Source organism: Podarcis melisellensis (genome assembly GCF_964234715.1).
Source record: "Podarcis melisellensis genome assembly, chromosome: 12".
Lineage (NCBI taxonomy): Eukaryota > Metazoa > Chordata > Lepidosauria > Squamata > Lacertidae > Podarcis > Podarcis melisellensis.
The window spans coordinates 6,738,832-6,883,010 of record NC_138544.1 but is presented as its reverse complement, the minus strand read 5'-3'; the positions used below and the strand labels follow the sequence as shown (position 1 = coordinate 6,883,010).

General features: G+C 43.7%; 2 protein-coding genes and 1 long non-coding RNA gene across 3 annotated transcripts in view; 1 reads left to right on the top strand and 2 right to left on the bottom strand.

The window, feature by feature from the left end:
- Positions 1 to 525, bottom strand: part of LOC309353514 (FANCD2 opposite strand protein-like) — a 3,675-nt gene extending 3,150 nt beyond the window's left edge. The window contains exon 1 of the mRNA XM_081882842.1: positions 1 to 525. This exon is cut by the window's left edge and continues 3,150 nt beyond it. Coding sequence (XP_081738968.1) covers positions 1 to 461 — 461 coding nt within the window. The 5' untranslated portion in view covers positions 462 to 525.
- LOC309380944 overlaps positions 1 to 14,306 on the bottom strand; it is a 220,541-nt gene extending 206,235 nt beyond the window's left edge. The window contains exon 1 of the long non-coding RNA XR_014173195.1: positions 14,290 to 14,306. This is a non-coding gene — a long non-coding RNA (uncharacterized lncRNA). The remainder of the gene's footprint in view (positions 1 to 14,289) is intronic.
- A 39,195-nt stretch (positions 14,307 to 53,501) lies between these two features.
- On the top strand, positions 53,502 to 123,523 carry NPSR1 (neuropeptide S receptor 1). Its single transcript, XM_081931150.1, has 9 exons — positions 53,502 to 54,047; positions 68,256 to 68,388; positions 104,379 to 104,482; positions 105,389 to 105,482; positions 108,468 to 108,669; positions 112,744 to 112,820; positions 114,887 to 114,976; positions 120,445 to 120,625; positions 122,654 to 123,523. The coding sequence occupies exons 1-9, from the start codon at positions 53,904 to 53,906 to the stop codon at positions 122,739 to 122,741; spliced, it is 1,113 nt and encodes a 370-aa protein (XP_081787276.1). The 5' UTR covers positions 53,502 to 53,903; the 3' UTR covers positions 122,742 to 123,523.
- The last annotated feature ends 20,656 nt before the right edge of the window (positions 123,524 to 144,179 follow it).

The following is a 144,179-nucleotide window of genomic DNA, read 5'->3' as shown; positions in this document are numbered from 1 at the left end:
ATTTGACGGCACATAGCCATCGCCATGCGCACCTGTGGTTCGCGGAGCCCGTGAGGCCTTCGCTGCTGGGGGCTGATGACTTGGCAGAAGGCTGAACGCTCTGAAACCCGCAGCGAGCCGGTCCAGTGCGGAGGCTGTACCGTCACGAGGTGCCCAAAGACTGAGTCGAGCCCCGTGAGCCGCACGGCCTGGGGCTTGTGCACAGCTGCTCTGCATCCTCGCGTCTCTCCAGCCACTCCAGGGGGTTGCGGGTGCCCAGCTCCGGTCTTGGCACTGGGCTCTAGCACCAGGCTGAGTCCCTGGAAGCAAAGCTGCACTTCCAGGTCGGTGGCAGTGGCTGGGCTCTGCCCTCCCCGAAAGGGGTGCTTAGTGCTGCTGGGCTTGGGCACGGCACCCCGCAGCCATTGCAGGGACTCATCCAGGGGGGACCAGGGTGCCCAGAGCTGGTACCCGCTGGCCATGGTCAGCGCTGCCCAGCCGCTGCCACCCTGCTCTGCCCAGGCTCTTGTTGCATCTTTCCTCAGTCCGGCGCCCGCGGCAACCCATTATGAGCATCTTTCACTCCAGAACACCAAGACTGAGCCGGTGTTCCACAAGCTCCTCCCTTTGGCTCACACAGAATGGCTCTTCCTGTAAGGACAGAATCCCTCCCTTGCCATCTGATATTAAAATAAATTTAAATGAACCGAGGCAGGGAGGATCTTCTTGGTGTTGGTACTAAAGTTATGATGGAACAAGTCTCCCCAGAGAGGCTCACCAGATGCTTTCCTTAGCTTTTCAGTACCTGGTGAAGAGCTTTTAATCAGCTTCTAGTTATTGTTGTTTTAATAATCTGGGGTTCTCAGTTCTATTATATTATTCATGTATCTTTGTACATCTATTTTGTTTTGCTTTTTCAATAATTGCATTTCATTCTTTTTATTTTTGTGAAGCTCCCAGAGAACATATATTGGGTGGCCTTCCAGATATAGTTAATTTAATAGTAGTAGTAGTAGTAGTAGTAGTAATAATAATAATAATTTATTTATACCCTGCCCTTCTGTCTGAGTTCCCCCAGCCACTCTGGGTGGCTTCCAATCGAGTGTTAAAACAATACAGCATTAAATATTAAAAACTTCCCTAAACAGGGCTGCCTTCGGATACTTATTTCCTTCACATCTGAAGGGAGGGCGTTCCACAGTGCGGGCGCCACTATCGAGAAGGCCCTCTGTTAATGAGTTAAATAACAAAACTCCTCTGAAAGATACTAAGTCCAAAATTATAGCTGTTTTCCCAGTTCTGTACTCCTATTTATGCAAAGCAACATCCACCAAATAGGGGACCGTTTCACAAAAGTAAGTTTTGGCTAATCAAAGGGCAGCTTCACACATCCACCCACATCACTTGATTTCTTACCATTGGATTAACAAAGTTTTATTACTTGCGCAAACCCATTCCTCTGGAAAGCATTGTGTTTCAGAGCTCATCCACAGGTTTCAGACAAGTATATCACTCATTGCTGCACTCTTGTATGTGTGAATCAGCCAAAGAGATCAGAAGTGGTCTACAAACAGGGAAATGAATCTCACAAGTTTTCCCTTCCAAGTGAAATCCATTAAAGAGTTTCCATAAAGGTAAAGGGACCCCTGACCGTTAGGTCCAGTCATGGCTGACTCTGGGGTTGCGGCGCTCATCTCGCTTTATTGGCCGAGGGAGCCGGCGTACAGCTTCTGGGTCATGTGGCCAGCATGACTAAGCCGCTTCTGGCGAACCAGAGCAGCACACGGAAACGCCGTTTACCTTCCCGCCAGAGCGGTACCTATTTAACTACTTGCACTTTGATGTGCTTTTGAACTGCTAGGTTGGCAGGAGCAGGGACCGAACAATGGGAGCTCACCCCGTTGTGGGGACTTGAACCACCGACCTTCTGATTGGCAAGTCCTAGGCTCTGTGGTTGAACCCACAGTGCACCCGCGTCCCTCAAAGAGTTTCCTTAATTAAGCCCATTTTGATTTTAAATTCATATTTATCTGTACACTGAAGTTTTCCGTCCACACAAAAATCCACTGAAGAATCACTAAGACAAGGTGTCCTCCAATATGTTGGACTACAGTTTCCATAACCCCCTGCCCCCCCCCCCCACCTTGGCTACGACCATGGTATGACAGCTTCCTATACTCCTACTTCTTACATCCAGGATGGATAAAACCTATGGCGGGGTTTGTTTCCATGCTACACCAAGATTTAATTCTCATCTCTGTTCAAGAGATGTACTTTGGCCCCAGTCTGTATAGTCTGACAGTTGGAGTTTGTCTGACAAAGTTTGCTTCTTTGGTGAACTTTACCGACACTTAAGAGGAAAATGTGTTAGGCATAAATACACTTCTAAGACGTTGGCACAGTTTCAGATGAGACAAATGACACAGACGCCCTAAAGTGTTTAATTTTTCATTTGCAGTTTGTAATAAATGGTCCTTATCCCTTTGGAAGGAAATTAGCCCATAACAGTTCTTTGGAAATATATCCATAGAAGTCACTTGGCATTTGAAGTTCGGCCTCTATAAGAAGTGGTTTGGCTACTGTTCATAAAGATGTTTCTCTGTAAGTTGCACTTCACCTCAACTCCAAAATCCCCCTCATTAATTTTGTAGCTTTTTTTTAATATGAAAAGGAAGTGTTGCCTTAACAGTGCAATCAGCCCCTCGTATATTTTTAATATTAATTTAATATTGGGAAATAGTAATAGCAAAGTAGATTAGAACAACCTCAGATATGCAGATGACACAACTTTGATGGCAGAAAGTGAGGAGGAATTAAAGAACCTTTTAATGAGGGTGAAAGAGGAGAGCGCAAAATATGGTCTGAAGCTCAACATAAAAAAAACTAAGATCATGTCAAAGCGTGTTCTCCTTCATGGAGAGCACGTGTTGCGGTGGGGGCCACCAGGACACTCCAAAGTTGGGGGCGGGCTAACTGATCGTTGGCCACTGATGCGATTGGGGCTTCCCTTGTTGTTGGGAAGAAATTAATGTTGCCATTTATTGATTGACAGCCAGAAATGCTAAAACTCCTTGCACGAGACTAGGTCTTCCTCTTTTCGCCCGTGCAGCGGATTGCCCGTCCCTCCCTCCCTAGAATAGGGTTGTTCGCTTTGACCTTGCTATGCCTGTCATGGGGTCGTCTGCTTTGGAGCGGGGGCCTGGTAGGAATTTTGTCCATCTGGCTGATTGGCCGGGGCCATTTGGTTTTTGCCTACTGCGTAGCAAATCGTCACAACTTGTAAGGTTGCGGTTAGGCATTGGTTTATGGTTTGGTTGGTTGAGGGGCATGGATTGGCTGTGCCTGCCCCTCTAATGCTGCTGCTGCAAGGGATTCCGTTAAAGGAATTGGGGGCTAACTATTGCTTGTCCACTGTGTCAAGGGGGCTCGGGCCATAGCAATGAGCTCCTGGTTGGATTTGGGGTGAGGGCAGGTTCCCTGCTCCGCGTAACCCCCAAGTGTATTCCCCCATTCTGACTTTCACATCGTGCGGAATGTCAGTCTGTCCCCCATGATGGGGGCAGATAGTCGCAACCAATGCCTGGTTGCATTTGGGGTGAGGGCAGGTTCCCTGCTCCGCGTAACCCCCATTCTGACTTTCGCATCGTGCAGAATGTCAGTCTGTCCCCCATGGTGGGGGCAGATAGTCGCAACCAATGCCTAAGCAACCACTCACAAATTTGTATTTTAATAAAGTTGTGGCCAAAATTATGCCAAAAACCTTAAACAAAAATTCTGTGTGATGTGTGAGTTATTGGGGTGGACCTGGGGACCTCGACACGCAACTGGTCCCATCACCTCCTGGCAAATAGAAGGGGATGAAATGGAGGCAGTGAGAGATTTTACCTTCTTGGGCTCCATGATCACTGCAGATGGTGACAGCAGCCACAAAATTAAAAGACACCTGCTTCTTGGGAGAAAAGCGATGACAAACCTAGACAGCATCTTAAAAAGCAGAGACATCACCTTGCCGACAAAGGTCCATATAGCTATGGTTTTCCCAGTAGTGATGTATGGAAGTGAGAGCTGAACCATAAAGAAGGCTGATCACCAAAGAATTGATGCTTTTGAATTCTGGTGCTGGAGGAGACTCTTGAGAGTCCCATGGACTGCAAGAAGATAAAACCTATCCATTCTGAAGAAAATCAGCCCTGAGTGCTCACTGGAAGGACAGATCCTGAAGCCGAGGCTCCAGTACTTTGGCCACCTCATGAGAAGAGAAGACTCCCTGGAAAAGATCCTGATGTTGGGAAATATTGAGAGCACAAGGAGAAGGGGACGACAGAGGACGAGATGGTTGGACCGTGTTCTCGAAGTTACAAACATGAGTTTGACCAAACTGTGGGAGGCAGTGGAAGACAGGAGTGCCTGGCGTGCTCTGGTCCAGGGGGTCACGAAGAATCGGACATGACTAAACGACTAAAAAACAACAACAAACTAGACCAACTAGGTTTAGTGTCTAGGTTTGGCTTGATTTTGTCACATTATGGACTGATGTCTATGATGGTGGCTCCTGCTTGATGACCTAGCGGTTGCCCATTCTGGCTTCCTGTCCATTCCAGGCCCATGTTCCCAAATGAGTGTACCCAAGAGTTGTCAAGGCACACTTCAGCTTCATTTGGCCCAAGCACTTAGTGAGAAAAGAAGACTCTTACAGAGAAGGCTCTCTGTACATTTTGATAATAAACCTGAAATGCAATGGGGGTTGAATAATTTCGATGGCTACTGTATATACATTTCCCAAAGTCCAGTAGGAGATTATGCATAATAGCCGGAGAATGTACAAAATGCAGTCAAGATGCACTCATTCTCCAAGACCTATTGAAATTCATGCATATTGTGCCCTTGGAAATGTGCACAATCCCATGGGTCCAACCATGACTATTGACTTCCACAGCCTATAGATCTTCAGGGGCAGGAGAAATGGAGTCTTAGACATTTGAGAAAAGGATCACAGAGGGCTTAAAACAAGGTTCAGAAATCTGCCTCTTTAAATGAATGCAGCACTGATCTCTTGATGCTGAATTCTGCCCCATAGTAAAATGGTTCAGTTACTGGCTTAACAAAAATGCATTCACTTTAGCTAGAGCTGAAATGTTTTTATCCATAGATTATTAACTCCACAGTTTTGAGAGAAGTGCAACCTCTGCCTTTCAGTATTTTATCAAAGCTTTTAGGGAAGAAAAACTAATCTATGTCCTTATCATTTAAACGTTGCCAAGCACAACTGCGAAAAGCTTCTAATTTGATTCCTGGTGAGATCTGTTTGCTTTCTATCTGTTCAAATTGAACACAGCTGGGGGAAATATACTTTTCTGATTTATCTTCGGATATAATATTCTTTTGGAGTACTAACCTGGGCTGGATTGTCTACTTCTTATTTAAATTACATTGCAGTGGCTGTCTTCACACAAGAATGCAGTATTGCTACTATTCCTAAAATATTTGTGGAAATATTTGCTGGGGAAGTTATGCAGCAAAGAGAGCATTAATAAGCAGATATAGCTGGTCTGTCAATAAAGGGTGTGTGGGGGGGGACTTATATTAGGCCAGATGGGACCTGATTGGATCCAAATGTCACCTGATTCTGTTAGTCTGAAAACCACAGCATCCCTCTGCAGCATTGCAGTGGTGATGGGGCAGCAGAGATCAAGCCAGCAAACTATTTAAGTACCGGTACATCCTTCTCTCACAGGGCAATTGAGAGAGAAGAGGTGGAAGGTATCATGCACACTACCAGGAGTTTCTTGGAGGATGGTGAAAGGCCCATGGAATAAATGGACAAATTGCCCATGTTATGTCAAAGAGCAAGCCAGCAGTAAATCAAACCATTCAAATATGGAGTTAACTCTTAATTAGCAAAAATACGATCTTCACAGACCTGGCTGAGTGTCAGCAAAAAACCTCATCCCCGGTAGGTCTAGCCCCATGAATTAGTTGCTGTCTCTGTCTCATCCTCTCTATGGCTTTCCCCAAGCAATCAGAGACTATGCCTGCATGAAGTCTGCCTCTGCTTTGCCCTTTTCACCCCTCTTCTGGCTCTGGGAGTCAAGAGGAGTTGAGCTTCTCACAACAGGAGGGGGAGACACCTGTGATTCTTCACCAGCCAGACTCATCTCTGCCATAGCTGTCAACTTACAGATTTGAAAATAAGGGACCAGCAGCCTCAAAAATAAGGGATCAGCAGCCAAAATAAGGGATTTCCTTTTTTTCCACCATGTGCCTCCGCTCCAGACAGACCTTTTCCCCAGCAAGGGTGAGTGGACTGTCAATGACACATCCATCCGATTCCGAGCACGGGTATGTTCAACTTCTGAGCACCTCCAAGCCAAAGGCAGAAAGCCCAGCCAGCAGCCAAACGAAGCCTCAAGCGGTGGTTCCCACAGCGCAGCAACCCAGCAAAGCGGATGCAGCAAGAAAAACCACCGTCACCTCTCCGCTGGGAAGCGCTGAGCAAAGGCGAGTCCCCAGGCAACGCAGCCAATTTGATCGGCACAAGGCATGCAAGCTCCACCCCCCAGTCGTTCTTAGACTCCTTATTGGGTGAGCAACGCAGCCAAGCAACACAGTTGGAGCCTCCCTCGCTGGCAGGGAGGGAGGGAGAGGAGCTGTTTCCTTTGAAACCTGGGAAATTTAAGGGATATCATCAATCCGGGATAGCAGTGGGAAACGGCTCTGGGATAAGGGAGTTTCCCGCCAAATAAGGGACAGTTGACAGCTATGATCTCTGCCTCTTGGCCTCCCTCTTCTCCTGCTTCAGCTTCTGGGTCTGATTCTGATTCTGAACTTCTCTTTGCCATAGCACCTTCCTGCTCACTAAGCTTTGTTACCTTTTCAGCTTCCAACACCTCCCCCCCCCCCACTCTTATCACAAGGAAATTGATCAAGGAAGGCAAATCAGAAGAGATGAGTGGGTGAACTAACCCATGGGCAAATGACATAAAGAGCTGTGCAGAATAAAGGTAAGGCCTTTGAAAGTGATGTGAAATGCATTAGGAAGCTGGAGAGGTGAAAGCAAGAAATGAAAGGCATTGTTCTGACTCTGATATTCTAAACAGATTGAAGCCCAGGTTGGGGAGAAATAATGTAGATGTTCTATTGAGGAAATGAATAGAGAAATCAAGGGGAGATATGAATGGATACTGAGACATTGGGACACGGTTCCTTCCACTGTCAATTGTAGAAACAAAGTTCAAGGAGTGGAGCATCTCTGAGTTTGGGAAATGCAATTTTAATTCTGTAATGGACTGTGAAAATTGTGGCTTGTGGGAGTGGAGAAGAAAATGTCTCTTAAGCTCTGAATCTTGAAATGCGGTTCTCCAGCCAACTAATGTGTACAGAAATGCAGGTACTAGGTTAAGGTGCACATAAAACTGCTTATATTTGTGAAAATGACACACACAAATGCACTGTATTGGGGAAAATAGGGGGGGGAGTATATTGGGGGAAACAGCATACAAAAATATGCATATTGGAAGAAATCTGTAGTAAAATGTTGGTGCATTTTCATGAGGGTCTTTAAAAAAAATCACAAACTGTTGTGGAAATGTGGAGAAGTAAACTTGAAATTGGAAAAATGAAAAAAAGAGGTAAAAGAAACTGGAATTGATCATTGATCTCATCTTAACTGTGAGGTGTTTCCTGACTCTTGACTTGTACTAGACTACAACCTTAATGGGCTATTAATAAAATAATAATAATCTTCCAGACGTCGAGCAAAAGAAATTAACAAACTTTTTGGCAGAAAACAGACCAACTTTTTAAAAGCAAGTCACTTGACAGCGCAACTCCAGTAATATTTCTTTTGGGGGCAAAGTACCACTGAGTTTTAAGAACTATCCAGGATAGGGATAGAGACATAGAATGGAACAATACAGCATTTTCTGCTAGTCTCAGCTGATGAAGTCTCAGTGCTGAGAGCCTACTTTTAAGATGTCACTAGCTGATTTTGACAAGTTTCTTGTTTGTGTCTTTCAGTAATGTAGGCGGTGATACCTCACTTCCACCCTGCATGGCGTCCAGGGCTCTTGACAGTTCTGACAGAGAAAAAGATACAGTCACATACCTGCCATAATTTGGCAATTATATACAGCCTGAGGGCTTCTGCATTTTTACTGACATGGAAGCCTAATTATGCCTTTCCCTCACTTAAAAAACAAAGAAAGTAGCCAACACATTTTGCATCTTCTGAAGTATTAATAGTACATGGAAAGCTCTATTCACAGAAGTATTGAATGGCATTTCAAATCACATACCAGTCTGCTGTCAAGTTATATATCACACTGAAGTTTCTCATAGGAAAGTTACCCTCTACACACAAAAAATCCTTGTCTCTTTCTGGGTACATTGTACTGTCCATGGCTTAATTTGCCTTGTGTTGCTATAGACAAGTCCTAAGCCTTTTTTGCAGTTAGGGAACCTTTTCTAAACTGACTTACCCGCCAGACAAGGGGATTCCTGTGCTTTGCAAAGGATTCTGGGAATGCTCGGTTCACATGGAAATGGGTTTGTTCTTGGAAAGTTGATAAACCAGTGTGTGAGCTGTACCACCTCAGATTGCATGTTTGAATTTGGAGAAACAAACATTTAGAGAAACAAACATCTTTCCAGCTGTAAGCTTTACTAAATGGGGTGCAAATTTGAACCTAGATAAAAAAAAACCCCAGTCGTTCCTAGCAGTTGCCATGCAGATGAACCCCGCCTCTGATAGCCTCCTCTTACTGAAATTTGTCTAATCGGTTTTAAAAGCAGCAAAAGAGGCTGTCACCACATCTTGTGAATGCATCTGTCTTCTCTGAGAGAAAAGGAAAGGAAAGCACTCTCTCCCTTCATTTCAGATTCAGCATATTTTCAGTTATTAATTCAATGAACCATGTTAGGTGATGAAAATAAATTGTTGTGTGCCTGGAAACCCTAGCAATTGTTTTTATGTTTCTGAAATCTTTCCACAGCATTGTGCTTAAAATTTTGAAGTTCTCCAGTTCAACTCCCTTGCATGCTTCATTAAACTAAGACTTGTTGGTGGGGTGGGTGCGTGCTGACCTAGTTTGGATACAAGGCCGGCACATGTATGAGCCTCAGGCGGCAGACTCCACAGGAGCAGCAGATCACAATATAGATCTTTATACCCCCCCCTTGTCCCTGACGTGGATCTTCACTCACCCCTTCTTCCCTGGCAGGGAGACAGGTGCCATTTTGTGGTTTGCCTCAGGTGCTAAAATTTCTTGGGCCAGCCCTGTTTGGATAAATCTTATAATGTTGAATCTGCTGCACTCTGTTAAGGTGAAGAAACATGAAGCAATGTGGAAGCACTTATGCATACCTGTCAACGTTTCCCTTTTTTAAAGGGAAATTCCCTTATTCCAAAGAGGATTCCTCGCAAGAAAAGGGAAAGGTTGACAGCTATGCACTTATTTATCATGTTGGGGATCGCTTGCCACATAAATAACTTTGTTGTTGTTGTTTAGTCGTTTAGTCGTGTCCGACTCTTCGTGACCCCCTGGACCAGAGCACGCCAGGCACTCCTGTCTTCCACTGCCTCCCACAGTTTGGTCAAACTCATGTTGGTATCTTCGAGAACACTGTCCAACCATCTCGTCCTCTGTCGCCCCCTTCTTCTTGTGCCCTCCATCTTTCCCAACATCAGGGTCTTTTCCAGGGAGTCTACTCTTCTCAAGAGGTGGCCAAAGTATTGGAGCCTCAGCTTCAGGATGTGTCCTTCCAGTGAGCACTCAGGGCTGATGTCCTTAAGAATGGATAGGTTTGATCTTCTTGCAGTCCATGGGAATCTTAAGTCAGCATAAATCTATTTGTCCACTCAAGAAGCCTATTGGCTGTGTTGCAAGACTGCTGCAATGCTCTGCAGCCTATGGGTGACCCCCAGACTGTCAGCATTTTGTGGGAGGAATTCAGGAAATTAAAGTGGTTCAAGCACTCTGCCACCCAAGCACAAAAAAATCCATTCTTTTAAAACACTTTTTGCAGGAAGGAAAGTGATGGAGAATGGGACGCAGATGGCGCTGTGGGTAAAACCTCAGCACCTAGGGCTTGCCGATTGCATGGTTGGTGGTTCGAATCCCCGCGGCGGGGTGAGCTCCCATCTTTTGGTCCCAGCTCCTGCCCACCTAGCAGTTCAAAAGCACCCCCGGGTGCAAGCAAATAAATAGGTACTGCTTTCTAGTGGGAAGGTAAACGGTGTTTCCGTGTGCTGCGCTGGTGCTGGCTCGCCAGAGCAGCTTCGTCACGCTGGCCATGTGACCCGGAAGTGTCTCTGGACAGCGCTGGCCCCCGGCCTCTTAAGTGAGATGGGCGCACAACCCTAGAGTCGGTCACGACTGGCCCGTACGGGCAGGGGTACCTTTAAGTGATGGAGAAAGGCACTGAAAAGCATGCTCCTTGTGGCGTAACTGTCCTGTCAACAAATGGGAGCACATGCTCAGTAAAGACTGAACCTAGTCTAATCCCCACTTACGCCTTGTGCAGGCAGATCAGGATGAATGCTCAATCAAAACAGGACATCTGGAGGAGCCCTCAATCTATGTAGAACAACCTGGGGAACTAACTACATACTAAGCAGGAAGTACATGTGCGCCAAATCGCCAGCCACAAATTTATTGGACTGAAGCTTCTTTATCAGGCTGTTGTACTTAGAGCAGGAGCATTGTCCCATCTGCTTAGGAGAGGACTGTGAGGTCAAATACACAAATGAATGATTCTGAGTAGAGTTGCTGTTCCACTCCTGGCTCCACTTCTGAAGAACACTTTACAGTCTGCTTTAACTGTTCTTGACTATTTCTTTCCCATTAGAGAAAGAGCCTAAATTTCTCCCTCCCTCCCTCCCTCCCTCCCTCCCTCCCTCCCTCCCTCCCTCCCTCCCTCCCTCCCCCCCTCCCTCCCTCCCCCTCCCTCCCTCCCTCTCTTTCTTTCTTTCTTTCTTTCTTTCTTTCTTTCTTTCTTTCTTTCCATGCTAAAATAAGTTGTGGCGTCACAAGCAATCCCATGTTGCCGTGTCCGTTTTCAATGGAGCCTTGGCAGTAAGGATGCTCAGATGCTCAGATTGATACCACTTCATAATAATAATAATAATAATAATTTATTATTTGTACCCCGCCCATCTGGCTGGGTTTCCCCAGCCACTCTGGGCGGCTTCCAACAGAAATGAAAAATACACTAAAATGTCACATATTAAAAACTTCCCTGAACAGGGCTGCCTTCAGATGTCTTCTGAATGTCAGGTAGTTGTCCATCGCCTTGACATCCGGTGGGAGGGCATTCCACAGGGCGGGCGCCACCACAGAGAAGGCCCTCTGCCTGGTTCCCTGCAACTTGGCCTCTCGCAGGGAGGGAACCGCCAGAAGGCCCTCGGAGCTGGACCTCAGTGTCCGGGCAGAGCGATGGGGGAGGAGACGCTCCTTCAGATATACTGGACCGAGGCCATTTAGGGCTTTAAAGGTCAGCACCAACACTTTGAATTGTGCTCGGAAACGTACTGGGAGCCAATGTAGGTCTTTCAAGACCGGTGTTATATGGTCTCGGCGGCCGCTCCCAGTCACCAGTCTAGCTGCTGCATTCTGGATTAGTTGTAGTTTCCGGGTCACCTTCAAAGGTAGCCCCACGTAGAGCGCATTGCAGTAGTCCAAGCGGGAGATAACCAGAGCATGTACCACTCTGGCAAGACAGTCCCCAGGCAGATAGGGTCTCAGCCTACGTACCAGATGGAGCTGGTAAACAGCTGCCCTGGATACAGATTTGACCTGTGCCTCCATGGACAGCTGTGAGTCCAAAATGACTCCCAGGCTGCGCACCTGGTCCTGCAGGGGCACAGTTACCCCATTCAGGACCAGGGAATCCTCCACACCTGCCCGCCTCCTGTCCCCCAAAAACAGTACTTCTGTCTTGTCAGGATTCAACCTCAATCTGTTAGCCGCCATCCATCCTCCAACCGCTTCCAGACACTCACACAGGACCTTTACCGCCTTCACTGGTTCTGATTTAAAAGAGAGGTAGAGCTGGGTATCATCCGCATACTGATGAACACCCAGCCCAAACCTCCTGATGATCCCTCCCAGCGGCTGCATGTAGATGTTGAAAAGCATGGGGGAGAGGACAGAACCCTGAGGCACCCCACAAGTGAGCGGCCAGGGGTCTGAACACTCATCCCCCACCACCACTTTCTGAACACGGCCCAGGAGGAAGGAGCGGAACCACTGTATGACAGTGCCCCCAGCTCCCAGCCCCTCAAGACGGTCCAGAAGGATGTCATGGTCGATGGTATCAAACGCCGCTGAGAGATCCAGCAGAACTAGGAAACAGCTCTCACCTTTGTCCCTGGCCCGCCGGAGATCATCAACCAGTGCGACCAAGGCAGTTTCAGTCCCATGACTGAACATCTGGTGTGTATTATTTATGGGCTAGATCCAAACTAAGTTAGTTGCAGTGAGTTCCCATTGAAATCAGGCGTCTCTAGCTAAATCATGACTAGCTTGTCCCATTGTTCACTTAATTTAGTCTGGATCCAGCCCATTATATTAACCATATTCTAGAATGCAGCTGGTCTACTGGGGGTGTTCTGCACAGCAGGTGTGGGCACTTAAGATCTCCTAGCACAATTCCATTACCTCTTAACTGTTAACCATTGGCAAGATTGGCAGCACCAGCCATATGTTCTATAATTATAATATGTCATTCTCCTGCTAATTGTGCTATTTAAAATGTGCATTTTATATTTGACTCCCTTTAGTAATATTTTCTTTTGAAATGTCTTAAGATAATTTTTTAAGGTTAACTTTGCTGCATTAAAAGCACATTCTGTAGTTGTCCTCCTTTTGGAATGTTTTATTTTGAAATCTCAAAGATAACATTTTAGTTTCCTGTTAATTATGTTGCTTTGAATGCATACAGCATTTTGGACTTTCATCAGTAATCTTTTATTCTGGATTTTTTTGTTTTATTTGATGCTTTAATGTGTTGTAAACTGCTTTGAAAATGTTTTTTCCTGAAAAACATAAAGTGGTTTAAAAATGAAATGAAGGATAATAATTTTTCAAAGAAACATTAATATGCGAAAAAGGCACTACAATGGAAAATCTTATTCATTCCTTACAGGGAGGAAAAAAGAAAATGTTTTTGCATCCAGCATTACAAAAATAAGTTTTGGCAAATTATATTCCATGGAGAAAATAACAGCTTGATTAAAAACACGACCGAAGGCATAGAAAACAAATTAATGAGCATGCTAGTGGCTTGTAGAAAAGAGCCAAAAAAAAAAAATGGCCATTGTTTTTGTAATTATATAAAACCAGGTTGACTATTTTTTAATGAATAATTGTTCGTGTCTACATAAAGAAATCCATGAAGATGTGGAAAGATTGCGTGTCAAGGTTTGTTTTTAGGATGGGGGAATCTCTGTTGACGGTTACCCTCTGGAAGAAATAAAGTTAAACTGGAACATTTTTCTGGAATCTGGAACAGCCAGATGGACATGTGACACTCATTTTGTGCTGTCAGGAATTAGCTTCTTACATTTTTCCTGAACTTACCGAAGGCGCTGCACCAACAAGTCATTCTGCTGACATCTGTATGTTCAATTGACTGCACATGGGAGCTTCTGTGTGATTGTAATTTTGGTTCTTGCTGGAGTTGGAGTAAAAGTTTGATGCAGCTTGTATTTAAAGGGGAACCTGCCTAATTAACACTGTCCAAAACAATACGTAAACAGAAACACAACCATCCTATGAAATTCACTTAGCCGTGTGAACTTTGCAGCGCAGATCTCACGGATTTGCTAGGGAAAGGCATGCATAATAATGCTTATATTATTGAAAATAACATGAAACGGGGAATTTTGTTACAGAAAATGGCTTTGCAAAAACATACATATTGGGCAAAATTGCATACAAGGGTGTGTATATTAGGAGAGGCTTGGAGAAATAAAATGCTGATGAACTTTTTTCCTGAGGATTAAAACTAATAATTTTAAAAACCTGATATGGAAATGTGGAATACTGAATTTAAGATTGGAAAAATGAGAAGCAAAAAAAGAAAAAAAGAAAATGGATGGATTTGCTCATTACATGCCGCCCATAGACCAAGAGTGGGGCATCTTGTATTCCCCAGATGTTGGTGAATTATAACTCCTACCATCCCTCATGACAGGCCATGCTTCCTGTGAACAGAAACCCCTTTAAGACATTTGGCCGAATCTCATTGGTATGGCCAGAGGTGGTGGTCTCCTTTCATTTAATATTGATTTCAATATATGTACAGTGGTACCTTGGGTTGCATACGCTTCAGGTTAAATACACTTCAGGTTACAGACTCCACTAACCCAGAAATAGTACCTCGGGTTAAGAACTTTGCTTCAGGATGAGAACAGAAATCGCGCAGTGGCGGCACAGCGGCAGCAGGAGGCCCCATTAGCTAAAGTGGTACCTCAGGTTAAGAACAGTTTCAGGTTAAGAACGGACCTCCAGAACGAATTACGTACTTAATCCGAGGTACCACTATATATCTCGCTGTTCTCCCGAGATGAGATTCACCACAGCTTTAAAAACACCGTGTTGAAAATACAGAATGATAAAAACAAACTTGCTTAAAGCCACAATCAAAATGCATCGCAACCTATCTGAAACCAGCAATTAAAATATAATTTGTCTTGACAGCAGCCCAGTGGCCAGCACTGTCTGCAGCTGAGTCTTCAAAGGTCTGTCTGAACGGTAAAGTCACAGTGTGCCATGGAAAGATAACAAAGAGGGAGCCAGTCGAATCTCTCTTGGGAGGGAATTCCACAATCACAGAAGAGGCTCTGTGTCATGCTTCTGATGTTGAGAGGAGGTGTTCACCCAAGAGTACCGTCTGATTGGTTGATTATGTTTCCCTCCTGAAGCCTGATTGGGCTGCTGCTGCAGGCCAACCCGGTTGTTGCATTCTAGGATCTTATCTGCCTATTGTTCAAGGATCCAAGCTTAGTACAAAAGGGCTAGTATAGGGAGACCTGATCTTTCAGGTAGCCGTCATGGGTTTTGTAGGTCATAACCAGCACAATTTTGCCCAGAATTGAACGGGAAACCATGAAGCTGTTTTAACAAGAGAGTAACCAGTCAGCAGTCCAGCTGTAGCATTCTGGATCAGTGGCCTCAAGGAACATGTGGAAAGTCTGTAAGAGGCTGCTAAGAATAGAGATGGAGCTAAGGTTGTGGCCTGAAGCAAGCATGCCTGGATTTGGTCGGTGGTGGCATGGGGTCATATGTATGCAGCCTTGAATTCAATGGTGGAAGGAATACAGGACATAGATAAAGAAAAGAAAAATAGCTAAATAAATAAAGGCAGGTAAAAAAAGGACCCCTGGATGGTTAAGTCCAGTCGAAGGCGACTCTCGGGTTGCGGCGCTCATCTTGCTTTCAGGCCAAGGGAGCCAGTGTTTGTCCACAGACAGCTTTCCGGGTCACATGGCCAGCATGACTAAACCACTTCTGGCACAAGGGAACACCGTGACAGAAGCCATTGTGCATGGAAATGCCGTTTACCTTCCCATCACAGTGGTACCTATTTATCTACTTGCACTGGCGTGCTTTCGAACTGCCAGGTTGGCAGGAGCTGGGACAGAGCAACAGGAGCTCACCCCGTCGCGGGGATTTGAACCGCCGACATTCTGATCGGCAAGCCCAAGAGGCTCAGTGGTTTAGACCACAGCGCCACCATGTCCCCTCCTAGCTAAATAAATACTTCAAATGGACGATGGGACTCTGACTACATGAAAGGGAAAAGAAAGCTCCATTTTAGTTTTGGTGACTGTGATGGGAAGCCCGTTTAGTCTTCGGAGGACTGAGCGTAAAATATATGTTTGGTTTGTATTAACAGCACTCGTGTTGTTAAGGTGTGCAATCTCCTTGGAAGGCTGAGGCCTGCACACAGCAGACGAGGCCCTTCTTACAGAGCTTAGGTCACCCCATGGAGTCCTCCAAAGGGTGAAGGCAAAGGAAGCTCTTGAGCGTCACCAAGGAGGCTGCAGGTGGAATCAATTTTCTCCCAGTTGGGACCAAATAATTGGAGGAAAGAGTCTGCGTTACCAGAGAATCCTCATTTATTAGAAGAGAGTTGGGGGGCAGGCAGAGGGAGCACACAGAGCCGACTGCATCTGTTCTATCATATATAGCTGCTGCTTTTGTAACTCCTAATGCCTGACAACTGTGCTTGAAATGGATATAATTGGGGGAGGAAAAAAAGCCTTTCCTTCTATTTGAGGCTTAGAAATGCTCAGAGGGAAAGGAGGTTTATGAGAGACAAATTAACTACAGTATTAGGTCCAAAGTAGCACATTTTATAGGTTTATTTGAAAAATCCATATAAGCTATTCATTTCAAGCCTGTTTTATAGCGAGTAAATTGTTCTGAAAGCTCCAGGAGCAGATGGGTTGAGTTCCAGCATTGGAAATGAGCTGTCAAAGGAAATGAGGGAGCCAAGAGTTCCACAGAAGTAGTAGCAAAAATACCTTGTCTCTTGAGAACATCTCCCTAAAGCCAAATATAATATAGGAAGGAGGAGTTGGAAACTGCAAGATCCCAAGTTTCTCTAATAATGCTAGTACAAACCCAGGGCTTTTGAAGGAGATAGTGTTCTTAAAGAGTGATATACTTTGGTGATCTAATTAATATGATGTAATGCAGGGAACGGCCTTTGATTAAAGGCAGACCATGTGCTTTGCAAACTGAAGGTGTCGGGTTCAGTTCCCAGCATTTCCAGGTAGGACCTCCATCTGGAATCTTCGAGAGTTGTTGGCAGTCAGAAAATACGGAGCTAGCCGGACCAATAGTCTGACCTCCGTAAAAGCCAGCTTCCCATGTTGCAAGTTAAATGGACTTCCTGGCTCATAGTCCAGTCTGTCAGACAATACACTACAGCTCTTGGTATAGAGCAGGTTTAAATGTTTTGCCAAAAGTGCTTTGTGAAATGCTCCCTTAAGTAATAAACCGTTTGGTGAATTTCATGCACTAATAATAATAATAATAATAATAATAATAATAATAATAATAATAATATATTTATTGTCATTGCCCCCTCTCGGGGACCACGAAATTACTTGGCTGCTCCATCCACCCAGGTAGGGCACTCCACACAAAATCAAAACAACTATAGAAACACTAGTTAAAACAATACAGTATAATACAGCAAGGAAGATTACCGTAGATGACTTTCAAAGTCCAGGCTTCCCATTCAGGGCCAAGATCGCTCTGGAGAAGAAGCTGTTCTTAAGACGGCTCGTTCTTGTCTTCATCGTCCTGTATCTCCGTCCCGACGGCAGGAGCTCGAAGAGACAGTGACCAGGATGCGATGGATCTTTTACTATGTCCAGTGCCTTCCTATGGCACCTTGTGGCATAAATCTGCTCTAAGGTGGAGTGTGGGCAGCCAACAATGCTCTCTGCTGCCTTAACAACTCTGCACAACCCCATCCTGTCCTGGGTAGTACAGCTTCCGTACCACACTTATGAACAAAAACCCGTCCCCAGCACCAGCCATCTCTTTGCTGCACATTTAATATTTTGCACTGTCATAGCTTTTATTTAGGGCTGCTATACATCTGGAATTTCCAGGACATATCCAGGATTCGTCCCCCAGAAATAGCATCCAGGCTGCCAAATACCTAAAGGACCTACTACGCCCTTTCCATCGAAGAACGTTTATGCTCGCGAGACTAAATGCCTTCCCCTCTGCAGTGACCACAGGTAGATTCTCACATACCCCATATCACGCCCATCTGTGTGCCTGCAAACAAGGAGTATCGGATTCAATGGACCACATGCTCTTGGATTGAATGAATCTGGGACCTTCTGCACACCAAGTATGTGCTCTTCCCATAGCTACAGACCTTCCCAGACTTATTTAGGATAACAGAAAACACAGTATATGCAATAAAATTGAATCGTGCCTATGGCACTGGCACTCATATTACAGATGAACAAATATAAAACTTAGTCTCATCTTCTCAAATGTTGATGTGTCTTCTTTATGATCTCATTAGCCCAGAGTAAATTATCACATTTTTCACTCTATAAGAGGCACCCGACCATAAGACACACCTAGTTTTAGAGGAGGAGAACAAGAAAAAAATATTCTCTCCCTCTCTGCGCAGCACCTCTCCAGCGAAGCGAAGTCAGAACAGCAAGAGGGATCGCTGTGCAGTGAAAGCAGCGATCCCTCTTGCTGTTCTGGCTTCTGGGATAGCTGCGCAGCCTGCATTCGCTCCCTAAGACGCACACACATTTCCCCTTACTTTTTAGGAGGGAAAAAGTGAGTCTTATAGAGCAAAAAATACGGTACTAGAGATTTCCTCTGTGAAAATCATGTGACTGTGTACATCTTATCTGTCGATTTCTGCATCCCAGCAGTATCTGAACTCTTATTGATTCACCTCTCTCACCGGTGAAAAGAGTGTTTTCCCCGATTTTGTGCCACGTATAATCTCACAGCAAGTAGCCAATTAATGACAATCTCTTTGTAACTGTGGCAGTGTTTAATTTTTTATGGTTAACCTAATCCAATGCAAAGACAGAATTAAGCTCCATAACAATATAAATGGAAGTTAGATGCGCCTTCCCCACTAGTTTCCTTCTGCCATTGGAGTGGTAGTGCACCAATTCTAACGTTCAACTCTTTTCCAGTTTGACTCATCAAACAGCTTTTGCCAAGAAGCCAGAATCTCACTGTGTACATATTGAAGAATTGTTTGCAATAAAAGTAGTATATGCAGTAACAGTCATTTGCACTGTCAGCCTGCCTGAGCTGTCTGCCAAGAACATACCCTCCTGTCCATATAATAACTTCATAAATAGGAGTATAGTTCAGTTTATTTAATGTCCTAGTGTTGGGGTGACAGTAGATTCCACTTGGTGATTTATCTAGCTTTTTAAGTAGATGCATAGTTGTGAGGCTCTTTTTTAAACATCCTCAGGTGCTACCATCTAGTATTTTATCAGCACTGACTCTGTGCCACATATGGCTACTCCATTCATTACAGAAGGGAGCAACATCGAAAGCTTTTTTCACGCAGAAAACTGCTTGATCCAGAAAAAGGACCAATGTTCATCATAGCTTTAAAGAGCAGCTTCTTCTGACCTACATTACTGGCAAAGAAAACTAAAGCAAGGGCTATTTCAGATCATGACGCTGACTACCAGCTGTGACCCAGATATGGAAACAGAGGGCAAAGGTCCACTCAGTGAAGGTGAATGTTGGAAGATACAGAACATGCAGAAGGAAGGACTTTCTCTGCCAGTGGTTTTAAAAAAGGATCAGGCAAATCCATTGAGGATAACGCTATCACAGGTACTAAGCTGTGATACCCGTGTTGTCCCTCTATTGCCTCTGAACAACAATTGCTAGGGAGAGTGATAGTGCACCCAGATAGTTGCACCCAGGTCCTACCTGTGATCTTCCCATAGGCACTTGGTTCTCTGCCAGACTAGATAGATGTTTGGTGTGATCCAGTAGGGCTCTTACATTCTGAATGTGATATATAGAGGAATCACAGAAGCGAGTCAATCATGACTTTGGGCCTATCTATAGGGCCTGTCAGGGACTCAGGTGGCACTGTGGGTTAAACCACAGAGCCTAGGACTTGCCGATCAGAAGGTCGGCGGTTCGAATCCCCGTGACGGGGTGAGCTCCCGTTGCTCGGTCCCTGGTCCTGCCAAACTAGCAGTTCGAAAGCACGTCAAAGTGCAAGTAGATAAATAGGTACCACTCCGGCAGGAAGGTAAACGGTGTTTCCGTGCGCTGCTCTGGTTCGCCAGAAGCGGCTTAGTCGTGCTGGTCACATGGCCCTGAAGCTGTACACCGGCTACCTCGGCCAATAAAGCGAGATGAGGGCTGCAACCCCAGAGTTGGTCACAACTGGACCTAATGGTCAGGGGTCCCTTTACCTTTACGTTTATAGGGCCTGTCACTCATTCCCCTATGAATGTAAAGACATGGAGAAGGGAGTGAGAGAGATCGGAAGGTGCACAGACAGCTGTATGCACTTAGATGTTCTGCGTGAACCTCAACCATTCAGGCTTCCCCGTTGCATAGAGGCCCTACACTTCTGCAGCTGCTGCCTCTCTGCAGATATCCTACTGTATCTGTGAACATGGAGACAGTGTTGGTGAGTGTAATATCACTCCACATATGTAAGGGGATGAGTGTGAACGTTTCCCAGCATTGACTAAGGGTGAAACTCCATTCACTTAAGCTGCTCTCTTGTCCTCTCCAAAGTCCCATTCAGAAGGCTTCCTACATGCCCAGATTGGTCATGAACAACACTTTGGAAACACTTGCCTTTTTTTGCCAACAGATGCTTTAGGTTATGCATGGACTTGAAGAGTACAATAAATCAGGCTTTAAAGCTGCAAAAGGCATTTATCTAGATTCCCTTTGGGAGTGCTGTAAGATGAATAATGTTTTCTGGAGGACTGTTCATAAGCAATCAAAGAAATGAAGAAATTTCGTTTGGGGGAAAAGAGGCAACTATTTAGCTGAGCACTCCGCTCAAGACCAAATGACCCATCACATCCTACGAATGGCTTCCCTCTATTGTTCACGCCAGCTAATGCAGGTGTTGGGTTCAGATTAGGGATGGTAGAGAAACCTACCTAATTCATCCATTCTACAGCCTGCTTCTTGGGAGAAAAGCAATGACAAACCTAGACAGCATCTTAAAAAGCAGAGACATCACCTTGCCAACAAAGGTCCATATAGTTAAAGCTATGGTTTTCCCAGTAGTGATGTATGGAAGTGAGAGCTGGACCATAAAGAAGGCTGATCGCCGAAGAATTGATGCTTTTGAATTATGGTGCTGGAGGAGACTCTTGAGAGTCCCATGGACTGCAAGAAGATCAGACCTATCCATTCTTAAGGAAATCAGCCCTGAGTGCTCACTGGAAGGACAGATCCTGAAGCTGAGGCTCCAATACTTTGGCCACCTCATGAGAAGAGAAGACTCCCTGGAAAAGACCCTGATGTTGGGAAAGATGGAGGGCACAAGTAGAAGGGGACGACAGAGGACGAGATGGTTGGACAGTGTTCTCAAAGCTACCAGCATGAGTTTGACTAAACTGCGGGAGGCAGTGGGAGATAGGAGTACCTGGTGTGCTCTGGTCCATGGGGTCATGAAGAGTTGGACACGACTAAATGACTAAACAACAGCAGCAGCAGCAGCAGCAGTATGCACACTGCAGCCCAGCTATCCTTTCAAAGTCTAATTCCTCTGAATTTTGCAATGCAATTTTCCAGCCTGGTATCATGTACAAAAATGCATATAACCAGGGTAAAGTGTGAATCAAAGTGTGCGAATATATGTGTGAAAATAATATACAAAAATATGTTACACAAAAGAAAATTGTTTTGCAAACACATCTATGTTAAGCGCATGAAAACGTGTGTATTGGGAGAAATTTGCACTAACATGCTGACAAATTTTCATGGGCGAGGCAGCTTAAAAATAGTCAATCGCAGATTGATGTGAGAATATGGTGAAATGGAGAAACTGGGAGAAACAGAAACTGATGGATTCTGACTACCCCTACTTCAGAGAATGATTTGAAAGCCATATATTTCAAGTTTTATTATTGTTTGTAGCCAATGGCTGTTGCAATATAAACATGAAATACATACATGCCATGATCATGAAAGCCATATGAAGTGAATGTTGCGGTGGTAAACCTAAGCTTTCAATTTCATCCACTTTCATGCACTGCTAACATGATGATAATGTTGATAATAGATTGTGAAACTTAAAAAGTTTCGGGGTGACTATATTTATATTTGTTTTCGATTTATTTAGGAAGTTATTGGGTTTCTCTCAGCAGTGAAAGGAATGCCCCTCCCTTGTCTTATCAAAAACGAGCTGGGAGCTTTTTCCCCAAAGAAAGCAAACTGCTAAGAAGCATTTCCTTTGTGACATTCAACTAATACAGTTTCACTGACCTAAATATAAAGATTATCTGCAGAAATGCACGATGGAGGGAATTAGATTTAAGGAAATAATGATGGCAATTTGCTACCTGACTGTTTAAATTTCTCCACCAAAGTGCCTCATTGTGTAGGATTTACGGAAGATTTGATATGGGTTAGAAGAATACAAAGCACTGGTTTTCCAAAGTTCAAAGACCTCATTTATTCCTTTCTTATTGAAAAAAAAACCCTCTATATTATTGTACAGCAATAATATTATGTATCACAGTAATTATCTTTAGAGTGAAGCAGACATATTCTCCATAAAGAACAAAACCTTCTGAAGAAATGTGATACGCTACACACCCCAATTCATATTGCTATTGTTCATGACTCATGCCACAATTGCCTCAATTGTAATGGAATAGTCCTTCTCAGATATGCATTATTCACATCAGAAATAAAATTGCACCACAGCAAGAAAAAGCATCTTGCATCTCCCAGGTTTTTCAAAATGTTGTGTGGAGCATTTTTCCAGCGCTGAGTAATTGTGTAGCTCAGCAGCTACCATAAATCTGATTAGATTCTTTCGCTCTGATAGTCAGAGTCATCTCCATCAAAGACAGAAAGCAAAAATACCACATTTCTATGTTGATTTGTCTGTGAAAGAAACCCTGCACATCTGCCAGTTCATTACTGGGACCCCACAGGAAATTGTGGCTGCTCCCCTGTGAGGCATCAGAGGATATGAAACAGCAGGGGGTCAGGATCCATGAACAGTTTGCTAAGACCGTTGCCAGCAGGCTGATGTGTCAGAGATCCTGCTTTGCTCATTCTGCCAAGTATCAAAGAGGAAAGAGGAAGTTTAAAGCACTCGGATGGATTCCTCACACTACTGTACATAGCAGCCAATGAATTCGTGGCTTGTATGGATTTTTCATGTGTTGCTACTTGACTTACATCCCATTGCTGTGCACGATTTCTCAAAGGTATGTCTCACCAAGCTCCATGATGATGATGATGATGATAATTTATTTATACCCCACCCATCTGGCTGGGTTTCCCCAGCCACTCTGGGTGGCTTCCAACCAAAGATTTAAAATACAGTAAGACATCAGTCATTAAAAACTTTCCTAAACAGGGCTGTCTTCAGATGTCTTCTAAACGTGAGATACCGGTAGTTGTTTATTTTTTTGACATCTGATGGGAGGGCATTCCACAGGGCGGGCGCCACCACCGAGAAGGCCCTCTGCCTGGTTCCCTGTAAATTTGCTTCTCTCAGAGAGGGAACCGTCAGAAGGCCTTTGGCGCTGGACCTCAGTGTCCGGGCAGAACGATGGGGGTGGAGACGCTCCTTCAGGTATACAGGACCCCTGCTTAGCCGGCATATATTAGCAGTCAGAGCAGTTTTGAGAACACTGCCGGATTTCTTTGTTCTTGGTCAGAATATGCCATAACAGCACCCCAGCAGTGGCACAAGAAGTGACCTGCCCTTAGGGATCAGGAAGAAATTTGGTTTGGTTATGATTTTCATGTGAACCTACCTAATTCACCCGTTCCCAAACAACCCATGTTTAGATTGCTACATATGATGTTACGCATTGATTTTGCCCTGTTTAAAGTTAATTTGCAAAAGTATTAAGGGCCCAGCAGGATTGTGCAGAGCTAGCACTGCCCATAGGGACGCGGGTGGTGCTGTGGGTTAAATCACAGAGTCTAGGACTTGCCAATCAGAAGGTTGGGAGTTCGAAACCCTGTGACGAGATGAGCTCCCGTTGCTCGGTCCCTGCTCCTGCCAATCTAGCAGTTCAAAAGCACATCAAAGTGCAAGTAGATAAATAGGTACCACTCCGGCGGGAAGGTAAACGGTGTTTCAGTGCGCTGCTCTGGGTCGCCAGAAGTGGCTTAGTCATGCTGGCCACATGACCTGGAATCTGTACACCAGCTCCCTTAGCCAATAAAGCAAGATGAGCGCCGCAACCCCAGAGTCAGCCACGACTGGACCTAATGGTCAGGAGTCCCTTTACCTTTACTAGCACTGCCCATTCAGTGATGATGAACACAATGGGTGTGTCCCCCAGCAGATGCATAATTGTCTCCACCAGAAGAGAGCCGCTTCCATGCAAGTAGGATTTCTGCCGCAGGAACGAGCACCAAATGCCTGAATCGATCTGCTGCAGGTGCATGGGGAATTTAGGATTAGGCATAGCTTCCCAGTACATGCACAACCCATGCTCAGGCAGTGAAATGTGTGCACATTCCCCACATGCCCAAATCCATGCGTGAGGTTTATGCTGATTCCTACTTGGTAGTGCTTTACCGACAGAAGATATTGCAAAAAGTGTCCTCTCTTGGCAAGGTGGCAACCATGGAGGGGTCAGAGGAGGTCAGGCCAATCAGGTCATCTGAGGTAGAAGCGGAAGACCACCAGGAAACAGAGACAGCTCAACCCTTGGTAATGATTCCAGAAACAGGGTGGTTAGCGACAAGTCTCCCAGGACCCTAGACAGAGCCGAAAGAGCTGGAAATTTGTTCCAAATAGAGCTTGGTCTAAACTCCTGGCCCTGAATATCCATTTCAGGCTACTCCCGTTGCTGAAAGATGCAAAGCTCTCTGGGCTGGAGTCTAACACTCAGTCAGCAGTTCGAATCCACGTGATGGGGTTGTTGGTTTCTGTTTCCCTCACTGAGCAGCTGTTGGCAGTCACAGGACTATGTTTTCATTCCACAGTCCAGATACTGCTGGATTCCCACAGAAAAGGGAGATGGGATGTGACGTTTACTGGTTTCCTGTTTCCTTTGTACTGTCGTTTCTTTGTTGGAGTTGCTCTCTGCTTCTCACAGAGGCAAGATGTATATTTGTATGCTCTCTGCATAGCTTAGAAATAAAGCTTAGCAATGTAGCCATACCTGCCTCATCCTTCTGTTGTGGACTCTGGGTGTTTACTACTCTGCTGGGCTCAAGCGAAGATGAGCCGTATCAGCTAGGACGACCGGAGCTGAATTTACTAACAGGGGAGAGCTTCTGTTGCTCTGTCCCAGCTCCTGCCAACCTAGCAATTCAAAAGCATACCCTTGCAAGTAGATAAATGGCACTGCTGTGGCAGGAAGGTAAATGGCATTTCCATGTGCTCTGGTTTCCGTCATGGTGTTCCATTGTGCCAGAAGCACTTTAGTCCTGCTGGCCACATGACTCGGAAAGCTGTCTGTGGACCAACGCCAGCTCCCTCAGCCTGAAAGCAGAGATGAGCGCTGTACCCCATAGTCAAATTCGACTGGACTTAACCGTCCAGGGGTCCTTAACCTTTTTACCTTTACACCCAAATATCCTTTATTAGGCATAGCAAACCACACATTATCAAACAAACACTGTATACAAATTGTGCAAAATACAAGCTCATCATAACAAGATTTGTCCCAGTCAGATCTTTAACTCTAGAGAAAATCAATTTGCATAAATAATACAATACAACCACTAAATCTCGTTATAATGGCCCAGTCTTTCTACATGGACAGCACTCAAGGATTCAGCCACTATTAAAGTAATTTGATCGTTACTGTCCAAAAACAGGTCCTGAACCATTGGTAGCGTAGAAATCAGGCTATTGAGTTGTAAGGCCTCTGATAATTGTCTTCTGGCATAAATGACAAAATCACAAGAAAAGAAAATATGTTCCAAAGTATCAGGTCCTGTTTACTACATTTGCAGAGATGCTCTGATTCTGGGAGAGCTAAATAACTTCCTCTCACTATCATCGAGGGAAACATATTAAATCTTAACACCTTGTGGAAGAGGCAATTCTGTAGTTGAACACACACTGTGTGAAGGAGTACTCCCTAATGTTCAGTGCTCTCTAATGTTCCAATGTTCAGCTTCATTGGATGGTTCAGGTACAGTGGTACCTCGGGTTAAGAACTTAATTTGTTCTGGAGGTCCGTTCTTAACCTAAAACTGTTCTTAACCTGAGGTAGCACTTTAGCTAATGGGACCTCCCGCTGCCGCCGCACAATTTCTGTTCTCATCCTGAAGCAAAGTTCTTAACCTGAGGTACTATTTCTGGGTTAGCGGAGTCTGTAACCTGAAGTGTCTGTAACCTGAAGCATCTGTAACCCAATGAGAGCCAGTGTGGTGTAGTGGTTAAGAGCGGTAATCTCGTAATCTGGGGAACCGGGTTCGCGTCTCCGCTCCTCCACATGCAGCTGCTGGGTGACCTTGGGCTAGTCATACTTCTCTGAAGTCTCTCAGCCCCACTCACCTCACAGAGTGTTTGTTGTGGGGGAGGAAGGGAAAGGAGAATGTTAGCCGCTTTGAGACTCCTTAAAGGGAGTGAAAGATGGGATATCAAATCCAAATCCAAACACGAGGTACCACTGTGTTATGAAAGAGGGCAACTGCTTCTCCCAGTAGGTCTCAGCCCATGCTTTAAGATCAGCAGGCAATACTCTGCTGGTCTGCATCACCCCTGTGGATGACACAGAGAAGGGCCTTCACCACTGTAGGATTTTCCCTAATCTCTGAGTGTTCAGAATGGCTTTTTCTTCCAAACAATCCTGCATCGCTTTCTAATTACCTGCCCCATAGTTCCACTCCATGCATGTGGTCCCTGTTCCCTTTTACCTCAATTAAATTTCTTTGTCTCTTTCTCTTCTTGTTCCCATTTGCCTCGCTAGTCTGAATATAGGTCCTGATTTTCTGCACAAAGGCATTTTTCTCTGCCTTCATGTGACTCAATAATAATAATAAGCGAGGAAACACTTTGCCAGCATAGTCTTATTTTTCTGAACATTTCAGCCTTAGGCTGGGTCAAGAAAGATATTTTTTTTCAGTTGGTGGCCTAATGTCTCCAAAGATGTGCCACTACAAAATTGAAGATGAAGTCATTGTCGCTTTAATTTGATGAACGGTTGTGCTGTTATAAATAATGTGATCCTTAGAGTGGGAGGTGATTAAAAGTGGCCAGGAGTTTACGCTGAATTATGTCATTTGAAGAGCTAAATCAATGCTTGATTACCTGTAATTAGCTGCTATTGTAGGGAATAATCTCCAATCAGAGTCTTTGGAATGGGCTCTCCAAAGGTGCTGCATAACTATACATTTCAAAATGCTGGAGAAAATTATCAACAAGAGTTTGGGGCGGTGAAATTAGTCTCTGTATGATGTCCATTTGCACATCCATCGTTTCACATGAGGCCTGCAATATATTGTTGCAGTCTGGAGCGCTCCTGTTCAGGATATTTCCCCCCCCCCCCACTGCAGTTTTTTGTGCCTACTGAGAGTGCTTAGTTCATGGCACAAGTTGTTGGGGGGAGAGTGTTCCACAATAAGGTCCCCCACCCTAAGGTTCATTATACTTCTGGGAACCTTGAGGTTTCCCCAAGCTTGCTGATAGGACTCTTTTATGAACTAATAATAATAATTTATTATTTATACCCTGCCCATCTGGCTGGGTTTCCCCAGCCACTCTGGGCAGCTTCCAACAAAACACTAAAATACAATAACCTATTAAACGTTTAAAAACTTGACCTGATTGAGCAAAACCAATGTGATTTTTTGATTCAGTGCATCAGATTTGTCCTAAATCAACTGAAAAAACGCAGACAACAAATTTGTTGTTGACCAGTGTAATAATATATTTATACCCCGCCCATCTGGCTGAGTTTCCCCAGCCACTCTGGGTGGCTTCCAACAAAAGATTTAAAATACAGTAAGACATCAGTCATTAAAAACTTTCCTAAACAGGGCTGCCTTCAGATGTCTTCTAAAAGTTTGGTAGTTATTTTTCTCTTTGACATCTGATGGGAGGGTGTTCCACAGGGCAGGCACCACTACCGAGAAGGCCCTCTGCCTGGTTCCCTGTAACTTGGCTTCTCACAGTGAGGGAACCGTCAGAAGGCGCTCGGAGCTGGACCTCAGTGTCCAGGCAGAATGATGGGAGTGGAGATGCTCCTTTAGGTATACTGGGCCAAGGCTGTTTAGGGCTTTAAAGGTCAGCACCAACACTTTGAATTGTGCTCGGAAACGTACTGGGAGCCAGTATAGGGCTTTCAAGACTGGTGTTATATGGTCTTGGCGGCCGCTCCCAGTCACCAGTCTAGCTGCCACATTCTGGATTAGTTGTAGTTTCCAGGTCACCTTCAAAGGCAGCCCCACATAGAGCGCATTGCAATAGTCCAAGCAGGAGATAACCAGAGCATGCACCACTCTGGCGAGACAGACAGCGGGCAGGTAGGGTCTCAGCCTGCGTACCAGATGGTCAGGTTTGGGCATTCGGAGAACTATTAGTACGTAAGTGATAATAAAACAGACACCAGGAGTCATTGGTCCACCATGGAAAGCAGCAACTGATCACTCACTTGCTCACAGGAAGCAGCGAATCATGAGCTTAAGAACCAGTCCTCAGGGTCCCGTCCAACCCTACAATTCTGTGATTCTATGACTTTACATTTGCTCAGGTTAAAAACCATCAGGTTTCCATGAATGCATCTCCCACCAATCCCAGAAATGCAGATGACTCTTCAGAAGTGTCCACCACACCTTCTTCTTAGCTCTAGATCTATTGCTTGATCTACACACATTCATACGTGATGGTGTTGATTTCTGTGCCATATAAAAAGAATATCTGCTGATTCCTGCATATCAAAGAGCTGTTAGACTGAGGAACAGGAACAGACCAGGTTATTTTGTTTAATAAAAATATTAATATTTGTATTACAGTGGTACCTCGGGTTAAGTACTTAATTCGTTCTGGAGGTCCCTTCTTAACCTGAAACTGTTCTTAACCTGAGGTGCCACTTTAGCTAATGGGGCCTCCCACTGCCACCATGCCGCTGCTGCGCGATTTCTGTTCTCATCCTGAAGCAAAGTTCTTCACCCGAGGTACTATTTCTAGGTTAGCAGAGTCTGTAACCTGAAGCGTATGTAACCCGAGGTACCACTGTACTTATTAAATTTGTTAGTCTTATCTTGCTCAAGGCAATTTACATCATCATCATCGGGGCTATTTTTATAAACTGTATTATTTTAATTATGTAATGTCCACCTTACCAAATTTCTACAATGCCTAATATGAATAATCCCAACTGTTCTTTTTATATCCATACCTGCGTTACTAACCCATATTATTTCCCCACCCCCATAATTCACTGGATTTCCTTTCCCTCTTCTTGACTGTGATTCTTCCAAAAGTCAATAATCCACTGTGACTGTAGTGAATTTATGCAGAAAGCTTCTCTCAGTTGAGCAATACTTAACCTTCCTTCTGTTACAGCTAAGATGCTTTGTCTCTGGTCAGTTGGCAACCACAGTTAGCACAGATTACAGACCTTAGCATGGTGTTTTCCCTGATGGGGCAGCTTCCCACAAGGTATTTATATCAGTGCATCTTGCTATTAACCAGAAGGTTGGTGGTTCGACCCCACCAGGGACGACTGTGGGCAGGATTTCTTCCGGCAGAATTCAAAGTTTGAGAATAATATGCCTTCAGGACAGGTTAGTTAATGGTCTCTATATTTCCTTACTCGGCTCATTTGCAGGAGACATAGTCTCTGCTTGAGATACAATCTATTTTTCAAATTTTAGCAGTTTACATGTAAATGTAAATGGTACCTTGTTGTTTTTCAATAGAGCCGTACCTTGGTTTTCGAACAGCTTAGTTCTCAAATGTTTGGCTAAGTGAGTGTTCCAGTTTGCGAACTCTTTTTAGAAGCCAAACACCCGATGGGGCTTCCTGCAGCCAGTCAGAAGCTGCGCTTTGGTTTCCGAACATTTTGGAAGTTGAACAGATTCCGGAACAGATTCCATAGTATCTCTCCCATATTTTACTCCTATGTACATCTTGGACTAGATTTATTTAATGCCACTTTGCAAACTTTGTTTATTGGGTTGCTTCAGTTATAATAGGGTCAGCTGGACTTTCATAGAAGATGAGTGTATTGTTATAGATCTGGTGTGTGTGGGGGAAATCCCTCTAAACCCTAGGAATGAATAAATGCCAGGATTTTGATTAATCGGGATCTGGATTAAAAACATAAACTCCAGAGCTGTGCCAGACTGGGAATTCCTGGGCTGGTTTATGCAAACCAACCTGGTCGAGCTACCAAGAGGGCCATTAACAATACAAGGGAACTCCCCTCTGGTCCTTCAGGTGTGAACAAAAATTGTGGATTTGGGAGGTTGCCTGGGTAACTGCTCTGGAGGAGGGCAAGGAGGTTCTGGGAAGAAGAAGGGAAGAAAAAGCAGAGATCCTTCTTGGAGCGGGAGGCAGTAGGTTGCCTGTGCTGTTGCCTCTTGAACTGACCTTGCCGTAAGATCTGGACTCCCTCCATGCAGACTGAAGGTGTAAATAGGTGAATAAACCACATTTCTTAAAGCACAACAGTCTCTGTCCCGTCTTCTATTCTCCAAAGGGACACAGACCCTGTGCAAGTGCCTGGGACCCCATGGGATCTGGTCATGGCCTTGGCCAAGTATACCTGAAGGAGCGTCTCCACCCCCATCGTTCTGCCCGGACACTGAGGTCCACTGCCGAGGGCCTTCTGGCGGTTCCCTCACTATGAGAAACAAAGCTACAGGGAACCAGGCAGAGGGCCTTCTCGGTAGTGGCACCCACTCTGTGGAACGCCCTCCCACCAGATGTCAAAGAGATAAAACAACTACCTGACATTTAGAAGACATCTGAAGTCAGCCATGTTCAGGGAAGTTTTTAATGTGTGACATTTTAATGTATTCTTAATCTTTGTTGGAAGCTGCCCAGAGTGGCTGGGGAAACGCAGCCAGATGGGCGGGGTACAAATAAAAAAATATTATTATTATTATTATTATTATTATTATTATTATTATTATTATTATTATCACCACTCAGCAGAGAGAGGGGCAGGCACCGGGCTTTTGTAACCGTATCATGGCTGGTTGGTGGTGGATGGAGATGAGAAGAAAGAAAAACCAGCGTCTAGCTCTTGTAAAGGGTTTGTCATCAATGCACAAAAGGAGAGAAAATGTTTTCCTGGAACAGAAACTCAAACAGTTTGATTTCTGTCACCTTTCACACTCCTTCGGCGCAGAGCCATCTGCTCTACTGCATCTTCCCTCTTCCTCCTCCAGTGATCCATCTGTCTGTTTGCCTTCTTGCCTCCCTCCCCAGCTCCCCCCCCCCCAACTTGCTGCTTTCCCATTTATGCTATTATCCTACTTCATTGAAACAGAAACTAAGAATGCGGACCTAAAATGCTTTGCCTAAATATACAGTGATATTTGGCGGGTGCTGTTGATCTCGCTTTGTGTTTCAGGCTAACCCCTTATACGTATTTCAGGCTCTGGTGGGGCTATTGTTCACAACAACAGAAACCCCTGAACTCTGTGTGAGTGGTCTAAATACAAGCCATTAAAGTTCTGTTGGTTTTTTTAAGAGATGACATAAGAAGATTATTGTTTTTGCTATAAGGGCCTGGTATCATTATGCCCTCTAACATTTCTCTTTTATATAATCTTCACAAAGTCCAAGGTAATTGGAAGTCAAGCCACTGCTCCAGAAAATCACAGAGGCCTTCCAAGTCAGAGTCAAAAATCTTTTGCTAAAACTTTTAAAGTGCTTAATGGGCGCCCATTAAGTATTATTAGACCTCCTGTAATTTTAACAGAGGTGAGAACAGGGCAGGAACGCAACTGAAACTGACTCATCCATATAATGAGCACTGTGTCTCGCTCCACCCCAGTTGTGTTCTGTCTTTGTTCTGTCTCCTTGGCTCAGTAAATGTTAAAAGTAACAGATGACTGAGTAGAGGAGACCAGGTCTTGGGTGCCTTGTCTCACTTTACAGAGGCCATGCTTGTTATTCATTCATTTCATTTCATAAAATTTATATGCCGCTTAACTGTAGAAAAAGAACTCAAAGCGGTTTACAAAATAATAAAACAATAAAATTATCCTTTTTTTAAAAAAAATGCAACCCTAATTTTAAAAAATACAGAAAGTTCAAGCCGCAACAGAATAGACTAAAACAAATTAAAACTCATACGAACTTTCTAAACATCTATGCTTGGCCATAGCCAATGGTGCTGATGGAATCATAACCGTTGCAAGGAAATATTTTACAAAACCAACTGCTGCAATTGCTCTTGAATTCACTGGTTTTTAGCAATTTAAGAGTGAGCCTTTAATGTTTGATGTTTTATCGTGTTTTAATATTCTGTTGGGAGCCACCCAGAGTGGCTGGGGAAACCCAGCCAGATGGGCGGGGAATAAAAAAGTTGTTGTTGTTGTTAAGCCCAGGGGTGGGGAACCTGTGTCCTTTCTGAGGTTGCGGCCATTGGTCAAGGGTGATGGGAGCTGAGTCCATCAAGGACAAGGACTGGGGGGGGGGGGTCACGGGTATCCCATCTTTGCACTAGATGATGTTCATTGGCAGTAGGGAAGCCAGCAAAAGATACTGTTGGCAAGGTAAAGGTAAAGGGGACCCCTGACCATTAGGTCCAGTCATGGCCGACTCTGGGGTTGCGGCGCTCATCTCGCTTTATTGGCTGAGGGAGCCGGCATACAGCTTCCGGGTCATGTGGCCAGCATGACTAAGCCGCTTCTGGCGAACCAGAGCAACAAACGGAAACGCCGTTTACCTTCCCGCTGGAGTGGTACCTATTTATCTACTTGCACATTGACGTGCTTTGAAACTGCTAGGTTGGCAGGAGCAGGGACCGAGCAATGGGAGCTCACCCCGTCACGGGGATTCAAACCTCCGACCTTCTGATCGGCAAGTCCTAGGCTCTGTGGTTTAACCCACAACGCCACTCGCATCCCTTGAAGTTGGCAAAGGAGCCAGCAAAAGAACCTTGCACACATTTGCACAAACCTGTCTCAAGCATTGCTCACAAGAACTCGTGAACAGTCTTTGATACTGATCTTCATATATACTTTTGAAATCCCCCTCCCCATTTTCAATCTTCAATCTTAAGCGCACAAATCTGCTCACAGGGTGCCAAGCCGAGAGGGTGCTGCAGGGGGCACCACAACAATGACAAAAAACGGAAAGTTACAGGTAGGCAGCCGTGTTGGTCTGCCATAGTCGAAACAAAATAAAAAAAATTCCTTCCAGTAGAGACCAACTAAGTTTGTCATTGGTATGAGTTTGTTATTGGTATGTATCTGAAGAATTGTGCATGCACACGAAAGCTCATACCAATAACAAACTTAGTTGGTTTCCAAGGTGCTACTGGAAGGAATTTTTAAATTTTGTTTAAAAAATGGAAAGTGAGAGGTGTTGGTGGTGGAGCACTAAAATTTCAGGTCACTGCTGAAATTTAAAGTCTGCCACTGATGAGATTACAGGGGTTCCTGGTACTCATTCGGGGTTGTGTTCCCATTGGGAAATCAAGACACAGCAGAGAACAGGGCCTTTAAGAAATATGGTTTATTTTAGACATATTTACACCTAGGTCTACTTTCAAGCTCAGAGCACGACATCTCAAGAAGGCCATGATCCCTCAGAAGTGCAGCACTGGATCCCCAAGGGATCCCGAAAAACCTCTGTGTGCTTCTGCCTCCTTCTGCGAACATGATTCTGCCCTGCGTGGCCTCTGCCTGGAGATACGGCTCCACCTTTCTCTTTCCCCAGCGCTGTGGGGGCACAGTGTCCCCCCCACCCTGTTTCCTCTGTCATGGAAGCTGGACTCCTAAACCTTTCTCTGCCCACAGTAACCATGGCAACTCTGTTTCACAGATTCAGGAATCCTGCTTTGATGTACTGATGACTGACTATTGTCCATTCACTACACATTGATGGCTTTCCTCCCCAGGCTGTTTCCCAGTTCAGTCTGCTAACATTTACTAATTTTAGGAAATCATAGAGAGAACCTGGCAACCAGGGATGCTGCCTATCACATTTACTTTATTTTAATGCAGATTCTCTTCACGGTTGATGTGACTGTCAGGCCTCATGCATTCGCAAAAGCAGAGGAGAAAGAATTGCCGTATTTTTTGCTGTATAAGACTCACTTTTTCCCTCCTAAAAAGTAAGGGGAAATGTGTGTGCATCTTATGGAGCGAATGCAGGCTGCACAGCTATCCCTGAAGCCAGAACAGCAAGAGGGATTGCTGCTTTCACTGCACAGCGATCCCTCTTGCTGTTCTGGCTTCTAAGATTCAGATTTCTTGTTTTCCTCCTCCCAAAACTAGGTGCGTCTTGTGGTCTGGTGTGTCTTATAGAGCGAAAAATACAGTAAATACACTTTGCTTTTACAGAAGCAGATTTTGACGCCTCCTACCCCACTAAGAAAACATGGGCATAGCCAAGGGGGGCACGGAGGCGCAACTGCCTCCCCCATCAATAAAAAAATCAATAAAAATACATAGCTGACTGAGGTTCTGCTCCCCTAAAGAAAATCCTGGCTATGCCCATGTAAGAAAACCTTTCCTTTTTCAGTGCATCATGGTAAACCAATATGTTACAATAACTTTAAATCTGCTTACAAATATAGTATTTCTGCTCCAAATATAGGATTTCCTTAAAACAATACTGTTGTTGTTTAGTTGTTTAGTCATGTCCGACTCTTCGTGGCCCCATGGACCAGAGCACGCCAGTCACTCCTGTCTTCCACTGCCTCCCGCAATTTTGTCAAACTCATGCTGGTAGCTTCGAGAACATGGTCCAACCATCTTGTCCTCTGTCGTCCCCTTCTCCTTGTGCCCTCCATCTTTCCCAACATCAGGGTCTTTTCCAGGGAGTCTTCTCTTCTCATGAGGTGGCCAAAGTATTGGAGCCTCAGCTTCAGGATCTGTCCTTCCAGTGAGCACTCAGGGCTGATTTCCTTAAGAATGGAGAGGTTTGATCTTATTGCAGTCCATGGGACTCTCAAGAGTCTCCTCCAGCACCACAATTCAAAAGTATCAATTCTTCGGCGATCAGCCTTCTTTATGGTCCAGCTCTCACTTCCATACATCACTATGGAAAACCATAGCTTTAACTAGATGGACCTTTGTTGGCAAGGTGATGTCTCTGCTATACATCTTTTTTATCTGCCATACATCTTTTTAAAAAGCACTTAGAGAAGTGTAGGTGGCATAATTTATGGAGGAGAGGAATGAGGTGACGTTTAACCATTTCCCCACCTGCCACTTACACCCCCAGCCATATCATATTCTGCCAGGATTCCTAGATATGTTTGCTGCTGCTGTGAGAAGGGTTGTAGGTCAGTGGTCAAGCATTCTTTATGGTCCAGCTCTCACTTCCATACATCCCTACTGGGAAAACCATAGCTTTAACTATACAGACCTTTGTCGGCAAGGTGATGTCTCTGCTTTTTAAGATGCTACTTTTGTGTAAAGTAAAAAACGTGGGGAAAACTTGCAATCTAGTTTTTTCTATTTTTTATTTGCAAAACAAAACACATTTTCATGAATCATAATCTGTATGATTTGGGCAGAGGCAGAAGTAGACTCCTTTGCACTCTTGGCAAGGAGCTGTATTCTCCAACCCCCTCACCATCTCTTGTGCCCTCGCCAATGGGAATATTCCAGCACCTCCAAAGCCAGGAGAGATCATGAACCAGAAACTCAAAAAGTTTGATTTCCATCACCTTTGGCGCCCTGCCAGTGACTTCCTCCACAGCCATAGTGGTGTGGTGTGGTCTTGTCTGGTCTGCTTCCCCTCCCCTCCCCTCCTCCTCCTCCATTGATCCATCTGCCTGCCTTCCTTTTTATATGAATATTTATTGAATTATATAACAAGTAATGAAAGAAATCTCATTCATCACGTTATATACAATTATTCTCCCTCCTCTCCTCTGAACGTCCCACAACTCCCCCTCTGCTGAGTTATTTAGTTTTATTTATTGTATCCTGCTTTTCCTACAAAATAAAATCCCTTATCATTTCTCTGAAATATGTTACTCAAATGAAATTGTGAATGTTTATTCAAATCCTGCCAGTGAATCCAGTCCATTCTGTTGTTTCTGCAAATAAACTGTAAATGGTTCCCAGACTCTTTTGAAGTCCTTTTTGTCCTTCCCTTTTAGTTTCTCTGTTAGCTTAGCCAGTTCTGCATAGTTCCTCAGTTTTTCATGCCATTGTTCCTTTGATGGTTTTTCTTCCTTCTTCCAGTATTGTGCAATCAAGATTCTTTCCACTGTTGTAGCATACATAAATAATGTCCATTTTTCTTTTGGTAACTCTGGATTTGAGATACTTAACAAAAAGGCTTCAAAATTCATGAAATTACATGGAAATGGTGTACAGATGGTCTATCACACCAGTGAAAATGGCAAAGATGTTTAGGAAAGAAAATAACAGATGTTGGAGATGTAAGGAAAAGGAAGGAACATTTTATCATATGTGGTGGGAATGCAAATGCATTAAAAATATTGGGAAACGATATACAATGAATTGAAAAAAATGTTTAAAATGTCTGCCTTCCTTCCTAAGCTGCTCTCTCTGCTGGCTGCTTCCCCTTTTGCCTCCTCTTGCAACTTTTGCCCACTCTCTCCATCTTTCTTCCCTGTGAGCCTCACTGGGCACTTGGTTCACACTTCTAAAGGTGCCACCAGCCACCCGGGGAGCGGGTGCCATAGGGTTGCTGTGATGATCCATGCCAGTGACTAGATTTCTCCACGGAGGTATTACTGAGGCGTTTGCAGTTTGACAGTCCTGCACCGAGGGCCTTCTGCCAATTCCCTCACTACGAGAAGCCAAGTTACAGGGAACCAGGCAGAGGGCCTTCTCGGTTGTGGCACCCACCCTGTGGAACACCCTCCCATCAGATGCCAAGGAAATAAACAACTATTGGACTTTTAGAAGACGGCCCTGTTTAGGGAAGCTTTTAATATTTGATGGATCATTGTATTTTAGTATTCTGCTGGAAGCCGCCCAGAGTGGCTGGGGAAACCCAGCCAGATGGGCAGGGTATAAATAATAAATTATTATTATATATTATTATGACAGATCACTCTGCTTCCTAGGCGAAAAATGGCAAAAACAGGCTTTTTATTGGGCTACAGTGACTTTTGCAGTTGTTTTTAAAGTTGTTTTAAGCATGGGACTGAGTGAGGGAGAAATTTCTGGAACAACAGTGGGATATCAGCTCTGCCCAAGGCATGATGGATAACAGCAACACCGGGAAAAGATAGACATAACAATTTACAGGGCAGGAAGAAACACCTCAGACAGAATAAATGTCACACACAGGAAGAACAAGGATAGAGTTGGAGATCCTCACCTGTAGTTTCATAAATTATTTAATGTGTCAATACGGATAGAAGTTATAAATATTGCAGCTGTTGTATAAGGGATTATTATTACAACTGGAATGTAATTGAAATCAATAAGATTTTGGAACGCAGAAATAAATCATCCAATCAATTCTAGCACCTTATCTAAATTATATAATTTGGTATTTGAATGATTGCTATTAGTAATTGTATTATGAATTGGTATTGTTATAATGAGGCTACTATTGGATGATAATTGAAAATCAATGAAATTATTATTAAAAAGGGGAGGTGCCCAGATTGGAGAGGCACCAATTTTGTGCCATCCTGGGCCTGGGCACTTGGTCAACCGGTCCAACCCCTAATTCCCCCCCTGGATTTGGGGGGTACTGTTTTCGAAACACACACCACTGAAAAACAGCATAAAAGTCGTCATAAACAATAAAACCCATCATAAAGTACACAACCAAATTGAACAATGCCCATGTAAACCATAAAAAGATCTAAAAATAAAGATACGTAAAAATTAATTTCAAGAGTTGAGTGTGAATTTCATGCTCTTTATTCAGCTCGTAGTAGCAATGAATGAAACTTTCCCCAAAACGTTTGGTATATACAGTGGTACCTCGGGAGGCGAACGGGATCCGTTCCGGAGCCCCGTTCGAATCCTGAATGGAACGTAAGACATGACGGCGCATCTGCACATGTGCGGGTCGCGTTTTGCCACATCTGTGCATGCGCGGAACGTCATTTTGAGCGTCTGCGCATGCGCAAGCGTCGAAACCCGGAAGTAACGCACTCCATTACTTCCGGGTTGCCACGGAGCGCAACCTGAAGCACATTCAACCTGAGGTATGACTGTATACATTATTTACACAATGGGCCCCACATGATTGGCTAATTCTGGGCTGCTCCTGCAGGCCAATCAGGTCGCTGATTCACTTCCACCTGGAGCTGGATTGGGTGGCTCCTGCGGACCAATGAGACTGCTGCATTCCGGATCCTATTGTTCTAGGATTCAGCTCAGTACATAACCATCAATAGCAGCAAGACGTCCCCTCCGCCCGGGCAAAACCCCAAACTCTTTATTGCTTGCTCCAGTTTCCTGTTTCCATTTCTGTAGCTCTGTAGGATTTTAAAATTTTTGAGATCAGATTGTACTTTAGCTCAATTGCCCAGAAAGGAAGAATAAGCCTCCACTTCAAAAACGCACATCCCATGGCGAAGGACTGGCTTGAGGTATGATACTGCTGTGCTTGCTCCCTTTGTACAATAATGGGTTTGTATTCTTTACTGATCCTATTAAATTTGAACAGGGTGGTTATCTATGCTGTGGCATATAATTAGTCCTCCAGCAGTGCTTAATTTCAGGATCCTTTATGTAGCAGATGTGCATCTTCACCCTGCTGGAATTCAATGGGTCACTTCAGATCTCTGTTGAAAGTATAATGATGTTGCCATGGGGTGATAACACTCTGTAGGAGACAGAAGCTTCCTTCTGAAACTCTTTCCTCCACCATACTTCTCGCTTGCTACTTTTCGCTTTTCATCTGCTGGGTTTTCTTCACCATATTTACGGAAAACAGATCCTCTCCCTTTCTCTCTCACTATGTATGAGAGAAGAATATAAGGCAGCTGGAGATCTTATTGTCACTTTTCTGAATGTTTGAACCAAGTTCTGCCACTTTCTATCCATGTTTATTCAGATCAATGGAATTTACTGTGTGCATAGGATTTCAGCATAAAATTTTGGCAGTTGTGCATTGGACTGGAGTGGAAATGTGGAAACTGTTTTCCTTGAGATGTTGTTGGACTCCGACTCCCATCATCCCCAGTCAGCACAGTGAACTGTCAGGGATGATGGGCGCTTTATTCTGAGAACATCTGGAGGGCATCACATTCGCAAACCCGGCCTTATTTGAATCTCACTGTTGTCATTCAGTTCTCAGTGCATCAAACATGGCATCAACATAGGCCTGTAGCTTAGGAATGTTCCAGCTGCCAGATTTAGTTAGAAAATAAATATTGAAAGTTGCTAGAGAGAAATAACTCTTTTTGCTTTTCCAAAGTCTGACTTGGGAAGGGGTAAACAAAAGGGGAAGCTAGAAGAGGAAAAGGAAGCAGAGATGTTGTTTGACCTAGCAGGGATAAATACTTTCACCTCAAGTGTGAAAGTCAGTTTTTATCTTGTCAATAACTTGAAAATAATTGAAATGGTAAGGTTTTGATAAATTCCTAGGAACGTGAACCCCCCAAGTATTTGAGGGATGCAAAGCGTGGTTTTATATCTATGTTCCTTGTAACAAAAAGTTGTGTTGTAAGGCCTGTGTTCCAGAATATAGCCTCGGATTTATCACGGTTAATTTTAAAACCTGAAATCAAGCCCCGGGGGGGGGGGGGCTATTTCTTTCTTGAGTCCATGCAGAGTAAATTCTGGGTCAGGTATCATTATAGAAATGTCATCAGTGAACTTAATAATAATGATAATAATAAATAAATAAATAAATTTTTTTTAAAAAAAATATTTTTCCCCCTGCCCTCCCCGGCCAGAGCTGGGCTCAGGGCGGCTAACACCAATAAAATTTCAGTAAAAACATAATAAGAAAAAAGGGGGAAAATTAAAATACAGGTTAAAATGCAATTTAAAAATGCAGCCTCATTTTAAAAGTCAAACCCATAAGGGGAAGGAAACATAAGGGTCAGACTGAGTCCAAACCAAAGGCCAGGCAGAACAGCTCTGTCTTGCAGGCCCTGCGGAAAGATGTCAAGTTTTGCAGGGCCCTAGTCTCTTGTGACAGAGCTTTCCACCAAGTCGGGGCCAGTACTGAAAAGGCCCTGGCCCTATTTGAGACCAATCTAACCACCTTGCGACTTGGGACCTCCAAAATGTTGTCATTTGTGGACCTTAAGGTGCTCCGTGGGGCATACCAGGAGAGGCGGTCCCGTAGGTATGTGGGTCCTAGGCCACATAGAGCTTTAAAGGTCAAAACCAGCACCTTATACCTGACCCTGCACTCTACAGACAGTGCTTAACAGGTGCTGCTAGATATCAAGTTCATAGCCAATGGCAAGTGAATTGTCTCTGAGGATATTAGCCAATGGGTCTAATGACAAAATGAGTAAAAATGGAGCAAGGGGCAACATTGTTTCACTACTCTGTGAAGCACCGAAAGATGTGAATCAACATTATTGGCTTGTACTTAATCAACTTGATCGGCACACAGAGTTTTGAGAACTCTTCCTCCAATTTGTCACTTATCTGCAATTTCCGCCTCAGGCATCGCAGGAAAGGCCATTCCAAGTGGCCCAGGTTATTTTGTGTGTGAGAGAGATTTTTCATATGAGACCCGGTTTACATCTGTATCTATACAAATTTCGTAACCGTGACTACAGTGTATGTCTGACGAGAAGTCGCTGAATGGGTGAACAGACTGTTGAAAAATACTGTGTTTAAGGCGGTGTGAGTAAAATGGAAAGTTCGTTTTCCGTGTTATCACTGACTGTCCCATTCATACCTGTAAGTCATCACTTGATGTTGCAGTCATCATGTGCTAAGTGTGAATATCTGGCAGAACTAGCACACTGATGACATGAGAAGGAGCTCCTGAATTTCACTGGTAAAAGATTTTTGAATAGAGAATCTGAAGTTGGTGATGGTGGAATTGAGTACAAAAGTCATTTGCTGCATTTGTGTAACTGAAGCCATTCGAAAACAAAATAAAATACATTGCGCTCTTAAAATAATTACTGAGACCAGACATTCTGTCAGAGAAGAGTTTTCTCCTCTGATTATTTAACTTATCATCCCTACAAACATTTCTCCTTAAAATTGCCATTGTTTGCATGGCATCATTGCAAAGCCAAATCAGAATGAGAGCAGGTAGATGTCATAATATCTGAAAGCAAATCAGAGCGAAGGACCACAAGCAGATGGCAACAAAGGCTCAAAAACAGCCCCCCCCCCTTGAGCCAAAATGCCCCCCCCCTTTGAGCCAAAATGTGTGACAGATAATTTTTGGTTCAGTCTTAGTTTATTTCTTACTTCCTTTATTTACCTTTTCCAGAGAATGCTTACTTTATCCTTTCTGTAATTTGTACTGCAGCAAAACTTAGCAAGTGTTTTTCACCCCTTCTCAAGACTTTTTGTGTGGTTAAATGTCACAAAAATGAATTTCCCCACATATCTTTGGGGGAAGCAACAATGAAACCTACCCACCTTTTTTAAGCAAACTGCTAAAGATAGTTTCCTCAGCTTTTATGGACCATCTCTGCAGATATGCATACATTTGGAAAGGCTGTTCAAACTGATGAAAAATGCCCCATTAGCTTGAATACATGGTTATGTTGGTGCCTAAATCACAGCCAGTTACTTAAGAGAGTTTTTGACATTTGCAGAAACTAGGGACACACTTATGACTGTAGAGCTAAAGCATAGCCACATAACTGCCCTGGTTCCCTTGTTTTTGCTGCCTTTGCCACTCCTTTAATTAGAGTTTTGAATAAATCAATAGCTCCACCTGCTGACAGCTGAAAGAAATTTTGTTTCCCAACCCATCCACTGTTCTACTGCTACCAACCAAACCTAGACCTAGCAGAGATGACCCAAGACTGTTCTGCTTTGGGGTGCAATTGGTGATCTTGGGGACTGCATATTTGAGTGACCTCCCATGCGATGTGTGTGTGAGACTGGACCGCTTTCTCAAATATACGGTGCTTAAGTGCAGCATTTGAACATTATGATCAGAACATGGCATTGATTGACTTCAACCAGCTTTTCTTTGATCATGCTGTCCAGCGTCACATTACCAAGCTCATTTCTGTAAAATAATTTTTGCTCCTTTGCTGTACATTATTATGAAGCATCAAACCTGATTTTGAGATGATAATGGAGATGATAGTCACTCGTGCAATCCTCTTATCAAACTGCTGTCTCCCTTGCACATTTTCTACCATGAACCTTACTTCTCACCTGATGTGTGTACACACACACACACACACACACACACACACACGTATATGTATATGTATATATAAGGTCTGTATAGTTAAAGCTATACAGTTTTCCCAGTAGTGATGTATGGAAGTGAGAGCTGGACCATAAAGAAGCCTGATCGCCGAAGAATTGATGCTTTTGAATTGTGGTGCTGGAGGAGACTCTTGAGAGTCCCATGGACTGCAAGAAGATCAAACCTCTCCATTCTGAAGGAAATCAGCCCTGAGTGCTCACTGGAAGGACAGATCCTGAAGCCGAGGCTCCTATACCTCATGAGAAGAGAAGATTCCTTCGGAAAGACCCTGATGTTGGGAAAGATGGAGGGCCCAAGGAGAAGGGGACGACAGAGGATGAGATGGTTGGATAGTGTTCTCGAAGCTACTAACATGAGTTTGACCAAACTGTGGGAGGCAGTGGAAGATAGGAGTGCCTGGCATGCTCTGGTCCAGGGGGTCACAAAGAGTCGGACATGACTAAACAACAACAATATATATTAGCAGGTGTTCTGAAAACTGGAGCCGTTATCAGGAAAAATGAAATGCAGCAATGTGGAGAAAATCAGGAAGTGAAATGAGCATTCTCTTGCTCAAGCAGAGTAGTGAAGCACACATTGTCACTAAAAAAAATTTGTAAGCAAGAAGACATTTATTAAGGACAGCAGCACTTTAGAAAGCAAAACAACTCTAATGTGTATGCTTAGCAAACTCATTCTCTGAATATGAATCCTGATAACTGCCATCTATAACACCAGTGGGGGGAGGAGAGATAAGGAGGACCCAGAACAGTCAGAGAATTTCACTCCCTCCCCCATGATAAAAATACCCCCTCTCCATTTTTGCCATTCTCAAAGGGGTAGCAAACTGAGTGACAAATCCGGAGGAACGCTAAACTGTGGAGTCAGAAAATGTAAAGGTCTCTTATACTGCTAGTGCCTGTCTGAGTGTTTGAGAGAGGGGGCAAGAGAGAACCTGGTTTTTGTGGGCCTTTAAAAAGTTATTCTTGAGAACGAGGGTTTTCAAACGCTGGTCCACAAACCATCAAGAATTCATGAGCTTCAATCAGGTGGTCCACAGTGTGACTGTGGAACTGGGCTTGAAGTAGGATGTGACAGCGCATACATTGTATTAAAGGTAAAGGTAAAGGGACCCCTGACCATTGGGTCCAGTCGTGGCCGACTCTGGGGTTGCGGCGTTCATCTTGCTTTATTGGCCAAGGGAGCCAATGTACAGCTTCCGGGTCATGTGGCCAGCATGACTAAGCCGCTTCTGGCAAACCAGAGCAGTGCACGGAAACACCGTTTACCTTCCCGCCAGAGTGGTACCTATTTATCTACTTGCACTTTGACATGCTTTCGAACAACTAGGTTGGCAGGAGCAGGGACCGAGCAACAGGAGCTCACCCCATCACGGAGATTCGAACTGCTGACCTTCTGATTGGCAAGCCCTAGGCTCTGTGGTTTAACCCACAGTGCCACCCGCGTCCCATTCATTGTATTAAGTATTCATATAAATTTTTATTTGCATTTTTATTGTTGTTTTTTTAATTCTATGTATTGCAATGAAGTGCAGTAGGTTAGAATTAACAGCAAAAAAAGTGGAATAAAAAAATCCTACAGCATCTAGCACAGCACATCCCAGTGCTCCTTTGTTCCATCATGCTCCCCATTCGGAGAGCATGCTCAGTCCTCATTAGGCTGTTTTGGAGTTGCTCTTTTTAAAAATCAGTTTTATTGGTTTTCCAGCGATGCGCACATTGTGTACTGTCCCCAAAGAGAAATTAAATATATTGGGAGATAAGGAAAACAACAAACAAAATCCTCCTGCCTATGCTGGAAGCCAGGCAAGGGGTCATATTCATGCCCCTGAGGTTTTTATTTATTTACGGCATATTTTTATACAGTGCCTATAAGGAAATTATCTGGGTACCACAGAGAAAAACAGTTATCATACAATATAAGCCATGAAAAATTCAATTTCAGCAAAGACAAATCAATAACACCAAGTGCAGAGAGGTCTGGAAACTTATTTTAAAAGACCCAAAACCAGAGCCTCAAAATCCATAAAAAATATCAAAAGAGCTCTACAAATTCTGGGAGAATAAAAGTAATACAGACTAGGTGCCAGGTAAGCCTTGAAGTGTTACCAGCAAGAGGGGTCTTCCTTTGTAGCCACCAGCTGGATCCCCCTATGACCTTGAGAAGGAATAAGTGATCCTTCAAGTAACCTGGCTCCAAGCCATTTAAGACTTCAAAGGTTAAAATTGTGGGATATATCCATATAGCCAACAAGCTTAACTCTAATTAATGCATGAAGGGGTTAAGACCATAGAGTAAGCTGTCCTGCTAGGCTTAGGTAGGTCACAAACCCTAACCATGCTTTAGGGTTACCAAACTCTCTGTTCTCTGTTCTTCCACCATGTGAACTCTAGCAGTAAGGAGGTCTAAGCTGGATGTGCCAAGCTTAGACCACACGGCTTAAGCAAGCCATCTTTGTATTTCTATACAAATAATTTAGAAACATTTATTACTTTTGGGAACCTAAGTTATGCTGCCTGTCTTTTCTTGTTGCTGTATAGAAAAGCACATGAATCTGACCTTTGAAGAGTTTGTAAGTAAACCATTGTTAGCGTACCAAATATATGGTCTTTTTCTATGCTAGGGGAAATGGGAATCTTTGGAAGAGGCTTAGAAGGGGATATTTTAAAAGTCCAACAACCTATATTTCCATGTTTTACTTTGCTGTTTGTTTGGGGATTTTAAATCTCTGCTGGAGCTCTCTCACCAAAGAGTACTTGCCCCAAACCTGGATGTTGACATCCAGGATTTCTCCTTTTATTTTACTGCATCTATTTTCTCTTTTACCAAATTCAGCATGCCCACATACAATAGGTCACACCAGGGTTTAGGAACTTTTGGTCTTCCAGATGCTGCTGCAGAGGCAGATTTAGGGCAGCACACCCAGTTCTCCCACACTGGGCACCGAGGGCGACACAACTATCACCATCTCTCCCTCTCTCCCCCTTCTTTTCGTTCTGGACCACTGGGGATGGAGCTGGCTTTGGTGTGCGCAACAGGGCTTGGTGCGCTGCTCCCGGAGGAGCCAATGCGGGTGGTGCTTGGCTGCATCTGTCTCCATGGTGCTGGCGCAGAGGTGGTGCCCAGTCAAGGCTAAAATGCGCCCATTCCTCTTCCTCATTCTCCTTTGTGGCTGGTGGTGGAAGGGATGTGATCACTGGCTAAGGAGGCAGCAGCTGGGGGTGCTTGCCTCACACTCTGCCAATGCCAGAGCATTGTGCGCATGGAGCGCATGGAGAGATCTTTCCACATTGCAAGAGCGATAAGGAGGCACTGTCGAGGGCACGGGTGCCTGGCTAGGTCACCTCCCGATCGGTGGAGTCACCTCTTACCAACCCTGTTTCAGGCCCGAAGAATCTCTCCCTCCCCTCCCACTGGTTTCAAAGAGCCAGGAGAAAACAAGAAAGCTTTAAAGTACAGTGGTACCTCTGGATGCGAAGGGGATCCGTTCCAGAGCCCCGTTCGCATCCTGAAGCGAACGCAACCCATGTCTGCGCAGGTTGCGATTCGCTGCTTCTGCGCATGCGCGTGACGTCATTTTGAGCATCTGCGCATGCACGAACGGTGAAACCCGGAAGTAACGGAAGGCGTTACTTCCGGGTCACCGCGGAGCGCAACCTGAAAACGTTTAACCTGAAGCAACTTCAACCCGAGGTATGACTGTTTTATTTATTCAGTCACTGTGGTAACAGACAAAGAATTCTAGTCTTTCCCTCATGATAAAGCGGCTCATTCTGGCTCCTCTCTTCCCCTTCCCCAACATTACTGGCCTCCACGGAAGCCTCCCATTGCCAAACGCCGCTGGGTACATTGCTCTTGTACCCTCAACGACTGTCACACCCTAGGAGACGGAGGAGCTTCTACACTGTCTGTTGAAGTGTTCGCTGACTGCTCCCCCCCCTTAATTCTCCCAATTCAGCGTAGCTTGGCTGCTCGCCCGCCCCTCCCTTGTTATCTTTCTCATTGTTTGGCTGCAATTCAAAACTGTCTCTCCCCCCTCTTGTCAGCCCACCATCCCTCTGCCTCTTCATTCCAGTCTCTGACACTTGGTGGCTTCATGCCTGCCAAACTGGGCACACACTAGGAGCTACGGTACCTACTTATCTACTCGCACTGGTGTGCTTTTGAACTGCTAGGTTGGCAGGAGCTGGGGCAGAGCAACGGGAGCTCACCCCATGGTGGGGATTTGAACTGCTAACCTTATGATCAGCAAGCCCAAGCGGTTCAGTGGTTTAGACCACAGTGCCACCCACGTCCCTTTCAGTATTGGTCAAAGAAGCACCTCAACAACAAAGCCATGATAAGAAGTAACATTTTGTGAAGACAATCAGAGGTCTCATAGCTACTATCATAAAAACACACCAGGTATCTTTTATTATTTTAATAATAATTTATTATTTATACCCTGCCCATATGGCTGGGTTTCCCCAGCTAGATGGGCAGCTCCCAATCGAACATTAAAAACACAATACAGCATTAAACATTAAAAACTTCCCTAAACAGGGCTGCCTTCAGATGTCTTTTAAAAGTAAGATAGTTGCTTATTTCCTTGACATCTGATGGGAGGGCGTTCCACAGGGCGGGCGCCACTACCAAGAAGGCCCTCCTATTTTGCGTCACTACCAAGAAGGCCCTGGTTCCTATTTTGACAGAATAGCTGCAGAATCCCTTTGGATCTAGACAGTAAGTGCACTTTTATATCTGTCACTATCTGAGTGTGAATTACCGTATTTTTGGCTCTATAAGACTCACTTTTTCCCATCTAAAAAGTAAGGGGAAATGTGTGTGTGTCTTATGGAGCGAATGCAGGCTGCGCAGCTATCACAGAAGCCAGAACAGCAAGAGGGATTGCTGCTTTCACTCTTGCTGCTCTGGCTTCTGAGATTCAGAATATTTTTTTCCTTGTTTTCCTCCTCCAAAAGCTAGGTGTGTCTTGTGGTCTGGTGCATCTGATAGAGCAAAAAATATGGTATATGTCCCATTTCCTGAATTGCTGCTTCCCTAAAAGCTTCCACCAGAGGGCAGGACCACCACATGGTCATGTAAGTCCCTCTATGTCCACAGTCCTTCCAAGAATGGGGAAAGTCTCTCTTCAATATCTGAGCCATCCAAGCAGGTGTATAACAACTTTATGGAGTTTTCTTCAGGTGAAAGTGGTGTTCCATTGTCATGTACTTGTTCACTTTTTCAATCTCTTGGTCCCCCACACCCCGTTTCCATTGATTCCTGAAACCTGAATTTCCCTCAGTGGTTAGCTCAAGGAAAATATTAGTTTCTCTCTGTCCCGATAAGGTTTCAGTTTGTTTATCAGCTGAATCTTATGAAGGGTATTCTGAGTCATTTGTGCTTTCAGGGACAATGTTGCATCATTGAGCAACTCCAAACTGTGACTCTCATCCTTTATGGGTAGTGCAAACACTTCCAGAACAGACAGAATAATATTCAGCTGGCGTCTACAACCTAAGGATACTTCAGAATCTTATTGAAGTTGCAAGCCCAGAGCCCTTACAATCATGAGAGAGAGAGAGAGAGAGAGAGAGAGAGAGAGAGAGAGAGAGATTACTACTTGCATTGTCTCTGTTCCCTTTGTGACATCATATGGCCTCACAGGGCAAGAAATGTCACCGTGCTTCGTCTCGTCTTTGGTCTCAGCTTTGATGTGTTAAGAGTTGGGTGAAGATGAAAGACGAAAGTACCACAAAAATAATATTCGGGTATAAGCTCAAAGACAGAGATTGTTGCTGATATAAAACTTGACATGGGTGAAATTTGTAAAAATGATTTGGAGTCATAAAAGCATAGTATATGACAAGAGAGAAAGAAGAAACACAATGGCAAGTCACAATTATAGACATGAAAAAAGATACACCATCTTTTTGGGGGGCAAGATGGTGGTAGTTAAGGCCTGCAACACAGCTGAGGATCAATGAATGAGTAAAACAGCCAAATAGTTTGAAACAAAAACCTCACTGTCCCTTCCCTTCTCTTGGTTTCTCCTCATTCTTCCAAGAAGCTATAGGTTGTCAAATTCCTTTGCAGAGACTAAATTTAGAGGTGGGGATTGCGTGTGTGATTTAAAAGGGACAGGAGGGTTGGGAACACAAATTTCTTGGCAAGTATTGCACAAAGAGGAGAGAAAAGGCATTGCAAGGCAAACATATTACAATACCCCCTGGAGTCCTGCAAATGGATACTTTAGAGTGGTGGGCAAAGATTCACAACAGCAGAACTGCAAATAGCGAAATCCATTGGGCAAGGACTTCTTCCAACACAGTCCGGAGACTCAAAGTCAAGGACGCCATTTTCACAAACCGTGAGAGCGTGCCAAGCTGATTTGCATTTCACAGTCTGTGGACTGAAACAAATTGAGTTTGCGCAAGGGCACAGTGAGGGGGGAAATGAACAAGACTGCAAGCCCCATCACTAGTCATAGATGAGCTCCATAGAAAGCAGTGGGATAGAGCTTAGTCCTAACTAAACCATCTCGGTGACTTTCAACTAGACTACAAGTGTGAGAATGTGAATATTTACTCAGAAATCCCATTATGTTCATTGGTTTTTGTTCCCCATTAAGGATGTAAGAAGTCACCATTTTCTGATCCAACTCTATTTGTTGCATGAAACACTGTTTTCATTCAGTCTTTTGTCCCAAACCATGCTACTGTATTTCTTTCACTGCCTGCTGTGTCAAAATTCTGCAACTTACATAATTAATTCTGTAAACCATGTTGACATTACGTTATTCCAGCCCTTTATTTTTTTCCAGTGCAAAGGAGACATGATGTAAATGCTGGGCAGTGGCAAGGAAATGTAATCATTTGCAGATTTAAAACAACAACAACAACAACAACAACAACATATGTCAATCATATTCTCTGGATTGATTTCCGTTCTGGATATGAGGTGAATAACCAAACACCAACAATTTCTGCTTCTGTTTCTCTGCCATGCCTACTCCCTGGGAATTGCACATAGTTGTGACCTTTTCCTGGATCATGTGTGTCCATTTCATCAGGAGAGCAGCTAGGATTCTGTTTCAATTATTCTTAAATGTCATTTTTGAAGTCGATTAGTGAAGTATCACTGCCTAACAAAATCATATTATGGCAACCACTCCAAATGAAAACTCTCCCTAAATCCAAAAATTATCTTATTACAGATGCATTAGATGGTGTAAATGATATCATGAACTGATGACACATTCCACTTCATCCCTAGGAGAAAAAAAACCCTCCATGGCTTCTTCCCACTCTGTTAACTGCCAATGGATTGCACCGTTATACGAATCTGGAAATGAATATCGTCATACTTTGTACGCTCATGATCTTTGCAATGAATTATCAGTCATTTTGGGTTGCCTTGGGCAAGATAAAGAGAATAACAGATTTAATAAGTAAAAAGTAACAAAAAAAAAGTAATTGCTATGTTCTGCTTATTCAATGGTGTTGGCCAGAAAATGCAATATAATGTTATAATATAAAGTTATAATGTTTATAACTCTATCATAGAATCATAGAGTTGGGAGGAACTATCAGCAGGAATCTTTCACCCAACACGGGACTCAAACCTATGATCTGAGATTAAGAGTCTCATGCTCTCCTATAAGTGCCACACTTTGCTTGGAGCCCTTGCTGGCTGTTTCTTTCTGGTGGGTCTTAAGTCCTTCGTTCACAATGAAAAGCCATATTACATGCTCTTTTGTCTCAGACAATACTTTGATAATTACACAGTCTTAGTCTCCATCCTTTATCCCTCTCTTTCCAAACACAATAGTCCTTGCTGGCAGTGGCACACTTAAAATCTAATAGACACAATGCAAATGAAAAATGGAATAAGGAAGGGGAAGGGAATAGGGAGCCAAGTAAACCCAAGTACCAATTCTTACACAAAAATCACATAATTTTTTTAAAAAATACATCCTTTATCTTATAGGCACCAGCTGGAATAGTTGCTGATGGCACCGTTCTGAGACAGGAGAGCTGGAACAGCAGCTGCTCCTCGCTGACCCAGTGGAATTGCTGCCTGTTCTTTCCCTCTGGTACAGTCAGGTGAAAAGGACTAGAGATGGCAACTTTTCTGGGAGAGGATGAGCCAAAAAGACAGTTTGTCTCAGCCAAGCTGATGGAATGAGCTTAGCTTTCTGTCCTCTGCCCCAAACACAGGATGCTTCCAGATGAGATTTTATCGTTCAATTAGCGCTTTCTCAAATTGTTGTTGCTTTGCAGTATCCACACAGTTTCTTTATTACCAAAATACCAATCTAGACTTTCCCCTAATTTGTTCTGGATTTCACCTTACCACGGAAAACCTGGTGAGTAAATGAGAACCTGTTTTACATTGGCAGCCACTACTGGTCTGGAAGCTTGATGACACTTCCTGGGACAGTGGTGGTCACAGGTATGGCAACTCTCTCTATTGCCACAGCCCCTGGGTCCCTTTGCTCTCCCCTTGAGCACAACCTTGCCATTTTCTTCCTGACAGCCCAAATCATAGAATCAACTCGAATTGTGGAGATGGAAGGGACCCAGAGGGTCATGTGGTCCAACCCCCTGCAATGCAGGAATCTCAACTAAAGTGTCCATGGCAGAAAGCCATCCAACCTCTGCTTAAGAGAGCCAGTGTGGTGTAGTGGTTAAGAGCAATAGACTCGTAATCTGGTGAACCGGGTTCGCGTCTCCGCTCCTCCACCTGCAGCTGCTGGGTGACCTTGGACCAGTCACACTTTTCTGAAGTCTCTCAGCCCCACTCACCTCACAGAGTGTTTGTTGTGGGGGAAGAAGGGAAAGGAGAGTGTTAGCCGCTTTGAGACTCCTGAAGGGAGTGAAAGGCGGGATATCAAATCCAAACTCCAACTCCTCCTCCTCCTCCTCCTCCTCCTCCTCCTCTTCTTCTTCACCTCCAAGGAAGGAGAGTCCATCACCTTCTGAGGCCACCAGTGGTTTGAGCCCACCCAGAGACAGCTGTGGGTAAGATTTCTGCATTGCAGGGAGTTGGACTAGATGCCTCTCAGGGTCCCTTCCAACTGTATGATTCTATGATGGATTCTTTGATCCATCCATCCATCCATCCATCATGAGTCCTGCAGAAGTGGACTCTTGCCCGAGCAAGAAGGAGCTGGGGCAGGGTAGCCATGGAACTCCAGGACCACTCTTAGGTCTGTGAGACCCTCTTGCCAGACACCCTGAAGAATGGCTGTGGGAAACTCACTGAACTCCTGAGGTTGAGTGAGGGACCACTTTACTAAGAAGAAAGTAGAGTTGGATACCTTCTCCCATCAGTTTCCCTGGAACAATCATTAAACTAACTGTTCTATGATTTCTAGGTTCCCCCAGGACCCTTAGAACATCATTGTTTCAGGGCTACTGTTTAAGTGCTTAAATGCATGTTCTCGCTTTGGCAGCACTTTAATAAAGTGCTTCTACCTTGGATGATCTGAGAGGAAATTGAATGCATGATACTTACCTGACTTCTAAGGCAGAAAGCTTCTGGTAGATCTATTTCTGCTACAGCATGACCCTTCCTCCTACCACCCTGAAAACCCCTCCATTCTGCCCATTGTGAAACGTGCCTACTTTTGGATTTGTTTTTTTAAGGTGTCCACACAGAGGTACAGAAATAGCTGCCCACATGTAAAGCCCCAGGGCAGAAATGGTGAGCAACCAAAACAGAGAAGAACCAAAATGACCCAGTGGAATGGGCTTTCTTGTCTGACGACCCCTCTCAAACAGCCAGGGGGGAATCATGTGAGCTGGAAACACATGTACCCAGTTCAGACTAACTGCACCCTCTCCCCACACCCATGCAAGTGCCACCATGAGCTTGTAAAGGTAAAGGGACCCCTGACCATTATGTCCAGTTGCGGATGACTATAGGGTTGCGGCACTCATCTCACTTTGTTGGCCGAGGGAGCCGGTGTACTGCTTCTGGGTCATGTGGCCAGCATAACTAAGCCACTTCTAGCGAACCAGAGCAGCGCACGGAAACGCCGTTTACCTTCCCGCTGGAGCGGTACCTATTTATCTACTTGCACTTCGTGCTTTCGAACTGCTAGGTTGGCAGGAGCAGGGACCGAGCAACGGAAGCTCACCCTGTTGCAGGGATTCGAAACGACGACCTTCTGATCAGCAAGCCCTAGGCTCTGTGATTTAACCCACAGCTCCACCCGCATCCCATGAGCTTGTAGCCAACAGCGTTTACCAGAAGGCACCATTTGTGAGAACTGGAAGTACCAGCAGTGACTGAAACCTAATTGTTGCAATCATGCAAATTGTAATAGCCACAAAAGACCATGTCATCTCAAAGCACTTGGAGACTGCTTGTTGTGGGGGTTGGGAAAAGTGCTTGCTTTTTATTTTCTTTGCTCTGCAACACAGGATCTTAGGAAGCTCCTACGGAGTCAGCCCACTGGTTCATCTGGCTCAATCCTGCCTACACTGATTGGCAGCAGCTCTCCAGGAATTCAGACAGAGGTATTTCCTAGCCTACCTGGAGATGCTGGACACTGAATCTGGGAGCATCCTTTCCCCTAATGATCAAATGTGATGTTTGAGCATTGGGATTGAAATATACTTGGAGTCGAGAGTGGATTTCATGCTCTCTATTCAGCTCATAGTGGTGAGGAGGAATGGAAGTTCCCCCACAATATCTGCTTTATATACATTATTTACACAATGGGCTGCACGTGATTGGCTTATTCCGGGATTCTCCTGTAGGCCAATCAAGTTGTGGATTCACTTCCACCTGGAACTTGATTGGGTGGCTCCTGTGGACCAATCATACTGCTGCATTTTTCTAGGACCAATCAGACTGCTGCATTTTGGATCTTATTGTTCTAGGACCAATCAGACTGCTGCATTTTGGATCCTATTGTTCTAGGACCAATCAGACTGCTGCATTTTGGATCCTATTGTTCTAGGACCAATCAGACTGCTGCATTTTGGATCCTATTGTTCTAGGACCAATCAGACTGCTGCATTTTGGATCCTATTGTTCTAGGACCAATCAGACTGCTGCATTTTGGATCCTATTGTTCTAGAACCAATCAGACTGCTGCATTTTGGATCCTATTGTTCTAGAACCAATCAGACTGCTGCATTTTGGATCCTATTGTTCTAGGACCAACCAGACTGCTGCATTTTGGATCCTATTCAACTCAGTACATAACAGGGATATAGTACAATCAGGGAATTGTGGCATGGATTTTGGAAAATGCTGCAAAGAGAAATTACAAAAACAAAAAACAGTCTGCTTCAAAATCTTGGTGGTCTAGGCAAGTTTCAACAACTGATGACACATTTGATGGGCTGCGCTGCATCCTGCCAGGTACAATGGGACATGGAACAATGCTCTGTTTTGTAAAGAAGATGATGCTCACTTTGCCAGTTGGCTCCTTAGACGTGTGGTGATCTACAGCTAGCTCAGGTACAAGGATGACTCAATGGGGCTTCACTAGTAATTGACTCCAGGTGCTGACGAGAAACGTCTGGACAGCCAGGTCTGTCTGCAACCTGAGTTCCTTTAGACAGAAGGTTTCCCCAGCTTGGATGGTGTTGCTGAGTTGCCTTGAAGTTTGATGCCTCCCAGAGCCACTGGTGGAGCAGTGAAGCTGCCTGTGCAGCTGTGCTCCTCTGTGGAGAGAGCTTGGCTGTATTATTAACTCTCCGTCACCAGAAGAGCCAGAGCAGTTCGGAAAAGAGCCACACGCCATGCAAGCCAATGTCACAGAAGGCAGCAATAGCTCAAATGGGAGCGCTGACAGCCTGGATTCCACTCTTGTCACTTGCACAGAGACAGTGACTTTCACTGAAGCGGAGGAAGAGGAATTGGAATCCTTCTATTATTCCTTCAAGGTATGTTCCGCTTTCCTGCGGTCACTCGCTTTTCTTATTATGATGATCCAGCGGCTTCGCAGGCAGGCAGAACTCGCCAGTGGGGCACTGAATGCTTTTTCTCTGAGTTGGCAGCTGATTCCCGCCCCTCAATTTGTTTCAATGAGGGCTTCGAGGTCAAAGAGGTCTGTTTTTTTTTTCAGCTGCTGATCAGTGGGAGGAAATTTCAATGTTCAGCGAAGAGCAGGAAAGTGATCTTTGTATAACCAAAGGATGGTATATAGATATTGAATTGCTTAGATGATTATAGTGTTTTCCTCTTTTTGGATGTGATGTTTCAGCTGATGTTTCTAATGCAACAATAAACAGCATATTTGTAACTGCATTCCTATTCCTGTGTCTTGAAATTAAGATTGCTTAGATTAGTTTACTTCCTTGTGTTTCTGTTAAGTGTGATGCAAATTGATGGAGCTATAGAAATCACTACCAAGACGTAGCCATCCCAACAAATGTACTCTAAGCAACAGGCAGCTGAGTTCTGTGATTATGAAAAGCCGTGGCGTCTTTTCAGGCTGTCTGCCTCCCTTGCAAGTTTAATTGACTTGTATAAAAGTTTCTGAGGCTGTAATTTTCAGGATGCTGTTGGGGAGGGAGATTTGTGAATGGAGACAATTTGATTTCAGCCCTCTCATTGGAGAGTACGTACCTTGTTATCGCCATCACTTAGCAGGTGAAGCTTGGGAGGGGAGGAACCTGAACAGAATCATGGCAAACATTTAGTTTGTAGCATAATTGTCTGGGCTGCTGCCAATCCTTTGATGGATTTAATTTCATCAGGTGGGTTTGTGTGTGTCACAACAAAACTGACAGTGATCAGGCAGCATCAGGCAGCGTGGTTTCAAAAATGAGAAGTTGGAAAAGGTCTTTCATCCCTCTGTGGAAGTGTAATGGATCTAGTGGATCTAGGGGTTCAGGGCACATCTGCATAGTCGATGGCCATAGTCGTTTCTGGCTCTCTAGCACACAAGCAGAAAAGGCGGATCAACATGGCTGTGCCCTGAGAGAAAGGTAGTAAGAGCCCTGATAGATCAGGTGCGTCCAATTCAACATCCTGCACAGGGCAGCCCAAGACATTTTGGCAGCTGAGGTGGAGCCCAAAATGGTGCCCCTCTCTCTGCCAGGGAAGAAGGGTGAGGGAAGATCTACATAAGGGTAAAAAAATGGAAAGAAAGTTGTCATTAGGATCTGCTGCCCTGGTGGATTCTGCTGCCTGAGGCAGTCACCTCACCTTGCCTCATGGTTAAAGGTAAAGGGACCCCTGACCATTAGGTCCAGTCGTGGCCGACTCTGGGGTTGCGGCGCTCATCTCGCTTTATGGGCCGAGGGAGCCGGCGTACAGCATGGCCAGCATGACTGAGCCGCTTCTGGCGAACCAGAGCAGCACACGGAAACGCCGTTTACCTTCCCGCCAGAGCGGTACCTATTTTATCTACTTGCACTGTGTTCTTTCGAACTGCTAGGTTGGCAGGTGCAGGGACCGAGCAACGGGAGCTCACTCCGTCGCGGGGATTCGAACCACCGACCTTCTGATCGGCAAGTCCTAGGCTCTGTGTTCTAACCCACAGCGCTGCCCTAATCCTACACACCACAGTGGCCAGGAAGCCCACAAACAAGACTGGAAGGCATTTGTCTTTGGGGGACAAAACTATTATATTTGAAAATGTGTAACAAAATTGCAATGGCCACTTCTGTTAGGGGAGAGATTTTGGCTTGGGACAATTTGAAGTGGAAAAGCTTATCTCTTCCCCTGTCCACTGCTTTCCCCCTCCCAGCTGTCTCCCCTCCCTGCTTCTTGCAAACACATGTCTGCAGCATTCCCTCAGCCGTGTCACCCACATTATAGTGAAATCTGATGGGTGGAGGAAGGGTTAAGCACTCCCTCCCGCCACGGATTCCCCACTGCAAATCACCACCTTCTAAAGCTGCTTTCACCTCATAGATGTGATCACTAGGATTTTGTTACACATGCATGCATGTACCGTATTTTTTGCTCCATAAGACTCACTTTTTCCTTCCTAAAAAGTAAGGGGAAATGTGTGTGCGTCCTATGGAGCGAATGCAGGCTGTGCAGCTATCCCAGAAGCCAGAACAGCAAGAGGGATTGCTGCTTTCACTGCACAGCGATCCCTCTTGCTGTTCTGGCTTCTGAGATTCAGAATTTTTTTTTTCTTGTTTTCCTCCTCTAAAAACTAGGTGCGTCTTGTGGTCTGGTGCGTCTTATAGAGTGAAAAATACGGTATATGCAGTTCTGCCCTCTGCCTAGGTTGCATCCCTGGCATATGAAGACTACAGGTATAGGATGCACTGCAAGTGAGCATCTAATTTCCTAAACAAGCATACATAGATGTGCTTCCATGCAGAGAGGAGCAAAGTGAGCATAGGCACAAGCATACTGAGAGCAATCTATTTAATGGTGAGCATTCTCAAATCCCATTGATTTCAGTGCAAGAGAGGGAATCAAGGTCTGCGCTCTCCCATTGGAATAGATGGGACTGGAACATGTTTTAACTTTGGCTGGGAAGCCCTTTCCTTCCACGTAATGGGCACAACCCCGATATGTGTTATGGATGCATGCAAGAGGAGAATGGCATGGATCCTAACAGTGTGGGCAGGAGCAACTTAGCCACCCAGTTGGACATGCCTCCCTCTTTACCAAAGTGGGCAAATATTAAGAATGCAAGGCAAGCCTCTTGGATCAAACCAATGGCCCATTTAGTCCAGTATCCTCAGAGTAGCTGGCCAGATGCCTGTGGGAAGCTTGCAAGCTGAACATGAGCGCAATGACACTCTGCCTACATGCAATTTCCAGCCACTGGCATTCAGAGCCATAATGCCTCTGGCAGCAGAGTAGCCATCATTCGTTATGCGGCAGATGCAAAACACTTTGAAAATGGGACTGGGCTCTGATTCCATACGAAGCACCTTTGAAGAAAATAATTTTCCAGTGCAAAGACTTTTTGCAATTGGTTGCAGCTGAAGCCCCATTGCCGTCTCTCCTTCCAGCAGGTTTGTGTGTGTGTGTGTGTGTTGCTTTGTTAAGAATATCAGCTGGATTCTGCTTGAAATGGAAAAATAAAATCAAGAAGCTCTCTTTCTCTCTTATCTTTCTAGTATTGACATCTGTCTGTGAGCCTAAACAACAACAGCAGCAGCAGCAGAATAATAATAATAATAATAATAATAATAATAATAATAATAATAATAATGGTAGTGATTAGGAATAAAGAGAGTGAAAGCTAGTTAACCTTTCCAATTTGAAGATAATATCCAAGCAGGTCATGTTGCTGGATACAACAGAGCATCTAGGACCAATCAAAAAGAAATAGGACACAACATAAAGAGAAGCGAATATTAATTCCTAATGTAACAAATGCCTCTTGATTGCATCACGCACACATCCTGGGGCATTTGGCTTGTAGGGACAAGTATTCATTACAGGGACCTGTGTAAAATATCCATTTTTAGACTTCCTGCTTTTTGAGCCTACAATCGTAAGCAGGAAAGACCACTTATAACTTTACAACTTTGACTTAAGGCAACACACTGGTTTTGCAAATTCTTCCATTTTTTCTGAGAGAGAGAGAGAGAGAGATGTCATCCACATGATGGAGACGTGGAAGAACATGGGAGCCATGCAGAAAGTTCCCAATATAACCCCGATTTTTAAAAAAGGGGGTCTTGGAAATTATAGGCCGATTCGTTTAATGTTTGTCGCTGGAAAACTGGTGAAAAGTTCACACTGGGTCATCTACACTGAATCATCCAGTATGGATATCTTCTGGGAATTTGCTGACTTGTCGCAAGAACTGGAGCTTTATGGGCAAAAAAGCACCATATATACAGTGAGGGGGGGGGAGTATTTGATCCCGTGCTAAATTTTCAGGGGTTTCTGACTTCTGTCTTCTGGGTTTTGGGGGTTTTTCCTGTTGTTATTCTGTCTCTCACAGCTACAATAAACCTACCATTAAAATTATGGACTGGCCATTTCTTCATCAGAGGGCAAACGGACAAATTTAGCAAGGGATCAAATACTTTCCCCCCTCACTGTACATAAAGGCCATATACACACATGGACCATGGAGCAGAGAGAGCAGGGGAAAAGGGGTGGGGGGAACGATATCAGAGGTGTGCAACCATCTCCATTCTACATCATAGCTGGTGCTTTATGAGAAAATGTGGGGTGAAAGAACCCATCTCTTGCCAGAAGTCCTTCCTCAAGGAAGCGGGAAGCCTCCTCCAGGAAGCCAAACTTTTCATTTCCAGGCCAAATGGCCGAAATATTGGGAGATTTTGGAACAAGAAGGAGATAAATTGAAATTGCAGAGCTTTGAGAAACTAAAAGATAAAGTGCGAGATTGGCTTCATTATTATCAAATAAGGGAGGCTTACAATCTGGACAAGAAAATTGGCTTCCAGGTGGAAAAGTCAAAATTGGAAACTGAACTGTTAGATCCCAAAACTAAGATATTATCAAGAATGTATAACTTGCTGTTGAAATGGAACACTCAGGATGAAACAGTCAAATCAGCCATGATTAAATGGGCACAAGAAGTTGGACATAACATTATGTTCGCTGACTGGGAACAGTTATGGACCACAGGTTTGAAATTTACGGCATGTAATGCCTTAAGAGAGAATATTATGAAAATGATATACAGGTGGTACATGACACCAGTCAAGCTTGCAAAAATATATCATTTGCCCAATAATAAGTGTTGGAAATGTAAAGAAAATGAAGGTACATTCTTTCACCTTTGGTGGACGTGCCCAAGGATTAAGGCTTTCTGGGAGATGATCCATATTGAAATGAAAAAGGTATTTAAATATACCTTCCTGAAGAAACCAGAGGCCTTTCTCCTGGGCATGGTCGGCTAATTGGTGCCAAAGAAGGATAGAACTTTCTTTATGTATGCTACAACAGCAGCAAGAATACTCATCGCAAAGTATTGGAAGACACAAGATCTACCCACCCGGGAAGAATGGCAGATGAAGTTGATGGACTGCATGGAACTGGCAGAAATGACTGGCAGAATCCGAGACCAGGGAGAAGAGTCGGTAGAAGAAGATCGGAAGAAATTTAAAGACTATTTACAGAAACACTGTAAAATTAAGGAATGTTAGAGGGATGCTGGAATGAGGTTATGTGGTTTTAGCAATAATGTTATAAAGGGGTATGTAAAAATGGATTGTCAACAGGTGAAAATGTAAAGTTACAATATATTAAGATAAAATATCAAGATAAAAGCAAAAAGGGTAAGGACCTGCTGAAACAACTACTGAACTAGAATACAAAAAAGGGAGGTGTGAGGAGGTCAGGGAAATAAGCAAATGAAAGACAAGACATGGTAAGACTGATTTGTTTTTAATTGTTTTTTATTTTTTCTGTATTTCGTATTTTTTGTTTTTTTTCTTCTCTTTTCTTCTTTCTATTTTTGTAATTTCTTTGAAACTTTAATAAATATTACTCAAAAAAACATACAAAAAAACTTTTCATTTCCAGAGAAAAAACAAAGAAGATCAAACATAAAAACTCGTCCTATAAAATAATCAAAAGGGGGTGAACGCCTGCTCTTGTCCCACCCCAGAGAAGCAACAAATAATAATAATAATAATAATAATAATAATAATAATTTTTATTTATACCCCGTCCTCCCCAGCCAAGACTGGGCTCAGGGCGGCTAACAACCAATAATAAAAACAAGTTGATTAAAATACAATTTAAAAAACAAGATTAAAATACATTAAAACATTAAGATGCAGCCTCATCACAGGAGAAAGGAAAAAAAGAAAGAGGGGGAGGGAATCAAATTGGCTCCAAGCCAAAGGCCAGGCGGAACAACTCTGTCTTACAGGCTCTGTGGAAAGAAATCAGATCCTGCAGGGTTCTGGTCTTATGAGACAGAGCGTTCCACCAGGCTGGAGCCAGTGTTGAAAAGGCCCTGGCTCTGGTGGAGGCTAATCTGACTTCCTTAGGTCCTGGGACCTCTAGAGTGTTGCTATTTATGGACCTTAAGGTCCTCCGTGGGGCATACCAGGAGAGGCTGTTCCGTAGGTACGAGGGTCCTAGGCCGTGAAGGGCTTACGGGTTTTCCCCACAGGTAGCAAGACTCACCGCCTCCTCTATTCTCTCCTTCCCTGGCACTGGGCAGTGCAAGCTGGGCTAGTTTGGAGACTGCCCTGGAAAATCCCCAGGGAGTGCTCAGTATGTCATTTGAAGCTTAATTCCACTTCTGCTAAAACATCGATTGCATGATTATTCTTTTCAGGCTGCATCCTGCCCCCACTTATCTGGCCGTAAACTCCATTGAACTCAGTGCATAAGATTGCCCTGTTCAGGTCATCTTGTATGATTTGTGTTTAAAAATACAAAGCTCGATTTAATTATACAAGGGGAAGAATGTCGACCAATCCTCCGTATCTTAGACAGGCTTGGGAGACGTTTTTATTGAGACATTATTTTGTTGCATTTATATTGGCTCTTTAAATGATGCTGAGCTTTAAATATTTTGATAACTGCTGGTTTTAGCTGTCCTTTGAATATTGCTTCTGTTGTTATCTTTGACTTACTAAGGCACCCTTGAGGATATTAAGATTCCTCTTTGGACACAATGAAATTCATATATTTTAAACAAAAATGCTTCAAATATTATACATATTTATTGAATAAATTCAGAAGAGAGGGTAGCTAGGATTGTCAGTGGGAAATGGTTATACTTCAATGATTAAGGACCAGCAGTTGATGATGAAGTGAGACTCAAATTAATTCTATCGAAATGATTATCATTGGAAGAGTTGTTTATCTGCTGCTTTGGGTGCTATGAATTCTCATGCACAACTAATTATTCCACCTTTGTTATTTCCCCCTACAATAGCTCAATGACTTATAGAAACTTCAGCCAACTTATTTCATCAAGGAACTTAATGTACTTACTTGCTTGGGAGATGCCCAATTGCCTTGAAGGGAAAGCTGGTCTGTGAGATCCAGTTACACCTTCCACCCTATTTCCTTGCTCCTGAGTGAGAGGGACTCCCACCAAGAGGTTTTTTCACCTGGGAAAGGGTAATTGCCAGCTAAATCCGCAGTCACTGCTGAGCAAGTTCAGCCCATTTCTTCTTCTTCTTCAATAATAATAATAATAATAATAATAATAATAATAATAATAATAATAATAATAATAATTTATTTATACCCCACCCATCTGGCTAAAAGTCAGGTAGTTGTTTACAGTGGTACCTCGGGTTACAGACGCTTCAGGTTACAGACACTTCAGGTGTCTGTAACTCTGCTAACCCAGAAATAGTACCTCAGGTTAAGAACTTTGCTTCAGGATGAGAACAGAAATCGCACAGCGGCGGCAGCGGGAGGCCCCATTAGCTAAAGTAGTGCTTCAGGTTAAGAACAGTTTCAGGTTAAATTCCGGAATGAATTAAGTTCTTAACCTGAGGTACCACTGTATTTCTTTGACATCTGATGAGAGGGCATTCCACGGGCGGGTGCCACCACGGAGGAGACCCTCTGCCTGGTTCCCTGTAACTTGGCTTCTCGCAGTGAGGGAACCGCCCAAAGGCCCTTGGAGCTGGACCTCAGTGTCTGGGCTGAACGATGGAGGTGGAGACGCTCCTTCAGATCAAACCATGTAGCATGAAAGTGCATTCTGATACACAGGGTAAAGATATTTAATAAATAATAGTAAATAAATAATATTTATCTGGCGCTCCTCTTGCTCTTGTGACTCGGCTGATCAATGAGAAGTATGCTGCAGGCCTTGTAATATTAGAAAAGAACAAAGAGGAATGAAAGACAAAAGTGTATATTTCTTGGAGACTCTTCAAACTGACTGGAGAATGTGGCATTGTCCTGATAGTGTATAAAATGTTGTCAATATATGCACATATCCCAAGGACTGTTGGGGACTCTGCATAACGGCCAGAGAATGCACAAAATTCTGGCCCCATTTATTGCACCAGGCTAAATCACAGGATAAAGCACTTTGTTTCAGCCATGATAAAATAGCACATATCCTCCTAAGAAAATGAATGAAGCGTGAAGCATTGTAGATGTACCAGCAAAGTCTTTCCTTGGAAGTGGTAGCATAAATAAGAGCGATCTTATCCACAAGAGACAGTTGTTGCCACCAAATAAATTGATTCTTTTGTCAAGTAAAAATATCGTTTTATTTTCTCCAGTTCTTGCAAAAATATAATTCCACGGGTTTGATATTTTTGATGTTGGAAAGATTATTCTTATGCTGATTTAATGTGCTGCCAGGGCAGGGAGGAGATCAACTCATGGAGAAGCAAACAGTCATAATAATATGCAAGATAAACAGACAACCATTGAGCCAGCCATATGGATGGGAATAGTGATTATACACAAGGAGTGTTTTGAGGATTGGGGAAATTTCATGCACACATGGCTGCTTTTTAAAAGCAAAACATGGATTGAAAGGTGAGTGTAAAAGTTTTCAGTGTCACCACAAAAACAGACTTGTTCAGCCTGCATATTTATGCTGTGGTGCTTAGTGTTCAATAGCCCTGGAGCTGGAATTTGTGCTCAGGGGCTGATTCTGTTATTCTTCATGGTCACACTCCCATTTAAGATGAAAACAGGCCAAACAGTGATTGCATTTCCATAACCCACACATGGGGAATGAAAATGCAACTCACTGGACTTTATACATTTGCATAGTAATGTGAATACACATGCTGTAATTCCCAGATAATAATAAGAATAATTTATTATTTATACCCCGCCCATCTGGCTGGATTTCCCCAGCCACTCTGGGCGGCTCCCAATCGAATATTAAAAAACACAATACAGCATTAAACATAAAAACTCCCCTAAACAGGGCTGCCTTCAGATGTATTTTAAAAGTAGGATAGTTGCTTATTTCCTTGACATCTGATGGGAGGGCGTCCCACAGGGCGGGCGCCACTACCGAGAAGGCCCTCTGCCTGGTTCCCTGTAACCTCACTTTTCACAGGGAGGGAACTGCCAGATGGCATTCGGAGCTGGACATCAGTGTCTGGACAGAACGATGGGGCTGGAGATGCTCCTTTAGGTATACTGGGCCAAGGACATTTGATCAGCACCAACAGAAAAGTCTGACCAAAGTCTTCTGACAGAGAAGCTTTCTCCCATTGAATGAACTTATGGGAGAATCTTGGACTTGGAACAGAGAACTTGGAACAGGTTCCAAAGCTAGGACTTAGGTTTCATGTTTGTGCTTTAGCTGTGAAGCTCTTCTACACACACACAAAAGGAGTATGGATAACCAACGTGTTTGACATGTTTCTGGGTGGACTTTTTGATGGCATCCTTCCTTCTCATGAGACAATGGAGTGCGCCTCCATTGGGGGTGAAGTCAAACCACTGGGAAATCACAGCGCCTGCTGTGGCTGCAGAAACCGGTAAGCCATAACTGCTGCATTCTGCCTTACTTTTGCTGCATTGGTGGCATTCTTCAAGGCACAAGTCTGGGCAGTGTGTCTGGAAATCTGGAAGTCGACAAGACCTCCCTCTCAGCCTTACTAATGTGGTCCAAAGGACAGCAGAGCAGGACGTTTGGCACAAGCATGGCTGCAGGTGTACGAGGTGCCATCCAACTGCCTAGGGCAGGGGTTGGCAAGTTTCCCTCGCCTGGGCTGGTTCACTCCAGTGGAGATCACTCCATGGGTTGGATTGTGTGTGCGCGCCCACAATTTCTGGCATCTGCGCAGGTGCGATTTCCGGCGCTGTGGAAGCGAGTCCCCACGCCGCACCAGTTTAGCGCAGCGTGTAGGGACTTGCCAAGTGGGCAGCTTCATTCGGGGGTGGCTTGTGGGCCGGGTTAAACGACCCCCGTGGGCCTCTTGTTGCCCATGGGCCTTAGGTTGCCGACCCCTGGCCTAGAGACTCCCCTCTGGATTTGTGAAGGGTTTGCCTTCTTGGTAGTGTCACCTGCCCTGTGGAACGCCCTCCCACCAGATATCAAATAGAAGAACAACTACCAAACTTTTAGGAGACATCTGAAGGCAGCCCTGTTTAGGGAAGCTCTTAATATTTTAATGTTTAATACACTATTGTATTTTAATATTCTGTTGGGAGCCGCCCAGACTGGCTGGGGAAACCCAGCCAGATGGGCGGGGTATGAATAAATTATTATTATTATTATTATTATTATTATTATTTCTTCTCTCAAAGTTGTCCCACAAGGCAACGGGTACTAGGATGCAGTGGCGGAGCAAGCCAATCAGGTGCTTGGATTGTCGCCTGTTCCCTGCGCCCGGGGGTGGGGCCAGCCAGGGCAGGGCCTCCAAGGAGTCTGCCTGCCTCCTCCCACTCAGCCGCCCTACAGCTGAGGGTGAGGCGGCGGGTGGACTGCTTGGGGCAGCGCAGACCCTGCGGGCGCAAAAGCCATTGCGTCCCTCCCAGGAGAGCCATGTGGCTTGGGCGCACTGCGGGCCCCACAGTGAGTGCCACCTGGCATTTTGTCACCCCCCAGTGGTGACATCCAGGGTGGCCCACCCTCACCACACACCCCTTCCTGCTAGGATGGATTAGGCCAAGTGTAAAGAGCAAAAGGCTGAGCAGCCAGCAACAGAACAGAACTGTTTGCTGCACCTGTGCTGATCCTGGGGGTGTTACTGTGCGGCATGGTCTGAGTCCGGTCCTGGGTCGAGGGTCTGGAGGCTGTCTGTCAAGGGCGAAGCGGGGTCCAAGGCAAGGAGCTGGGCATGGTCAGGAACTCTGGAAGAGCAAGACAGGGTGCTGGCAGGAACAGGTTACCAACGATGTTGCTCCTGCAACGTGGGACTGGGCTGACTGGCCTTTATCTTCTCTGAGGCCAGGGGCGGTCCCGGCCCACAGGTGACTCGCCTCTCCTGGCCTTAAGGTGAGCACTCCTCCTGTGAGAACTTAGTTCCCTCTGCCTCTCTGCCCTGAGTCTCTGCAGCTTCGGAGAGGCTAGAGGGTTACTAGACCCAGAGGCAACCTCACCTTCCCCTGACAGGGCTGGGAGAGGAGCACCTGCAGGCAATGGGTCCTCCATCACCTCCAGAGCCAGAGTGGATTCAGCTTGTGCCTGCTCCTGAGGACCCGGCACAGGTGAGGGCCCTTCAGGTTCAAGCCCCTGCCCCAGCTCAGCCGGCCCTGGAGGCGGGGACTCCTGTGCAGGCTGGGATTCCTCAGGTTCCGCCTCTGAATCGGATTCCCAGGCCATCACAACACCCAAGGTACCAGTTCTTGTGTTCACCCAAGTTTCACCTCCAGCTTCCAGGACAGGGTCTGGTGACTCTGGCCAGGACAATGTTCGTGCAACGAGGCCGTTTATGGCTCTCATGCAGTATGGTCCTCTGCATAGGATATGGATTGAAGTCCCAAATCCAGTGTTTTCCTTTATAGGCAGCCTTTGGGATATGCACTTCTGGGGGGAAATAAATAAATGGTACTACTAATAATCACATCAATAAAAAAATACTACTTGTTGTTAGTATGTATTAAAACCCATCATTTATTACTTATATTTATTACTATTAACTGCTCGTAGCACTGTTAGAATTGTAAAGCCCCACGGCTACTAAAAGAACTGTTGAAATAAATTACTACAAATTAAGCTATGACTTGGGACGCGGGTGGTGCTGTGGGTTAAACCACTGAGCCTAGGACTTGCTGATCAGAAGGTCGGCGGTTCGAATCCCCGCAATGGGGTGAGTTCCTGTTACTCAGTCCCTGCTCCTGCCAACCTAGCAGTTCGAAAGCACTTCAAAGTGCAAGTAGATAAATAGGTACCGCTCTGGCGGGAAGGTAAACAGTGTTTCCGTGCGCTGCTCTGGTTCGCCAGAAGCGGCCTAGTCATGCTGGCCACATGACCTGAAAGCTGCACGCCGGTTCCCCTGGCCAATAAAGCGAGATGAGCGCCACAGCCCCAGAGTCGGTCACGACTGGACCTAATGGTCAGGGGTCCCTTTACCTTTAAGCTATGACTTGCAATTCAAAAAGTTGTAGAAATCACAAATCAGTTTTGCTTTTTTTTTTTTACTTTTTTAAAAAACTTAATTTCAATCAGTGTAAGCATGAAAAAGCATTGGGGACACTTTTCTGTACATTTCTGTGTGCTGCACATCTCCAGGAGTATCCTTGCCTTTGGCAATGGTTTGTTTTGGGATGTGGTGCCTAGAATACAGGAATAGCCTTTTTTTTAGCTCACAATACAGCAATTAAAGCAATTAAAGAGCACCGCCAATACATTATTGTTGCTAGAAAGCCTATATAGTATAAGAAGGTTAATTTTGTGGGAAATAATTCATAATGAGTTGAACAAAAATGTTTTAAAGTACTTTTCCAAAAAAACAAAAACAAAACAGAGCCCTTTTTGTTGGGGAAATTCAGACGGAAATTCCCAGGTGTCAAAAAAGGTTATTTATGTCTGCCACTACTGCGGCCCGTGTTTTGTTAGCCCCCAAATGGAAAACGAGCGAGGTCCCAACTAAAGAAGAATGGCAACTTAAACTGATGGAATATGCGCAGCTTGTGGACCTAACATATAGAACAAGAGAACAAGAAGAACATAGGTTTAGAGAAGATTGGAAAATGTTTATTGAGTTATGAGAAGCTTAAAGAGAAGGTGCGAGACTGGTTACACTATTTTCAAATAAGAGAGGTTTATAACCAGGATAAAAAAGTGGGTTTCCAGGTGGAAAGATCAAAATTAGAGAAAGAATTGTTAGAACCAAATGCTAAGATTCTATCTAGAATGTATAATTTGCTGCTGAAATGGAACACTGAGGAAGAGACTGTAAAATCGGCAATGATAAAATGGGCACAAGATATAGGTTACAATATTATGTTTGCTGACTGGGAGAAGTTGTGGACCACCGGGATTAAATTTACGGCATGCAATGCCCTAAGAGAGAATATTATGAAAATGATGTACAGGTGGTACATGACCCCAGTCAAGCTTGCAAAAAATTATCACTTGCCCGATAATAAATGCTGGAAATGTAAAGAAACTGAAGGTACATTCTTTCACCTTTGGTGGACGTGCCCAAGGATTAAGGCTTTCTGGGAGATGATCTATAATGAATTGAAGAAGGTACTTAAGTACACTTTCCCTAAGAAACCAGAGGCCTTTCTCCTGGGCATAGTCGGCCAATTGGTGTCAAAGAAGGACAGAAATTTATTTATGTACGCTACAGCAGCAGCAAGAATACTCATCACAAAGCACTGGAAGACACAAGACCTACCCACTCTGGAAGAATGGCAGATGCAAGTAATGGACTACATGGAAATGGCGGAAATGACTGGCAGAATCCAAGACCAGGGAGAAGAGTTGGTGGAAGAAGATTGGAGGAAATTTAAAATTTATCTACAGAAACATTGTAAAATTTTTGAATGTTAATGACATTGAAATGAACTGAAGGGGTTCTAGCAACAAGGTAAAAAATAAGATTGGATTGATAATAGATAAATTAATTGGATATGAATTTGCTGAACTAAACTTCAAAAGGGATACAAAAAAGGGAGATGTGAGGAAGTCAGGAAAATATGTGAATCAAAGATGAGGAATTAAAAAGAGGGATTTTTGTGTGTTTTTTCTTAATGTGCTTTTTTATTATTCTTTGTTTTTCTTTTTTTCTTTTTTTTCTAAGTTAAACTTATGTACTTTTTGTATTTTATAACTTTATATTTTTGTGTATGTGTTTTTTCCTTTTTCTGTTTGTGGTTATTCTTAAAATTTAATAAAATATTATTTTTTAAAAAAGGAAAATGTTTATTGAATATATGGTGTACATTTGAAAACGTGGGCAGCATGAAGATAAATTCAACAGTGTAAATAAGTTTTGATGGATGTAATAATGGAATGATGAGTGGTTTAGTTTATATAAAATATGCAGGGATTTATGTTATGCAAAATGAACCATGGAAAGAGAAGAAGGGAAGTCATTGATATTTTAAGGTTGCTTAAAGGACTTTTCTAAAATGTAAAATGTAAAAAATGTAAAAAAAATATACAGAAAAAGGAAGGTTAATTTTGGCTTTAAATGACTAAGGCTTTTAAATACAGAAGTAACCAAGCACAAGTTTTACCGCCGCATCTTTCTGCCACTTGGGTAATTTGCTTAACTGTAGCTCAGCATCTGCTACAACTGGATCCATCCATTTAACACAGTTATTTTCTTTCCCCGCAGACAGAACAGCTGGTTACCCTTTGGATTCTTTTCGTCATAACTGTGGTTGGGAACTCCATTGTTTTGCTCTCCACCTGGAGGAGGAAGAGGAAATCCAGGATGACTTTCTTTGTGACCCAGCTGGCCATAACAGGTAAAGCTGTGTCAAAAGGGGGCGTGGAATTGCTCATTTATTTTCACTTGGCAGCAAAAAAAGGGGATGGTTTTCATAACCAGGGAATGAGTCCTTGTGGGAAAATTTTGCCCTGATACTTGCCTCTTCCATTCGCTGTCCTAGCTCTATTCTGCTGTCCGTCGGATATAGTTGTCCAAGAAACTAGTAAATTTCGCCAAATGCACAGTAGCACAGGGCATGCAACATTATCTGGTCTAGGTACTGGAAGAGACTAACAGAGATGAAGCCACAGCTTTTCCAGAAATGTGGGGGGGGGGGTTGGGGGGAATAATGAATGAGGAAAATATAATTTCTTATTGATTGAGTCCATAGATCAGGTAAAAAAATCCAAATTAAAAAACATCTAAAACTTCACATAAAAATATACCTAAATGCAAGAAAATGTTGTGCTTGTTTCTGCTAAAACAACTAGAAATTCTACTTTTTTGTAAATAATTTTTATTAAGTTTTACAATTTTATATTCAACACAAACATCATTATCACAAAAAGCGTATATGAATCCCAGTGACTTCCCTCAAGTTCCTCTTTGGGTTCTCTAAATATTTGCTTCTCCTGCCTATCTTATTCTACCTTAATTTTATAATACTTTAGTTAAATATTATTATATTCTTATCATTTTTGTACCATATTTTTTCATGTTACATCTTACACTTTGTTGTTTTCTAATTATTACATCTTAACTTCTGTGTTTGTTTTCTTAGTTGTAAGTGTTTACTCAAACCCTGCTAGTGAGTCCACCTCTTTACAATATTTCTGTAGGTGCAGCATAAACGGTTCTCAATCTTTTTTGAAATCTCTATTGTCTTTGTCTCTAAGTTTTCCAGTTAGCTTCGCCATTTCAGCGTATTCCATCAGTTTTTCTTGCCATTCTTCTTTCATTGGTATCTTATTGTCTTTCCATTTTTGGGCTAGTAATATCCTAGCCACCGTTGTAGTGTACCTAAATAATTTCTTCTGCTCTTTTGGCAAGTCTTGACCTGTAATAGAAAATTTAAAAATATAATCTAGGTTCAAAATCCACCCTTTGGCATATGCACTTCTCATTGCGTGGACAGGCGGAGTCCCCAGATCCCGCGCGGTCCCCACGTCATGTGGAATAACGACTCAAGACAACGTGCTATGGGATTAAATTGGCCACAACTTTATTAAATTTCAAACGTGGGTAGACCTTGGCTCAGGCATTGGGCGTTCTCCCTCCCCAGTCCCCAGCAGGGGACCTAGGGAGCATCAGGGTTATCCATTGTTTGTGTGGGGGATGGGCCGGCTCTGGAGAACATATGTTCAAACAGAGATAGCCGCCCCCGTTATGCCGCCGCCGCAGGGGAGAGCAATGACGACCTTTCGGCATACGGCTCTGGAGCCAAGAGAGGATTCCCAGGTAAGATCCTCCCTCTAATGTGTGGGCAGGTAATCCCTCCGCTTCCTGGCCTGGTCTCCTTGGCAACGCTTCCCCCAGGTGGGATAGGACAACTGACTGAGGTAGGCGGAGACCTCCAGGTATCCCACCTGAGGGAAGGCAAAGCCAAGCCTATGCTGTTGGAGCCGCTCCAGATCTAGGGGCTGCACGCGTCCGGGAGCGGTCATTAGTGCCTTGTAAAAGAAAGGTTGATTTTTCTGTCACATATTTCTTTATTTGTAGAGCCCAATATCTTGAAGAGGGAAAGACTATACCTAGATAATATGATTTTACTTGCTCTATTTCTTTAGAGTCTATGTACTAGTTGTGCAACATTTTTCACTTACCTAAGACTACTACGAAATTGATGTATAGTCACAAAATTAAAAGACGCCTGCTTCTTGTGAGAAAAGAATGACAAACCTAGACAGCATCTTAAAAAGCAGAGACATCACCTTGCCAACAAAGGTCCATATAGTTAAAGCTATGGTTTTCCCAGTAGTGATGTATGGAAGTGAGAGCTGGACCATAAAGAAGGCTGATCGCCGAAGAATTGATACTTTTGAATTATGGTGCTGGAGGAGACTCTTGAGAGTCCCATGGACTGCAAGAAGATCAAACCTCTCCATTCTGAAGGAAATCAGCCCTGAGTGCTCACTGGAAGGACAGATCGTGAAGCTGAGGCTCCTATACCTCATGAGAAGAGAAGACTCCCTGGAAAAGACCCTGATGTTGGGAAAGATGGAGGGCACAAGGAGAAGGGGACGACAGAGGATGAGATGGTTGGACAGCGTTCTCGAAGCTACGAACATGAGTTTGACCAAACTGCGGGAGGCAGTGGAAGATAGGAGTGCCTGGCGTGCTCTGGTCCATGGTATCACGAAGAGTCGGACACGACTAAACGACTAAACAACAACAAGACTACTACTTTGGATTAAGCACTGTTAACGACTAGATAATTTTCTGTACAAACTGTCTCAGTAATCTCATACCAGCTTGTGATGTTGAAAATAAAATCACGCCATTGGCACAAAGTGATATCTTCACAGGTCTAGCCATAGTGTTAAGCATATCAAAATTTTGGCTATGCAAACTTAGTTCAATAAATTGAATGAAGATAAGGTCTGGTCAGACTCATTCATATATAGGAATCTCACATATAGGAACAGAATTTCAGTCTTTTCAAAACTTTAAATGTGTTTCTGTGTAAAGCTGCCTGATTGAAAATAATAGCTTCAAATCAATATTTGTTTTTAAACAATTTATCCCCAGAAATCTATATACAGAATCAGAAGCAGCAATGAAGTCAATAAAAGCAGTAGGAGACTTTGCTGTGTATTAAATTATCAAATGGAGTAATTATCAAGGGTTCTTTTCCCAAAGCCTGCCTGCTCTAATCTTTGAAGGAGATGTGCTGTACAGTATAAATTTAGGCTCATCTATCAATGAGGGTGATTGATGTATAAATCATGGGACCCTTCTGATTCCCTTTTTCAAATACTGGGTCTATATCGTTACATTTCCAACCTTTGCGGTACAACCTTCAGAAACAAGGTTCATTGCTCTTGAAATTTTCAGTTTGGCAGGAAGTCCTTTCCCGGAGTCTCATTTATTCTTCAATGGCTACATATAAGATTTTACCTCTTGGGAAGATGCAGGAGGCCATAAAGAGATGGAATTAATATCTAATACAGGAAACATTCCGCAGGATATCCTTCCTATTGCAATTTCTTCTTTAAACATGTCTGATTAAAAATGCCCCCACATTGAAGCAACAACAGAGATATCTCAAGATAATTTTATTTTGCTTGCCCTACTTGCCACTATGTCCGGATTTCCCCAACATTTTGCTGATTCAGCAAAAATCTGCCTGCCCGATTCCTAGACGTGTTTGGGAAAACCAGAATGTATGGCAGAAATAAGCAGAGTTTGGCCCATTTGCAACCAAAATCAATGTCAGCCCAAAAGTTAGCCTTAAAAAAAACAACAGCCAGGTTTTCTTGGCTGCAATTATTTTTTGTAACCTCATCTAAGTTCTTAACATAGACCCTTATATACAGCTTTCAGGGGAAGTTCAAGCAATTCACAGCAGATTTCTTATTTTCTACATTATTTGGGAAGATGGGCCTTCAGCTGTGCAATGGAGAGTTTGATGACTGCCAGCTATGGAAGGAAGGCATTGTTTGCAAATCGTGTACTCCCTCAAAGAGGGCATGTGTTGTGGTGGGACCTGACAACCAAACCCTGTGTTGTGGGTGGGTACTATTAGATAGCCACAACACCCTATTGGTAGGTCCCTCGATGCTGGGTTTAATCAGGCCAATGGGATGCTAGCCAAATGGATTGAGAGACCTATTTATGCCCATGCACGTGATAGATATGGATAGGATTGTACTGTAAGGCAGGATTTTGGATAAAAGCCAAAGTAATTCAAATTGTTTAATTTATGCAGATTCCTTTCTCTCTGACCTATTTAGACTTCCCTTATTCCTAACATTAAGAATAAATTTACTGGTACTTTTAATATCCTGGTGTTCCAGTCCTAATATATTTTGTTGGACTTTAGACTTAGTAATTTAAACAAATACTGGGGTGTAATGCTCCAGTGCTTAAATGAAACAGTGTTTTTCATTACTTCACCAGAACAGTCTTCAGAATAACTCAGCAAGTTTTGTGTGAAAAATAAAATGAACTTATGCCATCTGGGTTTGAGGACTGAAGAATATATTAGTTTATAGAGAGTGAACTTGTTGGGTGTTATCTTGGAGTGGATAGTTTGAATGATTTTCTATATATATATCTGGCAGACAAAGAACCAGAAGTTCTCTCTCGCTCTCCCTCCCCCTCCATGTTTTTCTTCCTTCCTTCCTTCCTTCCTTCCTTCCTTCCTTCCTTCCTTCCTTCCTTCCTTCCTTCCTTCCTTCTTTTATTTTCTTCATTTTGGTTTGTGTTTTTATTTAGATTAGTTTTTATCTTTGATAAAAAGATATTTGATATTTGTATTTTTTTAAAAAACATAAAATTTATTTTAAAAATTAGTAATAACTCAGCCATTCACCTGTTATAAGAAAAAAACAACTGCTCCTTTTTCCTTATGGGGTACCCAAGAGCCCGTATAGAGTCCTTATGTAGGTTCTCTATTGGTAGGAGAAAATAACAGAGGCCAACCGGAGAGTATTGAGAAGCAAAGCAGCTAGTAAGCCTGATCTTTATTAACCATTGCAACAGGGTGCTCACAACCACACGCAGGAGAGAGGAGAAGGACCCAGAACAATGGTGTGCAAGGCTTATATAGACTTTTGAAATTGCCCACCCTGTAGCTCAAGGTAAAGGTAAAGGGACCCCTGACCATTAGATCCAGTCATGGCCGATTCTGGTGTTGCAGCGCTCATCTCGCTTTATTGGCCGAGGGAGCCGGCGTACAGCTTCCGGGTCATGTGGCCAGCATGACTAAGCCACTTCTGGTGAACCAGAGCAGCGCACGGAAACGCTGTTTACCTTCCCGCCAGAGCGGTACCTATTTATCTACTTGCACTTTGATGTGCTTTGAAACTGCTAGGTTGGCAAGAGCAGGGACTGAGCAACAGGAGCTCACCCCGTTGCAGGGATTCAAACCGCCGACCTTCTGATCAGCAAGTCCTAGGCTCAGTGGTTTAAACCACTGCACCACCCGCTCAAGACCATCCCCCAAAACATCATCCATACATCACAGAAGGGGCGGTATACAGCAGAATCCTGTCTGGCAGGAAACCTGTTAATGGGTTTACCTGGAAAGCGTGGCCATTCTTTTGTGATGATAAATACTTAATTCCTGAGTCCAGGTCACAGGCTCATCCTATTCATACACAAATATGCCCTTAAGGCAGGATTTGTGAGCACAGAGACAATGGAGAGGTTTTTCCCATTTCCATCCAAACTGCAGAGGAATATTTGAGGTCACTGAAAGAGTCAAAATGGCTTTGGGACTGTTTTCCTGTACTGTTTCAGACATGTGGTTTATATATTTATGTATGTGTTTGCCTGGTACATTTATGAACATTTATTTTATATCTTAGACCTCACAACACACCTTTATAATTAGCAAATATTTACCAAAGAGAACAAAGCTGAAGTTCATTCTACAGCACACAAAGCCAGATTTCACAATGACTTGCTAAAACCCTCCAACTCTCACAAAAGCAAAGAGAATGTAATGGGGGGATATATTTTATGGTTTTCAAAAGCAAACCTTCGATCAAAGCAGAGCAATGCAGGAATATAACAAAAGAATAATAGTGTGGAGGACTGATCAATATTACAATATAATGAAACAAAAGACATGTATCATTCAATGAAATGTAATAGAACGTGGTTCTAAAAAGCTCTCTTAATCAAAGTAGGTTGTTTACCAAAGTCATTTAGAAAGGGCATCAAAACTTGTCACCAAGAGAACAGTTTAAATTATCCCTTGTCAGATTTTTGTAATAGTACTTTGTTTCTGGTTATTAATTTGGAGATTATGGGATGAATCACCATTTTGCAACATGCCGGAGCTCCACAAAGGATGTCTTAAATCCCACAAGCTAGAATCTGAATGACAAGCCATTAGGAAACAAAGGTTGACAGACTTTGGCTTTTTAAGGTCAATGTTATTTTTGAATGAATCTCTGAATTCTGAAATTATTCTTGGTTAATACCCTAAGGCAAGCAAAGAGGAGCAAGACTAAGGATAATGCTGTGTTCATTTGCATTTTGGGAGAGAAGGGTGGTTTTGGCTTGTCTATCGGGTGAAAATAAATCAAATGAACTCTTTCCATGGATCAGACAACTGAGCCACACTCTAGTGAAAGATATTCAAGTGCAGAAACAGGATTTATCCACATAATTCTGCTGGCTGGATATGCAACAGGAATAACGACACTCAGCCAGGAAGCTCCTTCTGGTTCCGCAAGGAGGAAATTTATAAATTACCACCTGCTTTTCTGTGGCTTCCTTCCACACATGGGTTCCATGGTAGGAGGATGACAGAAGCTCAGGATTTTTTGTGGGGCTGGGTCTTTATTCCCCCTCCCCTCCTGTTATAGCAATCTCTAGTGAAACAAGTTTTGCAGGGCCTTGAAGTCTGTGTAACCCGTTTGAACAGGGAAAAAAATAGCAGGGGGAATTGAATTTTCTATACAATGTGTAAGCATGGGGCCTTTAAGACTCTGGCAGCACAATCTTGTACATGTTTACTCAAATGTAAGTCCCCCTGAGCTTAATGTGGCTGAAATAAGTGAGTACAGGGTTGCAGCCTGAGAAATATCCGTCTCCACAGAGACAGCTCTGAAGTGCCTTTTCTATGCCAGTTTCATCTGCGAGTGAGAGGCAGATAAAGGGAGGCTAGACTGAGCGTAAGACCAATAGACAGAGACAGAGAAGAAGGAGCTCCTACCACGCTAACCTCTTTTTGAATACACAGGGACAGGCCGCCTGCGTCATCTCTGGCACATGAATCCTGCTTCCTTTTGCTAAGTGCATGCTAGATTTTGCCAAAATGACTCGATGGCCGAGCAACACTCCTAATTCCCTTCTGAACTGAGTCATTCACTTCATTCTTGTTATGTACTGAAGGTCTCACCCTGGGCCAGCAGGGGGATACTGTAGATAGTTTTCACTCAGGTCCGCATATGCAAATAAGGAATTGAAAGTTGCTACTGTTGCTTTGTAGTTGAGCGCTATATAAGCAGGTTAGCTGAACCCTTCAGTTCAGTTCAGTTCTGGCCTGTGAATAAACAAGAGCTGTTTGAAGAATCGCTGTGTCCTCTGATATATTCACCCACAACGTAACAATTCTGAAGACTGCACATTAGACCAGGCAGTGGCATAGGCAGGGGGGTGCGGTGGGTGTGGTCCGCCCCGGGTGTCATCACTGAGGGGGTGACAAAATGGCAAAAATATGAGTTTTAAAGTAAAAAAAAAAATGGGTTAACGAAACTTTTTAGTTCAGTCAACAAACACAACAAAACGCGGCTGGCACTGGGCGCCACACCGTAGGGACTGGCACTTCCCACAGGCCCTGCAGTGTGCCCGAGCCATGCGTCTCTCCTGGGAGTGATGTGCTGGCTTGGGCACCTGCAGGCGCCGCGCTGCTTGAAACGGCAGCGTGGGACTTGCGCCTGCCCTCCACCTCTCACTCAGCCCCCCTACACCTGAGGGGGAGGCGGTGGGCATATGTGGTCTTAGAGTTCTTAACCAAAAGACATTTCTTCCAGCGATAGACCTACATTGGCTCCCAGTACGTTTCTGAGCACAATTCAAAGTGTTGGTGCTGACCTTGAAAGCCCTAAATGGTCTCGGCCCAGTATATCTGAAGGAGCATCTCCACCCCCATCGTTCTGCCCGGACACCGAGGTCCAGTGCCGAGGGCCTTCTGGCGGTTCCCTCACTGCGAGAAGTGAGACTACAGGGAACCAGGCAGAGGGCCTTCTCGGTAGTGGCACCCGCCCTGTGGAACGCCCTCCCACCAGATGTCAAAGAGAAAAACAACTACCAGACCTTTAGGAGACATATGAAAGCAGCCCTGTTTAGGGAAGCTTTTAATGTATGACATTTTAATGTATTTTTAATCTTTGTTGGAAGCCGCCATTTTTAATCTTTGTTGGAAGCCACCCAGCCAGATGGGTGGGGTACAAATAATAAATTATTATTATTATTATTATTATTATTATTATTATTATTATTATTATTAGCTTACTTCTGATACTTGATTGATGTGCACCATGTTGAGTTGTTTGAGTGGATGGCTTATGATTTTTGTTCTGTAATGTTGAATATGGAAAACCTATATAAAAAAGTTTTTGTTGCCTTTAAAAGTTTGGGGCAATGGAAATACAAATAACAATGTTGTTTTGTCTCTGAGTCACACTGCAATGGACTCCAGCTCTTGAGAAGTATGCATCCCAATGTATTATGAGAGATATGGAATAATCAAATGTGATAACATCTTGTTACAAGCAGGGAACTCAAGCAATAAAAAGAAGAAACCAAATCATTTTATTTCTGCTTACTCCTCAGTGCTCAGGCATTATCTGAATGCATAACAGTTTATAAATCCTGAAATAAAGTTGTGTTTGTGTATAGGATCGCAGCCTTAGGTACTCATCTGAGCAATATGAGTAAACAGAAAAAAATAAGAAAAAGTATGAAACAACCCCCTCACTTAATATTTTTAAGTGTCTCTGTGTAAACTCATCATTTCCTCTTAATACAGTGGTTATAACCAATTGTACCTTTAGAAGTTAGTGTTAACATTTATTAATATTCATGCTTTTGACCTGAATTTCCCTTTGGCAAGTTTAATAAAGTCATTTGATTGGCACCTCTTCACAGGGAGATTAATTGAAAGCTTTTGTCAGGCAACTGTCAAGTTCTATTTAAGTCCCGAATCCTTTGGGATATAGTTTCAAAATTAACATGTTAATATTAGGGGGGAAATTTTCAGGTGGCCCGTGTCAACTTTGGGATGTCATCAAGGGACAGATGGTGTCAGAAAAGTCCTGCAAATTATTATTTATTAAACCTGCTGATCATTTCGTGAGGCAATAAATGCTCAGTTATAATCATTGATTGTAGAAAACCCAGCACAGTAACCTATAATTAAAAGCTTCATAAATATTCTGAGGTGGCTCAAACTGCATATTAACAAAGAGCCCATCTGTGGTTTTGTTTTGTGTGTTGAAGAACAACAGTATAAAACATTCTGGATAAGCTGCAGTTAAGAGTGGAAGAAGGGTGAAGACAGACCCTCCAAGTGCCCCTATTTTCCAGGGATTTAGAGAAGCCGTCCCGGTTTCCGATTTGATCCCGGAATATCCCGCTTTTCCTTAGGATGTCCCTGTTTTCATCGGAGAAATGTTGGAGGGTATGTGAAGAGAATCTACAGTGGTACCTCGGGTTAAGTACTTAATTCGTTCTGGAGGTCCGTACTTAACCTGAAACTGTTCTTAACCTGAAGCACCACTTTAGCTAATGGTGCCTCCTGCTGCCGCTGGAGCACAATTTCTGTTCTCATCCTGAAGCAAAGTTCTTAACCTGAAGCACTACTTCTGGGTTAGCAGAGTCTGTAACCTGAAGCGTATGTAACCTGAAGCGTATGTAACCCGAGTTACCACTGTACTTAATTCTTTCTCATATAGCTGCTTTTAAAGCTCAGAATCCTCATTCCCAAATGGACAGGTAGGATACAGTGGGGCTTTCCTGAAGTACCTTTTCCCTCTATTGACACTTTTGAGTTGGAAAATATCTAGATCGGAAAAGACCCAAGGAGTCACTCCCTGCCTGCCTTCCTTCCTCCCATTCAGGGCTGCTTTTGTTGCTTGTTTGCTTGGTTTTTTTAAAAAAAAACAGAACAAGAGAATGCAGAGAAAACAACTGCAGTTGTCAATGGATTCTGGAAGGGTACCCAAGTTAGTCTGTTGCAGAAAAAAATAGGTGTCTTGTGGCACCTTAAAAGTCTAATGGGTTTGATTATGGCACAAGTTTGTATGGTTTTTTTGTTGCCCAAGGGCCTGTGCATCAGATCGCATATTCACAGCAGAGACTTTGGTCACATCTCTAACCATATACAGTCATACCTCGGGTTAAATGTGCTTCAAGTTGAGCATTTTCAGGTTATGCTCCGCGGCGACCCGGAAGTAACAGAGCGCATTACTTCCAGATTTTGCTACTCGTGCATGCACAGACGCTCAAAATGACGTCACCCACATGTGTGGAAGTGGCAAAATGTGACCCGCACATGCGCAGACTTGCAGTTGCGGGTTGCATTCGCTTCAGAGGTACCACGGTATTTAAAGCATATGGTTTCCCTCAAAGAGTTGTGGGAACTGCAGTTCATCCCTCGCACAGCTACACTCCCCAGCACGCTTGACAAACAACAGATCCCAGGATTCTTTGCGGGAATCTGTGGGCTCTAAATGCATGATGTGAATGTAACTTTGGGTAGAATTTGCCATGCAATTTACACAGCACTTGTAATCCATGTTAGATACTTGGGGAATTATATTAACTTAGTGAAAACATAGAATTAAAAGCTTGGGGCAGAGGCAGTCAGAGGTTTGAATGAGCTTTCAGAACGTCCTCCAAAAGTCTCGTCACTATGCCAGGACTATGTGGGCTTTAGGCTGTGGGTTGCTCCAGCTCCTAGTAGATTCTAAAATCTACAATGCAGCCCTTAGTGACAGAGTAAAGATGAGGGCAAAACACCACGAAACAATGCTAACTGGGTTTTCCCACAGTTGCAAAGGCAATGCCGGCAAATTATTCCGGGAGGAAAAACACATCTGTTTCACTGCAAGAATGAAGTGTACCTCCAGTTTGAATCCAGAAGGAACAACAAACTCTTGTATGAAAAGAAACACTCAGCTGTGGCTTCGGGACTATGAAGTGCTTTTGTGGCGATCAAGAGAACTCTTTGGAATCTGAAGCATTTCATTTAAATGAACGGAGCCTGTTCTGCTTATACCTTCCCGAAGATGCAGTGTCATGCCCTTCCGTGCTAACGGAAATGCAGAATTCAAAGCTGGATGGAAAAATAGAATTTGCGTACATTTGTGATATCTGAATTTTCTGTTAAAAAACCAGTAAAAGTACAAATAGTAGATTTGTACAGTGGTACCTCGGGTGGCGCTGTGCCTTAAACCACAGAGCCTAGGGCTTGCTGATGAGAAGATCGGTGGTTTGAATCCCCGCTGACTGTTAGGCCCAGTCGCGGACGACTCTGGGGTTGCGGTGCTCATCTCACTTTATTGGCTGAGGGAGCTGGCGTACAGCTTCCGGGTCATGTGGCTAGCATGACTAAGCCGCTTCTGGCGAACCAGAACAGCGCACGGAAACACCGTTTACCTTCCCGCCGGAGCGGTACCTATTTATCTACTTGCACTTTGACATGCTTTCGAACTGCTAGGTTGGCAGGGGCTGGGACTGAGCAACGGGAGCTCACCCCATCACGGGGATTCGAACCGCCGACCTTCTGATGAGCAAGTCCTAGGCTCTATGGTTTAAACCACAGCGCCACCATCTATTTCCTTCCTTTTCAGCTTTAAAGTGGGCTAGTGGGGCAGGGAGACCCCTTTCTGGGTGTTGCATCTTAACAGCTGCCTTTTTAATATAAGGGAGCGGGGTTGATGTTATGGTTCTTTATACAGAGAACTTATTGAGAATAAGTGCCAGAATCGTAAAAAACAATGAATTCAATAAAATATTGGCTTTTGCGTTCAGTATGCTTCCTGCATGCCCTTGAATCAAACATCAGCAGAATAATTTGCTTTTATGTCAAAGAATAGCAGTCAGCCGGTAGCTTTTGTCTTTAGAGTATTCTGACCATATATTTAGTTCAAGGGCTGGGACTACGCAAGGTAAAGTTCTGCTCTCTTCTTCTGCTTTCTTTTACCTACTGTAACATGGAAAGCTAAAACCAGAATTGCCGGGAAGGCAAATGTCTCCAACATATAACTGCAACTGTAATCATTTAAGCAGAAGTTAATTAGAGAGAGATTAGCAATGATAGAGTTAAGAGTGCTGTTCTACAGCAGCTGCTGCGGTTGCTAAGGAGGCTTCTTTATATTCTGTTTTATATTCTGCTGCTTGAGCAGGTTTTATCACGGGGGATATTTGAAAATACTGTTTTGCAGCATTTGCCCAATCCTTCTCAGAGGGACTTACTCCCAAGTAAATGGACAGAAGATTGCAGCAGTGGCCTACTTTCATTTGCCAAAAATAAATCAGCAACATCTGAGTGGCTGAATAGAAGAGAGACACAAAAGCATTATCAATCGCAAAGCTGAAGTTAGGAAACAGACCCAGTTCCTATTATGTTATGCAGGTCTCTCAGGGCAGTTATTCATTGCGACTCCTCATTCGCAGTTGAAATAGGAGCAAGAGAAATAATACCCTTATAAACATGTGGAATCTGTACCAACATTACTTTTACACAGGAATAGGGAGTGTGTGGCCCTCCAGATGTTGTTGGGCTAGAACTCTCATCATCCCCAGCTAGGATGGCCAAGATTTAGGACAGTGGGACTTGTAGTCCAACAAGATATGGGGGGTCACAGCTTCCCAATCACTGCTTTAACACCCCAAAGACAATGTACTCTATGACATTGTCTGTAAATACAATGCCGTGGAATGTGAGGACAGCTTGAGCAGTACAGATTCTGGGTATTGAACACACACACAAATCCACACACACACTTTCACTGGCGTGGTCATAAATTAATGTTGCATGTTAGCAGTTTTTTCTGAATCAAGGGCTGCAAAAAACAAATAAATATTGAAGTGGTGTTCAACTATATAGAGCAAATCAACTATTATGCTGTATACTGTGCTTAGTAAGCAACCATGGAAGGGGCAGGCAGAAGGAATCCCTGGATCTACTGGTAGATTACACTATGATTCACAGTAGATCAGCAACCCAATGGGCAGGGATTTGGGGTCTAGAGTTCCATTCAGCAGAGTGAGCAGGCGAGTCTCCAGCAAGGCTACTTTAGCACATGTTGAAATAAATTAAATAGTACACTTCATAATCTAAACAGCTTTCCTGCCACAAGACCATTAAGTTCAGGGTTTAAAATGATCTAAGCATATCATTCTTTGAAAATGTTTTCTCCCTCCTCTGTGTAAGCGATTAGTAACTCTGCTGTAGATTGCTGCTTGTACATGCAGGTTATCCCAGTGTGTGGGGAGGCAGCTGGCAGCTAGCTCTGACCGCTGGGCCGCCATTTTGAAATTGGCTCCAGCTGCTGCAGGACCATTTCAGATCTGCCTTCACCTCAAAGTCCAGTTGCTGGACCTATTTAAACAAACCACCCAAAGTAGATTCCACAAGCCTGAATCCTTCCTGTTTCTGCATTCACGAAATCTGGGACATATATCGACTATAGTACAGACTGCTGTTGAAAAGCACAGACGTTTGCAGTGGGTTCAGCTGCTCAACCAACCTCTGGTGTTCAGGGGCAAGCCAGCTCTGGGGTTGGTAAGACCAAATCAGAGGCCCTGTGGTGTTATGTCATCATTCATTATTATTAGCAATATATTTTGAGGTGTTTAAAGCATTTCACATGCAGCAATGTTTATGACAGAGATGGCCTTGGTGCCATGTCCGAGGGCACAATCCACAGGTACCACAGTGGGGATTCCAGACTTACAACCACCCTGTAGAATAGAGCATCCTTATTTGTTTAATATTGCAGATGAGGAGCCAAGGTCATCAAATTAATTCATAAGATTTGGACATGGGGCTTGGCAGCTTCTTTGTCATCTCACCACCCAACTCATGAGGGCTCCTGTCTCTGGCCCTCCTGCAACTAAATTGCAGGGGCATCCTTTACATTTGCTTTTTTCGCTGAAATGATTCTCTGGTTTAATGTCCTGAAGCAACTCCCCCATACGCTATGAAATAATTGAAAAGATTCTCAGGGATAAAAAGATGTCTTGCTTGAGATGCCATCATCTAGCAGGGAAAGGATGTTTCGGCTGCTTCAGAAATGCCAATTCCATCAGCTCATAGAAGGGGTGCTGCTCAAATTTTCATAAAATGCCTGGAGCAATATACCCAAGGCAAAATGCTAGTGAAACCATGTTGTGTTAGGTTATTAAAGACAAACTTGTGAATTAACTACTGCCTTACAGAGCATTTTTATTTATGTAAGTTTTGTGGTAGTGTACTTGAAACATACTCTGGGTGTATACGGTATTACTACACTTTGCAAGGACTAATTCTCCTTCCCATTTATCAGACTGTCTGAAAGAAAATTATGTCCACAATATTTCATTTCTAGACATGATTAACTCCTTAAAGGATGCTACCTGGGAGGATTCTAATATTAACTACTAAGCAGTTTCGGGCCCCTAGATAAGCCCTACATAAGGCATCAAAGCAATAACCTGTCAGGTGGCATCAGTGTTCGAAATTCACCAGGCACACCTTGCACCTGGCTTTTGGTCACTTGCAACCAAGTGAAGATGCCCAGGTACCAAGACGGAGCCTGACGTCTCCACCACCTGGGGGTGCATGACTGTGGATCCTTGGATATGGACTGTTTTCACATACGAGCAACACATCCTGTAGAATTCAATCTGTGATATTTTATCTGCACACTCAGAATGAATTCCTGGAACCAAAAACTCGAGCCATCTGCCCCCCCCCCCAATAGCAGCTGGGCATTCCATTTTGGTGACTGTAACCCTGGTTCAAGGAGCCATTTAGCACCTAGCTTATATAGCTAACACTGGACGCCATCTATCTCCTCATGATAACCATATTACTCTGCATGATTCTAATACATCTTCCACTCCATCACCCGACATGTAACAGTGGGCTACATTTCACCAGGTCTGTCTGCTTTCAACCGGACAATGACAAAATAGGGTCTACCTGATTTTTGTCTTTGAGGAAATTGTCAAGAATTTCAGCCAATATACCAGAGGCTGCAATGTGGCACCTGTGGGCAAAAAAAGTGCCCTTGAGGTCTTCTCCCGGTGCCCACAAAGTCACTGAATCACCTCTTCCCTCAAATGAACTGGGATCTAGTGAGTATAATTTGTATGGTTGGACACAGGTAGGGGAGTGGGAGCTATGTATAATTTAAGGTAAAGGTAAAGGGACCCCTGAATGTTAAGTCCAGTTGTGGACGACTTTGGGGTTGCGGCAATCATCTCGCTCTATAGGCCGAGGGAGCCGGCGTTTGTCCGCAGACATCTTCCGGGTCATGTGGCCAGCATGACTAAGTCGCTTCTGGCAAACCAGAGCAGCGTATGGAAACACCGTTTACCTTCCTGCCAGAGTGGTATACCTATTTATCTACTTGCACTTTGAGGTGCTTTTGAACTGCTAGGTGGGCAGGCGCTGGGACCAAACAATGGGAGCTCACCCCATGACGGGGATTCGAACCGCCGACCTTCTGATCGGCAAGCCCTAGGCTCTGTGGTTTAGACCACAGCACCACCCGCTTCCCCTATGTATACTTTAATTTGCCCCAATATCTTAAAACTGTCTCTTGGTATTGTTCTTGGGGGCGGGGTGTTTTTATCACAAAGTGCATAGTTGTTATGTAAAGTTAGGCTGTGCTGTCAAGCTAGAAGAACTGTATTTGAAGGTCTCAAGCAGAGCCAAGTTATGTTGCTTGCTTCTAATTAGAACCACATGTAGGAAATGGAGGTGACTTCGGGGAGCTGTGATCACCTGTTGTTCATCGCACATTCTGTCAGCCTACCAAGCTGCCTGCTTCAATTAGAACGAACAATAGCCCGATTGCCTTTACCATTTCAAACCACTTAGCCCCAATACTTTGGCGTCTCCCAACAGATTAGAATCTGAAACGAACATCAAGGCTATTAGTTGATACACTACAGTGAAGGGAGGTCACTGACCTTCCATACTGTGTGCTGCTTCTGTCTATGCAATTTTCGAAATAGAGCAGCGCTCAAAGCAAACCTAATATTTTTGCTGTAGTTTCTGAAGCTTTGCTTAATTGCCTTAACCAACCCAAACACAAGCTCTCTCTCTCTCTCTCTCTCTCACACACACACACACACACACACTTTCTGTCTCTCTCCAGCTTGCTAATCCTCACGATCGATTTGCAAATGGGAATTAGAATGTATTTGTCATTTTACAAAGTTGTTGTGACAATTTAATGGCTACTGCCTGCATCTCATCACAATGTAAGTAGATCACACTACAAGGCCTCTCTTGCCCAGTGCTGTGTTCTCACAATTACCAGTCATATTCCTATGCGAAGCCCACAAGAACAGCACGAGGGCAATAGCTGCCTCCTGCCGTTTGCACACTAGCAACTGTCAATCACTAGCAATATGTCACTGATGTAATATATAGCCTTCATAACTAATAAGAGCCTTATCCGCCACAGATCTGCCTGTTCCTTTTTCAAAGCTCCACACTTGGCCATTTTGAGAGCAAATTCCATAACTTAACTATGCACTGTGTAATACTGCCCTGAATTTCCCATCATTCAACTTGGCCGTGGGTTCTAGAGAAAAGCATCTCCCTAGTCACTTTATTGGAAGTGAGAGCTGGACCATAAAGAAGGCTGATCACCGAAGAATTGATGCTTCTGAATTGTGGTGCTGGAGGAGACTCTTGAGAGTCCCGTGGACTGCAAGAAGATAAAACGCATCCATTCTGAAGGAAATCAGCTCTGAGTGCTCACTAGAAGGACAGATCCTGAAGCTGAGACTCCAATACTTTGGCCACCTCATGAGAAGAGAAGACTCCCTGGAAAAGACCCTGATGTTGGGAGAGATGGAGGGCACGGCAGAGGACGAGATGGTTTGATCAAACTGTGGGAGGCAGTGGAAGACAGAAGGGCCTGGCGTGCTCTGGTCCATGGGGTCACGAAGAGTCTGACACAACTAAACGACTAAACAACAACAAGGTCACTTTATTCACGTCATGCATTATCTTATACATTTCTATCCATGCTCCTCCTTACATACATTTTCTCTAAGCTAAAAAGCCCATTGTTCCTCAGAGGGGAATTGTTCTAACTCCTTGATAATTCTGGTTGTCCTTTTCTGTAGTATCCTTTTTGAGGTGTGATGAGCAGAACTGCACACAGTATTCCATGTGGAGCTGCACCACATATTTGTAGGAAGTTATTATGATATTGGCAGTTTTATTTTCAATTGCTAATGCCACTCTCATCAGTAGTTTTCATGATCGCCTGCCTGCTACCAGTAACTTTTAATGCGGACCAAGAGTCAACAATTACAGTCACCACCGTTGCCGTGGGAACTGCAGGTTTAGTTTTGGCAACCAGCCTCTGTCAAAAAGCAGCTGTGGCATTTCGTCTGTTAAAAAGAAGAATCAAGCTACTGTTGTTTCCCCTGTTGAGCAGGTAAATGAGGCTGTCAGATCAACCTCCTCTGCTGAATCACTAACCCTGCCGTGCTTCCCAAACTTTTGACTGACTGAACAGCAGCTAACCTGGCCAAGTTTAAATTCCTTTCTTGCGTATCTCTTTCTGCTGCTTTCCCTCACTTTACACTTTTAGGACTTTAAAATGGAGAAATGGATTTAGGCACTAGGACATGATACATTGTTTAGTCATCCTTCCTTGCTCATACATTCTTTAGTACCATCCTTTGCAGCTTGGAAGATAAGACAATATTGATTTAACCTTCTAGAAACAATAATCCAGGAGGCTTTAAGGCAGACTGGATTTTCGCTGGTATTACCCCTTTTCTCCCCCTGAAAAATAACAATCACACATACATTGTTTTGTGAAGAAGTAAAAGTTGTATTTACTTACATAATCCAGGTCTTGAAGCAGTAGTTACAGTAGCAAAATGAAGGCAGGTTTATGACTACTATTTAAGTTATAAAAGTACAATATCTGTTCAAAATGGTGTCTGAGCTCTTCAGGTGGGTGTGATTTTTTTTTGGGGGGGTGGCATTTCAAGTGAACTTGAGCCCTCTGGTGGGTCAAGATGGCCCACAAGCCAGAGTTTCCTCACCTCTGCTCTATAGCTTAGTGCTATTTCCTTTCTCCAGAGCCCTGCTGCAATTTGCAGATCTGCTGAATCTCCCATGAGGAATGTCTGCGTACGACAGACGATACCAACTAGGTTGGCTCATCTTTAGAAGTAGATAAGCTCTTTTGTAGTAGCCAAAGGCCATGACAAAACCATACAGACACTATTAAAGAAAGAAAGAAATACCTATATATCTATATATCAAAACAGAACTGCTGCCTAAGGTACAGTAAAGGTAAACGGTGCTCATCTCGCTTTATTGGCCGAGGGAGCCGGCGTACAGCTTCTGAGTCATGTGGCCAGCATGACTAAGCCACTTCTGGCGAACCAGAGCAGCGCATGGAAACACCGTTTACCTTCCCACCAAAGCAGTACCTATTTATCTACTTGCACTTTGACATGCTTTCAAACTGCTAGGTTGGCAGGAGCAGGGACCGAGCAACGGGAGCTCATCCCGTTGTGGGGTTTTGAACCGCCGACCTTCTGATTGGCACGTCCTAGGCTCTGTGGTTTAACCCACAGCACCACCCACATCCTAATCATCAGAATAATAAAATGCCAGTGCATGTGTAAATTAGGGGTGTCCACACAACATACAGTATTTTTCTATTTAGACAGCTGAATCTCCCTTACAGTTTACTGCAATTTTATCCAGATTCTTCTTCCTAATCTTTCTTGCTGCCACATTATGTGTCACGAGGGCATTAACATCACTGAGCAGCCATGGGACCCTCTCTGCCGGGGAGAGACTGCTTTCCTGGACAAACAAGGGATGGTTGGCTGATCTTGCTGGTAGCCATTCTGTTTCTGACTAAGCACTAAGACTAAGTCTCAAACTTCCTCAAGGAGCATTATTCTGTGGCTTATTTTAATTAGAACACTAAAGGCATAAATCTATGTTATCTTGAATTTCCACATGATCATTCCAAGTGCCTATAATTATAAACATTAATCAAAGTGGTTCTTTCTGTTGGCAGTGTACAGAATCTTTTTCTTTTCCGTAAAGAAAATGTAGAGCACACACTTCTGTCCTAAGTACAGTTACCTGGAACTGAGCCAGGAGAAATCAATGGACCGTCTTGCAAGTACAAATAGTTCAAACTGGATTGCAAATGTCACCCAATTGGCCTATGTGAACTACAACCCCTATTAAAAGTGAGCTGCTCTCCCTATGCTTCTGACAGTACATTATTTGCAGTTATTCGCGCACACACACAAAGGTGCTTGCAATGTGGCAGTACATTTTGCCAAAGTGAGTGACCTGCTGCATGTGAAACAGTATTCACCAATCTGATGCCCTCCAGATATTTTGGATTACAACCCCATATTTAGGCAGAATTAAGGGAGCATGATCAGTTTGGTCGCACTGGACACAGAGCCTGGGCGGGGCACCACAACTATTATTTAGAATGGAGTGTGAGTGGTTGTTGTTGTTGTTTAGTCGTGTCCGACTCTTTGTGACCCCATGGACCAGAGCACACCAGGCACTCCTGTCTTCCACTGCCTCCCGCAGTTTGGTCAGACTCATGCTGGTAGCTTCGAGACCACTATCCAACCATCTCGTCCTCTGTCGTCCCCTTCTCCTTGTGCCCTCCATCTTTCCCAACATCAGGGTCTTTTCCAGGGAGTCTTCTCTTCTCATGAGGTGGCCAAAATATTGGAGCCTCAGCTTCACAATCTGTCCTTCCAGTGAGCACTCAGGGCTGATTTCCTTCAGAATGGATGTGTTTTATCTTCTTGCAGTCCATGGGACTCTCAAGAGTCTCCTCCAGCACCATAATTCAAAAGCATCAATTCTTCAGCGATCTTATGGTCCAGCTCTCACTTCCATACATCACTACTGGGAAAACAATAGCTTTTACTATACGGACCTTTGTTGGCAAGGTGCTGTCTCTGCTTTTGAAGATGCTGTCTAGGTTTGTCATTGCTTTTCTCCCAAGAAGCAGGCATCTTTTAATTTCATGGCTGCTGATGCCCTCCAGATATTTTGGACAACAACCCCAGATTTAGGCAGATTTAGGGGAGTGTGAGAGGTGGGGGGTGTCAAATTTGGGTGTTGTAGAGAGCACCAGTGGAATCTGAGATCCCAAGGTCCACCACAGACAACACTCCTAAGCCCCAGCAAAGCATGATATAGACATGTTCCAGCATATGGTTCTTAGTAATTGTCAATCATTTCTTAGACTGGAGGAGAACTACAAACTGAGAAATGTTATCTGTTCTAAAACGTTACCACCTGTCGACTGAATGCTCCTCGACCCTGTCAAAAGCTCGTTGCCAATGGAAAATTTATACATAGACAGGGATTTTGGGTTGGTCTTTTTGCTGGCATGATAATGTGTGTAGAGAGTGGTTTTTTGTGAGGGGAATGGGGGATGCACTCAAATGTGAACCACTTGCATAGAGCCACCTGAAGTCCTAGGAAGCTTCTACCAGATGATATCGAGAACCTTGGTTCTCGAACTTAATCCATTCCAGAAAAGTCCTTTCAACTTCCAAAACGTTTGAAGAAGCTGAAGGAGAAAGCTAGCTAAGCTATGGGAGATGGAGTGGAATGGTTGGAATCTTGAGCAGGGAGCCTTTCACACTGAAGCATTTTGTTCTAGTTCCCAGTTGTAGATTATACTAGAAATATGTTTGCTTTGGTGTGACATAAATTGTTCTTCATATCAGTATATGACAATGAAATTCTCCGATGAAAAGCATTACCGTTCAAGGAAGCTGAATGTTGGAAGATTTGGGGTTGGTAAAAGAAAATACTTCTTTATCACAGTTCAAAGCTAAACTTTTAACTTGGGTGCTTATTGCCACATGAGAGAGTTGTTGTTGTTTAGTCATTTAGTCGTGTCCGACTCTTCGTGACCCCCTGGACCAGAGCACGCCAGGCACTCCTGTCTTCCACTGCCTCCCGCAGTTTGGTCAAACTCATGCTGGTAGCTTCGAGAACACTGTCCAACCATCTCGTCCTCTGTTGCCCCCTTCTCCTTGTGCCCTCCATCTTTCCCAACATCAGGGTCTTTTCCAGGGAGTCTTCTCTTCTCATGAGGTGGCCAAAATATTGGAGCCTCAGCTTCACGATCTGTCCTTCCAGTGAGCACTCAGGGCTGATTTCCTTCAGAATGGAGAGGTTTGATCTTCTTGCAGTCCATGGAACTCTCAAGAGTCTCCTCCAGCACCATCATTCAAAAGCATCAATTCTTTGGCGATCAGTCTTTTTTATGGTCCAGCTCTCTCTTCCATACATACATGAGACAGTAATGGCCACCAACTTGGGTGGATTCAAAAGAGGACTAGACAAATTTGAGGAAGACAAGCCTATCTTCTGAATTAGCACGTTGTTAGGGCTTGCAGTCAAAACCCAAGACCCTTCCTTTCCATGTTGTACAACAGTTATTGTTTCAGCAAACATTTAATCTCGTAGAGCTTTTCGCTGTGGAGAGTGTGGACATCAATAAAACTTAAACGAATTCCACTTTATTTCATCTCTTAGTTCCTAAGTTTGATACAAAATATTGATACCTCGTGAATAATTCATCCATGCTTGTCAATTTCTCTTTGGTCTAGATTAATATGCATCACAAGCCTTGAAGCAAAGGTTGCTTTTTGAAGTCCTCTTTTATCTACTAGACAAGAGGTTTCGTATTAATTTATTTTAAAATAATGTTTACCCCCTTTTGAGTGAAAAAGGCTCCCTGAGTGGTTTACATATCAATTTAAAGAGTACCAGGCCCTGACCTCAGCTTTAAAATCTAAAAGGCACACACAAAATGAAAAAGTAATGGAGAGGAAGCCTTGACAGAATTATCCATCTACTACATTAGCAAACACTAATATATGAATATCTATTTGAACTGTGGGTATTTTTTTGGTTTCTGTTGGTCAGAAGAGGACAAGGGTAGATAAAAATATTTCTGAGACTTGTTCAACTTTCAGATTTCAAACAGGACCATCTTTTGCATTTATGCAGAATTAGCTTTATGGTATTATGAGCTACTGCGGTAACCCAACTTCATGGATGATATGTGCATCTCTTTTCATTACAGGTTGAAAGGATCAGTTAGTTCTTTTTAAAAAATCTACATCTGCATCTAATGTGCATCAATTCAAGGTGCTGGTATAAAGCCTTAAGCCAGGCACCCCCAAACTCGGCCCTCCAGATGTTTTGGGACTACAGTTCCCATCATCCCTGACCACTGGTCCTGTTAGCTAGGGATGATGGGAATTGTAGTCCAAAAACATCTGGAGGGCCGAGTTTGGGGATGCCTGCCTTACATGGTTTGGAACCCTAGGACCCAAAGAAACATTTATTCCGTCTTTAAGAACCATATTGTCAGAAAAGCAATATTTAATGTCTGGACAAGATACAAAGACTTATTAGAGAACAAAACACCGAGGTGGCTGTCACCTTTGGAGGCTAAGGCCCGAAAAAGACCCAATATGGAGGCCAATTGGCCAAAATATTGGGAAATACTAGAAAGGGATGGAGACAATTGGAAACTGCAGAGTTTAGAGAAAATGAAAGATAAAGTGCGAGACTGGTTACACTATGCTCAGATTAAAGAAGTGTTTAAGATTGATAAAAAGTTAGGATTCCAGGTGGAGAAATCGAAACTGGAAACAGAACTGTTAGAACCTAAGACCAAGGTACTTTCAAAAATGTATAACTTGCTGCTGAAATGGAACACACAAGACGAATTGGTTAAATCGGCTACGATAAAGTGGGCCCAGGATATTGGGCACAACATTATGTTTGAGGACTGGGAAAGGTTATGGACCACCGGGCTGAACTTCACAGCATGTAATGCTCTGAAGGAAAATGTAATGAAAATGATATATAGATGGTACATGACCCCAGTGAAATTGGCTAAAATACACCATTCGTCTGATAACAAATGTTGGAAATGTAAGGAAAATGAAGGAACATTCTTTCACCTCTGGTGGACCTGCCCTAAAGTGAAGGCCTTCTGGGAAATGATATATAATGAGTTAAAAAAGGTATTTAAGTATACCTTCACCAAGAAACCAGAGGCCTTCCTTCTGGGCATGGTCGGCCAGAACGTGTTAAAGAAGGACAGAACATTTTTTATGTATGCTACAACGGCGGCAAGGATACTTATTGCTAAGAGTTGGAAAACTCAAGATCTACCCACACTGGAAGAATGGCAGATGCAGCTGATGGACTATATGCAACTAGCTGAGATGACTGGCAGAATCCGCGACCTGGGAGAGGAGAGGGTTGAAGAAGACTGGAAGAAATTTAAGATTTATTTACAAAAGTACTGTAATTTGGTTGAATCCTAACAAGGAAGCCAGAGCAGAAATAACTGTCTACCATTAAATTATAATTTTTTATTTGAGTTTAATCTAAATACTGCACTTAAGATCATAAACAAGATGATAATTTGCTTGGAAAAATTCGTTTTTAATGATGAAGTGGAAGCGGGAGACATGAGGGAGTCCACAATAGAATGAAAGGATGTTATGAAACCTATTCTGTTTGTTAAATATGTATCTGTAAAAAATCTTAATAAAAATTTTTATTAAAAAAAAGAAAGAAAGAAACATTTATTCCTATCATTTCTGGAGGTACTCCTTTGAGTTCCCCCCTGGGCTGAAATTTGGAGAATGGCAACAAGTGTCTTCTCAGTGGTGGCCCCCTGCCTCTGTAATGCTGTCTCCAGGGAACCTAACCTGGTGCTCCTTTTACAATTCTTTTGGTACCAGAGGAAGACTTCTTTTTTTTCTCCAGGCTTCATAGCAATACCACCATTTTAGTGTTTTGGATTTAAATATCTTTTCTCAGCTGTTGATTTGATATTGTCTGTTGGGTTTGCGATTTTCTGAATGGGGATCCTGTGTCTTCTTCAGATTTGTGCCCTAAGAAGGATTTTGCTGTTGGTTGCTGTCTTTATGTCTAACTTACGTAGTGTAACATTTCACATTTGTGATTTTCTTCCCTCTTTTAATTGCAAGTCGCCCAGAGGCTTCTTGCAAAGTTGACACATAAATTTAAATAAGTAAATACGGTGGTGCCCCGCAAGACGAATGCCTCGCAAGACGGAAAACTCGCTAGACAAAAGGGTTTTCCGTTTTATGAGCTGCTTCGCAAGACGAATTTCCCTATGGGCTTGCTTCGCAAGACGAAAACGTCTTGCAAGTTTGTTTCCTTTCTCTTAACACCGTTAATACAGTTGCGACTTGACTTCAAGGAGCAACTCATAGAACGCAGTGTACATAGTAGCCTTTTTTGAGGTTTTTAAAGACTTTGGTGATTTTTGAAGCTTTTCCAAAACTTCTTTTGCAGCCATTTGGTAAGTTAAGCTTTTAAAACTTTTTTGGGGGGGTTTGGATTTTGGGTTGGGCTGTTTGGAATTCAAGGACTTGGTGTTGAGGAGGGGTTTGCAAGAATCTGGAAGCTTGTGTTTTTTTCCCCTGCATTTTTTCTGTGACCATTGGGGCACTGTGCTTTTTTTTTAAAAAAATCTGGATTTGAATTTCTGTGTGCTGGATGGCTGGGGGAACAGTTGGGGAGGGGTTTGCAAGAATCTGGAAGCTTGTTTCCCCCCCCCCCCTGCATTTTTATGATTTTCTGTGACCATTGGGCCACTCTGCTGTTTTTTTTAAAAAATTCTGGGTTTGAATTTTGAAATGCTCTTTACAGTATGTGTGACTTTTAAGAGCACTTAATAAACTCTTGTTGTACCAAATTTGGCTTTGTTTGGACTTTTTTTGACCATAGGAACGCATTAATTGATTTTCAATGCATTCCTATGGGATTCCGTGCTTCGCAAGACGAAAAATTCGCTAGACGAAAAAATTCGCGGAACGGATTAATTTCGTCTTGCGAGGCACCACTGTAATTTGCATGCATGGCTCTCAACCCAGCAAGGCATCAAAGCCATGATTTGGCACTAAGTCATAGCTCCCTCATTGGACTGGGCCCACTCGCTGGATCATCACCTTGTCATGGTGAGTGGGCTTGCGTGTTCCTATGACCCTTGTTAGCGAAGCCATTGGGAGTCTCGTACTCCCAGCAAGGTCACCCAAGGCAGTAAGGTCAAAGGGGAGGAGCTAGAGAAAGAATGATCCAAGAAGTCCCCAACGGCATAACAAGCAGTATGTTACAACGGCTGTTGCAGTCTACTCATGTAAAAACACCAGGCAAGCCCCACAAATAACCCAGAGATGCATTTTAAATAAAAGCACACATTCTACTCATGTAAAAAGACCAGGCAGGCCCCACAAATAACCCAGAGGTGCATTTTAAATAAAAGAGCACATTCTACTTATGTAAAAACATTTTGATTCCTGGACTGTCCGCGGGCCGGATTGAGAAGGCGATTGGGCCAGATCTGGCCCCCAGGCCTTAGGTTGCCTACCCATGTTCTATAGCATCCTGCCCGTTCCTCAAAACCAGAAGGAAACAGCCTTTTCTGAGTCCCATCTAGGGTGGAGACATGTTGATGACAAGTAACAAGACCCTTTCAGTGTCCTCACCAATATTGCCCCCTAAAGCATGGGTGGCTCCTTCTGATTTGTCTCTCGTTTGCCAACATATTTTTATTTTGGTGGGCTTTCATGTTCTTTTCTAACTTGCATTCTCTGCTATTGATGCTTTGAAATGGATTTTAATGTTGCGCAATTTTTGTATTTTAATTTAAGCTTTTTGTATTTTAATATATTTGCATCATATTATACTTGATTTTTAATTATTGTAAGCTTCCCTGAGTAGCACATGGGTGCCAGACTGTAATGACAGACACTTATCTCCATTGTGGATGTTGGTGTATTACTGCACTGCTCATGTAGGCTGTCACTGTTTCAGTATAAAATGTTAACCAGTCACATTATTTTAAGCGCTGGGTTTCCAAGATGTCAGAAGACAAGTTCAATGAAAGTTGGACTTCATAAACGTTTCCCTGACAGGGTGTTCCTACTGAAGAGAGATGAGTTTCATTTCATTGCCGATTGCTTCAAGCTATGGAGGAGGCAGGGAAAGATCTTGATATACTACAAGATTTGTGGGAGGCATTTTGCTCAGAAAGGCCTGTAGGATATGGGAAATGATCAAACTTAAGGCTACTAAGAACGGCAGAAATTATTTATGTGGCTCTACAGAGGAGGAAATGGAAAGATGGTTTAATAAGAGTGCTGGTGGCACTTGACTTGTGTCAGAGATAATTCCATGTGAAAGATGGGGTTCTTTTCTCTCTCTCTCTCTCTCTCTCTCTCTATCTCTCTCTCTCTCTCTATATATATATATATATACAAGGACACGTACAGTGGTACCTCAGGTTACATACGCTTCAGGTTACATACGCTTCAGGTTATAGACTCCGCTAACCCAGAAATAGTGCTTCAGGTTAAGAACTTTGCTTCAGGATGAGAACAGAAATTGTGCAGTGGCGGCACAGCAGTAGCAGGAGGCCCCATTAGCTAAAGTGGTGCTTCAGGTTAAGAACAGTTTCATGTTAAGAACGGACCTCCGGAACGAATTAAGTACTTAACCTGAGGTACCACTGTAGTCACTAAAAAAACACAAATGTGTTCTGAGCTAATACTCTGTGCATGTCTAGCAGCAAGGTCCCAGAGCAGAGACGGGCCTTCCTTACTTGCCCTCTTTGAAAGATTTCCCCAGTGAAGTATTGCATTCTGCTTTCCCCTTTCAACCTCCACCTGGGATAGAAGTAGAAGCATGGAGATATTTGCTTTGCTTTAAAGGTAAATGTAGAGGGACCCCTGACCCTTAGGTCCAGTCGTGACCGACTCTGGGGTTGTGGCGCTCATCTCGCTTCCAGGGCGTACAGCTTCCAGGGTCATGTGGCCAGCATGACTAAGCTGCTTCTGGCAAACCAGAGCAGCGCATGGAAACGCCGTTTACCTTCCCGCCAGAGTGGTACCTATTTATCTACTTGCACTTCGTGCTTTCAAACTGCTAGGTTGGCAGGAGCAGGGACTGAACAATGGGAGCTCACCCTCCTGTGGTTTAACCCACAGCGACACCTTTGCTTTGCTTTACTAGCCGGAAATGGTTTAGCATTACAGAAAGCATTTAGCACTTTCCTGAATCCTGACATGCCTGGATTTTATAACACTTTTTATTTTTTCCTCTGTCTTTTTTTTGGGGGGGGGGGAGAGAATTATTATCATTTCCTCCTGACCAGAAGCATGGAGGAAGCTGAGGGAAAGGGACAGAGCATGGAGAAGCAGCCAGGTGCATGGAGACAAGAGTTCTCTGTGAGAACATCAAGTTGCTATGAGACAGAAAATTTGACGGGGCTGCTCTCAGTCTCTTCCCGTTTCCATGACGGACCACTGGTAGATTTAAGATCCAGCACAGATGTGGATCTCAACTTCATTGAGAGCCACTGCAAGCTCTTGCAGACTGTCTCTCCCAACACCAGCCACCTCAGGCCCTACAACAGGCAGGGGAGCCCCAACATCACTGTTGGGGGAGGCACACTCTTGCCATGCCCATATCATAATGTGTACTGCTCATACCTAATGCACTGGAGTATTATGAGAGGTAGTGATGTATGAAAGTGAGAGCTGGACCATAAAGAAGGCTGATCACCGAATAATTGATGCCTTTGAATTCTGGTGCTGGAGGAGACTCTTGAGAGTCCCATGGACTGCAAGAAGATCAAACCTCTCCATTCTGAAGGAAATCAGCCCTGAGTGCTCACTGGAAGGACAGATCGTGAAGCTGAGGTTCCAATACTTTGGCCACCTCATGAGAAGACTCCCTGGAAAAGACCCTGATGCTGGGAAAGATGGAGGGCACAAGGAGAAGGGGACGACAGAGGATGAGATGGTTGGACAGTGTTCTCGAAGCTACCAGCATGAGTTTGACCAAACTGTGGGAGAAAGTGGAAGACAGGAGTGCCTGGTGTGCTCTGGTCCAGGGGGTCACAAAGAGTTGGACACAACTAAATGACTAAACAACAACAAATTATGAGAGGAGTGAGTGCCTGCTCCTTTACCATGTGGGAAGGATCGCCAGTCTGGAAAGTGAATGCAGATACCCATGTTCTACCTAATACCTGATATGATTGGCATCCGTCTGTCTCAGGAGACAATGAAGGATTTCACCTTTGGGGGTGAAGTCAAACTGTTGGATCCATGTTCTACCAAATACAGTGGTACCTCAGGTTAAGAACTTAATTCGTTCTGGAGGTCCGTTCTTAACCTGAAACTGTTCTTAACCTGAGGTACCACTTTAGCTAATGGGGCCTCCCACTGCTGCTGCTGCGGCGCTGCCGCCGCCGCACAATTTCTGTTCTCATCCTGAAGCAAAGTTCTTAACCCGAGGTACTATTTCTGGGTTAGCAGAGTCTGTAACCTGAAGCATCTGTAACCCGAGGTACCACTGTACCCACCATCTACTATTCAGTGATCAGAAGACATCACTGCCTTTTCTACATTCAAATGTGTGGCTTATAATGGTCAATCTCATTTAGATATCTATTTGGATATATGAATTGCTTATATGAGTCTATATCAGGGGTCAGCAAACTTTTTCAACAGGGGGCCAGTCTACTGTCCCTCAGACCTTGTGGGGAGCCGGATGATATTTTGAAAAGAAAAAAAATGAACTAATTCCTATGCCCCACAAATAACCCAGAGATGCATTTTGAATAAAAACACACATTCTACTCATGTAAACACACACTGATTCCCGGACCGACCACAGGCCAGATTTAGAAGGTGATTGGGCCGGATCCAGCCCCCAGGCCTTAGTTTGCCTACCCATGGTCTACTGTATATGTTTAACACTAGACTTGATGGGATGTTATTAATATCAGCTGGTTATATTTGTGTCTCATTCTCATATGACTTGTGGATCAAAACAACCTACATGAGCAATGTTGTATCCACTCCAGTGCTTTCGGACTTAATACTCAAGTTCCCATTGACCTTTTTTCTTAATAATCACCAGTGCCCAATCTCATGCGCCTTATGAGCAATATCACTTACTTACTGGAGTTACTATGGCAATAGTTTGAACTTCACCCATTAAGTAGGTCCAGACATCAGTGTAATCCTATGTCAGATTCCTAAGTGTCTCTTCCTGTTTCTGTAATGGATTTACTCTAATAGTCGTAAAAAGGTTGCACGACACAAGTGCTTTTCTTATTCTTTTCTCCAGTGTGGGAATAGAAGCTTTGAGGGAGGGAGTTTTGGGTTGGGGAAACAGTACGGGGAGATGGGGCTTAATACAACTCCTACAGAGGTAAAATCGGTAAAGCTTAAGTGGGCGAAGGATTTCGGTTACAATATACAAATGAAGGGATGGGGAAATTTATGGAGAAATCACGGCCTGCTTCACTATAAAAGAAAATTTTATGAAAATGCTATACAGGTGGTACATCACCCCCAGCAAGCTGTCCAAAATGTACAGAATTCACTCAAACTTATGCTGGAGGTGTAAGGAGGTAGAGGGCATGATGTACCACATGTGGTAGGGGTGCAAAAAAATAAAGAGCTTTTGGGAACTTATATACAATAAAAAAAAACAAAAAAAAAACATTTAATTAAAAACCCCCCTGAAGTCTTCCTATTAGGCATAATGGCATCAGACGTCCCAATGAAAAATCTTTGAGTGTTCAACAATGGCAGTGAGGATGCTGATTGCAAGGGATGGAAAGGAGAGAAAACTCCGTCAAAAGTAAAAATGCTTGAATACATGGAACTTGCATATATGACGGAAAAGATCAGAGATTGTTCAACCCCAAAATTCAAAAGGAAATGGGAAATCTATAGACAATATTTAAAAGAACAGTGCCCTCAGATAGAAACTTTCGAATGCTTCGAATTGATTAAGGTATAGAGAATGCAAACAAGATTTAATAAGGATAAAGTTTATTGGAAAATAGAGGCAAGTAATTAAGAAAGCAAAGAACCCATTTCAAGGAAGTCGGAAGTGATTCTTGTGAATTTGTGATGTATTGTTCTATTTTTTATTTTGTTTGTAAGAGACGTATTCTTCTTCTTTTTTTTCATTTTCTTTTCTTTTCTTCTTTTTTAAAGCTTTCGTTGTGTGTGTGTGTTGATTTTAAACCAAAAAAGGACACACACACACACGCACACACACACACACAACTCCTACAGGTTCCATTTAAACAGTTCAATCTCACCCATGGACGTGTGCATCCCATTTCATTTGGGCGAAGCCACAGGGAATGCCATCGTAATGGTGCTCTACTACAACTGAGCAGGGGGGAGGGGCAGCCCGTGCACGTGCCTCTGGTGGTGGATCCACCGTGGCATTGTGCCACTGCCAGCCTCACCAGAACTTCTTCTGCCAATGAGATTGCTTCTGTCCTCGTCACCACATTGTGACGGCAGCAAAAACACAGTCTCAGGTGTGGACACAGTTGCACACAGTGATGGGAGGAGGTGCAGCACTGGTGCAAGTGTGGGGGTAAGGAAGAGACCTCAATCTGCAGGGGGCATTGGCACTGGGGCAAAACATCTCAGGCCGGCCCTGCAGAGGAACATCACCTACCCCTTTTGTGATAACATAGCAAAACAGTAACACAGTAAGAATTTACAACATAGCTGGAGCAAATTTATAAATTACTTGAAAGAAAGTTGTAAACACCTAAAAATATTTGTAGCATTTTTGTTTTGTAATGTGGAAAGAAGGAGCTAATTTACAAATGAAAGGGTGATTGTTAAATGATTATATATGGTAAAGAAGTGATTATAGAAATGTGATAAATATGTTAAAATAGTAGGAAAGTCAGAAAGAGTGGCGGAAGGAAGTCGTTACTCGTTTGGAGTAGTGATGTAAGCTCAAGATATGTATGATAAAATGAAATGAAATATGGAAAACTCAATAAAAATCATGATTTAAAAAAGTTAACAACATAGCAAAATAAATAGCATCCAATAGCAAAGATAACAATCTTCCCCCTTGATTTATTCCTTTTCCCTTAATGAATACGAATATTACTGATCTCTGTGCACTTAAAGAAGGCGGCAGATCCGCCTTTGGGAATTTCATCTGCTCTCATCTCTTCTTCCCCTTTTGACCTTTGAGACTGTAAAATTAATGAATTTTACTCGTTATGGACAAGCGGAATATAGCTGCATATTATCTATAAAGCTTATATAATACTGCAGTATTCTACCATTTAAAAACAGTTGATTCCCCCCTCCTTCAATATCTATTTGAAATGTCAAAGAAATAATTCCTTCTTTTCCCATTGCTCACCTTAGAACAATGCTTCTCGTTCCCCCACCCAACACTATGTTCTTGTTTTAAAATGCAATATTTTGTTCAGTTGGTGTTAATGTACAGCACCAAATCATACTATTAGGAGACCAAAAAACCACCCCATTCAGACACACCAATTTTAAATAATTTTTCCACCAGAAGAGAGCCCACTGGCAACATTCTCTGCATTAGCATAATAGTGTGTTCAAATCGCCTAGCAACAGAAGCAGAAAGCTCAGGCAGCACAGAGTCCATAATCGTAGCTGTGATAATATTATACATAGGAAAGCAAAAAAGTTGGCTGTTTTGTTTTCCAAATGGAAGATTGCTGTGTTTTCAACATATTTAGATGCATAAATTGGAGGAAAGGGGAAAGGCATAAAATATGTAAAGTTGATTATTTGTATCAGAACCTCAGATGCACTGATAGAACAACACCAGCATTTATTTCAAAGTTTTTCTTATTTACACACAAAATGTGTACTTGGAGAATCATAGGGCACACAATACATTAAACCAGGAGCAAACAAAAATAAATAAATAAATAAGTTCCCTCCTTTTGCGTTTAGTTCTGCAAACCTTGGGGTTACCCCAAGCCGAGGGGCAGTGCATCCCGTTTTGCCACCTGAAGCAGAACAGGAAGGTACTACAGCCTTGCCACCCCACCGGGCCCCACTGCATCCTCCTGCCTTGCCAGGGTTGTGTAGCAGCACCCATGAAGCAGCAGCAGCAATAATAATAATAATAATAATAATAATAATTTATTTATACCCCGCCCATCTGGCTGGGTTTCCCCAGCCACTCTGGGCGGCTTCCAACAGAACACTAAAATACAATAACCTATTAAACATTAAAAGCTTCCCTAAACAGGGCTGCCTTCAGATGTCTTCTAAAGTCTGGTAGTTGTTTTTCTTTTTGACATCTGGTGGGAGGGCGTTCGACAGGGCGGGTGCCACTACCAAGAAGGCCCTCTGCCTGGTTCCCTGTAACTTGGCTTCTCACAACGAGGGAACCGCCAGAAGGCCCTTGGCGCTGGATCTCAGTGTCCAGGCAGAACGATGGAGGTGGAGATGCTCCTTCAGGTATACAGGACTGAGGCCGTTTAGGGCTTTAAAGGTCAGCACCAACACTTTGAATTGTGCTTGGAAATGTACTGGGAGCCAATGTAGGTCTTTCAAGACCAGTGTTATATCGTCTCGACGGCCGCTCCCATTCACAAGTCTAGCTGTCGCATTCTGGATTAGTTGTAGTTTCTGGGTCACCTTCAAAAGTAGCCCCATATAGAGCGCATTGCAGTAGTCCAAGCAGGAGATAACTAGAGCATGTACCACTCTGGCGAGACCTACAGTGGCAAGATCTCAGAAGATCTCGCTGTGAGCTTCCGCCATGGCTGCCACCCAGCCTTCTGTTACCTCCCTTTCCCCCCCCCTTAGCTGCCAAGTTTTTTTGAATCACAGCTGCCCTGTTTGCAGGGTATGGGGCTGGCTAATAGAGGAAGCGATTTCAACCCAAGCATTATAGCTTATTTTGTGAGGGGACCCAGTCAGAGAAAGATGCACGCAACAAATTCCTGTATGCATCGTTGTTGTGGCTAGGTGTCTTCATCTCTATGCTCATCTGGACCAACTGAATTGGCAGGACGTGTAATTTGATGCATTTGAGGACCACTAGCTAGCGAATGTGATGCCTTCCATATGGTTTTGGACTCCAGTTCCCATCAGCCAGTGTTCAGGAATGATGGGAGGTGTCGTCAAACAACAACTTGGAGGCTTCCCATTGGCTCTCCCTCACTGACTGTATTTGACTAGAGGAGGGGTGGAATCTACCGGTAAGTCCTAAGCTTCACTGTAAAGACACTATGAAGGACACAGTCCTCTGAGACCGTCTGCTGAACAGCTCCTGCTGGAATGAGCAGGAGTGATAGAAAAACACACCCTTTCTCTTTCTTAGTTGCCTTTCACTCCAGAGGAACAGGTGGAGTGGAGCAATCCTGGTTTATTGTGGCCCAATTAACCCTGAGATAGGCAAAAGTAATTAAGCCAATGCCTTTCTCAGTCCCTCTCAGTGAGTTTCCTCAGTCTGTAACTCACTGAATGGCAGGAACATCTTTAATTACTGACCCAGAAATGAGTTGAGAATGAATTTCTAGCAACACTCGTAATTCTCTGCATTGGAAGTCAATCCGATTCAGTCCGTCCTCCTTTAAAAATGCTACAACAGGTACAATAGCTCACCACAGTCCTCTTCAGCTAGGCGTTTGGCTGATTAACAGTCTATGCCCTTTGAATTTTATTTTATTTTATTTGCAGAAGGGAGAGGGGTTATTGGTTTGGTTTATTCTTTTTTATGTACTTTGTGGTTTTATTCTGTGTTTTATGCTGTGAAATGCGCTGAGAACTTCCGATTCAAGAATAAGTAAGGCAACCATCTTTTATTGCCTTCCTCAAACACAAAAGAAAATGTCCCAGCACACAAATCATTTTGAGTGATCATGCAAATTGTGATGTTAACATTTAAGTGTCTTAAAAGTCTCAGTTCCAGGCATATCAAAAATCTCACTTTGCAAGTTTTGTCACCAATTCCTTCGGGTCAAGCGCTGATGCTTGGGAATGCTCCATCAATAGAGTTGCCAAGCCAATTAGTCTCTTTTTGCAACACTGTAAGTTTTCATAAGTTTGGGTTTTGAGAAACCGTGTTCAGAATATAAAATAAAAGTAAAATGTCATAGGATTTTATAAGATAGAACAAAACCTAACCAGTATAAAACTGCATCCCTCTGAGGTCTGAGGCTGCCTGGTTGACCTAATGATAGTTCCAGCCCAGTAGCGTAGCGTGGGTTGTCAGCACCCGGGGCAAGGCAAGTAATTTGCGCCCCCTAACCCGTGGATTTGCGCCCCCTAACCCGTGGATCTGCGCCCCCTAACCCTAACCCTCAGATGTTGCGCCCGGTGTGGCCGGCCCCCCCTGCACCCCCCACGCTACGCCACTGTTCCAGCCCTGCCTCTGTGAGGGATAAACTAGAGTACCCAGAATTCTTCGAGGAAAGAAAGTGTTTTGAATGTGAGTTAAAAGTAAACACAGCCTCTTGCCTCTTATTAAGTTGTTTCCTCTAAAGAGCAACAACCCTACGGCAGTCACTTGTCTTCATCCAGCTCTAAAAATGCTGGGGGACTACAGGATTGTAACCGTGACCTATTATGGTGTTCTGTGTAGCATAATTTTCATGATCCTGCTGTTATCCAAAGCAAATAACAGCTCCCCGCCGCCATCACACGTCAAACAGGTACATTTTGTCTAACAGGTTAGCAATCAACTGACCAGCTATCCTTCATATTAAAGGTCACTGAATTCAACTGACGTCCCTTATTACAATTACATTCTTCAAAATGAAGACTGTGGCTCCTGCAGTTTCTGTTAGTTTTGACACTTTGGTTTGGCAACGAAAGATTAGAAATCAAAGCTGGCCCAAACAACTGCGTGTGGATGTGAACATATTCTTTCCTCAGAAGCGAGGACAGTTCTATTCTGGCATCAATCAAACACAATTCAAACACAACAGCGTCACACCTATGATTTATCTATCTGTGCCAAATCTGCAAAGTGGCACACAGCTCACACACTCTCTTTAACTCTTGTTTTAAATCTCCTACAATCCCTGTGTTTCACTGAGAGCCTGGCAGCGGTTAGGGATTTGGTGCAGGGGAAGCACCAGAAGTTGAGGTCCGAGCGGCAACTTACGCAGCTGCACTCCAGAAATGAACTGCGTATGGTAGAGTTTATGAAGCCCCTTTCCAAAAGTAGCCCAACATCCTGTCCCAATTCAGCCTCTGGTGTAAGAGCATCTTTGTTTAAAACTCCCGGTGTGCTTTTGTATTCCCAGAGGACACTCTAGATTTAGGACATGGGACCTTTTCTAAGCTGAGAGCTGTGTTTTCTTTTGAGGGCCACATGTCAGTGGGGCATGAGGCCAGAGGCAAAAGTGGGTGAACATTAGATCCTGACTGAAAATCAATGAACTTTAAGTGGAACGGAAACAGCCCCTAGCACTGTTTCTCAGCTACAAGCCCAGGTAAGGTTTCCAGGTGCTCAAGTGTTTCCTGAACTTTTAGAATCTAAGCCTTGTTTTCAGGAGACCTGTCAGGTGTTATAACTCAGGTCAGTTGGTTAGAGCATCGTGCTGATAATGTCAAGGTTGCAGGTTCAATCCCCATATGGGACAGCTGAATATTCCTGCACTGCAGAGGGTTGGACTAGATGCTCCTCAGGGTCCCTTCCAAATCTTCGATTCTATGACAGCAGCTGTATGTATGTTGGAGGCATACATCCCCACCCCGTCCACCTCTGAGTTGGCTTCATAGAGTGGTCAGATCTGAAGCTGCTTTGTAAGTCTGGGATAACCAACCTCATATAACAAACATGAAAGGGTTAATACCATAGATACTCTTCTGCCAGACTTAGCTCACCTTGGGAGGGGCTAAGTAATCAAGACATTGTTCCCCTAGTCTACCTGACAAGCTCAACACATGTGTGGAGGTCTAAGTTGAGCCAGCATGTAAGCTTCTCTTGAGTTCCTATACCAATCATTTAGGAACTCTCACCACTGTAACTAAGCCAGGTTTTACTGCCTATGCAACTTTTTTATGAATGCTGTATGGAAAAGTACTTATTAATCTGAGCACTTATTTTATCCCATGGCAGCTACCACCCACTGATCTCCACAATCGCAGCAGGTGGGAATAGGATTGAAGACGATAATGGCATTGTAGCAGCTGCTTTTTCCCTTCCTTTCTAACTGTGCCTTTTTGTATTTTTAATAGATTGTTTTACAGGCCTTATAAATATAATGACTGATATAATTTGGCGCTTCACTGGAGATTTCATGGCCCCTGATCTCGTCTGCCGAATCGTTCGCTATCTGCAGGTAGGAGAATAGATAAATGTCTCTCTTGACGTTTCTTGACGTACTTATTCCTTAGCTTAACAATTTGCCTAGGGCGGGGGGCGGGGCAGAAATCACTCTGTTTCCAAGAAGGTGGTTGCATGAAAGTAGAAAAAAAAAGTTTATTCTACGTATCAGTTTTGTTACACAATAGCCAAGTCATCTTTGTCCCAACCGGGCCTTTCTGGTGAACCAGATGGGGCTGAAAACAGGCACACACAGTCACCGAGTCCACCTGTGCCTTCAGTTATGGTAGAGATGTAGACCTGCTCCTTCTAGGGGAGAGAAATCTCATTCAGGTCAGGCTGCCTCTCCGCCTCCCAGATACAAGACCCCAAAACCCATAACACATTTGTTTTTTCAGGATTCAGCTTCAGTTTCTTGCCCCACATCCAACCCATCACCACCACTAATCACTGATCTAACACCTTGACTGCTTCTCCTGATCCATGTGGACAGAGAGATAGAGCTGAGTGCCATCTGAATATTGACAACACTTCACTCTAAATCTCCTAATGACAGCTCCCAGAGGTTTCATATAGATGTTAAATATCATCTGGGACAAGTTGATAGAACCCTGGAGGACATCATAGGGCAGGACACCCCATGACTACTTTCTGGAAATGGCCATGGAGATAAGAAGGGAATCAAAGAAACACAGTCCTGCCAACCCCCACCCCCTTGAGACGCTTGAGAAGGATACCATGCCCAACAGTCACAACAGCCCCTGAGAATGGGCAGGGTCCCACTCCGCCATCTTTCTCCCAAGCCATACAATCATGGCAGCTTCAGTGCCATGTCCAGGCCTAACACCAAAATGGAATTGAGCCAATGCTCTGATGACCCATTTCCCTCCAATAAATGGTCACTTCTTTCTTTCTGCTCTAGGTTGTACTTTTGTATGCTTCAACCTATGTCCTGGTCTCACTAAGCATAGACCGATATCATGCCATTGTGTATCCAATGAAATTCTTCCAAGGAGGTAAGAGATTTATCCCACTCCCATGTTACACACAGACACACACACACACACACACACACACACTTTGTGCAACAACTTTATTTTCAGAGCAAATATTTTACTGCTATGAATAATGCAATAGACTCGTTTATTAATTCCTGTTCTTAGACTCCCTTGCCATTTTTCAAATATCTGTGGTGTTGGCCTTTGGCATTTTACAACCATTATTGCAATCATGACAGATATCTGACTTAATGAATATCTTCCTTTTTTCTTACTCTGGTGAGAAAGGGCCATTAGGCACCCAAAAGTTAATAAAACGATAAAATGTTTGAAATTTTATGCCTGGTGGAAATTCAGTGGGGAATTCAAAAAAGTTAATTGGTTTGAGCCCCTGAAACTTAAATCATGTCGTTTAAAATGTTATGGGACTTCCATTTATACCAGTGAAATGCTTCATAGTATTAGTTTAAAATAAAGTAAAAATCTGTCTGTGTAGGAGATATAAAAGGTAAAGGTAAAGGTACCCCTGCCCGTACGGGCCAGTCGTGTCCGACTCTGGGGTTGTGCGCCCATCTCACTTAAGAGGCCGGGGGCCAGCGCTGTCCGGAGACACTTCCGGGTCACATGGCCAGTGTGACGAAGCTGCTCCGGCGAAGCGGCACCAAAGCAGCACATGGAAACGCCGTTTACCTTCCCGCTAGTAAGCGGTCCCTATTTATCTACTTGCACCCGGGGGTGCTTTCGAACTGCTAGGTTGGCAGGTGCTGGGACCAAGCAACGGGAGCGCACCTCGCCGCGGGTATTCGAACCGCCGACCTGACGATCGGCAAGTCCTAGGCGCTGAGGTTTTACCCACAGCGCCACCCGCGTCCCTGTGTAGGAGATATAGGGAAATGATATTTTCCAGTGTCAGTATAAAACCACAATCGGAACTTTGCAGGACAGTGGAAGATTTGCTATCAGGAAGACAATTAACAGAGTGGTTTTTAAATCTGGAAAAAATGCTCTGCACAGAAACATTTAGGGCAGGACTTAATGTTATTCTGAACATTGACTGCTGATGAAAACAGCATCCCCCACATCACATTATCCTAAAGAATGTGAACATTCTTGTGATTGTGGCACCATATTATTGACCAGGTTGTGGCATCCAATCATGTTTATGTACTTGCCAAGTCGATTTTTACTCTGCCCTTCTGCCAAGGAGCTTGGGCTAACACACACAGCTCTCCCCTCTTTACTTTTGGTGTGGAGGAAAGGCAGGGAAATACACAATGTGATAATGGCACATGAATGAGACTGTTACACGCCACCCCAATCTTCACAGCAGTGTGAGACCCCAGGGGTTCCAGGCATGCTTTATTCACAAAGTTCTGTGTTTCCTTTGGGGAAATGAGGCTGAGCAGAGACTGTGGTGTCTTTATGATATATGGTTTATTTACGCACACACACATATATAACCCGAGCCTGCAATTGAGGGGTTCAGAACATTGCCACCCCAAAAAGGTCTTGATTTTTCCATAGCTGCAGCCCAGGATTCAAGCAGAAATCAAACATGCTTCAAAACATGCCTCTCACCCTCTCTCCATTTTGCTGAATATTGCCAGTTCTCACTGCAAAAACTCCATCCCAATATTCTCCTTTTGTCTTTCTCCAATGACGGACGATTTGCCCTCTGGCACAGAGCCGCTCCCTTTGTCCCAGCCAAAGACTCACCAAGCTGGCTCCTGACTTGTATTTTAACATGCCAAATTCAATGTCTGGCACCAGTGGGTGACCTTGGGGTCTCAAATTTCAGGGGTGCCCTGTGAGATGCCAATATTTGGTGCCCCTTCCTCTCGCCTTCCATTCTGCATCATAGTTGCAGGCCGGTGCTACCCAGGCTCCATGCCCTAAATCCCCCTCTGTTGGCACTCTGGAATTTGAAGGGGACTCCAGGCCCCACAAACTTTATAACAATACTATACATTGCATTAAAGGAATCATAATTGGGGATTTTGTGTTCTGCAGAACACTGGAATTGCAGGCAGTGGTGGATGGAAGTAGTTTTTTTAAATAACATTTGTTTGTTTCAACAATTTATATACCAATTAATCACAGTCATCTCTAAGCAACGTGCAGAAACTTCTCTATAAAATTCAGAATTCAGTTGAAATGCCTGCTGGAATAAAAACAAACCAACCCCATTCACTGAGATCATTCACTGAGCTAATTGAGGGCCACCTGCTTCCCTCACTTGCATTCCTAAACCTTGTTGTACCCGGAAAATAGCCATGCCTTTGCAGTGTGCACATTGTTAAAAGTAGGGTGAGAGAATGAGCCACAAACCCGGCAAAATCATGTAATAGTTCCTTTGTAAAACTGCTACAGTTCAAATGGAAGCATTTTTTAATTTATCACTTTAAAAAAGAAGAAAATCCCTATAGCTAGAAAACATAGAGGTTATTCCAGGTCCGGCCCTGGCATTTTGGAGGCTCTTGGGCCCCAAGATTGCCTGAGAATACCATGTGCTGATGATAAGGCTGGGCAGAGATCTCTCCTGCTTCCCTGAAATCATGTTAATTGGGATTACCAGGGATCTTTTCTACATGGAGCCTAGGGAAGTTCTGCCACGGAGTGGTGACCATGATTGTTTGGGTTTTGTTGTTTCTGGAGATCCCTGGAATTGAATGAATCCCAGCTGTTGTGCTGGCCATTCTTTGTCTGAAATCTCAAAAAACACCTTGCAACAAGCTTTTCCCCGACTACAGTGTTTGGCAGAGCTCCCAGTTATCCATATGGTAATATATTTGATAAACCATCCCTAATTATTTTAATCCTAAAACAGAACACAGATAGAAATTCATATTTCACAGAATGCGACCAGCTAAGTTTCCCCCCACACTGGGGGTAAGTAACTCCATTGCCTCTCATTCACCCCTCTAAATTTTCCTCAATATCCAGGTCTGTTCTTTGAATAAGCTGCACATGTAATACAATACCTTGTTCTTATTTCTCGAGCAGAAAGGCAAGCAAAAATCCTCATTGTAGTTGCCTGGGGCCTGGCCTTCCTGTTTTCAATTCCAACACTGATTATATTCGGGAAGCGGCAATTATCCAATGGCGAAGTACAATGCTGGGCTGCCTGGCCTGATGACTCCTACTGGATTCCCTACATGACCACAGTTGCCTTCCTGGTATATTTCATTCCTCTGATTATTATCAGGTAAGAATCTTGTACTAAGCATTCACACAGACTTATCTCACACGTCCAGGTGAGATTCCACCTTCATTTCAATGGAGGGCACTAATCTGCATAGTTACGCAAAGGAAGAAGGGCACATATTGGTTTCCTTCATTGAAATAAATGGGGGGAACTGGGGTTCTGAAACACATGGGGAACTTCCTTGGATGTTTTGGGCCATCACCCTCCAACTTGTAAAAGGCAACTGGAACAGCAAAAGAGGGAGGAATTAAATGCCTGCATGTAGCCTTATTGGTCTTTACCAATTGGTAGGGTGAGCATTGCTCCCGGACGGGAGGAAGGAAGTCAAATGACACCGAGGGTTGGTGCAGAAAAAGAGTTCTTTATTTCTGCTCTCCGGAGCAGCAGAATGGCACTTGCGTGGTCAGTCCACAGCAAGTCCAAAGAAAGGAGAAATTTCATGCAGTATATATATCCTCCAGGCACCCTCTCCTCCTTCCCCAGGAATCCAACCACGTCAGCTTGTACACGCAGGTTGACATCACAGATGTTCCTACTCCGGTACTCTTAACCATAAAAGGGTTTTCCTTCCTGTACTCCTGACCATAAAAGGGGTTTCCTTCCTATACTCTTATCTTGGAGCAAGAGGTCACCAACTCCAAGAACACACTCTGGCGCTGTTCCTGGACTAGGTCTGTGTGTCAGAGTGTGGTCAGGACGTAAGATAAGACCTAGACGTGCCATCCCTACTCCACTGGAACAGCCAAGGTCATCCATTGTCGTGACTGATAAAGGAGAGAGCTTTGTTTATACAGCTGTGTTCTTGTTATGCATTTGCTCAACAGCTCAAGTTAATGCATTTTAGAAGTGCTCCCTTGGAAAAAGGAGAAAAGGGGGGTTTGGGGTCCTGTTTCAAACTGACTGTACAGAAACTCATTCCTTCATGCATAGATCTTTAGGTATGTGGACTTGTTTCCTTTTCATATTTTGCTTTATCTGAAGCCATTACAGGGACTCAACTAAAATTATCATTAGAATGGCAAACACATTAGTGAAGAGTAATTAAAGCTCTGGTAAGAGAGACTTGTCAGAAGAGCCACTTCAAACCAACATGTCCATGATCCAGACCTGGGAACCACATGCATCACTGTTCATTTTTATCTTGTTTCGTGCAGCTTTAAGAGCTATAAAGCTGAAAAGCAGTGTATTTATGAAACTAAACCAAAGGAGCCAACCATACATTCTGTTCTGAAAGCTACTTCTGCCACATCCTACAAGCAATGTAATGTCAAAGTGGAAAACAGCCTCCTGTGAAGGGCAAATCAGTATCTTTTGCATTTGAATATATCTGAAAAGGCAGAGAATGCAAAGAAATACAAAGTACAATCATCTCTTGCTTCACAATGCATAAAACCAATATATTCAAGTGGTGTCATATTCCCGGAAGTTTGAGCACAGGTGTTTATAGATTTCTGGTATTAAATCTTGCTCATGGGTGTCCAGTAAGGTTAATAGGATTTGATCACTTGTTTGCACATGAATTTATGCTTATGTACTTTCCTAAGGCGGGAGGTTTTGTGAAATCGATTTTTCAGTGTAAGAAATGTAGTGACCTGGGACCTGTTGCCACGTACCAAAAAGGAGGCTAAAAGAAGCCAGGGGTTAGCATAAAATTGGAATTCCATATGCATATGGTATTATATGATAGTAAAATTATAATCTCTATAATGAAAGAGAAATACAAAACATCTCACCATAGTAGAGAGTCCTATGCCCAGGTGCGAATTGTCACTTCCTATCAGTAGTATTCAACAAACCTTTACTCAAAGTAGACCCATTAAAATGAATGGGCATGACTAAGATAGATCCATCCATTCACTTCATTAAGCCTATTTTGAATAAAAATTACTGAATATCACCCTATTTTTAAATATTTAATCCAGACTTGGATGCCTGTTTTTTAGCACTGGAATAGGAGGAAAGCTGCGACACATGAAGGCACAAAACTGTTTCGTGCAGATTTGTGTACATCATGAAGGTGTCAGTTTCATTCACACATACACACACACATGCCTGCGGCACATGGCTGTCCCTTTGAAATTTGTTGCAAAGATGTGAGTTGCCGAACACTCAAAAAGTAATTTATAAATGCTTCATCTTCCTTATCCTTTTCCTTATTATTCAAAACCCTCTGTAATTTTTCGATACTGTGAAAAGAATAACTCACAGATGTCTTCTGAAGAGAGATCCAGAGGCCTCAGATGGCTTTATTTATCTGGAACAATCATACCATCATAGGAATTGAAAATGAATAACAAGTAGCTTTCTTGGGTAGGGTTGCCAAATTGCAAGCCCACTCTCTTTCTGCCTTACTTTCTTTGCATTCTCTTTTCCTTCAAGTAACTTGGTATGTTGGTTTGCTGCAGATGCTGATCTGCCATTCATACCTCAAAGAAGGCCCGTGTCTTCCACTTTGGCCATACCTAGCTGGCAGAATGTGCAGAAGGCAAGGGCAGGCCGATGAAATAAAGTTACAGAACTGAATGTTTGGTTGCCTCTCTAGCTCCATTCATTTATTTCCACATGTATGCTCCTTTTCAGCTTCCTAGTTATCAAAGCTGCATCCAGCAACAACAGAATCTTGAATTTACTGGATGAGCGTCATTGTTGCATCAAACAGGCACTTAGATGGAGCTAGATATCTCTCCCTTTGTGACATTTGGTTTAATTATGCAGTTCCTGGCTGGAGCCAAGATCATTAAAGTTGGTGACACACCAGCTTCAGAAGTCTGGATATTAATATCTTTGCCATAATGGAAACTTCTTTTCTTCTTAAAGGTAAAGGTAAAGGTCCAGTCGTGACCGACTCTGGGGTTGCGGCACTCATCTCGCTTTATTGGCCGAGGGAGCCGGCGTACAGCTTCCGGGTCAATACAGCTAATACTTTATTGAATTGTTTTAACCATTTTGATGAATTTGTTGTAGTTGTTCCTTACAGTTTCATCTTAACACTGTAACTAGAGCTGCCACAAAAACATGCAAGTTTCATTCATTCATTGTCATCACTGAAGCATCATTTGAACTGCCTTCCTCACTTACCTGGAGGGCAGTGAAAGCTGTAAGACTTCTGCATCGCCTCCAACCTCCTGCACCATCAGGTTTTGATGATACTGGAAGTGGTGTTAAGGTTAAACTTCTGCAGAACTTCATGGCTTAAATCAAAACTCACATTGTGTCAGCTACAAGCATATGCACACTGACAATTTTTTTTAGGTCATATATATATATATATATGTATATGTATGTATTGTTCATAAATGTACCAAGCAAACACATATATAAATATATAAACCACATGTCTAAAACTCACAGGAAAAGTCCTAAAGCCATTTTGACTCTTTCAGTCACCTTAAATATTTCTTTACAAGGTCGAAGGATATGCAGAAACCTCCCCATTGTCTCTGTCCTCACAAATCCTGCCTTAAGGGCACATTTAAGGTGTGAATAGGGTGAGCTTGTGAGCTAGCTCAGGAATTAAGTATTATCATTACAAAAGAATGGCCAGGCTCCCCAGGTAATCCAGTCAAGTGACCATTAACAGGTAACCTGGCAGACAGGGTAAAAACAACGCACTCAGATTTCTGTTGTAGACCACCTTTTCTGTGATGTAGATATGATGTATCTGGGGGGTGGTCTTGGGCTACACCCCTTCTGTGATGTATGTATGATGTTTCTGGGGGTGGTCTTGGACTCCAGTGTGGGCAATTTAAAATGTCTATATAAGGGCTTGTACGCATGGCCCGGGGTTCTCCTTCTGTCTCCTGCATGTGGGGGAGCACCCTGTTGCAACAGTTAATAAAGATCAGGCTTACTAGCTGCTTTGCTTCTCAATATTCTCTGGTTGGCCTCTGTTATTTTTCCTACCAATAGAGGACCTACAAAAGGACTCTATATGGGCTCTTGGCTACCCCATAAGGGAAAATGAGCAGTTGGGGTTTTTTTTTACTTATATCACTAGGATGATGAGACACTTAGAATTATCCCATCCTAAAGAATCGCTAACTTCTTTGTTTTCTGTTCTTTCCCCAAATGTAGCGTTATTTACTTCATTGTGATCCGAACAATATGGGTTAAGAGCAAAGCTCATGCTGTCATTGTTTCCAACTGCTCAGGTAAGTAAATTGGGGCAATCACGCCCAAGCATTGAAACTAATGACATTGAAAGACAGTGGGTATGCAATTGCCACAGATCATTAAAAAGCCCACTGTTGATCAAATCTCCATGAGCTGCCATAGGCTAAATTGCCAAAAGCATTTAAACATGTGCTTACCAAGCTGGCTGGACCCCAGTCATTTTACCTGGAAGTAATAAGAGAAAATGACTGAGTGAAGTCTTATCCTAATAACCCACGAAAAATACACACTAATTCCTAACTGAGGACCTAAAATCCATCAACAGTGGTTGAAATAGATTCATGTAAGCAAGGGAAAAATCAAGACTCTTTCTTCTGCAGCACTAATTAATCAAATAAGCATTGTAAATATTCAAATGAAAAGGAAAGAAAAAAAACTGAGCCAAGCGTACTGTTACCTTAATTACTGCTTTAGAGACAGGAAAAGAAACATTGTGTTAATACATTCTAATGAATTCACAATTAGCTTTTCTAGAGTTTTATTTTTCTTTGGTTTCCACAAGTTATCTCATGCAAAGCTGTACTCTGTTCAAAGTTTAAACTAAGAATTTCCAGAAATCCTTCCAAGTTCATCGTGGATGGAAATATTGACCAAGATTAAGCTGATCAGTAATAGCAGAATATTCCCAAATATCTGACTGTCTGTGGTTTCTTCCATTTTTGCCAGTTGATTGAGAAGATTCTGGAGCACAATTTACATTTCCGTTTTGTGTGTGAAATTTTAAATTCAAAAGTTTCAGTTTTGGCAGGCTTCACAGATGAAATCTTTGAGCTATGAAGTAACATAGAATTGCATCAAAACAACAAGAAGTTCTGTGGCATCTTAAAGGACACCACAGCTACCCCTCTCGAAATTGCCACAATTTCTTAGGATCATAGAATTGTAGGGATGGAAAAGACCTTTGGATCATATTATCCAATGTTATCAGATCCTAAAGGCCAATGTTGACCCAGCTATGGGGAATAGACAACCAGAGATCATGAAGAATGTTTGGGGAACAAAACTGGAAGTAGATCTACTGTGAGGCTCTTATCAAAGATTCTGCTTATGAAGGCCATATGGAGAACTTCTAAAACCCAATTATTCTTCAGCAGAAAATTATGCCCATAGCATCATTTTTCACAGGGGAGGCATTAACAGGCCTCTTCCGTCATTACTGGAGCCCTCCGCAAGCTGCTACCTTGTCTCTCTTCCTCAAGGTGAGCTCTTTTAGCCCTTCTGGGAGTAGAATGGGGTACCAGCCAAAGGAAGTGTTAAGCTGAACACTCAGAGAGCTTCATTAAAACTTTCCAAGTGTTCAGGTTTAATATGCTTTTCAGGGTGGGCACAAGATTGCTTGCCTTTCTCTAGCATATGGTCATTGGCTATAAACAAAAAAAAAAATAATCTATATTTCTAACATCTCTCTCCCCCTGCAAAAAATAAAATAAAAAATAAGGCAGGAACACTAAATCAGGAGTTGGAAGGCTGTGAACTGGCATCAAAATTGTGAGAGGGGTGGTGTCAGCAAACAGTTTAAAATCTCCCCAATTTACAGCTTTGCTTTGAAAATCAAACCTCACAAAAATTTGGCACGGCGCACTATTATGTTGGCTGTTCTGCAGCAGGATGAACCGAGGAGATTATTTTACCTCACAGCTGGTAGCTAAGGGAGATGTCTTCGCAACTTGTTGAAAGCCACATCAGATAGCTGTTTACACTTTTTAAAAAGCATATAGCCAAGTCTATGATAAAAGAATATCTCAAAAGATTGCGTTGTGTTGTTTTTAAGATGCTTCAGCATAACTGAGGCCCTTGTCACAGGCTAGGTGACTGTGTGTTGCGTAAGAATTCAGATAAAGAGTCAATAAATAATGGGACAAATTGATAGGTTAGATGATATTATAGATGGTAGATGTATTGCGAAATTGCTCCTGATTGGTCATTCTAAAAAATTCTATTACAATAAATGGGCTTTTGGGGCAGTTTGATGAGAGAGGTGACCACATTCCAGTCATGGCTATGCATTTCTTAAATTTATTTTTCCCTTCTCTTCTCTTTGCAGATGGCAAATTCTGTGCTAGTTACACCCATCGGGGACTCATATCAAAGGCTAAAATCAAAGCTATCAAGTACAGTGTGGTAATAATTCTTGGTAAGTGACAACATATGCCAGTTAACTAGACATCAGTGACCAGTGAAAGACTTCATTTTTTAAAAAATGGCTCCATGGAAGCTTCCAGAGAGTTGGAGTGGATATCTGCCCCCATGGTGTTGTCTCAAATCCATTCCATCCATTTCATTCTGCTGCCAGAGCAAGAACAGCTTCTTCTGACTGCCTCAGCCTTTGACAGCCACATTTTTACTCAAGCAAGAAGGTATACTGTTATGTTTTCTTATTTTTAAAGAAAGTAAACCAGGTTTTCTGTGGCTGAAAAGCCCTAGTCTCTGCACGAAAATAAAACTTTACAGACAAGCCTAACCATAAGACAAAGTACCATTAGCTTGCGTAGTAACTGAGGTTTCTTCAAGATTCAATTATGAGATGCTATTAAAAAGCTATTGTGTGCTGACCTTTTCCCAAGTATTATATCTCCTATGACAAGCCTGCATGAAACACACACACACACACACACACACACACACACACACACACACACTTGGGCCAGCTCTTTACTTGCAAAATAAGAAAACTGTTATTTAATGCCAGTTTACCAACCAGGATCTGAAACCACAGTTTGATTCTGATTTGAGATCTTGATTAGTAAAGTGACATTTCTGTGTCTTAGACTGAACAAGAAACTGTAGTTTAATTCAATGCGAATTGTAGTGGCAATAGGAACGAGAGCAAGGGAGGGATGCGTAGTCAAGACTGTGTGAACAGGACGCTGGGCCATTGGCTTGTTCCAGCAAACGCTTCTTACATTCCTAGTTCGTTTACACAAGCAGCAGATAAAGTGAGAAAACTATTCCTGGGCTGTAATTGTTCAAACTGCAGGAAAGGGATTGCATGAGTGAATTCTGATGCTTTTTTTATTATTTAATGTATTGTGGCTTTCTCGAAAATACTCAATCCCCCACCTGTAGTCTGAAACGATAATAATAATATCGTTTATTATTTATACTGCACCCATCTGGCTGGGTTTCCCCAGCCACTCTGGGCGGCTTCCAACCAAATATTTTTAAAAATACAGTATCAGACACCAAAAACTTCCCTAAACAGGGCTGCCTTCAGTTGTCTTCTAAAAGTAAAATAGTTGTTATTGCCTTGACATCTGATGGGAGGGTGTTCCACAGGGCAGGCGCCACTACCGAGAAGGCTCTCTGCCTGGTTCCCTGTAACTTGGCTTCTCACAGTGAGGGAACCGCCAGAAGGCCCTCGGAGCTGGACCTCAGTGTCCGGGCAGAATGATGGGGGTGGAGATGCTCCTTCAGGTATACTGGGCCGAGGCCGTTTAGGGCTTTAAAGGTCAGCACCAACACTTTGAATTGTGCTCAGAAACGTACTGGGAGCCAATGTAGGTCTTTCAAGACTTGTGTTATGTGGTCTCGGCAGCCACTCCCAGTCACAAGTCTAGCTGCCACATTCTGGATTAATTGCATTCTCCAGGTCACCTTCAAAGGTAGCCCCACGTAGAGCACATTGCAGTAGTCCAAGCGGTAGATAACTGGAGCATGCACTAACCTGGCAAGACAATCTGCAGGCAGGTAGGGTCTCAGCCTGCGTACCAGATGGAGCTGGTAAACAGCTGCCCTGGACACAGAATTAACCTGCGCCTCCATGGACAGCTGTGAGTCCAAAATGACTCCCAGGCTGCACACCTGGTCCTTCAGGGGCACAGTTACTCCATTCAGGATCAGGGACCTCCACACCAGTCCGCCCCCTGTCCCCCCAAAACAGTACTTCTGTCTTGTCAGGATTCAACCTCAATCTGTTAGCCGCCATCCAACCTCCAACCGCCTCCAGGCACTCACACAGGACCTTCACCGCCTTCACTGGTTTTGGTTTGAAAGAGAGGTAGAGCTGGGTATCATTCGCATATTGATGGACACCCAGCCCAAACCCCCTGATGATCTCTCTTTGACTACTACAGTGGTACCTCGGGTTACATACGCTTCAGGTTACATACGCTTCAAGTTACAGACTCCGCTAACCCAGAAATAGTGCTTCAGGTTAAGAACTTTGCTTCAGGATAAGAACAGAAATCGTATTCTGGCGGCACGGCGGCAGCAGGAGTCCCCATTAGCTAAAGTGGTGCTTCAGGTTAAGAACAGTTTCAGGTTAAGTACAGACCTCTGGAACGAATTAAGTACTTAACCTGAGGTACCACTGTATATCTACTGTTTTCATATCTTCTGTGCAGGGGTCCTTCTCCACTTAAATTGTGACAAGACAGAAATGTGAAAGTTGCAAAGATGCAATCATTGCTGCTGACCCTTTTCTGAGATAGGTTGAAGTAGCATTTTGGATTCTGTTTTGTTTAGCCTGGTGTGCTGCAGTAAAGATTGACTCACCCAGCGGATATAGCTGAGATCGCTTCTAAGGCAATTAAAGCATCCCTCCATGGCAACACAGTCACAGATTGCCTTTATCGTCAACACAGTCAAGTCCTGTTCTACCTACTCTGTTCTGCCTCCCTCCCACCCCCATGAAATATTAAATGAGTGCTTATTTCTTCGTAGAGTAGGGTCATTTCCCCCCGTGGTTTTCCAAGTCCCTGAAATCTCTACAAGCTTTAGAACCACCTGTATAGCAACAAAATAGATTTTTTTGCCAAGTAGTTCTACTGGGGGGTTGCAAAACTCCCATTTCTGGTATGTCCCTGTGCTTCATACCATTTATTGAATTATTTCAAACTTTCCTGTGTCACCTTTCGGTGGGTTACACATATTCACAAAAGCAACCAAAGCAAGTTATCTCAAAATCAGTTTTTAACAGCAACAATAAAGAAAAAAATGATTTTAACAGTTTCTTTAAAGAAGCAGCCCCACGCAATTTCAAAGAAGCAATAGCTCATGATAAGCACCAGGATAGTGTCCTTAAAGTTGGGTGGGATCCTTTATGCCGACAGATATTGCTAGACCACTACTGTACTTCCATCGCCCCTGTTTATTATCTATTATTTTTCTTTATTACATCTGTTAGTTGCTTTATCTTGTCCAGGGCAACCCAGAACTACTTAGAGTTGTAGTGTGGCAACTTTTAAAGGGTCATTGATTCGCCACTCCTGTCTTGTACTAAGTCAGGCTGCTGGTCCATCTAAATCAGCCTTTCTCAACCTTGGGTCCCCAGATATTGCTGAACTGCAACTCCCACAAACCCCCACAAATCCCTAGTCTTGCTCACTAGGGATGATGGGAGTTGTAGTCTAGCAACATCTGGGCACCCACGGTTAAGATCTAGCTCAAAATTTGCCCTAACTTGCCAAGACACCCTGGGAGCAGATCAGCACATGGCTTCGCCCAGGGTTTCCCAAACTTGGGTCCCCATTTGTTATTGGATCACAACTCCCATCATCCCTAGTTAGCAGGACCAGTGGTCAGGGATGATGGGAGTTGTAGTCCAACAACAGCCGGAGACCCAAGTTTGGGAACCGTGCCCCAAAGAATCCCGAGGACTGTAGTTTGTTAAGTGTGCTTGGAAGTGGAGTTCTATGAGGGGGAAAACAACAACAACAACAACAACAACAACAATTTATTATTTATGCCTTGCCCATCTGGCTAGGTTTCCCCAGCCACTCTGGGTGGCTCCCAACAGAATATTAAAAACACGATAAAACATCAAATATTAAAAACTTCCCTAAACAGGACTTCCTTCAGATGTTTTCTAAAAGTCAGATAGTTGTTTATTTCTTTGACATCTGGTGGGAGGGCGCTCCACAGGGCAGGTGCCACCACCGAGAAGGCCCTCTGCCTGGTTCCCTGTAACCTCACTTCTCGCAGTAAGAGAACCGCCAGAAGGCCCTTGGAGGTGGACCTCAGTATCTGGGCAGAACGATGGGGGTGGAGACGCTCCTTCAGGTATACTGGGCGCTGTTTAGATTACAATTCCCAGTATACTTTGGAGGATTCCATGTGCTTTAAATGTGCATTGAATGTGCTTTAACTTTCTGAAAGTTAAAAAAGTTTAAAAACTTTTTGAAAGTTAAAAAAGTTAAAGAAAGTTTAACTTTCTGTCCAGAGGAGGGCAAACAAAATGGTCAAAGGCCTGGAAACGATGCCTTATGAGGAACGGCTAAGGGAGCTGGGCATGTTTAGCCTGGAGAAGAGGAGGTTAAGGGGTGATATGATAGCCATGTTCAAATATATAAAAGGATGTCACATAGAGGAGGGAGAAAGGTTGTTTTCTGCTGCTCCAGAGAAGCGGACACGGAGCAATGGATACAAACTACAAGAAAGAAGATTCCACCTAAACATTAGGAAGAACTTCCTGACAGGAAGAGCTGTTCGACAGTGGAATTTGCTGCCAAGGAGTGTGGTGGAGTCTCCTTCTTTGGAGGTCTTTAAGCAGAGGCTTGACAACCATATGTCAGGAGTGCTCTGATGGTGTTTCTTGCTCGATGGCCCTTGTGGTCTCTTCCAACTCTATGATTCTATGAACTTTACGGTGTGAATCTGCCACTGAGTTCTTGAGGAGTCTTTCCCAGCCCTGCTTTGAGATGCAAAGTATTGAACCTCAGAGGGTTTTTTATGCAAACTACACGCTGCAAGCATTACGCTCTTTGATTTCCATTATAAGCTTTTCTTTTTTTTAATCTGCCTGTCTGTAAGCATACAGAAGGAGTGACCTCCATTAGCCAAGTGATTAGGCTTCCTTTTTTCTTATTCAAACTTAAATATGCATTTTCTGCAGATGCTATCAAATGCAAAACTGAAGAATCCCCGGCTTAGGTGCTGGAATTTATATTGATTCAATTAGGCTGGCTGTTAATGCAAGGGGACACAGGAGAAAGCGCTCCTTGGCATTTGATAATGATTTAATTGGCTACACATCTGTGTTTAATGTGATTATATTGCTGTCGCTCAGTGTTTTGTTTGTCTGGATTAGTCCAGAGGGACTGGCAAACTGATATAACAGGAGGAGGGTGTGCTACGCATTTTCTTCTTTGCAGATGGGATGTGCAAATAAGGCTGCACTAGTATTCCTGACCCTTTGCAGATGAACCTCAGGGAACTTTCAACAAAAGGATTATGCAAAGAGAAACACTTAGTTCCCTTCTTTGAGAGCCAGAGGCAGATGTAGGAATGCCTTTGAGGCTCTCAGCTTAGAAAGCAAAGTCCTTTCAGTATTTAATGATGGCCATCCATTAAAATAAGTTGTTACATTTTTATTTTTTTAAAAAAGCTTTGTATATTTGCAGCTGAATCCCATTGATTGAGGGCAGATGGGGATCCTACACTTTAATAGATGTGATTTCAGCAGGTGTTGCAGGAACTCAACAGCTTGGTTCTACATAGAACCGGCATGCAAAAGTTTACCAGGTTTCAAAGGAATTCCCTTTTTTTAGTGAGAAAAACAGAACACTTGTGAGAGTAGACAAGCCAATTTTGCCCAGATCTCCTAGTGCTACTTTCCCCATTAAAACTGAACACTTTTCAAACCATTTCCTTGATTTCTTGCAGCTTTTGTACTCTGCTGGAGTCCCTACTTTCTCTTTGACATTCTGGACAACTTCAGCGTCCTCCCGGAAACCAAAGAACGCTTCTACGCCGCAGTGATTATTCAGAATTTGCCATCTTTAAATAGTGCCATCAATCCCATCATATACTGTGTTTTCAGCAACACTCTTTGTGATGCTTTCAGGTATTAGACTTCTTGGGGCCCCCACCCCTTAATGGGATTTATATGGGCAAAAAATGCTACCAAATAATTGCCTGGTTACACATTGTGCTCTCCAGGTGAGTAATAGGCCTATAACAGAAGACCTTAGAAGATACAGCTACCCCATTCTGAAGTCCTTCTTATTCTGCATTTATGATTTGTGCTCATAATGGTACAGTGGTGCCCCGCAAGACGAATGCCTCGCAAGATGGAAAACCTGCTAGATGAAAGGGTTTTCCGTTTTGGAGCTGCTTGGCAAAACGAATTTCCTATGGGCTTGCTTCGCAAGACAAAAATGTCTTGCGAGTGCCTGCGGGTTTTTTCCCCTTCCCCCCCTTTTTCCCAAGCTGCTAAGCCGCTTATCAGCTGATACGCTAATCCGCTAATAGCGCTGATCCGCTAATGGGCTTGCTTCGCAAGACGAAAAAACCGCAAGACGAAGAGACTCGCGGAACGGATTCTTTTCATCTTGCGAGGCACCACTGTATTAGGGAAGTTAAGTGTGATCTTGCTTTCAATACTGTTTGCAGCTGCAAAAGCCTCAGGGCAGACATACTGCTTCATTTCCAATTAGTGTGTGGCCTACAATTTCCTGCTAGAATCCTGCAACTTTCCATACCACAAATTTCTGAGGGAGGGGGAGTCTTTGTCCTGCTTTCTCTGTGCAAGAGTGCCCCTCCAGACACACTGATGTATTAAAATTGGGAAAACATTACAGAACACCTAATAAAGTGGAATGATGGATGGTCCAGTTTACAGTGTTGTGAGATACCCCCATAACAGAAGTTGCCCTCAGTTCCCATCACACACAGAGGCAGGTTAAAGTCCAAAATAGTTCACTGCTGCAGAAGATAAGGCTTCAGTAATACATTTCCAGACATTGATATATACATACAGCTTGTAGGCATTGCAGATACATATATACACAAGTACAAAGCATTTCTGAGGCTTCAACAATTCAAGATGTAACACTGACTCTGACTCACTTCTCAATAATAATAATATAATTTATTATTTATACCCCGCCATCTCGCTGGGCCTCCCCAGACACTCTGGGCGGCTTCCATAGAAACCAAAAATACACTAAAATATCACACGTTAAAAACCTCCCTGAACAGGGCTGCCTTAAGATGTCTTCTGAATGTCAGGTAGCTGTTTATTGCTTTGACATCTGCTGGAAGGGCGTTCCACAGGGCGGGCGCCACTACCGAGAAGGCCCTCTGCCTGGTTCCCTGTAGCTTTGCTTCTCGCAATGAGGGAACCGCCAGAAGGCTGACCTCGACACACAGCACAAGACCCCGGCATCCTGAGCTGACTTACCTCAATCACTTATATAGGCGGCACTGGGCTGTTGCCATAGCAACTGGTTTGACAGGCCTTGCACCTGTTATCTTGTCTCATACATGGGGTGATCTGTGCTCGTGAAGAAAATTAACCCCTTCCTCCAAGTCCAATTCCTCCAACACCCCTTCTGTAATTTTGCTCATGGCATTGCTTTAACACAGGTATTTGATATTGGCATGTTTAGACCTCTGTTGGACTTTCTTTAAAACTACTTGACTCATATGCCGTACACATGGCCCATGCTGTAACCATTCAGGAGGCATCCCTTTTATACTGCATTTGGACCTCCTGGGAATGAATTCTTATTCATGTTTGAATTCATCCTCTCCTAAACTTGACTCTCTTTTTACATTAGATTTATTGCAATGATTGCATCAATGACATACTGCAAAATTCAAGGGGGCAAGAGGAGCTGCTAGCTAAGTTGAGTGGAGTGGTTTAAACCTCTTCACACTCACACAGTGCTATGTTTACTCTCTCTTTTGGCCACCACTGTCACGGGGGGGGGGGGGGCAAAATATTAGCAAGTGGGAGAGGATCAGGCCCTTGGACCAGGGTTAGCCACCCTCAGTCTAGACATATAAATTAGCAGATAAAAAAAGCCATCCTTATACTGTGAATTCATTTCAATTTTTCAATTATTGTTGTTATTACTTTGTTCTCTAGGCGAAGAAAATCAGGAAATTTGGGGACTTTCAGAGAAAGAACTGAAGGGCAAGAGATGCAGGCTGTATCCAAGCCGGAATATATTTAGAGTTGATATGTGACTATAAAGGCCACATGGAGTCTGAGGAGTGAAATAGAAGCCTCATCCTTGTATAGAAATCTATTATTTAAGGAGAGAGGAATCAGGAGCAAAAATCATTCCTTGTACACTCTGGTGGCCAAGCAGAACTGCCATGGCTTGTTCCACATTTGCAGTCAGTCCTTGCTTTTCAAAGGTGCATCCACTGAGCGGTATGTTTCAGTGTAAATGGCTTTTCTCCATATGGGAATATTTTATCTTGAAAAAGGCGGTGCCAAATTTCTTCATGGTACCACACAGCTCGTTTTTACACAACACTGTCACCTAAATCATCAAGACCCTTTGATGGCTGAAGAGCAGGAATAGCCTTTTCTCTCCTTTCCGAGAAAAAAGCATTCCCAGCGCACGTCAAGATACTTTATCCCTGCTGCCCTATTTGGGGGCTTGCTGTGGCTCAGTGGGAGCGCATCTGTTTTACAGGAAAAAGGACTCCGATTCAACCCCCAACATCTCTTGGTTGGGTTGAGATTGTTCCCTCTCTGAAACCTTGGAGACCCACTGCCAGTCAGTGTTGACAATATTGAACTAGATAGACCAAGGGACTGACACCATATAAAGCATGCTTCTTGTGTTCCTATATATGCTTCACCAGAAAATCCTGCCCATTGTATAATGCGCTGAGAGAGCAACATCTGGAACAATTTTTACACAGTGATGGGAAAGGTATGAGTCTTTGGTTTACCTACTGAGTGGACAAGAGAAATATGCCACTGTGAAGATTGCACATTTTCCATCTGTTGTAACATTTCTTCCTTCCTTCCTTTATTATTATTATTATTATTATTATTATTATTATTATTAGTTGAATTTATATACTGTCCTATACCCAGAGGTAACCTGTGAGAGGAGAGAATGATGTGTCTCTTGTCTGGGAGATTCAGATTTTTAATTTTGCTTCCTGCTCCTATTCATTTAGGTTTTGCATAATTCTATTCAGATTTGTGTAAATTCCTTGCTGACTGACTGCTGCTATAAACAGGGCAGGAACTTGTCAAGTCACAATTCATGGCTGCTGGGCGACGTTTGACTTAAGAAAGCCACAAATTATGTACGCCTGCCCTATAGTGACATGCCAACACACAGGGACGGAGCAAGGTGGGGGCAGTGGGGGCTGTTCACCCCGGGTGTCACCTCTGAGGGGGGTGACAAATACCTGTGTGGCACTCAACGTCTGTGAGAGATGCTGTGGCTTTGGCACGTGAAGGCTTCCCGCTGCCAAAACGTCTGCTTAGCTGTAGGGCAGCAGGCAGGCTCCATGGATGCACTCCAAAAAAGAAGGCTCAACAACTCTGGCTCCGCATAAAAAAGTTCAACAACTCTGGCTCCCACCCCCAAAAGCTCCACAACTTTGTCTCAGCAGAAAAAAGTGTGTGTGTGTGTGTGTGTGAGAGAGAGAGAGAGAGAGAGAGAGAGAGAGAGAGAGAGAGAGAGAAGAAATTTTCTGCCCCGGGTGCCACCTGGCCTTGCTAGACCACTGCCAACACGTGTCCCGTTCGCCTTCGCTTTTAAGTTGGCAGGCTAATGGGAGGAAGCAGGAAAATTGGCGGGGCACTCTGGAAAAACGGTTTGGGCCTGATATTGCTAAACTGCACTTTGTCTGGGAGCTCCGTCCTACTTGTCTTTAAGGATTTGTTTGCAAAAATCGCTATTTTAAAAACACTTGGTGGAAACATAATATGACCCAATAGTTAGTCTTCCCATAGACGTGCTGGGCTAATATATGTATATGGCCTCAGATGTTACAAATTGTAATGCCCACTGGTGCCCCTTTCATCTTGGCTTCTGTTTACAAAATTGTGCTCCTGCCATGGCTGAAGCTTTGTTCACAATTCAAGTGCATGCAGGGCTTGTGCTTCATGGTTGCCATGGTGACACTGACAGAAACTCCCTCCCAGAGTTTCTCAGGTAATCCCCTTTCCTAAAATAAAAACAAACCCCTTTATTCATTTCCCCCTTCATTTTCAAGGAAAGTTACTTTTATTTCATTTAATCATAAAGTCCATCCCAGTATTTTGACAGTTTATACCTTCACTTGTTTTGAAATTTGCTTGTATATATATTTTCTTGTATATATATTTTCAATCTGCTTTTTGCTTCTCCTGCTGTAAGACTTGCTTTCCTGTGCGAAGTGAGACTTGTTGAAATGGTCTGTATGCCTTTTAATTTAAAATAAAATAAAATAACTTTTCCAGCCATCGTGTTCTCTGCAAAATAAATCCTATGCAGTCTATTAATTATTGACCTCCATCATGTCTATTCATTTTACTAGGGTCAAGGGCTGTAAAACAAACAGTACCTACTAGCCTAATCCCTCAAGTTGGCACTTGAAGGAACTGACCTGACACTGAAGGTGGAAGAGAAGTTTTGTTTTACCCCAACAGAGGTATGATCATTCACTTAACATCACAAAGAAGTTCCCTTCAAAGATAAATATACCAATTTATGTATGATGTAAAAAAAACCCATACACACCACAGAATAAATATACAGCTGGTACATTCATCATCATTCTATCTCTAGGCCGCTCTTCATCGGGGTGGTATACAACAATACATACCGGTAAAATCTTACCCAAAAAATTAAAAATAAAACCTATTATGCCATGGTGTCCAATAGCAATGTGCCAACAACAACAACAATTTATTATTTATACCCCACCCATCTGGCTGGGCTTCCCCAGCCACTCTGGGCGGCTTCCAACAAAATATTAAAATACAGTAATGCGTCAAACATTAAAAGCTTCCCTAAACAGGGCTGCCTTCAGATGTCTTCTAAAAGTCTGGTAGTTGTTTTTCTCTTTGACATCTGGTGGGAGGGTGTTCCACAGGGCGGGTGCCACTACCGAGAAGGCCCTCTGCCTGGTTCCCTGTGACTTGGCTTCTTACAGTAAGAGAACCACCAGAAGGCCCTTGGTGCTGGACCTCAGTGTCCAGGCAGAATGATGGAGGTGGAGACACTCCTTCAGATATACTGGACCAACACTGTAAGTATCATAAACCATCACGATTTATGATACTTGCAGTCAGACAATCAGAGAATCCTACAACTGTAGAGTTGGAAGGGACCCTGAGGAACATCTAATCCCGTTTTCCTCACCGTACACACAATATTGCCCCCCCCATGTGGCAGCTGCACTCCCCACTCCCATTTTATCTGGGTCTTCCAGATCCATGTTTATCTCAAGATGACTATTGGACTCTGCTACATGATATGTTTTATAAATGCACTGCCTCATTCCTTATAATTGAAATTGAACTGAAATTGAAATACTTTATTGTCACTTGTACAACTTGTATACAGGGACGCGGGTGGCGCTGTGGGTAAAACCTCAGCGCCTAGGACTTGCCAATCGCATGGTCGGCGTTCAAATCCCTGTGGCGGGGTGAGCTCCCGTCGTTCGGTCCCAGCTCCTGTCCACCTAGCAGTTCAAAAGCAGCCCAGGGTGCAAGTAGATAAATAGGTACCGCTGTATAGCGGGAAGGTAAACGGCGTTTCCGTGTGCTGCTCTGGTGCCGGTTCGCCGGAGCAGCTTCGTCACGCTGGCCACGTGACCCGGAAGTGTCTGCGGACAGCGCTGGCTCCCGGCCTCTAGAGTGAGATGAGCGCACAACCCTAGAGTCTGGCAAGACTGGCCCGTACGGGCAGGGGTACCTTTACCTTTACCTTTACAACTTGTATACAGTGAGATTACATGAGCACCTCCCACTCAGCTCTCTTAGTCTTAATTCCCCTTGTTTACTGACATACATCCTCCAAACCCAAAAGTCAGTTGCCCTGTTGTTATCTTTTCATTCAGCAGCCTAACAGCCCATGGATAGAAGCTGTTCTTTACCCTGTTGGCGTGACTAATCATGCTTCTATATCTTCTGTCTGAGGGCAGGAGATCAAGAAAGTGCCGGCCAGGGTGTGAATCATCCCTGAGAATTTTCCTCACTCTCCTGAGGCAACGTTCTTCCGCTATTTCATCCAGCAGATTCACGGGACAGCCCATAATATCTTGTGCTGTATTCACCACTATCTGTAGGCACTTCCTATCAGTTGATGTCAAACCAGCGTACCATATAAAGGCCTGAATGAATAAATATGTCTTCAGATGGTGACCAAAGGACAATGCTGAGGCACACAATGGAGGAGAAATCAAATCTTGGGAGGCCACGGCATGATGAGAAGTGGAGGGAGAGGGTAAAGAGCTCCTTTCCTGAATATCAGCCTACATGGGGAGAAAGGCTTTGAGATCAAGGCCACCTAACACATTTGGGCACCTGAGGTGAATGAGTGAAGATCTACGTCAGGAACAAGAGGGGAATAAAGATCAGCATTGTGATCTGCTGCCCCTGCAGATCCTGCCACCTGAGGCAGTTGCCTCATGTTGCCTCATTGGCAGCACAATCAGAGGCACAATAATGTTTCCAGGACAATGTTTTTTCATATACTCTTTAGCACATACCCATTCTTTTAATAATTTCTGGTCCGATTGTCCCCTTATGAATGCTGTGAGTCTTGCCAGATTTATATATTCACAAAATTTACATTGTTCTGGAGTAAGCATATCGGTATGTAATGAATGATGCTTTGCAGGGTTAAAGAAAAAGAAAAATGGTGTAAAAAGTATAAAGATAGACGTAATCTACATTAGACACAACAATTTAGAAAGAGTAAATTTTTTGAGGTCTTAGAACAAAGGAAGGAAGTCAATATATGTACGTGATGACTAGATTAGAATGAAGATATGGTTTTATTTGTAGATGTGTGCTTTTTGTTGTTGTTGTTTTTCTTTCTTTTGTGTTCTGTTTTTCTTTCTTGTTTGTATAGTTTCATTTTGGATTCAATGTTTGTAATTTTTGTTGTAATTTTGCATTGAAAAGAAAATTTATTTTAAAAATTATTTTTAAAAAGAGGCACAATAATTAAGGAGAAGTTATGCTGGAGGGAAGATGGCTACCATTTTTCTCTTCTTACTAGACAAACCAAGGTCAAGGTCCCTTTGTGTATATGGGTAGGTACTTTGGAGATGGAATTTATGGGAGTGTGTGAGGATCTACCCCACCTAAGAAGTCTCTTCATGAATCCTTTATGCATGTGGGTATGAACTTGGATATGCAATTTATTGTATGTGTGTGTCCATCTCACATAAGTTGTCCTTTCAACTATTCATTGATTTAAACAACTGGCTAATATATTATTGATCTGGAAACTTGCATACACTTAAAAATAATGGAAAATATTCCCGAATAAACTGTGCTTGACAACCATTTTGCAATTCAGAAGCAGATGGGCTACAAAAGCCCTCTTCAAACAGAGAGGTTGAAGGGTTGACAGCGGTATTTGCTCAAGTGTATAATAAATGCAGCGAGGCAAAAGCACTCACTAGTAAAAGCATCAGATATATTAGCTGGAACTATTTTTTTAGATGCAAATTTAAAATTAAGCCATGAGTCACACGTGGTTACAAATATAGAGGCACTGCATCCAGCCTTTCAAAAATGAAACTTCCCACAAAGTACTATGGCCAAGGTACTTACCGGTAGGTCAAACAAATATATAACAATAATATATTTAAACAGAATTTAAAACTAAAACCACCGGTAACATTTGCCATTTCCTTCAAGTGTATAATTTTAGCTTCGCTTCATCATTTGACGATGAACAGCAGAGGATCAATTAATAAAATGCAAGCCAAACGTGTTTTCTCGTTTGATCACCTATTTACTTTTAGTGAGTGCACCTGTGTCATCTACAGAATTCAGGTATTCTGTTTTGTTGTCATCCATCAGTCTCAGGAGACAATGGAGGAAGGCGCATTGGGGGTGAAGTCAAATGAATATTTTGTATAATCACCTCATAAAAAGTGTATGTATGCCTTGAATTGATGGAGTCATTTTAAACATATAGAAAAGACCACGTTGTCCAATGTTAAGTCTGCTTAGTTGTGTTGCTGTCAAGCTTTTGCCCTTTTTAAGGCCTTGGGCACATTGGGATTTTTGAGTGAGGACCATCACTTGTCACTCCTCTGGTCTAAACCTCTTGGGCTTGCTGATCAGAAGGTCGGCGGTTCGAATCCCCATGACGGGGTGAGCTCCCGTTGCTTGGTCCCAGCTCCTGCCAACCTAGCAGTTCAAAAGCACTCCAAAAAGTGCAAGTAGATAAATAGGTACCGCTCCAGCGGGAAGGTAAACGGCGTTTCCGTGCACTGCTCTGATTCGCCAGAAGCGGCTTAGTCATGCTGGCCACATGACCCGGAAGCTGTATGCCAGCTCCCTCGGCCAATAAAGCGAGATGAGCGCCGCAACCCCAGAGTTGGCCATGACTGGACCTAATGGTCAGGGGTCCCTTTACCTTTACCTTTACTTTTCAAGAAGCAAAAAAGGCAGCCATCACACTACCTCCTGGGGCACTGGGGGCTCAGGGGCTCTGTGGGAACCGGGAGGAAAAGTGCTTTTGCGAAGCCAATTGCTGCTTGTGTTCATAAATCACTTGCTTTCCTCCGCAGCAGCCAACAGAAGAATTATTTGACAATTAATTTAGTTTTTCAGTCTCCACCAGCTGTTTTAGCTGCAGAGTGTTAGCTTGCTTTATTCTCACTCTAATTAAGGCTTGGTATTATTTTTCTGGCATTTGCCCCTTTCCGCTATATTCCCTTATCAATTAACTTTTCTGAAGTTTAAATGTTGTATAGAGGGTCTTTGGAGACAGACAAGGTAAAAAGTAACGGCAAGGAACATCGGACCAGGAATGCTGAAAGTATTTTGATTGGAAGGGCATTAGTTTTGAGAAGAAGCAAAAGCTAACTTAAAGCTGAAGAACCCCAGACAATTCACATTAAAACAGCTATGTATTAAAAAAACTGAATAAAATCATGGTTTTCATAACAACAGAACATGCTGATCCTCACTACGCAACTTATACACTGTTCAGACTGCAACACTTCAGGAGGCAAAGGGATCGATTCAAAATCCAGCTAAATTAGAGCTCTTGAGCCAAGCTAATTTATCCCAATTGATTTCAGTGGGACTTAATTTTAATTTTACACATACCGTATTTTTGCTCTATAAGACTCACTTTTTCCCTCCTAAGAAGTAAGGGGAAATGTGTGTGTGTGTGTGTGTGTGTGTGTGTGCGTGCGTGCGTCTTATGGTGCAAATGCAGGCTGTGCAGCTATCCCAGAAGCCAGAACAGCAAGAGGGATTGATGCTTTCACTGCGCAGCGATCCCTCTTGCTGTTCTGGCTTCTGAGATTCAGAATCTTTTTTTTCTTGTTTTCCTCCTCCAAAAACTAGGTGTGTCTTGTGGTCTGGTGCGTCTTACAGAGTGAAAAATACAGTACTTTGGCTTAGTAGCAGTAAGACAGTGAACTGTGTCCTAACCTGTGTCCTAGTGTATCTTTCATCTTTGTTGGAAGCCGCCCAGAGTGGCTGGGGAAACCCAGCCAGATGGGCGGGGTACAAATAATAAATTATTATTATTATTAACCCTTCCCTCTGTACTCCATCTTACTCCTGCATCAGGACTTGCTCCCCATTTGTTCTAGTGGTATGGGACCTAAGCTATAAGCTTCCTGTACTATTTCTCTGTTCTGTAGGGCACCTAGAGGATAACACTGAACTGACAATAAATAAATGTTGTAACAGTGACTGTGAAAAGGGGTTCATAAGAGTATAAAATGTTTTTTTTAAAAATCCAATCTAGTCCAAAAATCAGTTCTCTGGCACTGTTATACAAATGAACTAAGCAAGTTTTTTCTGGGAATAAAGGTGCCAGTTTCACTAGGCCCTGTTCCTGTGTGTTGATCTGTAAATCTTAGAAGGTAGTAAAGATTCCCTGAGATTTTTATTGTTTACTCATTCAACCACTCACTCAAAACCAACAATGTTTAACAAGGTTACAAATTCCCTTTTCATCCATCGAGTCCAGTGTGTCTGCTCCAGAAATCATTATTATTTATTTGTCGATCTTACCTCAGATAGTCTTTCCAAAGGTGTCAGTGGTGGTTTACATCTATGCCCCGACTGAACTGCTCATGTAATAAAGCAATTCCAAATTGACTGGAAGTTGTCCATTGCCATTCCTTTTTGAGGTGCGCTACCCTTGTGTTTGAGTTTTTCCATTAATTTCATTCCTCAGAATTCTGGGTTCCAACTATCCAGTAAGCTATATACTCTCAAGGTCCTGTTTCCCCCCTAGCAGTAATTGAGTTCAATGTTTTCAAGTTTCTTGTTGTAAGACAGGCAAGAAATAATATGCAATTTGTATCTTCACTTGGTGCTTCAGCCATTTTGTTCAAATGAGGTCTTCTCCTAAGAATAATTAATGTTTGCTCACCACCACTCTTCACCAAGTGATTCAGTACACTTGCAGCATCTCTGCCAAAACTAATAAAATGAACATTTCGCTCCTTCGTGTACTTTTGGATAATCCCTGGATTGCTTTGCTCCCATTGAAACGTGCATCTCTCTCAAAATGAGAAATGAGACATGTGCATATCAATTTGACTAGGGCTAACAGGCTTGGATCCGATGGACTCCGAGCATGAACAGAGGGCAATTGTGCTTCTGCAATTGTGCCCCCACATCAAACCCCATCCCAGAAATCCTTGCACTCTTTGTAGCGGCTTTGTGGTGCTATATTCTCCAATGGTGTGGATGCAGGTGGCGCTGTGGTCTAAACCACAGAGCCAAGGGCTTGCCGATCAGAAGGTCGGCGGTTCGAATCCCACGAGGGGGTGAGCTCGATCCCTGCTCCTGCCCACCTAGCAGTTCAAAAGCATGTCAAAGTGCAAGTAGATAAATAGGTACCGCTCCGGCGGGAAGGTAAATGGTGTTTCAGTGCGCTGCTCCGGTTTGCCAGAAGTGGCTTAGTCATTCTGGCCACATGACCTGGAAGCCGACTGCAGACAAGCGCCGGCTCCCTCGGCCTATACAGCAAGATGAGCGTGCAACCCCAGAGTCGTCTGCAACTGGACCTAATGGTCAGCGGTACCTTTACCTTTATTCTCCCAGCAGAACTTCATGTGTAATTCTTAGCATCCATGTCATGGTCTGGCACAGAAAATACCATAGGTGCAGCTTCAAGTTTGAGAGGGCTCTCAACACAATGCCCCATAAATGGCCCTTTCCTATATCAATGCCTCCCCATGAGGCCTGGCAGGCTTACTTGTGGGGAGAGGAAGTGGGCACAGCACTGGGGTAACTCAATGAGCGCTTGGACAGCTTGAAATTCAAATTTCCTAAAATGCGCCCAAAGTATCATTGTTCCAGGGTTTCACAGGAAATTAAAACTTTCCTGCACACTTTCTGGAGCCTCGGAAAATAAGGCCTCAAGACAGGTGGCAACTTTCTGTACATCCCCTGTACGGAGGAGACTATGACATACATCCAGTGGAGCTATAAGCACTGTGATGGCCTGGGAATCTGATTTAGAGGCTGAACCTGAGGAATCCCAGCCTGCACAGGAGTCCTCGCCTCCAGGGCCGGCTGAGCCGGGGCAGGGGCTTGAACCTGAAGGGCCCTCACCTGTGCCGGATCCTCAGGAGCAGACACCAGCTGAATACACTCCGGAGGTGATCGAGGACCCATTGCCTGCAGGTGCTCCTCTCCCAGCCCAGTCGGGGGAAGGTGAGGTTGCCTCTGGGTCCAGTAACCCTCCAGCCTCCCCAGAGCTGCAGAGGCTCAGGGCAGAGAGGCAGAGGGAACTAAGTTCCCGCAGGAGGAGTGCTCGCCTCCAGGCCAGGAGAGGCGAGTCACCTGTGGACTGGGGCCGCCCTATGCCTCAGAGGAGATAAAGGCCAGCCCGCCCAGTCCCAGGTTGTGGGAACAACATCGTTGGTTACCTGTTCCTGCCGGTACCCTGTCCTGCTTTCTGCCAGTGTTCCTGACTATGCCTGACTCCCTGCCTTGGACCCCGTTTCAGCCTCGGACCGGACACGGACCATGCCGCATGGTATCCCCCCCCCCAGGACCAGCACATGCATGCTTAGCAGAGTTCCATAAGAAGCAAGGCTGTGTAGGCATGTCGCATCACGGTTTTCTTTATTTACAGCAAATCAAAACAACAAAACATGGCTAGTGTGAACAGCATCTCATACATGCGTCTTCTCTGTCCAAGAGTAGAGAAAGAAGAGCAGAAAACAAAAGCACAAAGAACAGAAGTTCTGTATCTGAGTTTCCGTTCCACACTTCCAGCAGTGTGGAATGTAAATAAGGATCACATGATCCTGCGATGAGAGAATGAAATACTGACAGCAACTGTGGGCACTGACCGGCCCTGGCAGATGCCTGAGGAGGCATCCAATAAGAATTGGATATTATTCATTCATTTGGAGGGAAAAGGGCTGGAGGTGAATCTGCTGTGATGCACAACACATGAATGCTATGGCAATGAAGCGAACATATAGGATCTGAAGGATAGGGTTAGGATAATCGCCATCTTTCTGTGATCAGAACCAAACGAAACAATTGCAGACAATTGATGTGTGACATTACAGAGATGGGCGATTGCCCACTTGAAAATGAAGAAGGTGCTAGCAGAGTTGAAGGTGCCCCTTAGCCATCAAGTTGAGCCACGTTTCTCCTAAAATGGGAGGCAACACATTCAAAAGAAGTCCCTGCAGATATGCCTGGCTGCATTCTAGAACACTGCAAAACTCATATTCCATTACAGAATCTCTTTTCAAGTTCAGGGCTTTCTCTTAAAGTTTCGCCAACACCTACCTTGTCTTAATAATGCAAGCTCATCCTGTTTGAAGAACAGGAGAGGGACGGCACTCGTTTTCCCTCCTTCTAAATATTTGTCATGTCTCCAGCTCTTAGCAGATTTCAAGAACCCATGGAGACTTCAAGGCACAGTTCCTACATTCCAACCAGCTTTCAGGGTTCAGAAAAACTAACATTCTGCTTTGAATTTTGCAAACATTAGTGATGGCTCTGCGAACACATTTCATCATGGTGGCAACAAGAAGAATGCTGTGTTGGCTTATCTTTCTGGATTCCTGGAAAGGAAGAAGGTTCGTTGACAAAATCTCAGCCACACATTACTTTGCAAGCTTCAAGTGTAACGTAAATATTTTCTTTATTTCCATAAGCTAAACCTCTAGCTCAGTATATGCTGGAATAAGGCATATGGGATCCCATCTGGGACAGCTGCATATAATTTCTCCAAGGAACATCTTTGCAACCTGCTTTACCACTTCTGCAAAGAATTCAGCATAATAATCTAGCTTTAGAAAAATCACAATCCTTGCCCCATACCCAACCCAGAAAAGTTGGGCAGGGAGGGTGTTAGGTACTAAGCTTGGATCCTAGAACAACAGGCAGGTAGGATCCTAGAATGCAGCAACTAATTGGCTTGCAGGAGAAGACCAATCAGGCTCCAGGAGGAAGTTAATCAGCCTATTTAGGCTGGTACAATCATAGAAAGCAACAACTGATTGGCCTGCAGGAGAAGACCAATCAGGCTTCAGGAGTGAAGCAGAATCAGCCAATCAGACGGGACTCATTGTGTAAATAATGTATATAAAAGCCTGAAGTTTGGGGGGAAATTCACTGTTTTACAAGCTGCAATAAAGAGCATGAAATCACTGCAGAGTATATTTCAGAGGGGTTATAGCTTTACTGAACACAGTGGGACTTACCCCTGTCCTGAGTGAGTGTGCATAGGGCTTTGCTGTGTAAAAGGTAAAGGGTAAAGGTACCCCTGCCCGTACGGGCCAGTCTTGACAGACTCTGGGGTTGTGCGCCCATCTCACTTAAGAGGCCAGGGGCCAGCGCTGTCCGGAGACACTTCCGGGTCACGTGGCCAGCGTGACATCGCTGCTCTGGCGAGCCAGAGCTGCACACGGAAACGCCGTTTACCTTCCCGCTGGTAAGCGGTCCCTATTTATCTACTTGCACCCGGAGGTGCTTTCGAACTGCTAGGTTGGCAGGCGCTGGGACCGAGCAGCGGGAGCGCACCGCGCCGCAGGGATTCGAACCGCCGACCTTTTGATCGGCAAGTCCTAGGCGCTGAGGCTTTAACCCACAGCGCCACCTGCGTCCCTCTTTGCTGTGTACATGAAGCTAAAGAACCACAAACAGCCCTTGAATTTTTCAACAAACGAGACTTTCAAGGTAGGAAGGGGACTTGTGTTACAAGTGTGCACCTGACTCAAAAAGAATAAAAATGCTTCCTGGTTCTGGTCTTATTGGAAAGACCTAAGAATTCCTTCTCTCATTATGCACTCAGAACTGAAAGTCCCCCGCATTCCTTCTCTTTGAAGGGGTGTGTGTGAAAGTACTGGAAAGTACTTGTTTCAGCCATGTAAAAAGGTAAAGGACCACTGGATGGTTAGGTCCAGTCAAAGGCGACTATGGGGTGCGGTGCTCATCTCACTTTTCAGGCCAAGGGAGCCGGCATTTGTCCACAGACAGCTTTCCGGGTTGTGTGGCCAGCAGGACTAAATCACTTCTGGAGCAACGTAAGCCAGAGTGCATGGAAAAGCTATGTACCAACTCTTAATAGATGCTCAATACCTAGGCAGAGGGGGTAGTGAGAGAAAAGGAGGCACATCTGAATGTGCAAGTTCACAGACACGGAGTGGATAAGTGAAGCCCATTTCTGCAAAACTCAGGAACAGGACTAAAATTAATACACAGGTGACATTGAATTCTGATTTAACTTAGTTACATTAATCTGAATCTGTCCCCTCTGTGCTGCAGAGGATGTTCAATTAAGGGTACACTGCTTTACCCATGGTGAACCTTTGAAAAGGAACTGAAATCCCGGGGAACAAATTTCATTTTAATAAGCTAGATTGTACAGCAACCTGAGCTACTTGACCCTGCCTGGGCACTTCTATTTTTAAAGATGGAAGTTGACAACCCTTGACGCACAAAGTACTGATACTTAAATAGCTAGTAGCTTCCAGGCTGGAGAATTTTTGCCACTGGAAAGATTTGAGGAACCCCTCTGTTAATAATTGGGATAGGAGGCTCTGGTAGTCAGCTTCAGACAAGAAATGGACTCCACAATGTAAAGGGTCAAGGCTAGAAACATAATCAGAAAAATTATTGGAGTCTTTGCTTCCTATTTATTACTTACACTAAGGCAAGGGATTAAAATGCTGCTCCAATTTCTTTTGGGAGTGATTTTCTGGTCTCCAGCTATGCAAGCATGATTTTTCTTTTATTGGGACGCGGGTGGCGCTGTGGGTTAAAGCCTCAGTGCCTAGGGCTTGCCGATCGAAAGGTCAGCGGTTCGAATCCCCGTGGCGGGGTGCGCTCCCGCTGCTCGGTCCCAGCGCCTGCCAACCTAGCAGTTCGAAAGCACCCTTGGGTGCAAGTAGATAAATAGGGACCGCTTTCTAGCGGGAAGGTAAACGGCGTTTCCGTGTGCAGCTCTGGCTCGCCAGAGCAGCGATGTCACGCTGGCCACGTGACCCGGAAGTGTCTTCGGACAGCGCTGGCCCCTGGCCTCTTGAGTGAGATGGGCGCACAACCCCAGAGTCTGGCAAGACTGGCCCATACGGGCAGGGGTACCTTTACCTTTACCTTTAGGCTTACCTAGCTGTAACAATACTACAGGTGGTTACTTAATTGTGGGTTTCTTTATTGTTGTTAAACAATAACAACAAATTGATTTTAAAAAAAAGAATCAGAAGGGACTTTAAAAGCTCATCTCGTTCACCCTCCTGCTTGATGAAGGATCTGCAATGTAGAATCCAACTGCGACAAGCGTCCTCTTTAATGGAGAAGGGCAGTTCTGGAAGCTTCTGCAGTTGGTCTGTGCATGTTTAAGTCAAAAGCTGGACTGCTCAAAGACCACAAAGAACATCTACAGCAAGGATGGAGAATCTGGCTCTCCAGATACTGTTGCACTGCAACTCTTATCATCCCTGACCATAGGCCATGTTTCCTCCCAGGTAAGGGGCGCATCAAAACGAAGATCATGGCCACTGGTCCCATCACCTCCTGGCAAATAGAAGGGGAAGAAATGGAGGCAGTGAGAGATTTTACTTTCTTGGGCTCCTTGATCATTGCAGATGGTGACAGCAGTCACAAAATTAAAAGACGCCTGCTTCTTGGGAGAAAGGCGATGACAAACCTAGACAGCATCTTAAAAAGCAGAGACATCACCTTGCCAACAAAGGTCTGTATAGTTAAAGCTATGGTTTTCCCAGCAGTGATGTATGGAAGTGAGAGCTGGACCATAAAGAAGGCTGATCGCCGAAGAATTGATGCTTTTGAATTATGGTGCTGGAGGAGACTCTTGAGAGTCCCATGGACTGCAAGAAGATCAAACCTCTGCATTCTGAAGGAAATCAGCCCTGAGTGCTCACTGGAAGGACAGATCCTGAAGCTGAGGCTCCAGTACTTTGGCCACCTCATGAGAAGAGAAGACTCCCTGGAAAAAACCCTGATGTTGGGAAAGATGGAGGGCACAAGGAGAAGGGAAGGACAGAGGACGAGATGGCTGGACAGTGTTTTCGAGGTTACCAGCATGAGTTTGACCAAACTGCGGGAGGCAGTGGAGGACAGAGGTGCCTGGCGTTCTCTGGTCCATGGGGTCACGAAGAGTCGGACACGACTAAACAACAACAACAACAACAACAAAGGGGCGCATCCTTCAGTATTCTCCCAAATTCCAAAAAATTCTATGCTCAGTAGATATCCAGTCTTTAAAATTTATCCTGAAGCATACCTCACAGTCTGAAAATAAGAAACCATTGTTGATTTTGAAAAATGGTTCTACTGCAACACATTTCTTCAGCTGCCACTATCTCTTTATTCTAACGGCAGGGAAGCAGCTGTAAGTCTGTGCACCTTAATTCTGTCTATTCTTCAGCCCTAGATTTCTGGCCATATACATATGTTCAAATAGCAGGTAACAATGCTGTTAGCTGGCTGATGAGCCCACTCAAACAGACGGTCTTCTCGCTTGGCAGACTTGTAGCCATAATTGAAACACATAGACACTAAAGCTTCAGAAACAAATGCAGGCTGAATGATAAAGTCTTTGGGTGGATGGATGGATGGATGCATTATGCATTATCATTTTTGGGGGTTGGGTTTTCAACTTTCCCACACTCCAGTTACTTAGTTGAACTAATAGTCAACAGACGCATAGGGCCCCAGTCAAGGGAAGTAATAGTCCCATTCTATTCTGCCTTGGTCAGACCACCCTGGACTGCTGTGTCCAGTTCTGGGTACTGCAATTTAAGATGGATATTGACAAGCGGGAATATGTGCAGAGGAGGACGACCAAGATGATAAAAGGTCTGAAACCAACCCTTATGAGGAAATGATTGAGGGATTTGGGTATATTTAGCTTGGAAAAGAGGACACTCATATGATTTTGTTGTTTAGTCATTTAGTCGTGTCCGACTCTTCGTGACCCCATGGACCAGAGCACGCCAGGCACTCCTGTCTTCCACTGCCTCCCGCAGTTTGGTCAAATTCATGCTGGTAGCTTCGAGAACACTGTCCAACCATCTCGTCCTCTGTCGTCCCCTTCTCCTTGTGCCCTCCATCTTTCCCAACATCAGGGTCTTTTCCAGGGAGTCTTCTCTTCTCATGAGGTGGCCAAAGTATTGGAGCCTCAGCTTCACAATCTGTCCTTCTCAGGGCTAATTTCCTTAAGAATGGAGAGTTTTGATCTTCTTGCAGTCCATGGGACCCTCAAGAGTCTCCTCCAGCACCAGTTCTCTTTGTCCATGGAGTTTTCTTGGCAGGGATACTGGAGTGGCTTGCCGGTTCCTCCTCCACGTGGATCACTGTCAGGGGTTCAGGAGCAGAGGGACAGGGAAGGGAGGAATTAGAGACCGAGGGAGAGGAATCCGAGGGAGAAGTCAGCGATGATAGCCGTCCGAGGTCTCTAAGTCTCTCCAGCGAATCAGAGGATTCACAGAAAGGGGCTCCCGTGATCAGAGCAAGGGGGTTGCCAAGGGGAACACCCCAGGAGGGAGGGGCCAGAGAGGGCTCAGAGAGCAGCAGCTGGAAATCGGGACCAGCTTCCCCACCGGAGAGCAGTAGGGGGGAGGAGCCCCAGGCATCGGGAGCAGGCAGCTCTCCGTCAGCGGAAGGACAGGAGTCAGGGTTAGCCACGCCTGCATCAGAGAGCGAGGAAACGGTCAAAAGGAAGGTCAGGGGCAGCGCGCGCGCGCCAAGTTCAAATGTACAAGAGGGTGGCGCCATAAGCAGCCCGGAGAGGGAGCCGGGTCCCAAAGCCCGCCGAAGAGAGGGGGAGGAGTCCGAGGGGTCCGCATCCGAAGCGTCCAGGAAGGAAGGCACCCAGGGGGGTAGTAGGACCCAGAGGCGGAAGGAGAAACGCAGAAGGTGGAGTAAGGCTAGAGTGTTGAACTGGTGTACAGGGGGCGGAGACTCAGATGAGGCTTCGCTGGTCTAGGGTCTAGACGTAGAGATGCACGCTAGGGTTTGAAAATGGGAACTAAACTTCAATAAAGACTTTGTACAGTTCCGCTGGCTAGCGTTGGTCTTCTGTGAGCTGGGACCTGGAGGCAGTCTCTGACAATCACGTTTGGTCAAAACTCTCCACTCTGACCTGTTCATCTTGGGTGCCCTGCTCGGCATAGTTCATAGCTTCTCTGAGTTATTCAAGCCCCTTTGCCATGGCAAGGCAGTGATCCATGAAGGGGACTGATATGATAGACATCTTCAAATATCTGAAAGGCTTTCACATGGAATATGGAGCAAGCTTGTTTTCTCCTGATCTGGAGAGTAGGATCCACACCAATGGATTCAAGTTACAAGAAAGAAGATTCCAACTAAACATTAGGAAGAACTTTCTGTTTGACAGTGGAACAGTCTCCTTCCTTGAAGGTTTTTAAGCAGAGGGTGGATGGCCATCTGTCATGAATGCTTTAGTTGAGATTCCTGCGTTACAGGGGGTTGGGTTTAATGACCCTCAAGGTACCTTTCAACTCTACAATTCTATGATTCTATATTTCAAGGGAAGAAAATGTATGAAGAATCCAAATTGCAATTGCAATCTATTTTAGGAAGCAAAATAGTCACCTTCCAATCTTGGACCTGAATAGGGCTAGCACAGTCGTAGAATCATAGAATTGTTGAGTTGGGAGGTATCTCCAAGCGTAATCTATTTTTTTTTTTAAATAATTTTTATTAAGGTTTTCCAAATTAAAACAAATAAAATCCAATTCATAAACTTTTTCCAATATCCAGGACTTCCCCTCCCCACCCCCTCTTGTGTTCCAAATCTTCCAAAAAAGCAATAATATTCAACAAATTCTTATTCCCAAAATACACTCATCATCAATAACTCAATTTATCCAAATTTCCATCCCCTAAGGTCGACCTATTCCCTTCCACGAGTTCCCCCCTTTCAAATATAATACAGATGAAAATAGAATAAAAACAAACAATAATTTTACAACCTTTGGATTCCAAATTTCCCTCCCCTCTTTCCCTGTTGCGTTCCTCCTATCCCTCCACTTCTAATGTCTTCCTGATGAACCCACATTTCACTAAACCCACATCCCTCTGGTTCTTTACCGGTCTTTTTTTTTTTAAATTACAGATGTCCAATCATAGAAGGAGTCTATCAAAGGGGGCCCATTTCTTCTATCCAGATTTTTATATCCAGGAGTATAAACTCCAATTTTATATCCATAAGCTTGTCAAATCTGGATATCCCAAATGTTCCCACTCCAGTTCTGTCCAGTTCTTGTTGTTTCCTTGTTCTTGTCAATCACTCTCCTCCTTTTTACTTCCCTGTTCCCTCACAGAAATGTTCTTTTTCCAAAGGCTTCTAGTGTCTCTACAGAGGCTTGTTATTCAGGAGCAAAACATTACATCATGTTCCTTTCATTTTTCAACAGATTAATCCATTGTTTCCAGTAAAGTGTAGGCCTCTGTAGACAAAATAATGTTCCATTTCTGCAGTTTCCCAGGAGATTAAAAGTTCTATCCAACTGTTCAAGTTTCCCGTCGAAAACACATGCAATGTCCCTCAGCTCCTCTAGGTGGATTACAATAACAAAGTTCCCTTCCAGATCACATCCGCCAGTCCAAATAACTTATAAATCCTTATTTGAAACAATTTATCTCCAATTTATAACAAATGTAACCGGCAAAGTCCTCATAACAAAGTCTCAATTTCATTCTTCCGTTTTGACAGCTCTTTGACAGCTGTCAAAACCTCCGTTATTCTTCTCCAGGCATTTTCACGAATCGCTCCAGGGATTCCGGGGGGGGGTTGCTTTTTAATACGAATTCCACTTTTCTCCTCCAGCTCAATCTTATAAATTTCCCTCGCGAAGTTGCTAGTTCGGCAAGATAAGGTTCCTCTCGATCTTAGTTATCCAGTCCTTTGTTTTGGCTCTTCTACAATTTGGGGGGGGGCTGACTTCCTTTTTTCCACCTCCCCCGTTCGCTCCAAATTCTAAAAATTTATCCCTCTTTTTAGTCCATATTCCAATTACTCACGGGTTCTTCTTTTGGGTCCAAATTTTCAATAGAAGAAGTCAGCGCTCTCCGCCGGATGGCATGCGGCTGCGCTCGGCAGGGATAGCAGAGGACTCAAAGCACCACGCTCCTCCCCGGCACCCGATCCGTAGCCTTTAAAAAGGCTCCTTCACGAATCGAGAGGGCGCTGACGGTGCCAGCCGAGTCTCCATGTCCACGGCCTCCGTGGCCGTGGTTTTTAAGGGTCCCCGCATCGCCGGTGCGGTAGGACCCAGCCCCTGCCGAGCAGGCTCCCTCCGGAGCTCGGAGGGAGCCCGCCATTCGGCGATGGCGCCGACCCGGAAGTCTCTCCAAGCGTAATCTAGACCAACCTCTTGCAATGCAAGAATCATAGCCTTATATTCAGCCAGACAATTGGCCTGTCTAACCCAGGAATCCCCGAGCTGAGTGCAGCCCCAATCCAGCTTGGTCCCCACCTCCCAGGTTTTCCCCAAGATGAAATTCTCTAGAAAAACACATGACCTTCATTGTCATTTTTATACAAAACAAACCACCTTTGGAATGTATAGCCTTTGATAAGAAGCCCAAGTGGCCAGCATATCTGCTATAGGCAGCAGAACTGAACTGCTAGCTGGACGTTTGACTCAGAAAGTAATTATCTTCAGCAGCAACTGGAGTTAATACTTTTGCTGTATTTGGCAGATAGTATGATACATCTGTGCAATCAAAACATACTTGAGATAGCCCATTAGTTTTCTGCTCAATGGCAGAACATTGTGCTATTCCGATGTGTCTTTTAAAGGATAACTTGCACTGTGACCCTCTCCCCCAATCTCAATTTCTGGCGCAACTGCTCACTCAAAGGAATTTCATGTTGCACAATTATTGCTTAAAGGTCAGTGTTTGGTGGCCGTTTTTGTCAAGAATCACTTGCGGTATTGAGAGCAGAACTGGATTGATTCTCTGAGGTTGCTTCACTTTCAACATATTGATCTACATTAGCCTAAGCCATTGTAAGTTTAAGTGCTGTCACAAACACGGCTGAAGCAGTGTCCTTCCAAGGAAGCGAGAACAGCACGTAGGCTGTGTCTTGAAGAGCCCTAAGATAAGGAAAAGTGTGAGTCTCCACTATGGCAAGTCCAAGAATGTAGGGAAACTTTTTGATTTGCATTTAAAACTTTGCTGGCAAACAGTGGCTCCCCAACTCCTGTCGCTCCCCTGACCACAGACCATTTGAGAATTGCTTGGGGTCTTGGAAGAGCGGAGAGTGAGTTACCTGCCTGTGATAGCAATTGTGATGCACTGTGCTGGATGCCGTACAGTTTTTAATTGTAGTTTCCCCTGGAATTCAAAATTGTAGTGCGCTAGAATACAGTACAAGAAATAAAAGGCAAAAAAGAGAGTTAAAAATCAATGTGAATATTTGATGAGGGCAAATCACAGGCCACCTGAATGAAGCTCACAAGCCATAGTTTGGAAACCCACAGTGGAAAATTAATCATTTCTTTAGGAAAGTCTATACAATCATATTGAATAACAGAAGAACTATGTTAGATCTTTTGTATTTGCTCTAAGAATCATAGAGTTGGAAGAGACCACAAGGGCCATCGAGTCCAACCCCCTGCCAAGCAGGAAACACCATCAGAGCACTCCTGACATATGGTTGTCAAGCCTCTGCTTAAAGACCTCCAAAGAAGGAGACTCCACCACACTCCTTGGCAGCAAATTCCACTGTCGGACAGCTCTTACTGTCAGGAAGTTCTTCCTAATGTTTAGGTGGAATCTTCTTTCTTGTAGTTTGGATCCATTGCTCCGTGTCCGCTTCTCTGGAGCAGCAGAAAACAACCTTTCTCCCTCCTCTATGTGACATCCTTTTATATATTTGAACATGGCTATCATATCACCCCTTAACCTCCTCTTCTCCAGAAGATCAGGTGCCAAGCATTCCACCAGGAGGGTTATCTTGCTTCACCAGTATGTTTGCCTCCTTAAATACTCGATTGGCTATAATTTGATATTATACTACAAGTATTGCAAATTCTTTCAGTAGCCAAGCGTCACCAATTTAGCAGTATAGACTGTGTATACAAGGTCTTATCTTACTACACTAGGGATTATATAGCTATATCTGAAATTTCATGCATATCAGTTAATATCTTGACCCTCCTCCACAAAAGTAGCTGTTTATTTGGCAGTTTTCCTGTCGTGAAGGCTGAAATTTCAATTCAGTGGAGTAGCGTCAAGATATTAACTGATATGCATGACATTTCAGATATAACTATATAATGGACTGATTGACAGTTTCCTCAGCCCCAGACTTTAAACACAGCCAGTTTCAGGTGAGTGAATGTTGGGATGATGGTACGTGAACATTATGAGATTCACATGGTGTTCTTGAGCTGTGATGCAAGGGAACTGAGCTTCATGGTGTAACTGAATAGGTTAGCAAGTCAGCAAATGGAATGTCACCTTTGCCCCTGCTCTCAATCCACCCACACTGTCCCTACCATCACATCAAGCCAAGTATATCGCAGCCAGTCTCTTTTGTTGCCAGAAAACCAACTGTAAGGCTGTTCTCACTGGCTTGGAGGAAATAAAAAGTAGTATTAAGAAGGGGCAGGAAATGGCTGGTGGCTTGAGTCATTGGTTTATTCCATTTTGAAGCTGGAATAACCCACAGAGAACTTTTTTTATTATTCTGTGTCCAAACATATTCATTCTGACCCAAAACATCTGTCTTAGCATCAGAGATAAAGGGGAGGGCTGACGGTCCCCAAAAAAACTTTTCTGTTGTCAGTATGCTCTTGGAATCACACCATTCATTGGAGGGACTCAAAACCTCTTCCATCAGTTTGGGGGTATCAAAATGCAATACCTTTAAAAAAAAGCAATATAAACTTTACACTACTTCTTATCGAAAGGTGGGACTTCTGGTGAAAAGGCGACGAGGGTCCTGTCACTTTTAGTTTAATAT

Bases quoted from the DNA above. Each gene is read 5' to 3' on its own strand.
- NPSR1 (XM_081931150.1), top strand. From the start codon at position 53,904: ATGCAAGCCAATGTCACAGAAGGCAGCAATAGCTCAAATGGGAGCGCT. The intron at 105,483-108,467 runs GTAAGAGATTTA...TTTCTCGAGCAG, and splicing joins AATGAAATTCTTCCAAGGAG to AAAGGCAAGCAAAAATCCTC. The intron at 112,821-114,886 runs GTAAGTAAATTG...TTCTCTTTGCAG, and splicing joins CATTGTTTCCAACTGCTCAG to ATGGCAAATTCTGTGCTAGT.